Here is a 111451-nt window from a genome sequence, read left to right on the forward strand (position 1 = left end):
CCATTCAAGTTGATACCGAGTTTGACAGTCAGTGGTGATCGAGCTCCTCTCGACATTCGGTTGTTTTTAGTTTGCCAGTCATTGTTCGAAACTGAAACACCGCCAACTTGCGGGCTATTTATATCAGCGTGTGGCTTTAAACTGAATAAAAATTGAAGTATTATTAAGTGAAACTCGTGGCATACCTCCCAGGTCAACTGATCCACAGCTAGAAATGGAGAGTAGGGCGTTTCCAACCGAGGAAGATAAAACAGCTCCAGAATGAGCGGATAAGCAAATCAATACTAGTGACCCGTGAAGAGCCGGGTTAGAATAAGTCTTCAGCAACCCATACTTGCAGTAACAGGCAAGTATTCCTGTCGTTAGAGGCGACTAACGGGATCGGGTGGTCAGGCTCGCTGACTTGTTTGATGCTTGTCATCGTATCCCAATTGTTTAGATCGATGCTCATGATAAAAATCACTGGATTGTCTGGTCCAGACTCATTTATTTACAGACAGTCATCATATAGCTGGAATATTGTTGAGTGCGGCGTTAAACAACACACTAACAAGTGGTTTGTAGTGTTAATAGTGACAAACAGTGCAACATATCCTAGATAACAAGGACGTGTTATATTTTTATGTCCACTGATCCAGAATCCCGCATTGTGATTGGTCTGCAAGTGGTATAATCGAACCTGAACTGGACCATGTTTTTGTTCGAGAAAGAAAAAGCACTACTTTTCCAAAGCTGACGGGTAGGCAATTTCATACATTGACTGGTCTTTTTTAATGAGCTGTTTCAACAAGCACTTGCAAATTCTTAATCAGAAGCAAAACGAGCCGTACCACCATGCGTGTGATCACCTACGGTTTACGGCATTTCAGATTAGATGATACAACTTTGAGAAAAAAGACGACTTAAAAGTTGAAATCCTTCCGCAATATGCAATTCCCGTCTAGATATTACTTCCGGTATCGTTTCATTGTGAAAGCACATGAATAATTCAGAACAACTTTAAACTTCATTTACTCCATTTCCTCCAGATGTATTACAAGCAAAGTTGTGAACGTGTTACATAACTCCTCTTTGGGAAGACGGCGTGTAAAGTCACGTGCGTCAAGCTACACAAGTTTCGGTTTGTATTTAAGATATGTCTAACGAAGTATGGCTTAAAAACTGAATCTCTTGTCTGCAGCTACCATAATGAAATTAAAGGTTATATGCACTTCTGGAACAGAAGGTGAATTATGATTTAAACAGCGCCAAAACTGAGTCTGTTATAAGATGTGGGGTGAGGCGAAATGGGGTTTAGCATCGCGTCCAAGATTATTGCACTTAAATAGCAACGTGCATGTACGTGTGTGTTTGTGTGGCTGCTTGTACTAGTCCGGACTGACGCCGATTCATAGTGCTAGCACACTGAGATACCATGCCGCAGTTTAACATGAATACCCCACTCAGACACAATATACTGACTCCGACTTCACCAGTCCTTGTTTTTGCCCCTTAATGCCGATCGCCAGACAGGGTAACAACAAGTAACATCTTTTAACGTCTTTTGGTATGACACAGCCGGGGATCGAACCCCGGACATTAGGTTCTCCGGGCGGACGCTCTACCACTAGCCAATGGAGGAGAACTGTTTAGGGTTATAAGAACTGACTACAAGATATCTTGGATAGTAAAGGCATATAAACATTTTACCAAATGGGTCAAAAAGGAAAAAAGTAGTTGATTAGGGTGTTGTAGGTGCATTGCATGCAGTAGAAGATTTCACCCAAAACAGAGACATCAAAGACATAAAACAAGAAAACTACCGCGTCTTTGTAGGATGTAAAGTACAAACACACGGATAAAAATTGTAGACCAAATTAGTATCGCGGTTCTACAGCTCATGCATGTACGTCGCTAAGTAAGTGCTATAATCCTGGACGCATTTCACGTCACCTCACCTCACCAAAATCGATTTTTAGTCACAGACTCGGATAGTTTCCTAGTGGAATGCAGAGTGCATTACTGATCATCATTTTCATTTGTGGGGGCTTTGATAATCAGCAGTCCTCATGATCATTGGGACATTGGTCGTCTTCAGCGGAATCCTGATGAGTTAAGGTAGTAGATTTTTTCACCTTGACCAGTAAAAGTTTGGCTGTTGCAGATCCGGGTTAGAACAGGTCTTCAGCAATACATGCTTGTCGTAAAAGACGACTATGCTTGTAAGAGGCGACTAACGGTATCGGGTGGTCAGGCTTGCTGACTTGGTTGATGTATGTCATTGCATCCCTACTACCTTGGATCGATGTTCATGATCATTTACAGACCGCCGTCAGAAAGCTGGAATATTGGAACAAACAACGAACAAATAATTGATAAAATGTATCGTACGGATTGTCGGTGGGCTGTTCAACGGTAATCCATAGAGCCAGCGAGCGCTATAACAGGGACATATTCTGTCCTTGCAAAGTATTCTCACATATCTCACCTTATATTTCTGAGCATGCACTGACAGTTTACTTTGAATCTCATCTCATAATAGAAATTTTTTTTACACGGACATAATACTATGATGTTGCATTTGTAAATTCAAATTTAATACGATATCGTATTCTCGTAACTAAATGTATGTTTGATTTTGGCCTGAGAACGAACAGTCATATAAGGGTATATATTGATTTGTCACTTGCATGAAAGACTGATTTATTAGTCAAATGTGTGTTTATCCGACCGCCTTTGTATCGATACAGCGTTTACACCTAGAAAGGAGGGCGGGTGGTTCGATCTCCAGCCGCGTCATACCGAAAATAACCCGTTAAAAGTTGAAATTTGAGTTTTTTCTGCCTGGCGCTCGGCATAAAGGTGATAAAACAGGACCTGTATACTGTGTGAGAGAGAGGTATCTACAGCTTTTACAGAACATGTAAAATAATTTTGTAAAAACAACATTTTGACACACACACACGTCTGATCTAAACTGACGCTGATGATGCAAAGGAAATGAAACGGCAATAAAAGCACTGTAGGCATGTTGAATCTGGCCGCGTCATACCAAAAGACGGTAAAAGATCGTACTTGTTGTTATCCTGCCAGACGCTTAAGGGGCAAGAGTAGGGACTGGTTGGCTCGAAGTCAGTATAATGTGTCTGAGTGGAGTATTCATGTTAAACAGCTGCATGGTATCTCAGTGGGCTAGCACGATAACTTGGCATTAGTCTGGACTAGTACAAGCTTCCACCACCACCCCACCACCCCACATCCCCACCCCCACCCCCACACAGCCACACACACAGCCACACACACACACACACACACACACACACACACACACACACACACACACACACACACACACACACACACACACACACTCACTCACTCACTCACTCACTCACTCACTCACTCACTCACACACACTCTCACACTCACTCACACACACACGCTCTATATAAGTGCACTTATCTCAAACGCGACCTTAAACCCAATTTCACCTCACCTCACCTCCAAATATATACCCCAAAAAACAGTTCAGCGCATTTTGTTACATTGATGATTGAATGCGCTGGCCCCAAATCTATGGTATAAAAAACAGGACAACAACGATCATGACGTTTTACAAAGTGGTATTCAAGATACTGGTGGACATTTCATTTCGTGCAGTATCAGTATAATTGTTATAGAGCTGCAGGCTTCCCCAGACAGTTGTGGCAGCTAAGTTGTTGCTACAAATGACGGGTATGCCGCTTGAGTAGCAGGGATCGGGCTCCCTATGATCAGGTTTTACAATCCCAGTCGTGTTGAACCCCTGTTATATCAATATTTCAAAATGCATACCGACAAAGATTCAGAAAGAATTCACACTCCGACTTTTACTTACGCGCTCTCATTGGTCAAATGAAAGGTCATACTGACGTGACCTGTAATGGGATGTCCAGAGGCCTATGTGTAGCGGTAGTGAGCACTAAGATCTGTTTGTGATGACACTGGGTTATGATTCATGTTCTGGTGCCCGATTTCTCCCCACATATAGCATTCGTAAGGTGTGTGTGACATTGCCAATGTGCAGTTAAGGTTATTATCGAACCAACGTCATTCCACTCTCCTGGTAGACGCTCTATCCACAAGACCACGGATGTGACCTGAAAATTTGAACTAGAAGACAAAGAGGTGTTTGATGGATTGAAATCAAATTTGCTAGGACTTCCTATAAAAATAAGATATCTGGTCCGGTTGGTTTCAATATATTTAGTTATCTTCCACTCACGGCTGTACGATTGACATAATACTTACGGGATGTTACGTGTAACAAATACCCCAGAAATCGATGTGGACGTTAATGTCGCACGTTTCTATGTGTTCATGGTGGAAGTTTGTGTTTCAAAATTGCATGTTAGAGTCATTGTGTGTTAGTGTCATCGACTACACAAGAAAACATCCGTCAACATTAGCAACTTTCACGAAGGCAGGCCATGTACATATGTTAAGTAATATAAGAACTGCATCGACCAGAGTATTTTTGATTGGTACAACCCTGTCACATGTAGGTTCAGACGGTTTAAAAGGCGTCAGTGAGAACACAGCTTAACACAGCGCGTAGTTTAGAGTTGGTTGTAACTGAGCTTGTGTGCTTAATCTACGTCATGTCCTGTGTTCAGCTTCTGTTCTTATTGATCACGTCGTGCACGCATGCTCAACCAAGTGGCGCCGGTGTGACATTGAAAATGGACCCGCGTTGAAAATTGACCCGGGAGTCAGTATTCAACGTTGAAAAAATACCCGGTCTCAGTTTTCAACAGACCAGGGTAAGTTTTCAACAGTTGAAAAGTGACCCTGTGAGCTTACCAAGTCGTTAAATAGTGACCCGGGCCTCATGTTGAAAAGTGACTCCGTTGAATTGTGACTTCTAGTGTAAATAGAAAGATCGAATTTTATAATCGATAAAATCTTTTAAGTGTCTTTATCCAGGTGTTTAGGTGTGCGTAAAGGTGGGGGCGTTTCATGTTTTATTAAAACAGGAAAAATCCAGATTCAGGATTTACTGGCCAAACCTATAAATCTATACAACCAGAAATCCAGCTACCTTTCAATCTTTATTTTTGTTAAGATTTAATTAATAAACAAAGTACTTTTGCGAGCGGTTATCAAAACGTTTTCAGCCTCTATAACTTAAAGTTAAAGAAATTCTGGTTAAAGTTACAATTATTTTTCAACATAGTCCCATTCCCGTTTCACAGACTTGTTTCATCTGTTGTTGTTTTTCCAATCATTAATGCCCGATATAAAATCCAGCCGTCAATTGTTGCCGTCAATTGCTGGTGCTTTTTAAATTTAGGGGACAAGTGGAAATCAACGGGGGCTAGATCTGTAGGTCACAGGTCGAACCCACATTTTCGAACAGCATCCATCTGAACCCAGCTGGCGCGTACTGGTGCGTGGTCTTGTTAGATAATCTAGAAGAGGTTCTAGTATATGGGTATTCTCCATTGTATTGTATAGAATCGCTTAATGTGGTAGAGAATGCTCGTCGTTATCTACTTACAACAAGTGTTTTAGGCTCAAAGCATTTGATAACGTCCACATTTCCAAAATTAATTGTGCATTTTTGAAATTTGGCAAAATTCACAGATGTTACAGTAAACTACAGTTTACTGAAGTTTTTAAAAAAGATCTGGTTTGGTTTCTTATCATTTAATCGTGCATACCACTTTTCACAATCAAAACAGGCTTCTATAGGAATTGTGTAAAGTGTAACATCATTGTCAATTTTTTAAACGAGCTCAATCTCTTTGATTTTGTGTTTTTTTGAAGAGTTGCCTTCATTGCCACACCGATACGGAATCAGTTCACTGACGTAATAGAACATTGCCCTTTTGGATAGGTTTTCAGCTTTCTTATCTTGAAATACCCATAGTATGCAGATATGTCTTTGAGCTTTACATTTGTGTGATCTATTGCGTGTTTGACATTCTAAAAACTATACTCAACAACAAAAGTTCCTGTGACATCAATATTTGAGTATATTTTTCAAACAAGTAAAGTTTGGTTTTTGTTATAGTAGTACATGTATGGAATCAAGTCACAAAACGCAACTGCTACAGAAAAGCATGCATTCCATGCAAAAGTTGACTTTTATGCAAGCCCGATGCATTTCACTACCCAAGAATGGGTATTAAAACATGTGCGTTAACGGGATTCCATATGCATTGTTTAGCATCGTGCTGACAACAACCACTCAGAAAAACAACAAAATTACCCAATTATTCAACATTACGAAATGCCACGCCTGTCCGAAAATGAGCGTATGCGAGCCATTGGTATGCAGGATCGAGTAAACGTGATGTTGCAAGACAATTTAACGTCCACAGAAACACCATTTGGTGTTTATGGGAGTGTTGGCAACAGACGAATGCAGTCAGAAACCATCCGCGGAGATCGACAAGACAACTGGATTCGACCAACACATCTACGAAATCCATTCCAGCCAGCAACAGTGACTGCAAGAAGCATTCCTGGCCTTCGACGAATATCTTCACAAACCGTACGTTGTCGCCTCAGATGTGCAGGGATTGTCGCCTGAAGACCCGCCAGACGACCCATTTTGACAGGACACCAACCCAAGTACGTCTACAGTGGTGCAGACAGCGTCTACGCTGGACGGCCATGCTGTGGGGACCAGTTCTATTCACCGACGAGTCTCGTTTTCACCTCAGCCACAGCGATGGACGGATTCGATTGTACCGACGTCGAGGTGAACATCACGTCAATCACTGTGGGGAGGGAGAGGGGGTGATAGTGGTAGACGGTAATCTCAATGGACAGCGCTACCGCGACGAGTTCATCGGCCCTGTTGATCTACCGTTTTTGCGTCGTCATGGCCCGGGCTTTACCTTTCAACATGACCATGCCCGGCCTCATATGGCTCGACTTGTTCAGGACTCTCTTCAACAAAACAACGTGAATGTCATCCCCTGGCCGGCTCGCCGCCCGATCTCTCGCTAATCGAGCACATGTGGGATGAAATGGATCGATGCATTCGACGTCAACACGTGTTCCATAGACAGTCCAGGAACTTCGAAACCTGCTCCAGCAGATATGGACAGATATCCCACAGGACGCCTGGTCCATTTCATGAGACGAAGATGTGTTGCTTGTGTCGCAACCAGAGGTGGACACACACGCTATTGATTTGAAAATTGACATTTTGGCATGTTCATGTTTTTCATGAAATCACGCATCTTCTGAGGTCAGTATGGCAAATTAAACCATTTGAACACTTACAGGAGTCTTTTATCTGCTGCAAACCGAGATTGTTTCAGATTTGGTAAAAAAATAACTTTGCATTAAGTCTTATTCAATGTCACAGGAACTTTTGTTGTTCAGCATAGTAAAAAAGTTTAATCTTTTGAAAACAAACTTGGTATTTTGCTGTTGGCGAGTCTGGTAACGTCCATCGCATTGCCTGCACTTTTGTTTCAAGTTGCAAATGATGGTAGTGGCCATTGTAGCATATGTGATCAGAAACTTCTAGGGTTTATAATACAAAACTATGTATTTCTGATTTGCTTCACCCGCCTTGTATAAACCGTTGTTATCCTAATTCGATGATGACGATGATGTGATCTATCCTTCCAACAGAGATGCTAATAACCCAGTAAACACAGGGGGTCCAGGCAACGTTGCATACGTAGGTTACTATTTGGTTACTATGTAGACGCTCAGTAATGTTACAAGAACGTTCCTGTGGAACCATGCAACGTCTGTGCAACGTTCGACTTATTGGCTGCTTAAAAACGTTGTAGCAATATTACGACAACGTCACGTTGCTTAAACAAAGTAACGTTCTTACAACGTTGTGGGCACGTCCATTTGGTAGCTGGTAACACTTGCAGTCTTCCCTTTCAGACCTTTGTCATGCATTAGACTAATCGTTTCTATTGAGTTCCACCGAAAACGTCCCCACGCATCGAATCCGAATGGTGTTTTTAATGTTATAGTTTTTTAACTAATCTTATTGATACTAACTTCTCACAATATCGTGTATTCGTTTGTGAAGTGGGATTTCATATTTTGAAATATTACATGGTTGAAGTTTGTATGTAAATATACCAACTTGCGTGTCAACACAATATATATTTGCATCAATATAATAATAGAATGACTTCAAATCACAACATTTATATATGCTTGTACTGAAATTTACTTGACATCACGTTAACACTTCGAAAAAATAATCATTAAACGCTATTCCTAACACCACCATGAACATTTTATGCGTGGGGACGTCTATCTAGCTTCCAGATTGTAGATATAATACCTTCGGATAATCAACTTCAACCATTCAGGACACAGTGCTCTCTCTCTCTCTCTCTCTCTCTCTCTCTCTCTCTCTCTCTCTCTCTCTCTCTCTCTCTCTCTCTCTCTCTCTCTCTCTCTCTCTCTCTCTCTCTCACACACACACACACACACACACACATACATACATACATACATACATACATACATACATACATACATACATACATACATTGATATAATACCTTCGGATAATCAACTTCAACCATTCAGGACACAGTGCTCTCTCTCTCTCTCTCTCTCTCTCTCTCTCTCTCTCTCACACACACACACACACACACACACACACACACACACACACACACACACACACACATACATACATACATACATACATACATACATACATTTCTTGAGTGAGTGAGTGAGTGAGTTAATGCTTCACGTCACATCGGCAATATTTTAGCCATATCATGACGACCATTTCTAAAGCCAGGAACCATGGCAATTTGTATAATTATGTATACGTTAACACATGCCTATAGATGCGTGTCACCTCCAACCCTCATCCCGAACACACTGATAAATATTTGCACCAATTTAGACATGTTGTCAAAGTCTTCTGGAAAGCAGAATTAACCACAAGTCATAATTCAACGGAGTCACTTTTCAACGCGAGGCCCTGGTCACTATTTAACGACTTGGTAAGCTCACAGGGTCACTTTTCAACTGTTGAAAACTGACCCTGGTCTGTTGAAAACTGAGACCGGGTATGTTTTCAACGTTGAATACTGACTCCGGGGTCACTTTTCAACGCTGGTCCATTTTCAATGTCACACCGGCCCTCCACAACCCCGGCCACCGCCGACAGGTAGGTTAAGGTTAGGATGCACCCGCGCCAACTCAAGGCCCAGGTAGGTTGACTTTACGTTATGCCTGTATAAGATACGCCCACCGCAAACTCAAGGCCCAGGTAGGCTGACTTTACGTTATGCCTCTATAAGATACACCCGCCGCCAACTCAAGGCCCAGTTAGGTTGACTTTACGTTATGCCTCTTTAAGATACACCCACCACAGACTCAAGGCCCAGGTAGGCTGACTTTACGTTATGCCCCCATAAGATACGCCCACCGCCAACTCAAGGCCCAGGTAGGCTGACTTTACATTATGCCTCTTTAAGATACACCCGCCACCAACTCAAGGCCCAGTTAGGCTGACTTTACGTTATTCCTCTATAAGATACACCTGGCGCCAACTCAAGGCCCAGTTAGGCTGACTTTACGTTATTCCTCTATAAGATACACCCGCCACCAACTCAAGGCCCAGGAAGGTTGACTTTACGTTATGTCTCTATAAGATACGCCCATCGCCAACTCAAGGCCGAGGTAGGTTGACTTTACGTTATGTCTCTATAAGATACGCCCACCGCCAACTCAAGGCCCATGTAAATTGACATTACGTTATGCCTCTATAAGATAGGGCACGTGTGGGTTGGTGTTACTCCTCTTTAAGATACAAACGCCGCCGTCTTAAGGCACATGTGGGTTGGTGTTACTCCTCTTTAAGATACACACGCCGCCGCCGTCTTTAGGAACAAGTAGATAGGTGTTACAAATCTTTACGATACATCCGCCGCCGCCGCCGCCTTAAGGCACAAGTAGCTTGGCGTTACTTCCCTTTAAGATACAAACGCCGCCGCCTGTATATGTATATTGATGTAGCAGATGAGCTGTTGGTATCAGATGTGTGTATCTGCAGATTGTGTCCGCTGTGTGTTTTAGCTGTGTGTTTCCTGACTTTCTGTCAACTGTGTGTATCAGCTGTGTATGTTTGCCGGCTGTGTAAGCTGTGTGCATCAGCTGTGTATCCTCACTGTGTGTATCAGGTCTTTGAATCCTTTCTGTGTGTCCGTTGTGTCTATCAGCTGTGTGTGTCAGCTGTGTGTATCACATGGGTGTATCAGCTGTGTGTGCCAGCTGTGTGTGCCAGCTGCATGTGTCAACTGTGTGTGTCCGCTGTGTGTATCAGCTGTGTGCATCAGCTGTGTGCATCAGCTGTGTGTGTTAGCTGTGTGTGTCAGTTGTGTGCATCAGCTTTGTGTATCAGCTGTGTGTGTCAGCTGTGTGTACCAGCTGTGTGTATGAGCTGTGTGTGTCAGCTGTGTGTACCAGCTGTGTGTATCAGCTGTGTGCGTCAGCTGTGTGTCTCAGCTGTGTGTCAGGTGTTTGTATCATCTCTGTGTATCGCCAAGGACGATGTTAGAATTAAGATTCTCTTTGGCCAACGCGTGATGTTAAATGTTACGACATGACATTTTATATTTTCGTGCACGTTATTTGACATGTTGAAGTGTACATGTGACTGACAGCTTAGTAGTGCAGTTGTTTGTCTTTCTCTCACATGCAAGTGACCACTTGTGCGTAACCAAATATGGCTAAGATTGGGTGGAAAATAAAGCCTGATATCTTCCAACTTCAAGAATGGTTGTTTCAGTGATCATGTCCGTTACCCGAGATGGCAAGTCCACCAAATGTATGTACTTTCCTTTGACAAGCTTTCTAATTCGCATATTAATTTAAAACGAATCCTGAAAATGACAAAAAGAAATTCCTTTTACTTTGCATCTACGTTTGTGCAAAATATGCACATATTGAAAAGAAGAAAACCCTACAACCCTGCACCCCAATTGGGGTACGATGACATGCATCAACCAAGTCAGCGAACCTGACCACCCGATCCCGTTAGTCGCCTCTTTCGACAAGCACAGTCACCTGTTTCGGCAAGTATGGTAGCTGAAGATTCTAACCCGGCCCTTGACGGGTCCCATTACCAATGCAGGACGCATGTAGGCAAGGGGAAATATCCTCAGACATTTCAGCCTTAGATAGGGATATTGCAATGGAAGATATAGTTACACAATTTAGACGATAAAACTAATACTAACAAATGTTTATTTTAACAAGAAACGAAGCTGAAAATCCACCGGTTCCATGCTGTTATTGAATTCCAGTGGGCGGATGGATCTCCAATCACTCAGTCACGCGCCCTGCAACGGGAACGTCACTTTCAAACGTCGACTAGCATATGCTGATATAAATGTCTGCTGCACCTTCACTTCGTCACAACTCCACACAAACTAGTTCCAGATTAGGTGTTTAGGGTGTATTTGCACTGTTTTCCGTTCCACGTTTCGAAGCACGATGAGACTGCATTATTAGAAATCGCTGAAACCCGTTGCGTACCTGGAATACCCACTTCCCAAAGAAAACACCGATTGTCACGCCTGGCCCGTGATATTGCTGTCCGTTGTGCGTCGCGCTGTGCTGTGCGTCTGGCAAAATGACTTGTCTGTGGGATGGAGTCTGGGAACCTGATATCTGTGGGAAGAGGTGAGGTGAGGTGTGGTGAGGTGAGGTGTGGTGAGGTGAGGTGAGGTGAGGTGAGGTGAGGTGAGGTGAGATGAGGTGAGGAGCGGTGAGGTGAGGTTAGTTGAGGTGAGGTTAGATGAGTTGAGTTGATGTGAGGTGCGGTGTGGTGCGGTGAGGTGAGGTGAGGTGAGTTGAGGTGAGGTGCGGTGCGGTGAGGTGCGGTGAGGTGAGGTTCGGTGAGGTTCGGTGCGGTGAGGTGAGGTGAGGTGAGGTGAGGTGAGGTGAGGTGAGGTTTAACTTCCCTCTCAACATTATTACACCGATACTGCGATGTGCATGCACGTGTGTGTGGCTGCATGTACTAGTCCAGACGAATGCAATTGTTACAGTGCTAGCCTACTTTGATACCATGCAGCAGTTGAACAGGGATACCACTCAGACACAGTATAGGTTACACACAACCAAATGTTTTCCCATAGACTTCTATAGTAACGTTATGATTTTTTTTTAAAATAACTAAGCATTCAACAGCTATTACCTGTATGTGTGTGCACAGTTTGGCCCTAGAGCAGCAATAAAAAAAATTAAAATGACTAGCTTAGCCAGCTCCTTTTCCGAGTACCTGAAGCTAAACACACCACCCCCAGCTTCGCACCAAATGTCACCTACTTGAAAATAGCTGTGGTCACATTCAGCATAAGTCATCATGTTGAAATAGACAGTACTAAATATAGAAAAACATGGTCAGTCTTAATAACTGGATGGATGTACATTTGAAAGACATCAAAATCTTACAGAATATCCTCCAATCACAGCCTGCAGATATCTCTTGATCTGCACTGAAGGCTCCCTACGAAAACCGCACTGTCCAAACTGGTTCTGATTTGGTGTAGTAGAACCTGTACAACACTCCCATCTGTCGGAAGAACCTGTAAGAATGTAGTTTGTTGCCATCTTCCCGAGGCAAGTGAGTTAACAGACTATGAAAGTCCAGCTTCCACCCTTGCCGAACTAGGCTGGTATTATGGAGTTAGATTTTGGCTGGACTGACGAGTCTATGCATAATCCAATCAAAATCGCGCACCGAAATCGAAATCCGGTTCGTAGAGTGTGATGCAGATTTCGGTCGACTGCAGGATTTGCAAAGCATGTGCACCGCTAACTCGTTGTCAACAGATATTTTCTAAATCTTTTCATGTTTTTAATAAAGATGCTCACGTGATTTGATGCACTTCGCGATGTAAGACTCGTTTTATCACAATATAGATCTTGTTTATCGATCAGATCGTCTTGACTTGGCGCCACCGTTTTGTTTGAAACAAATGCAAGTGGTAAGAGAGGTTGAATCTGATTGGTCAAAAAGAGAGGCTTAGAAAGGACATAACTCGTAATAGCCACTGGACGCGCTACGATCGAGCCCAGGAATTCCAGCCTAGTTCGGCAAGGGTGGAAACTGGACTTTCAAAGTCAGTTAACTCTCTTGCCTCGGGAAGATGGTTTGTTGCAGACATTTAGTGCATTTTATTGGGGTAAACAGGGCTATCTTTTGTGGACTTTGGAGGTACCCAAACCTACCCATTCAACTCAGGGCGCCGTTGTACAAAACAGCATCAGCCCCACGACTGTCGTAAGTCTATGTTAAGGTATGGGAGTTACGATCACCTTAGCGCTAAGATCGCTTTGTACAACGGCGCCATGTCCTCCCTGGTTTGTTCAGTTGTCAATGTCAACAACAACCAGTTCTCGCGGTAACGATGAGATTCATATGAACTAAAAAAACAACATATTTCACCCATCGGCATGGTTAACACTTGTGTTTTAGATGAGGCGGGCTATCAGACACTCAGATGTGAACATGGGCACCTGTCAACACAAACATGATGTTCGTCTACTGTCACGGGACTGTATAATTAACGCGCATGCTTTTATTGTGAGCTTCAATTCATGTGGCGCTGTCGTAGAGTCGTAGAGACGTTGATTCAGTAAGATGATGCCGATGTCGTGCTGGTCAAGGGTGTGTGCATGTTCCTGTTGTGGTCATTCGTGGCTCGGACAAAAGGTAATATGTACCAGCACGGGGAGCACGTTGTTATAGGGTACCTTGAACTGGCGCTGTCCGTGGATGTATTAGCCAGCATCCTGTGTGATATCAATCTTATTGTATTTATCATTCAGAATCCCGTGCGATATCAATGTTACAGTATATACAACGCTGCAAGAATCGTGATGTCAATATTACAGTATATATCAAACTGCATGTTGTGTGATATCAATGTTACAGTATATATCACGCTGCATGAATCGTGATGTCAATATTACAATATATGTCAAACTGCATGTTGTGTGATGTCAATGTTACACTATATATCACGCTGCACATATCGTGATGTCAATGTTACAGTATGTATCACGCTGAATGCCTCGTACTGTCAATGTTACACTATATATCACACTGCATGGTCTCGTGATGTCAATTCTACAGGATGTATCACGCTGCACGTAATGTTACAGTAATGTGACGTCAAAGTTACAGTATGTATCATGCTGAATACCTCGTGATGTCAATGTTACACTATATATCACGTTGTATGCCTCGCGAAGGAAAGGTTTAGAATATATCGTGCTGCGCGCCTCATGACGTCAATATTACAATATATATCACGGTGCATGGTCTCATTGTGTCAATGTAACAGTATATGTTACGCTGTATGCCTCGTGATGTCAGTTTCAAAGTATGTATCACGCTGCATGACGTGTTACATGAATGTTACAGTATATATCACGTTGCATGCTGTGTTACATCAATGTTACAGTATATATCACGCTACATGCCTCGTGATATCAATTTTACAGTATATATCACGCTACATGCCTCGTGATACATCAATGTTACACTATATATCACGCTTCATGCCTCGTGATATCAATGTTACTGTATATATCACGCTGCATAAAGTGTTACATCAATAATACAGTATATAACACGCTGCATGCCTCGTGATATCAGTGTGTCAGTAGATATCACGCTGTATGTCGTCCTACATCAGTGTTACACTATATATCACTCTGCATGTCTCGTGACATCAATGATGCATTATATATCACGCTGCATGACGTGTTACATCAATGTTACGCTATATATCACGCTACATGCATCGTGATAGCAATGATACAGTATATATCATGCTGCATGACGTGTTACATCAATGTTACGCTATATATCACGCTACATGCCTCGTGATAGCAATGATACAGTATATATCACGCTGCATGACGTGTTACATCAATGTTACGCTCTATATCACGCTACATGCCTCGTGATATCAATTATACTCTATATATCACGCTGCATGACGTGTTACATCAATGTTACACTATATATCACACGGCATTCCTCGTGATATCAATGATACAATATATATCACGCTGCATGACGTGTTAAATCAATATTACACTATATATCACGCTACATGCCTCGTGATAGCAATGATACAGTATATATCACGCTGCATGACGTGTTACATCAATGTTACGCTATATATCACGCTACATGCCTCGTGATATCAATGATACTCTATATATCTCGCTGCATGACGTGTTACATCAATGTTACACTATATATCACACGGCATTCCTCGTGATATCAATGATACAATATATATCACGCTGCATGACGTGTTACATCAATGTTACGCTATATATCACGCTACATGCCTCATGATATCAATGATACAGTTTATATCACGCTACATGTCTCGTGATAGCAATAATACAGTATATATCACGCTACATGCCTAGTGATATCAATGATACAGTATATAACACGCTGCATGACGTGTTACATCAATGTTACACTATATATCACGGTACATGACGTGTTACATCAATGTTACAGTATATATCACGCTGCATGCCGTGTTACATCAATGTTACACTATATATCACGGTACATGTCTCGTGATATCAATGTTACAGTATATATCACACTACATGTCTCGTGATATCAATGTTACGCTATATATCACACTGCATGCTGTGTTACATCAATGTTAAACTATATATCACACTACATGCCTCGTGATATCAATGATATAGTATATATCACGCTGCATGCCGTGTGATCCCAGGTGTGGGTGTCGTCATAGGTCCAGTCAGCTGCTCACAACACCCGGCCGCCACCCGGAACTTCTACGACTCCACCACCAACAAGTGCTACTACTTCTTCGACGTAGACGACACCCTGGAGGAGGCTGTCAGTCGATGTGAGGCGGAAGACACAAGAGTTGTCGAACTTGGGACAAAAGAAGAACAGGACTGGCTTGTTAGGGGAGTCTGTGGCATTCGAGGTACGAATAACAATTTCTTTTCCCCTTCAGAAAAAAACATTGACATTGCTGTCGTCATTCTAATGTCTATCTTGTCTGAGGAAATTGGGATTAGCTCCGTGATGAAAACTGTTGATATCAGTGGCATGGTGGTTATTTTTTATTTTTTTTTAAAGTAAAGAAATTCCAGAAAACCCTGAAATTACCCGTCATTCAAATACATCCCATATCGTGAAGTCAGCAAGTCTTTATTCAAGGGCCCTGACACGAGGGATATAGTATCTCGGGAATTCTCGAGATTAACAAAACAACTCGGGAAAATTAGAACAGCAATGTTAAGCGTCCAATTATCCTGTAATATAACGTAGGGGTGTGATGCAGTAAAACTTACGTCATTCTACAGGGGCGGTCGGGTAGCCTAGTGGTTAAAGCGTTCTCTCGTCACGCCGAAAACCCCGGGTACAAGGTTGTGAAGCCCATTTCTGGTGTCCCCCACCGTGATATTGCTGGAATATTGCTGAAAGCGGGGTAAAAACATACTCACTCACTCACTCACTGTAAGTAAGTGATTAATGAGTCATTGCAAGAGTGAATATATTATTGTTTGGTTTTGTCATACAAAGCAATATTTCAGGTTCAGGATGCTGTCTGTATATCATCGAGTGTGAACCAGACAATCCAGTGACTGATAGGAGTAACGTCCCTCGCCGTCGGGGTACCATGACACGCAATCAAAAATGTATAACAGTATATAGTTAACATCCAATGAAACTTGTAGCATGATGTAAAATACGTTTGTTTCAATATCTTTGTGCTTACACTGAGGTGACAGTCAGGTGGGCGTATTCCAAAGTATCTCAATGGGTTAACAGATCGCTTTGCCTTCTGACAACACCCAAACGCTCTTTCTTTCACATGCAATGCAACTGTCATTGTGTGTGATATCAGGAGCTTTCATAACGGAAAATATTAATTATCAACACATAAAAGAAACACATTTTATTCAAGGTGATTTATCTGGTACAGCAGAAATCTCATCACATGTCACTGTTTCTGGTGGTGAAACGGCTACTATTGTTCAGGCACAGTGAAAAGTATGAAACTGAGTAAATTCTTTCTACGGCAGGACAATTTCCCACCAAAAGTATCAAAAGAGTCTATAAAATAGTAAGACTTTCATAGAAAAGCTGGTGGTGTTATTCAAGGTGAATTGTCAGTAAAAAATAACGTGATCGCTTTTAATTACATGTACATCTTTTTATACCTTGATTAAACTTGAAAAGTCGTTATGAATGTCATACAAAAATGCCTAGACACTGTCCTGTCTCGACCAAGAACGAGTTCTAGAGGCGAGTTCATTAACTGTGAAAACGGTGAGAGCAAGTTTGCTAGATACCAAAAATTGTGAAGTTTTGTGACAATGAAGGGAATTCATTTGCTGTACAAATGGAATACCTTTTTTACAAATGGAATACCTTTTTTACCCAGGGGGGCAATAATGAGAATGGGAGTGTATAAGATATTGATAGTTGACTGAATGAACTGTTTTCAACAATGTTACAAATGGTGATTTCTTCTCTCTGTGACATAGTTATAATGCTTATGTGAAGCGTTTCTATAGTTTAACAAGCTGTCCGTGCAACACCCGTTTCCTCTCATAGGGGTGCATCAGTTGCTAGGGTCCTGCATATAGTCCTCTGCTTTGTCAACATGATCATCTGTCTCCTCGACACCGTCCTCTTCCCCGGACGTATTACTGAGAGGGGTCCAGCGTTTCATCATGACAAATAAAATGACGGCACCAACTCCGGCAATGATCAGCAGCACATCCCCTTCATACCAGTATAAATTTTCTGAAATGTTAAATGCAGAAAGCTTAACGAACATCGGTCATGTTTTTGTTAGTGTCTGAAGACTATTATCCTTTTTGGCTACAATGTATATCCACTGGAATCATAGATAGGTGATCATTTCTAGTCGATAGCATTGGTATGATCTACGTGTGAAATTATTCATTTTGTACATGGAATCTACATGCGTGTACATATGTGTAAATTATCATGAAATAATTGTTGCATTATTCGAAATATAGTATTATATACATCATCAATTAATGTGACATAAAAAATGATGTGGCTTTTGTTCCTTCAAAAATGTGAACAAAAATAACATAAAGATAAGATTAACTTAACATGACATACTTAACTTGTTATTTAATAACCTTAATGCGTTGACTTAGTTCCTAAATTATGAGAATGCCATATGTTTTCATGTTCACGTGTGAACAATATTTATTATTAATATAAAGTATTCTGTTTTGGATCAAAGAAAGAGGTAGATTTGAAAATAAATATTGAAACAAGGCGATGACCTATATTTCAGAAACATCAAACTCAAAAACTGATTCATAATCTATGCACATGCAAGACTCGCGAAGACAGACGTTACAGGTCTCCCAGAGAAAATTATTACGCAAACCACGAATAAAGATCATTAAAAGGTAAACTAATACTGTAATATAAATGTTACAGCTACATTCTATTGGACCATACATACAGACGCTTACCTACATCAAGTCCACAGGGTACTCGGCTAAATTGAGCTGTGAATAAGATAATGAAGGCTGTGTCACATCTCTGAATAAGGAGGGCATAAGTAAAACACATCGTTATAATAACATAGTAAACGTTGTTTTTCATCATTATGATATTGTTGTACAGAACTGTTACTGAACTTCCAGTAAGCAGTTGTTCGCCACAAATGATATGAAATATCTGACTTAGTTCCTGAATTATGAGAATGACATATGTCGTCATGTTCACGTGTGAACATTATGTATTAATAATGTAAAATATTCTGTTTGGGGTCAAAGAAAGAGGTAGATTTGAAAATAAATATTGTAAAAAGGCGATGACCTATATTTCAGAATCATGAAACTGCAAAAACTGATTCATAATCTACGCACATGCAAGACTCGCGAAGACAGACGTTACAGGTCTCCCAGAGAGAATTAGTACGCAACCCACGAATAAAGAGCATTAAAAAGTTAACTTATACTGTAATATATACGTTACAGCAACATTCTATTGGACCATACATACAGACGCTTACCTTCATCAGGTTGACAGGGTATTCGGCCGTATTGAGCTGTGAATAAGATAATGAAGGCTGTGTCACATCTCTGAATAAGGAGGGCATAACTAAAACACATCGTTATAATAACATAGTAAACGTTGTTATTCATCATCATCATAATATTGTCGTACAGAACTGTTACTGAACTTCCAGTTAGCAGATAAACTGATTTCAGTTTGATGACAGTGTAAAAACGTTTTCTTCATTTTAACCCTGTCATTGTGGCAATGTTTCCAGTCTGACAGGTTTAAGTGAATGAAATTGAAGTAACACAGAACACTACCTACCCAGGAGAAGGCTGCTGATATTTCCTCCCATCTCCTCAAAGCAGCCCAGCACTGGGAGGGCCAATTTCAAGTTGCTTCTTCCCGTGGTGTTGACCAACGCTAATGGCAGCATTATTTGAGAGAAAGCTGCAAAATGAATACAAAGTCAGTAAGTCTTCAGCTACATTGGGAGGTGGGGGTAGCTTAGTGGTTAAAGCATTTGCCCGTAACGCCGAAGACCCGGGTTTGATTCCCCATATGGGAACAATGTGTCAAGCCCATTTTATAGCCCACAGTGATATTGCAGAAATATTGCTAAAAGCGGCATAAAAACATACTCACTCACTCACTCACTTCAGTAACCTTCAGACAAAACACAGGAATGCATAAGGGAGTTATCACAAAACTTGAGTGTGAGTAAGTGAGTTTGGTTTAACACCGCTTTGTATTCCAGGTATACCACGGTGTGTCAGCTTGATGTGGGAGGAAAGCCCAAGTGATGCAGGTGTTAGGTTTTTATCTTTTAGTTGAAACCCACGAGCATTGGACAGTGCTGACAAACCTAAAACATTATGAACCCACGAGGGCAGATTTACAGCGCACCTTAGGGACACTACTCTGCACAGCGAATTACGGCGCCTGAACATACGAGGTACACTCATTGCTTAACCCACCTGTAGCAGCTCCAAGCAGGAAGGATACAGCCAAAGCACCACGAATCGCCATGGTGACAACGCCGAGAGCAAGGACCGATATTCCCATCGATAAAAGGGCTGACTTGTTTAGCTTTTCCCTTTGGAAATTTCGGATGATAACCAGTATAACCAGCACAACAAACTGAGTGACAATGGACCAATTATTGATGCGGATAACTATCATGCTGATAGACAACCCTGTAAGACAGACATAAATTATTAATAATAGCACACAACTATGAATTACGTGACTCAGTAACTAAATGGGTCTGGCTCATTTGTATAAAATCGTCTTAAGATTAGGGACCGACCACATTCAAAATATATTAATATTATGGAACAGTTTTCTATTCAATAACGACAAATACTGTTTACTTTTATCAACCCTTGTTATTTGTTAGATTCAATTGAAATACCAAGTTCAATGTCAGGGTCAGACATCCAAGACACCCTAGTTTGGGGATATTCTGGTTTTCGAACCAATCAGCTGTGGGTAGTGGCAGATTAGGATAGAGCTGTGAACATGACTTTCACTATGATTCAAGTTTATCAATGCATTTGAAAACCTACCAACAGAGGCAGCAAGCCTTATTGAGAGGAGATAATAAACACAGCAAAAAAAATGCAGTTTCCGGTATCCGGATACCTGCCGGATACCACCGGACACTTACCCAAAACGCGTCCGGGTATCCGGTGGCAGAAACCTTGCCGGATACCAGATCCGTGGTATCCGGCATTGACACCTCACCTGAAAGTATGCCACCTAGAATCCGTGTATCCGGCACCGGATACCTCACTGGATACCTCAATCTGGGTGTCCAGGGATCCGTCACCGGATACCTCATTCTGAGTTTCCCAAAACATGTCACAATTTAGGGGTGCATTTTGTTCAATTAAGTGTGAAACACCTAAAAATATATTAGAAACTAACCATGAAAATTGAACATTGCTGAAGGTATCCGGCAGGTATCCGGATGCAATTTTTCGAGATGTCTTTCTCCTAGTAAATAATGTTAGCCTAGGCATAGCAGATAGCTGTAGTAATATTCTGTGTTATTTTGGTTGTAAATATCCCCTTAAAGTTGAGATCTATGGGCATGTACTTTTGGTGAAAACATTTTTCAAATTCATATATATTTCATTTTAGATGTTCAGCGTATTAAATGAAAAGCATTCAGTCCTGGTATGATGGTATCCTTACATTTCATCTTCATATTCCCAGTTTGTTCTAGCTTCTCGTGGTTGAAGCGCTCGATTCACCACATCGGTACATTGCTTGGTGTCACCCATCATGATATTGTTTGAATTTTGCTCATAAAGTGACATAACACCATATTCACTCTGACAAAACAAATGAAAGTCATTGGCTATGTGCTCACTTGGGCCTTTGTTCCTGGTGAGATTAAAAGATTATTTTGGAACTGTATCAGTACTTGTTACATCTTGACAGACGAGTTTCATTGAAGTTTGAAACAGAATATCATTAACCCAAATGGGTGCATCCACAGAAAACACCTAATAAAGTACCGGTACATAAAAACATCAATGTAATTTTTCTACTGACATGGAACTAAAAACTTCATTCAGTGAGCTGTATTAATTGTAGGAAAACATTCAGGGCATTAGTATATTTGATATATGTTAGCACCTATGTTATGAATGATCAATATCATATTTCTTTAAAGAAGCAAAACAAAAAAAATTGTTAAGATAACAAATCATATTTATTGATTTTATGACATTTCATTGGTTCAGTAACCAAAGGTGTTTGCAAGAACATTCAAAAACAGAAACAGATGCTTCAATGACATTTTCTAAATAAACAAATCGGCCAAATCTCAGAAGAATTTCAAGGGAGAAGAATATCTAAAGTCAATTATGTTTTTGCAATAAACCACAAAAGTCATTCAGATTTGTATAGTCAGCGTCAGCGTACACCACATAAACATAGTCTCACTGCTGTGGTATTAATTCCTTTAGACTTGATTAATGTCGTAATAAAACAACCTACAGAATCACACTGATGTGGCATTATTCATTCAGAATCATCACTTTCTGAGGTGAACCTGCTAGTTGTTCTGGGGAGGATTATTCATCACCCTGAGAGTCCTTTGTATGACTTGTCTGATCTGGTGTCATTGTGAAATCCAGGTGCCTGAAACAATTTATAACATCTTTAAAATCTTGTTATTAAAAATATGAGAAACATACATATATTGACAAAGGGTAAAAAGTTGGTTTCTCAATGAGTAAGGTAATGACAGTTTATCAAGCAACTGTTAACCAAACCATGTTAACCAATGTAAAAAAGCCATAGCAAACAGTAAATTTTACAGAAAATACAAAATTGTAATTGATCTTCTGAAAACAATTCCTGTAGTGCCATAAGGCAGGCTCACCTGATTTTTTCTCAAATGTTTGCATTACATCAAAACATAAGGAAGGGTAAACAAGGCAATGCAAATTGCATAAAATAGGTTCTTATACATAAAAACAGAACTACCGTATTTGATGTAATAAGCGCCTCGCTCTAATAAGCGCCCACGGGAATATTTGCTAATATATTGTCTCGTTAACAATCCCAATTAGCACCCTTTCCAATTGATCAATGTATACAAGATTTATTTGCATATAATACACATTCGTGTGTGATATGCACCCTTAATTATGGGGAATTTTCATTCTGGAAAAATATATTTGTCGTACATTAACATTTCAGGCTGCCAGCATAAAGCACGAAATTTTGAGAGCGCCCTGCGCGCTCATTCTGTCGTATACGGTATTCATAATTATCAAAACTTTCAATCACACAAGTCATATAAGTGATCTCAAAATATTATATAATGAGTGTGAAAGTTAGTATAGTTCCACACAGCTTTTAGCAATATTCCAGCAATATATCTGCGGGGACACCAGAAATGGGCTTTTCACACAGTACCCATGTGGGGAACAGAACCCAGTGCTTCGGAGAACGCATTACCCACTAGGCTACCAAATACAAATATCATCTCAAATACAAAAGTAAGTAACATTAGGATTTCATACAACAGATATTTTCACCAAATATCAAGACACTATACACCTGATTGAATTACTGATTAGAGAAGCAAGTACATATAAATGTAGCAGCTGAATCAGGCTTAATTTGAATCGTTCCTTGCTTCAGTTGCAATGGGAGCCACATTGAAAATAATTATCTCACTTATTATTGATAATTAATATCTACCATTAATTGGTAGGCCAAAATAGACACTGATACAAAAAATCAACTGAAAAGAACCACCTGAACAATCGACTAAAAACTATGTATATTACATTTGGGGGACCTTATTTCGGCTGCTGGCAATAGCATGGGCGGATACAGAGGGGGGATGCTGTGGTGCGCACCCCCCTTTTTATTTCGAAAATAAATCTTTATTTCTGTATAAATTTCCACCAAAGACAATAAATAGCTGTAAAAAAGCTGTATCCGCCCATGATTAGTCATGAGTAAAATCATTATCATATTTTTATCATTTATCCTATCTTTAATTAAGATTAACAATAACGGGAAAAACTGCCAAAAATATTGGTCAAGTGTAATCATAATTTAAGTAGTTCTATTTGGTTTTGGAACTTTTCAAGGGTAATTGTAAATATATGTGTATTCCTATTTGAATACTCGTTCGATTGTTATAAAGTTACACAGTATTGCATCTATCGTCTGTTTCTAAATACAGTGGAACCCATCTTTGACTTGTGTGACATAATTGAATCATACCCCAATTGAATCATACCCCAAGTGCATTGTTATGCATCTGCACAGAGTGGTCAAAGTCCTTGTCACACACATAGTTTGCTACAAGGCAGAATCCAATAAGTACAGTTGAGACATCAGGTTGTATCCAGACAAACTGTCTGATAATCTCAAGTATGGTCTTGGTAGGATCAAGGGATGTAGCTAATCCTAAATAAACATTAAACAAATGACATAATCTCTTCTACAGAACACTTGATCAAAGCCTGCCCCACCTTTGATGTTTATCATCTTGTTACGCTCACAACAGCTCATTAGCAAGATGAACTCAATGTCAACTCATGGTGGATTAGGGATTAACAGGGCAATTAGTGTCAGGTGGGTATTATCACTTGCAATTATCTGTTAATTACTTAATTGAGTAGTGACGGCTTAGTTAGTTTCCAACCACACTGACAAGTCAGTTTACAGTTTACTAGTAACATGTTTCTGTGGACCAAGGAAATGTATCTTGCCAGATACTTAAAAAGTTCTACTCATAAGTAATAGAATAATGACAGTTTTGATATGCAATTCTCCCTACAAAGACATTTAAAATTTGATATACATAAACTGTCTGTTGAAACTATGATGATGCTAATATACAAGTCGCACAAAACAACTAATTCATATACTGGTACCTAGCCAAACATACATAATTTTTATACGCGTATGCACATGCTTGTACATATATACCTCTACTGGCACATCACACATACAAACAATCATTAGATGGATGTAATCGTTGAAAAAATATTTTACATACACAAACAAGTGAACAGATTCTGTAATAGCATGGTTAATACTGGGAGATGTTTAAGCATTTCCATTTTCACAGAATCGAAGGCATATCCTTTCAGGACTCAGATCAGCTTGTAGTGATTTAAATTCACATAAAAATGATTCATGTGAAATGACCTATCCCGCACGTGTGGCACCTGTTATAAAAATACCATTCATTACTTATTTGTGTGTCCAAATTATGCTATTATTAGAAATAATAGGTATTATTATACAGCATGGATATAAGAAAGCTTTATATGGAATTGTTGAAAATTATGTACAGGAAAACATTGAAATAAATCAATCAATACGTGCATTTATCTCAGAATCTGGTAGATTTAATCAATATGGACTTCTCCTTCATTATCTAATTATAATCAGATGATTACATTATTGCTCAACTGATAGTTTGCAATAGTATAGAATTAGTATTTTATTAATAATTATTTTGTATTTGAGCATCATTTAGATAAGCCAATGAAAAAAATATATGTTTAAAACACATGTAGTAGAACATATTGCAATAGTTAAGACCCGAAAAGAAGTTATGTCTAGGATCCTCAAAATGGTATCCACAAGAGCAGGTTGTAGAATCATGTTGGTGTTTGTTGTTTAACTCTGCACTCAGCCATATTCCAGCTAAATGACGGCGGTCTGTAAATAATCAAGTCTGGGCCAGACTATCCAGTGATTGACATCATGAGTATCCATCCACACAATTGGGATACAATGACATGGATCAACCAAGTCAGCGAGCCTGATCAGCCGATCCATTAAGTTATCTCTTACAACTAGCATAGGTTGATCATGTTGATGGGGACTAACTTCAACCTGGAATCCCCATGTGAGTATGTATGCGGCTGTTAGCTTTGTTTGATGTTTAACGCCACACTCAGCAATATCGCAGCTATGTGGCAGGAATCAAACCTGCATGGGTCTTCAGCACGAAGAGTGAACGCTTCAACCACTAGGCTACCCCACCACCCAAAATTCCCCCATGATAAAGTTGTCATCATGGTTATTGTTCAGCTAGTTCAAGTGAAAATGTTCATACCCTTAAAATGTCTTATCTTCCACTTCACGATGATCTCTGATGCAAAACTTCCCTGTCATTAAAGCTGTTCTTGATTCTTCACATCTGGAAAAATATGTTGAGGCTATTAATCATCTCACAGAGTAAAGGGAGTATATGACATAAGACAGTGAGTCTCATAAGCATACAAATTATCCAGTTAAAGTAAACATATTTCTTCATTATATACATAAGCATATACTAACATATGATAGACAGGCTACTTGTTATATAAAAATATAATTATATCCTGATACATTTACTTACATGTTGGCTATGAAAGTTAATGTGTCACATGTGACAGGCTTACATGTGGTAAATTACTTTAATACGTGATCATTGTAATATTCACATATTCCTTACCTTAATGTGTCACTTCAGCTGCCAGCATTACCTCAGCTGCAATCTCAATATTTGGCCAATTTTGACGAAATGACCGATCGTGTTCAGTGTATAAGCTGGGCCTCGTCTCTAATATAACTTGGCGCAAGTTGAGGACGCGCATAGAGAGCCGGGAACCAGCTTATGTCGTGTTAAACTAGTTCCCGGCTCCCTATGCGCGTCGTCAACTTGCGCCAAACAATATTGTGATATTAGAGACGGGGGCTCAGCTTTGTGTTAACCCGGAACAAGCCAATTTACCCATATTCCCCTGCGGTCCAGGGCGCCATTTTAGAACATGGATGTAAACAAACCTCGTGTATCGATATACACTGTGATGCTTGATTACGATAAGCTTACCTCGTGTATCGATAGATTGTTCTCATTCACCTCCACCACGGAAATGCCGACCGAAGGTCCTCTGAGACATCCACAACGCGGAAGTCAACAGTATTTGGAAAGGCGATTGGCAGCAAATGCGGATGCCAGGTACGTAGCAGGGCTTCGTGACCTTATGATTTCCGTGCAGAGATCTTATGGAACGGATTGATTTAGATATTTTCCTGCTCTACATACTTTACTGTAAACGCCAAGGGTCCTTTTTTTAGTATTATGGTCAACTGTTTGTTATGACGACAAGGATTTGCATAAGGGGCGTAATGGATTTGTGGTCAAAACAAGATGATCCAAATTAGATCCGCTTTTTATAGATAATGAAGAAATGTACAAAGATCTAGGAACGATTATTAACTCTAAACTTTTGTGGGATGCTAATACAGACTATAATTTACAATAATGGCCACCAAAGACTTTACTTTTTTTACGCTTAACATATTTTTATAATTACACTGTTATGTCCTTGTTTTGTATAAGCTTCATAACTAAATAATTCAATATTTCATGGAATGACTCTGACCTTGGCGAGGATCTTTTTTGCAACAAGTGATTCCCTATGTAAAGTGTATGTTGAATGACCCTGGCTTTGTTGTCAAATAATTGTTTGACAGTTGTTAAATATGGGATTATGTTTTATCTGAATGTTTGGGATGAAATATTTTAATAAGGACAGTTCTAAGTTGGAAACTCAACTGGGGCCTTTTCAATTGAATTCAATGTACAGCATGTACAGTTTGGATATGTCTGTAATGTGAATGCTACTTATTTTTGCAGAATGTCTGGATGAATGAATGAGTCAGTCATCTGCACAGCATCAATGGAAAAAGGGAAGCAATGAGGAACAAGAGAAGAGTAGCAGTGAGTGGTAAATATTTGAAATTATTCTGTTTGGTTCATCATGTTCATGTAGCTATTCTGCAAATATTTCTTCAGTTTGCTTGTTCTTTATCACCTGTTGGCATGGATGGCCTAATTATCAAAGGCACCACAACTTGCTGTGCATAGTTGCATCTCTTGGGCTTGACAGAAACCAATGGTCGTGGGTTTGAATCGAGGGTAGCATCATACACTTGCTTGTGGGTTTCATCAAAGTGGTAAACATGTAAGACCTGCATCACTTCGGGCTTTCTTCCCATTTCACTCATTTAACACCACATCCAACAATAGTTCAGCTAAATGACAAGGATTATAAATAATCAAATCTCAAATCTCAACTAGGCAAACCAGTGATTAATGTTATGAGCTCAATCCAGACGCACCGATGATGACTGTTATGGACAACATCCCACGTTATTGGGTACGATTACGAGCGATCAATGAGCCCACTTGCTACCTCATCTATTACTTTGGCTTGTATGGCAAGCATTTTTAAGAGATGTCAGTTAATGATTGTTTCAACTCATCAGCATGGAACAATATATATCTCAAATGTTTGGTATATAACAAAACTCAAAGATGATAAATTAAGTGAATTTGCTGCCTTTTGTCTGTAAGTACATGTTGCAACAATTCTTTTCTATTGCTACAATCTTTATACATAATTTTGCAGAAACTGATGTCCAGCTTGAGATACCCGGATGACTGGTTGACAGTCTGGAAGGACCCTTCCAGATATCAGAAGTGATAGGCAGACAGTGATGAGGAGAATCCTGTTATTTCAATGGGGGCCTACCAAGAAGTTATATCCCAATTGACTCTGGGACACACTCACAAAGGCTGGTCTGGCTAATGTGAGAAGACCAACCAATGCCAAGTCGGAGTGGGACCCTTCAAGGACGTTGAAGAAATTATTGTCTTTGGCCATGTGGTAATCACTTGAAAGGAATGATGTTTGCGACTACTTGTCTATAAATGTGGACCCAAACACCAAATAGAATGTTCACAATTCTACTAACACAATGCAACAGGGATAGAGCCGATCTGGCCTCCCCTCATCCTGGTTCCTGTTTTTCCACGGCAATATAGAAGGGAAAGGATATTTGAGGGCAAGTAACTCTGAACTGGTGAGCATGGTCTGCTTATGCTTTCAAGCGAACAGTTATCCCACTCTGTTATGAGTATTGAAGAATAGGAGGAAATTGCATACTGCTTCAGGAACCATCATGTGAACAATGTTCAGTGTGTGATATAGGCATATAAATAAAAGAAATTGATAATTTGTTTGTTGTTTATGTTTCTTTAGCCAGGTGTGTAAATGGGGATTTTCCAATATTTTGCCTCAGTTTGATAGCCATAGTTATCGGATGAAACCATGCATTGCTTGGACATCTTTGGAATAACACATTGATCTGCTATGTCAAAGGTCAATGTCATAGCCAGACAAAAATTTGTTAATGGCCAAACTCTTCCTTAGGGCAGGGATAGAAGTTGGCAACAGGTCATACACTTACTTTTTATCCCCCCGGCATATAATACGGGGTGATATAGCGATCAGCCAGTCTGTCTGTCCGTCCGTCCATCCGTAATCATTTCCTTTTCCAGGGGAAGGATTCCCAAACCATTCAGTGTATTTGATCGAAACTTGGCAAATCTATCAGGCACATACTGAAGTGGTGCCTTTTGATATTTTGGGATTTTTCTAAATTTTTTAATTTTTTTTTTTTTATGGAATGACGTTGGACATAAACTCAATTGGGGATGGGGTTCGTTTCCGGGGCAGAATTCAAAAACCATTCTGTGTATTTGATCGAAACTTGGCAAAGCTATCAGGCACATACTGAAGTGTTGCCTTTTGATATTTTTGGATTTTTCTAATTTTTATTTTTTTAAATTTTTGTGGAATGAAGTTGGACATTGATTCAATTGGGGATGAGGTTCGTTTCTGGGGCAGAATTCGAAAACCATTCAATGTATTTGATCGAAACTTGGCATTCATATGGATGCGACCATGGTGGATCTTTTGTGGATAAACAATGTATGCTTCTTAAAGAACTTTAAACTGTTGACTCATTACATACAGAATTGCACATTTACTAGTGGTTACTTTACAGACAGCTGCCGGGGGGTTATGTCATCTTTCTGATGACTCTTTTTCTCTAATGTGCATTTTCCTGCAGAAGTCTAAATAACTCTTATACATTTAGTTGTATATCATTGTCATATGTTTGTCAATGTTATACTGAATGAAGCAATTTACAATTGTTTTTGAAATAGTCGCAACTGATATTGAAGGTCAAATTAGTTTTCAATGTCTTTCAGTAAAAATGTTCACAGTAACTGAGGAACAGCTCTCTGTAGTGTGATGAAATCTGGTACATGTCACCCTCAGAGTGAGGCATATTGTGTTTCAAAACTTAAATGAAGCTGGTATGCTCGTAACAAGTACTTGTACCTTTACAAATAATCATATTATCATCTCACTAGGACCAAAGACCCAAGTGAGCACACAGTCGATGAGTTTATATTTTCACTCAGAACAATCTGGAAGTCTGAACATGAAATTTAAGGATATCATCATACATGTATTAGAACTGATGTTTGTTCATTAAACAGCTTAACATCTAAAAAGATTGAAAAAATTGTCTTCTCCAAAAGTACATGCCCATAGATCTCAACTTTAAGGGGATATTTACAACTAAAATGACACAGAATGTTACTACAGCTATCTGATATGCCCAGGCTAACATCATTTACCAGGATTAAGACATCTCGAAAAATTGCATCCGGATACCTGCCGGATACCTGCCGGATTCCTTCAGCAATGTTCAATTTTCATGGTTAGTTTCCAATATATATTTAGGTGTTTCACACTTAATTGAACAAAATGCACCCCCAAATTGTGACATGTTTTTGGAAACTCAGAATGAGGTATCCGTTGCCGGATCCTTGGTATCCGGTGCCGGATCCTTGGACACCCAGATTGAGGTATCAGGTGAGGTATCCGGTGCCGGATACCCGGATTCCAGGTGGCATACTTTCAGGTGAGGTGTCCATGCCGGATACCACGGATCTGGTATCCGGCCTGGTATCTGCCACCGGATACCCGGACGTGTTTTGGGTAGGTATCCGGCAGGTATCCGGATACCGGAAACTGCATTTTTTTTGCTGTGAAAACTTTGGGTGTTTGAACAGCTTGGACGCGTTCTGCTGGGTCTGTGAGTTCTTCTGCAGAAAACTACCAGCGACAAGTCCTATAACAGCAGATATCTCAAACGCTCTCATGGTATGAGACAAGTCCCATCCATGAGAAAAGCCGACCACGATGGCAGTGATACCAATGATGTTCCCAACGGTGAAGCTGGTGTGGCTGATAAGAAGAGCGAGAGCTGGACGAGTGTAGAGGTGGTCCACGGTAGCTACAACGCCAATGGTCCGAAGAAGACCCACAGCAAAACCTGACAAAAAATTTGTAAAAACATTTGTAAGACCTTTATCAAGGTCAAATATCCAAAGACAAATTATTGATAACGTTATGTACTGCTTTTGTAGTCAAAAGACGAAAATATATGAATATATTCTTTATCCAAAATTTATAGGTTTGTCAACAAAAAGAGTGATTATCAGATAATAGAAGTTGCTTTCAATAAAAGATTCCATACCTAATTTTAAACTTACTGTCTTTGACAAATAATTGCATTTGACTGAGTGAGTGGGCCACCGAACTGCATTTGAAAATACTCGCATCGTATAAGCGTTTGGATGTATCTGCCCTTAAAAACACAACTCAAATATGTACAAAAATGCGCCTACAGCAAACACTACTCGTATGAAAGATCGCTTGTATGCTTAGTTGCCCATGCCTTATGAAACAAAAAATAACCTCTACAAGATTCACTTTGAAAATATTTTATATATTTTGACAGACCTCTCATGATGCCAAATAGGATAGACAAGATATCGGCTGTGGTTGTTAATGACGAGAAGACAGATGAACAGATGTGAAGAACACTTCCGCCCAGGGCGACCTTCCGGAAACCGTATCTGATCATAAGCGGCGAACACGAAGCAGCTGAAACTCACCACAGATGTGCAACATAAAGTAACACTATTTGTGACTAAATGCAAAATGTGACAATGTGCTGTTTCTATCTGGACATCATACGCATGTAAGTCATGAATAAATACACTCGCGCAAAATCAAAACCACCGATATGACGTTGGTGACCAAGGTAAATTTATCTTAGATGGTATGGTTAAAGCGGTCGCTCGTCAATGCGAAGGCTCGGTTTCGAGACACCATCCGGGAACAATGTGTGAAACCCATTTCTGACGTTCCCCGCTATACTATTGCTGAACAAATGCACAGAGCCACGTAAACAAAAATCACTAAGTTATCTTAAAATCAATTACCTGCCAGTCCAGAAAACACACCAAATGTGATAAGAACTTTTGGGACCGACCGTCCGGCTTCACTGGAATCTCCTCTTAAGTCCACCCGGTGAAAAAACATTAAGGATGTGCAGCACCCAACTGTGATGTTCACTATCACACTGGCAAATATGGGAACGAGAAACAGAATGGTCTTCTTACACTTAGACGTAAGCTGAAATTAACGAGGGAATAATGTTACTCTCTGTTCAATGTCAGTGATGTCATAAGGACTTTGTTACACGCTGTTTCTGGGATTTTGTTCCATGTCTACGAAACAATACTAATTTCTTCTTTCACGTTGTTTCATGGGTTTTGTTTACATTGGTTACTCAATAAAACCCGCAAATATGAAAATAACATTTATCTCAAAACTGAACCGAAAACATCACACAGCCAAACTTCACATAAACTGAAACCTTTGCATTATTTTTTTTTATTTCAACTCTTACCGTACGTGGCTCGGTTATTACTTCAATGTAATCATACGCAGGGTTTCATAGTCATTAGATTCTGATTGGCTTCCTTCAATAGCCTGATAATCAGGGGCCGGGTTGACGTCGTCAGTGTAGTTATATTCAACAGAAACAGGATTACTGTGGTCGGTGCTAGCGTAACTACCAGCAGTAGACATAGTTTCATCAATGGATTTGTACTCGCTTGGCTTGTTTTCTTCCAGGATCCCTTGTCCTTCGTCATGAGAAAGGAGGATTTCATCAGCGGATTCCTGATGAGAAGTTGGTCTGAATTCAGCCGACATTGTTGGTAATGTCAGAGTAATAAAGGCTGTTTGTAGCAAGTTCGTATGTAGCTGATCTAACAGAGAGGCAATGGACGACAAAGTGAAATCGTTACACTACATTGTGTTTTGCGGAAGTTTCGTTTTGTAGTTATTAGTTAAATATTCATAAGTAAGTTTCACAGCTCGTGTTACTTCTAATTGCGGAAATTGTAGCCAGATGCTACCACAGTATTCGAAATCTGACTTCGGTATGACTGCTATTTTCATTCCATTATATTGTTTTCAATACATAAAGAAAATACTAAATGCGTTAATGTTACCATATTAAGGCGAGTCATCGATCATCCACATGAAAACCTTTGTTTGTTTGTTTGTCTGTTTGTTTGTTTGTTGTTGAACGCGGCATTCAGCAATATTCCAGCTATATGACGGCGGTCTGTAAAAAATAGAGTCTGGACCAGACAATCCAGTGATTGACACCATGAGCATCGATCCACGCAATTAAAAACCTTTAGATTTTTTAGGGATTAGAATTGAATAATTGCAATATTTCATACACTGAGAAACCTTGAAATGTTAAAAGAATAATTATCTCAGTAACCTCTAGTCTTGGATATATCATGTGTATGTTAATGACCTCGTATTTCATTATATTTTCTCAATTTCCTGACGAGTAATTTTTCATAAAACAAGTGTGTGCATTGTTTTTCTAATGACCCCGGGAGACGGACTGAAAAATTTTCAAAAGGCAATTTTGTGCCATTGATTCTCAACTTATGTAGATAATATGATGACACGGGGTGCTTGATTAGGATGCAAGGTGTGTGCTCTGTGAATCTATGTTTTCTGTCTTTTTTAGGTTGTAGATTATTTGTTGGACGGTGATTATGACCTTTCCATTTTGGCCACATATGCAATGCATGACAGGACCAGTGATCCACTCATTTAATGTTCACGTCTATCTAACCCTTTACTCCTAAGGGAATCTTTCAAGAGGTTACTCTCTGGCACTGATCACACACGCACGCACTCACGCACGCACGGACGCACGCAGGCAGGCAGGTAGGCAGGCAGGTAGGCAGGCACGCACGCACGCACACGCAAACACACACGCAAACACACACACACATTCGAGTGCCTCGTCACCCCCTGAAACTAAACTTCGTGGGTCCCGTGACACAGATTTTAATTCCCGTATGATTCCTTAGGAGGCATGCCAAATATTATTTGCATTACATACTTCGAGACGTAGTCAGATAAACAGTTGTTCACATTAGTATTTCTATCTGTGCGTGAACATGGATTCAAATATTATTTTCAAGATAGTCCAAACATTTACGAATGCCATGCATCTAATCTCTCTCCGCATGAACACATATTTTGGTTCGCGACTCAAAGCAACAATGTCGCTCTCATATTTCCTCCATCCATGACGAGCGTCTGTCATAATATCAATGCCGCGATAATCTTCTTCCTGGTCAATTGTTTTCAACAACGTGATAAACAGAGCCTTGTTTATGGCGTCATCATAAGATTCGTCGTCCAAATCACTAACAATCTCACAATAACGATCATAAAATGAATTGACGAATGCCTCGGAACAAACTCCCAATATAGGCATGTGTGACCAATCTTTATTTGTAAACACTATTTCAAAAAAGAATGTCTGTTACTTGAATCTGATTATCAATATTCAATGCAAGTGACCAAAACCTACACAAAAAACCCTAATAGGTTGAAGATTTTTTAAAAATCTAGTCGTTAATTCTGATGTTACTAACGTCAATTTCGTATTTTTGTATCCTTGCTGTTATGTTTTCTAAAACTGTTGTTATACTGCTGTTCATCCGTAAACCTACACTACGTTGTAATTTGACCACGAATCCATCACATAGTCCAGATGTGCTGCGCTACTTAATAGCGCAACCTTGAATAAGCTCCGCCTACTGTAATTAAGGCAGACACTCAAAAACAACAGATTCGATTTTTTGTGATCAAACTACAGAAACTGTATCGACTTATGTCTGATTATGGAGCCAGTTGTGGTACCAAAGGTTTGCCATTCAAGTTGATACCAAGTTTGACGGTCAATGGTGATCGAGCTCCTCTCGACATTCGGTTGTGTTTAGATCGCATGTCACTGTTCGAAACTGAAACACCGCCACCTTGCGGGCTATTTATATCAGCGTGTGGCTTTCAACTGAATAAAGATTGAAATATTATTAAGTGAAACTCGTGGCATACTTCCCAGGTCAACTGATCCATAGCTAGGAATGGAGAGTAGGGCGTTTCCAACCGAGGAAGATGAAACAGCTCCAGAATGAGTGGGTAAGCAAATCAATACTAGTGACCCGTGAAGAGCCGGGTTAGAATATGGGTCTTCAGCAACTCATACTTGCCGTAACAGGCAACTATTCTTGTCGTAAGAGGCGACTAACGGGATCGGGGGATCAGTCTTGCTGACTTGTTTGATGCTCGCCATTGTATCCCAATTGTTTAGATCGATGCTCATGATAAAAATCACTGGAATGTCTGGTCCAGACTCGATTATTTACAGACCGCCGTCATATAACTGGAATATTGTTGAGTGCGGCGTTAAACAACAAACTAACAAGTGTTTTGTAGTGTTAGTTGTGACAAACGGTGCAACATATCCTAGATAACAAGGACGTGTTATATTTTTATGTCCACTGATCCAGAATCCCGCATTCTTATTGGTCCGCAAGTGGTATAATCGAACCTGAATTAGACCATGTTTTTGTTCACGAAAGAAAAAGCGCTAATTTTCCAAAGCTGACGCGTAGGCAATTTCAAACAATGATTCGTCTTTTTTAATAAGCTGTTTCAACAAGTTTAAAAGTACTTGTTAATCAAAAGCAGAACCAACCGTACCACCATGCACTTCCAGTGTTATCACCTATGGTTTGGCAAAACACAAGCCTGCTACAACCTCACGCCAGACTGAAACTCCATGCCTACAGCCAGCGTAATGAGCAACCTAAATGCATTTCAGAGTAGATGATACAACTTTGAGGAAAAAAAACACGACTTAAAACTGAAATCCTTACGCAATATGCAATACCTGTCTAGATATTACTTCTAGTATCGTTCATGGACTGTGAAAGCACATGAATAATTCAGAACAACTTTAAACTTCATTTACCCTATTTCTTCAAGATGTATTAAAAGAAAAATCGTGAACTTCTAACCTAACTCCTGTTTGGTGCAGACGGCGTGTTAAGTCACGTGCATCAAGCTGTACAAGTTTCGGTTGGTATTTAAAACATGTCTAACGAAGTATGGCTTGAAAACTGAATCTCTTGTCTCCAGCTACCATAATGAAAAGGTTATATGCACTTCTGGAACAGACGGTGAATTAAGATTTAAACAGCGCCAAAACTGAGTCTGTTATAAGAGATGGGTTGAGGTGAAATGGGGTATAGCGTCGCTTCCAAGATTATTGTACTTATATAGCGACGTGCATGTACGTGTGTGTGTTTGTGTGGCTGCTTGTACTAGTCCGGACTGACGCTGATTTATAGTGCTAGCACACTGAGATACCATGCCGCAGTTTAACATGAATACCCCACTCAGACACAGACCAGTCCTCGTTTTTGCCCCTTAATGCCGAGCGCCAGACAGGGTAACAACAAGTACCATCTTTTAACGTCTTTTCTCATGACGCGGCCGGGGATCGAACCCCGGACCTTCCGCTCTGCGGGCGGGCGCTCTACCCCTAGACCACGGATGAGGAGTTATATAAATTCACTTCAAGATATCTTGAATAGGAAAGGCATGTAAACATTTTATCAAATGGGTCAAAACCGAAAAAGTAGTTGATTAAGGTGTTGCAGTAGAAGATTTAACCCAACACAGAGACATCAAACACATAAAACAATGAAACTACCACGTTTTCGCAAAACGTAAAGTACAAACACATGGATAAAAATTGTTGACTAAATTAGTATCGCGGTTCTACTTCTCTTGTAGTTATTTTGTCACCAGTTATCAATGTCAACCAAAACGATTAGCATATTGACCTAACAATTTGTCGCATACATATTGAGGACGTATTTACAAATATGAAACTAGTAACTACACTTCAAAACTGTTTCTTAAACCGCAAAAATAAATGTAGCATGTAATACTGTGTACCGTAATTGCCATAGAAAACAGTTAACTGTCCTTCTGCCCCCGGTGGGAGTTCCGAGGTAGGTGCCCAGTTATGTGTGCTTGTGGTCTTTTGGACTGTCAGACTCCATACATTAAATATAATTAATATATTTATGATTGTAACTCGTGTGGGTATGCTTTACTTCTGTTCTAATTATTCAGGTTTCGTGTGTTCAAAATAATTTGTTTTGTTATTGTAATTATATCAGGGAAGGGTTCATAAGTGAGCACAGAATATAATCATAAGGTTTTGTCCTTCTCACCAGGAACAAGTTGTCACTAAAGTAGCATCGAAGCCGATTGTTATACATGTATGTGGTTGAGCAGCTTCCTTAAATAGCCGTTACTATCAGAGGCTTATTTAATCGATTTGAGGGGTTCGATCCCCGACCGCGTCATACCAAAAGACGTTAAAAAATGGTATTTGTTGTTACCTTGTCTGGTGTTCAGCATTAAGGGGCTAAAACAAGGACTGGTGAGCTCGGAGTCAGTATACTGTGTCTGAGTGGGGCATTCATGTTAAACTGCGGCATGGTATCTCAGTGGGCTAGCACTATAAATTGGCATGAGTCTGGAATAGTACAAGCACAAACACACACACACACACACGCACGCACGCACGCACGCACGCACACATAAACACACACACACACACACACGTCTCACCTCACCTAATCGATTTGAAGTCATACTCGGAAAGTTTCCTAGTTGAATGCAGAGTGCATTACTGATCATTATTTTCATTTGTGGGGGCTTTGATAATCAGCAGTCCTCATGATCACTGGGACATTGGTCGTCTTCAGCGGAATCCTGATGCGTTAAGGTGGTAGATTTTTTCACCTTGACCAGTAGAAGTTTTGCTGTTGCCGATCCGAGAACAGGTCTTCAGCAATACATGCTTGTCTTAAAAGACCACTATGCTTGTAAGAGGCGACTAACGGTATCGGCTGGTCAGGCTCGCTGACTTGGTTGATGCATGTCATTGTATCCCAGCTACCTTGGATCGATGTTCATGATATCTATCACTGGATTGTCTGGTCCAGACTTGATCATTTACAGACCACCGTCAGAAAGCTGGAATATTGCTGAAGGCGGCGTTTAACAACCATCAAACAACAAACAAATAATTGATAAAAAGTATCATACGGATTGTCGGTGGGGTGTTGAACGGTAATCAACAAAGCCAGCGAGCGCTATAACAGGGACATATTCTGTCCTTGTAAATTATTCTCACATTTTCAGTTACGGTTTCATAATTAATATTTATTTCTATTCAGTTTAATCACCAGTGAACCTTATATTTCTGAGCATGCACTGACAGTTTACTTTGTATCTCATCTCATAATAGAGTTATTTTTTACACGGACATAATACTATGATGTTGTATTTGTAAATTCAAATTAAATACGATATCGTATTATCGAAACTAAATGTATGTTTGATTATTGCCTGAGGACGAACAGTCATATAAGGGTATATATTGATTTGTCACTTGCATGAAGGACTGGTTTATTAGTCAAATGTGTGTTTATGCGACCGCCTTTGTGTCGATAGAGCGTTTACCCCTAGAAAGGAGGGCGGGTAGTTCGATCACCAGCCGCGTCATACCGAAAATAACCCGTTAAAAGTTGAAATTTGAGTTTTCTCTGCCTGGCGCTCAGCATAAATGTGATAAAACAAGAACTGTATACTGTGTGGGAGAGAGGTATCTACAGCTTTTACCAAACATGTAAAATAATTTTTTTTAAACAACATTTTGACACACACACTTTTGATCTAAACTGACGCCGATGATGCGAGGGAAATGAAACGGCAATAAAAGCACTGTAGGCACGTGAAATCTGGCCGCGTCGTACCAAAAGATCTTAAAAGATCGTACTCAGCGCATTTTGTTACATTGGTGATTGAACGCGCTGGCCCCAAGGTATAAAAACAGGACAACAACGATCATGACGTTTTACAAAGTGGTATTCAAGATACTGGTGGACATTTCATTGCATGCAGTATTATATTAATTGTTATGGAGCTGCGGCCTTCCTCAGACAGGAAGCAGGTAAGCTGTTGCTACAAATGATGGGTATGCCCCTTTGGTAGCAGGGATCGGGCTCCCTATGATCAGGTTATACAATCCCAGTCGCGTTGCACCCCTCATATATCAATATTTCAAAATGCATACCAACAAAGATTGAGAAATAGGTTCCGTTCAATAGTATTAGCATCGGCGATGACGGCGAGGCCTCAAATAAACTTTTTCCGATGTGGTTATTGTGATTTGAAACCGAGTGTAATTATGACCATGACACCATAGCATGCTTGAGAATATAAGTATTTGATCCTGCTGTGGAGTAGCACTTGTTTATGTCTGTCCATGTCTGTGACCCCTTTTCGGCAATCTCTAAGATGGTTAACCTATTGGCCAGTGAATACATAAGCGTTCCAAGAGAACACAGTTTTCCATGCGCTCTTATGGTCAAGGTACAGTTAGACTCAAATTTAAAAACACAGAAGGTATAACCAATAGGGGTAATGATCAAACTCATAAAATAAGATCTTTGTGCTCGCTACAGCTTAAAAAGCATCAGAGGGAATCCCATTACAGTTCACGTCAGAACTTTGACTGACCAATGAATGACTAACAGGAAGTCGACGTTAGCCAATCAGAAAGCAGCTTTCTCGAGCTTTACGGCTCAATTTTCAAACTGTGGACATCCAATCCAGGCAACGCTTTGAAAAATATTTTGGCAAGATTTGGAATGTCATAAACGATCGATATCGTATGAAAGTATATTCCCCGGTCTATGGCAAGTCTCTTCCGTTTCAATTTTTTTATTTAATTGAAGCAAGAGATGCCCCGTGTTAATGATAGAGACTGGATAGTATCTGGTGTTGCCGTCATATAGTTTATTAACCTAAGGCTGCATGATTAGAAAACACACTCGGACTTTCACTTCAGCGCTCTCATTGGTCAAATGAAAGATCGTACTGACGTGACCTGTAATGGGATGTCCAGAGGCCTATGTGTAGCGGTAGTGAGCACTAAGATCTGTTTGTGATGACACTGTGGTATGATTCCTGTTCTGGTGCCCGATTTCTCCCCAGATATAGCATTCGTAAGGTGTGTGTGACATTGCCAATGTGCAGTTAAGGTTGTTATCGAACCAACGTCATTCCACTCTCCTGGCAGACGCTCTATCCACAAGACCAACCACAAGACAAAGAGGTGTTTGATGGATTGAAATCAAATTTGCAAGGACTTCCTATAAAAATAAGATATCTGGTCCGGTTGGTTTCTATATATTTATTTATCTTCCACTCATAATACTTACGGGATGTTACGTGTAACAAATACCCCAGAAATCAATGTGGACTTTAATGTCCACGTTTCTATGTGTTCATGTTGGAAGTTTTGTGCATCAAAAATGCATGTTAGAGTCATTGTGTGTCGACTACACGACAAGAAAACATCCGTCAACATTAGCAACTTTCATGATGGCAGGTCATGTACATATGTTTAGTAATTACAAGATCGACAAGAGTATTTTTGATTGGTTAAACCCTGTCACATGTAGGTTCAGACGGTTTAAAAGGCGTCAGTGAGAACACAGCTTAACACAGCACGTAGTTGAGAGTAAGAGTTGAAGTCAACTGCGCCTGCGTGCTTAATCTACGTCATGTCCTGTGTTCCGCTTCTGTTCTTATTGATCACGTCGTACACGCATGGTCAACCAGGTGGCTCTGGCCCTCCACCGCCACGGCCTTCGGCGACTAAAGGCCAAGGTAGGTTGACGTTACGTTATGCCTCAAAAAGATACACCCGCCGCCGACTCAAGGTACAAGAAGGTTGGCGTTACTCCTCTTTAATTAGACACACACCGCGGTCTTAAGTCCCAAGTAGGTTAATGTTATGCCTCTATAAGATACACCCGTGCCGTCACAAGTAGGTTGGTGTTATGAATCTTTAAGATACAGCCAACTCAAGGCCCATTTCGGTTGGCGTTACTCCTCTTAAAGATACACCCGCCACCGCTTTAACGCCCAAGTAGGTTAACGTTATGCCTCTATAAGATATACCCGCCGCCGTCACAAGTAGGTTGGTGTTATGAATCTTTAAGAAACAGCCAACTCAAGGCCCATTTCGGTTGGCGTTACTCCTCTTAAAGATACACCCGCCACCGCTTTAACGCCCAAGTAGGTTAACGTTATGCCTCTATAAGATATACCCGCCGCCGTCACAAGTAGGTTGGTGTTATGAATCTTTAAGATACACCCGATTCAAGGCCCATGTCGGTTGGCGTTACTCCTCTTTAAGATACACCCGCCGCCGCCTTAAGGCCCAAGTAGGTTTTACATTATGCCTCTATAAGATACACCCGCCGCCGTCACAAGTGGGTTGGTGTTATGAATCTTTAAGATACACCCGACTCAAGGCCAAGACAGATTGGCGTTACTCCTCTTAAAAATATACCCGTCGCCGACTTTAAGATACACCCACCGCCTTCTTTGGGCTCATGTAGGTTAATGTTATGCCTCCTTGAGATACACCCGCCGCCGTCACAAGAAGGTTGGTGTTACTCCTCTTTAAGATACACACGCCGCCGTCTTAAGGCACGTGTTGGTTAGTGTTACTCCTCTTTAAGATACACACTCCACCGTCACAAGAAGGTTGCCGTTTCTCCTCTTTAAGATACAAGGCACATGTGGGTTAGTGTGACTCCTCTTTAAGATACACACGCCGCCGTCACAAGAAGGTTGCCGTTTCTCCTCTTTAAGATACAAGGCACATGTGGGTTAGTGTGACTCCTCTTTAAGATACACACGCCGCCATCCTAAGGCACATGTGGGTAAGTGTTACTCCTCTTTAAGATACACACGCCGCCGTCTTAAGGCACATGTGGGTTAGTGTTACTCCTCTTCAAGATACACACGCCGCCGTCTTAAGGCACATGTGGGTTAGTGTTACTCCTCTTTAAGATGCACACGCCGCCGTCTGAAGGCACATGTGGGTTAGTGTTACTCCTCTTTAAGATGCCCACGCCGCCTTCTTAAGGCACATGTGGGTTGGTGTTACTCCTCTTTAAGATGCACACGCCGCCGTATTAAGGCACATGTCGGTTAGTGTTACTCCTCTTTAAGATACACACGCCGCCGTCTAAAGGCACATGTCGGTTATTGTTAGGTCGAAACCGCATTATCAGTGGTTCATATTTGGAAAGGGAGGTCACTCTAATTTGAAACGGGAGCGATTTCCGTTGTTTTCGTATTTGCGAGAAATGGCGTCATTCACGTTGTACGTTGTTGGTCCAGCTTTTAAATGCCCAGCTTATGCCTAAGGTGAAACGTATTCTTAATCAAATGTTTGAATGCATTATATATTTATGTTTATATAATATTCTCATTTTGTAATATTGATGGGAACTATATTTATAAATTATCTAGAGTGACGTTAATTCCACGAAAGGCACACAAAGTCTTTGAAGTTTCAAAAACGTTAATATAGGTGACAACACTAGTTTTGTAAAAATAGTTACAAAGGAAGAAAGTTAGATCTACTTCAAATTAAATTTACAGAGGCAATACCACTCATTCTGCTTTTTCCAGTATACATTATGGTGGCGAATTAAGCCTAAAAATATGTCTACACTTGAATTCATCTGGGACATGATACAAGCCTCAAACTTTTCCGAGAACTTGTTCCATAAAAGGAATAACTCATGAATATTAATGACCCCACGACCTAGTTTGGCGATGTTCGTAGAAGTGAGTTCTGTTGTATCGTCTTCGCATTTGTACAATCTAATCTAGTTATAAGTCATAATACTTATTTTAAATAGACAAAATAGCAGTTCGTAACGCCGGTTTGTTTACGTAGTACATATTCTCAACAACAAGTGCGTTTAGTTTCGAATGTGGGCCCACCTCGAACTTTCGATAAGGCAAACGGAGTGAGCTCCCTTCTCGAAACACCGATCATGCGGTTTCGCCAGTGTTACTCCTCTTTAAGATACACATCCCGCCGTCTTAAGGCACGTGTCGGTTAGTGTTACTCCTCTTTAAGATACACACGCCGCCGTCTTAAGGCACATGTGGGTTGGTGTTACTCCTCTTTAAGATACACACGCCGCCGTCTTAAGGCACATGTGGGTTAGTGTTACTCCCCTTTAAGATACAAACGCCGCCGTCTTAAGGCACATGTGGGTTAGTGTTACTCCTCTTTAAGATACACCCGCCGCCGTCTCAAGGCACTTGTGGGTTAGTGTTACTCCTCTTTAAGATACACACGCCGCCGTCTTAAGGCACGTGTGGGTTAGTGTTACTCCCCTTTAAGATACACACGCCCCTGTCTCAAGGCACATGTGGGTTAGTGTTACTCCTCTTTAGGATACAAACGCTGCCGTCTTTAGGCACTTGTGGGTTAGTGTTTTTCCTCTTTAAGATACACACCGCCGTCTTAAGGCACGTGTGGGTTAGTGTTACTCCTCTTTAAGATACACACGCCGCCGTCTTAAGGCACATGTGGGTTAGAGTTACTCCTCTTTAAGATGGAAACGCCGCCGTCTTAAGACACATGTGGGTTAGTGTAACTCCTCTTTAAGATACACCCCCCGCCGTCTTAAGGCACGTGTGGGTTCGTGTTCCTCCTCTTTAAGATACACATGCAGCCGTCTTAAGACACATGTGGGTCAGTGTTACTCCTCTTTAAGATACACACGCAGCCGTCTTAAGACACATGTGGGTCAGTGTTCCTCCTCTTTAAGATACACACGCCGCCGTCTTTAGGCACGTGTGGGTTAGTGTTACTCCTCTTTAAGATGGACACGCCGCCGTCTTAAGACACGTGTGGGTTAGTGTTACTCCTCTTTAAGATACACACACCGATGTCTTAAGGGAGATCTGGGTTAGTGTTACTCCTCTTAAGATACACCGGCCGCCGTCTCAAGGCACGTGTGGGTTAGTGTTACTCCTCTCTAAGATACACACGCCGCCGTCTTTAGGCACATAAAGGTAAGTGTTACTCCTCTTTATGATACACACGCCGCCATCTCAAGGCACGTGTGGGTTAGTGTTACTCCTCTTTAAGATATACATGCCACCGTCTCAAGGCACGTGTGGGTTAGTGTTACTCCTCCTTATGATACACACGCTGCCGTCTTAAGGCACGAGTGGGTAAGTGTTACTCCTTTTTAAGATACACACGCCGCCGTCTCAAGGCACGTTTGGGTCAGTGTTACTCCTCTTTAAAGATACACAGACCGCCGTCTTAAGGCACATGTGGGTTAGAGTTACTCCACTTTAAGATACAAACGCCGCCGTCTCAAGGCACGTGTGGGTTAGTGTTCCTCCTCTTTAAGATACACCCGCCGCCGTCTCAAGGCACTTGTGGGTTAGTGTTACTCCTCTTTAAGATGCACACGCCACCGTCTTAAGGCACGTGTGGGTTAGTGTTACTCCCCTTTAAGATACACACGCCGCCGTCTCAAGGCACGTGTGGGTTAGTGTTACTCCTCTTTAAGATACACACGCCGCCGTCTTAAGGCACGTGTGGGTTAGTGTTACTCCTCTTTAAGATACACCCGCCGCCGTCTCAAGGCACTTGTGGCTTAGTGTTACTCCTCTTTAAGATACAAACGCCGCCGTCTTAAGGCACATGTGGGTTAGTGTTACTCCTCTTTTAGATACAGACGCCGCCGTCTTAAGGCACGTGTGGGTTAGTGTTACTCCTCTTTAAGATACACCCGCCGCCGTCTCAGGGCACTTGTGGGTTAGTGTTACTCCTCTTTAAGATGCACACGCCACCGTCTTAAGGCACGTGTGGGTTAGTGTTACTCCCCTTTAAGATACACACGCCGCCGTCTCAAGGCACATGTGGGTTAGTGTAACTCCTCTTTAGGATACAAACGCTGCCGTCTTTAGGCACTTGTGGGTTAGTGTTATTCCTCTTTAAGATACACAACGCCGTCTTAAGGCACGTGTGGGTTAGTGTTACTCCTCTTTAAGATACACACGCCGCCGTCTTAAGGCACATGTGGGTTAGAGTTACTCCTCTTTAAGATACACATGCAGCCGTCTTAAGACACATGTGGGTCAGTGTTCCTCCTCTTTAAGATACACACGCAGCCGTCTTAAGACTTATGTGGGTCAGTGTTACTCCTCTTTAAGATACACACACCGCCGTCTTAAGACACGTGTGGGTTAGTGTTACTCCTCTTTAAGATGGACACGCCGCCGTCTTAAGACACGTGTAGGTTAGTGTTACTCCTCTTTAAGATACACACACCGATGTCTTAAGGGAGATCTGGGTTAGTGTTACTCCTCTTAAGATACACACGCCGCCGTCTCAAGGCACGTGTGGGTTAGTGTTCCTCCTCTTTAAGATATACCCGCAGCCGTCTTAAGGCACATATAGGTAAGTGTTACTCCTCTTTATGATACACACGCCGCCATCTCAAGGCACGTGTGGGTTAGTGTTACTCCTCTTTAAGATATACATGCCACCGTCTCAAGGCACGTGTGGGTTAGTGTTACTCCTCCTTATGATACACACGCCGCCGTCTAAAGGCACGTGTGGGTAAGTGTTACTCCTTTTTAAGATACACACGCCGCCGTCTCAAGGCACGTTTGGGTTAGTGTTACTCCTCTTTAAAGATACACAGACCGCCGTCTTAAGGCACAAGTGGGTTAGAGTTACTACACTTTAAGATACAAACGCCGCCGTCTCAAGGCACGTGTGGGTTAGAGTTCCTCCTCTTTAAGATACACACGCCGCCGTCTTAAGGCACATGTGGGTTAGTGTTACTCCTCCTTATGATACACACGCCGCCGTCTCAAGGCACGTGTGGGTCAGTGTTACTCCTCCTTATGATACACCCGCTGCCGTCTTAAGGCACATGTGGGTTAGTGTTACTCCTCTTTAACATACACACGCCGCCGTCTCAAGGCACGTGTGGGTTAGTGTTACTCCTCCTTTTGATACACACGCCGCCGTCTTAAGGCACGTGTAGGTAAGTGTTACTCCTCTTTAACATACTCACGCCGCCGTCTCAAGGCACGTGTGGGTTAGTGTTACTCCTCCTTATGATACACACGCCGCCGTCTCAAGGCACGTGTGGGTTAGTGTTACTCCTCCTAAAGATATACATGCCACCGTCTCAAGGCACGTGTGGGTTAGTGTTACTCCTCTTTAACATACACACGCCGCCGTCTTAAGGCACGTGTGGGTTAGTGTTACTCCTCTTTAAAGATACACAGACCGCCGTCTTAAGGCACTTGTGGGTTAGACTTACTCCACTTTAAGATACAAACGCCGCCTTCTCAAGGCACGTGTGGGTAAGTGTTACTCCTCTTTAAAATACACACGCCGCCGTCTTAAGGCACTTGTGGGTAAGTGTTACTCCTCTCTAAGATACACATGCCGCCGTCTCAAGGCACGTGTGGGTTAGTGTTACTCCTCTTGAAAATACACACGCCTCTCTCTTAAGGTACATGTGGGTTAGTGTTACGGCGAAACTGCATTATCAGTGGTTCATATTAGGAAAGCCTATTTCTGATGTTCCCGCAATTTACACAAAGCAGCGTAAAGTATGATCACTCTCAAACGCAAAATACCTGCCAGTGCAGAAAACTTCACTGGTTTCTCTTCTTAAAAAGATCCGGGGAAGGAACAGGAGGGACGTGCTGAATCCACCTGAGATGTTCAGTATCACACTGGTAAATATTGGAACGAGAAAAAGAACTGTCTTCTTATACTTAGTCGTAGGCTGAAATTAACGATGAAATAGCTTTAATATCTGTTCAATGTCAGTGAGGACATTACGGCTTCCTTACACACTGGTACCTTTCTGTTTCCTGGATGCATATTCATTGCATTGCATCTCCTAAATGAACCGAAAACATAAGTCAAACCTCAAATCCTTCGAATCCTTACTTCAATATAATGATAAACAGGGTTGATTCAAACAATGCATTCATGGCTTCTGATTAACTTTCTTCGCCTGAAAACCAGGGGCTGGTTTGATGTCGTCAGTGATATTCAATTACGTCAATGGACTCGTACTCGCTAGGCTTGTGTTCCTCCGATATCTTTATTCCGTCATGAGTAGGGAAGATGTCATCATCGGAGTCCTGATGATAAGTCGGTATTGTCAGCAAGTCTGTCTATAGCTGATGTAACGTAGAGGTCATGGACGAAAGAATGAAGTCGTTACACTGTGGTGTGTTTGTGTGAAGTTTCGTTTTGTAGTGTTTAGTTAAATGTTCATAAGTAAGTTTCAAAACCTTCATGTTGCTGGAAATTGTACTTTGATGCGACCACCCTTTGGACTGAGTAACGGTTTTCCAATTTCATGTTGATTATTCTGTGAGTGAACCTGTTTCATATTTATCTCATTTAAGGAAATATTTGAAAAGTGAATGTAACACACCATATTTAAGCTTGTCAACGATCGTCAACTTGAAATCATTGTCGTTTTTCAAGGAATATAAATTAAAAATATTGTTTTGCAAACAGGAAAAAAAACATTGAAATGTCTTCTTTCAAAACAGATCTTTCTTGCTCGTCACGCCGAAAACCCAGGTTCCATTCCATACATGGGTACAATGTGCGAGTCCCATTCCTGGAGTCCCTTGCTGGAACATTGTAAAATCATAACCCTCACCCCATGGTAACCATATTCAAAAAACAGTATAGGCTACTGATTGTCAATTTATGTAGATACAATAATGACACAGTGTGTGTGATTAGAGTGCTGGGTGGTATAGCGTGTGTATCCTGTGAATATATGTTTTCTTTTTTCTATTCACTAAGGCCACATATAGCAAATCTCAGGAACATAATATTTGAAAATTGTTTTGGCCTGTGACGTCGAATCCCCTACACGGGCACACTGGTTGTGAAACTTATATGAATAGATCGCTGAAAGATGTTTGAAGCCGTGAGGGCGGTCGGGTAGCCTAGTGGTTAAAGCGTTAGCTCATCACGCCGAAGACCCGTGTTCGATTCCCGACATGGATACAATGTCTATTTCTGTGGTCCCCCACAGTGATATTGCTGGAATATTGCTAAAAGCGGCTTAAACCATACTCATTCACTGTTTGAAGCCGTGGCAGAGTTGAAATAATGACAGAAATGCTCAAAGAGGTGTATAATCTCCGGCTTAATCATTCATTCGTTATTATCGGTTAGAGCTTGATGAGATTGGAAATTATAGGATATGAAATATACAGGACCACCATGTCACCCCTTGCCAAAACGTTTGCATACTGTTTGTCTAAATGATGCATATTTAAAGTAACTATTACAAATATAATATTTACGGATGAATCTCTGTTCAGCCAAGACCGCCTCCGTGGTCTAATGGCAGAGCGTCCGCCCGGAGAGCGGAAGGTCCGGGGATCGATTCCCGACTGTATCATACAAAAAGACCTTAAAAGATGGTACTTGTTGTTACCCTGTCTGGTGCTCGGCATTAAGGGGCTCAAACAAGGACTGGTCGGCTCGGAGTCAGTGTCTGAGAGGGGTATTCAAGTTAAACTGCGGCATGGTATGTCAGTGAGCTAGAACTATAAATCGGCATCAGTCCGGACTAGTACAAGCAGTCACACACAAATATACACGTGCATGCACGTCGCTATATAAGTGCAATAATCTTGGAAGCGACGTTAAACCCCGTTTCACCTCACCACCTCACCTGTTCAGCCAATCCGAAAAACTGTGACCACACCGGAAATATACACACGAATAACACGTTCCACAGTCGAAATGCTGATACAAGTTATGAAACAGTCTCTATCCTACATGTATACCACTTGTTTAAAGCATATTCGTAGACATTCTACCCATACACTGCTATCTGTCATTCAGTGTAAATTGTTTCTGAATTAAGTGATTCATGAGTTGGTGCAAGTGTGAATAAAGTATTGGTTGGTTTTGTCACTAGATTAACGCCATACACTGCAATATGTCAGCTATATGATGCGGTCTGAAAATCATTGAGTGTGGACCAGACAATCCAGCAACGTCCCTCGCCGTCGGGGTACCATGACATGCAATCAATAATGTATAACATTATACATAGTTAACATTCATAGAAACTTGTAGCATGATCTAGAATAAGTGTGTTTCAAAGTCGTTATGCTTACAACGAGGTGACTGTCAGGTTGACGCATTCCAAAGTATCTCAGTGGGTTAACAGGTCGTGCTTTCTGACAACACCGAAACCCTCTTTCTTGCACAGCTACTGTTGTTCGGGCACAGAGAAAAGAATGAAACAGTAAGTTTCATTTTACAGCATGACAAGTTCCAACTAGAAAGTATCAAAAGAGATGATAAAATAGCAAGACTTACATAGAAAAGTTGGTGGTGTTTTTCAAGGTGATGTATCAGTAAAAAACATGATCACTTTTGATTCCAAGCACATTATGATATAACATTGAACACCTTGAAAATTCGTTATGAATGCAATACAAAATCTCCAGATACTCATGGTGTTTATGGCTACAACCATTTCAGACAATTCTCGGTAGGTGTACTACTGGTAAACCAAGATATATCCGCCTAATGGCGCGTACCGTTGTGAAGAAAGGGGTTGCGGGTGGTCCGTGACAAGTAGCCGGATATGTGCATGTCCTGTCTCTACGAACAACGAGCTCTAGTGGCGAGTTCCATAGCACATAAAAGAACGTGCTGACTCTGAAAACAGGGACAGCAAATTTGCATAGATAACAACAATCGAGATGTCTCGTTACAATGAAGGGAATTCATTTGCTGAACAAATGGAATACTTTTTTTTAGCCAGGAGAGCAATACAGAGTAGGTCATGTCATTCATCAAATGATAATGAAGGTTGAGGGGAGGTGAAATGGGGTTTAACGTCGCGTCCAAGACTATTGCACTTATATAGCGACGTGCATGTACGTGTGTGTTTGTGTGGCTGCTTGTACTAGTCCGGACTGATGCCGATTTATAGTGCTAGCTCACTGAGATACCATGTCGCAGTTTAACGTGAAATACCCCACTCAGAAACTGACTCCGAGCCGACCAGTCCTTGTTTGAGCCCCTTAATGCCGATCGCCAGACAGGGTAACAACAAGTACCATCTTTTAACGTCTTTTGGTATGGCGTGGTCGGGGATCAAACCCCGGACCCTCCCCTCTCCGGGCGGACGCTCTACCACTAGACCACGGAGGCGGTCTAATGAAGGTTGAGACCTTGAAGTATTGATAGTTGACTCAATGACATACTCCTTCATTAATCCCATGTGATTTTTATGGGCTTCAGCATACTGTAAACGTAATATTGCTAACTTGATTTATATTGAGATAACTTGATATTCATAGCACTAGTCTTTACATTCGGTTGCGGTTTCTGTATCAGCTTGTCACACCGACCTCTTTATAGTCTCATAATCAGTACGTGTGTACACGTGAGCGTAGTCGATTTCATCATCATGGCTTGCACGTACATACTCTCTACCTGTAACAAACCAAATATGTTTGCCCATATTCTGTACCGCCTCTGTCTCAAACGCGTTTTGTGAGTTGGTTCACCTTATCCTGGATTACCAGAAAGTATTTGATTTAGTTACAGTGTTAACCACTAACCCAAAGATGTCCAATATTTTCATTGAAGTCGAATTAACTTTGTGATCGATAATAATCGACTATTTTCGACAAAGCTACCAATAGAGATGCCTTCGTATCTGTGAGAAAGTTATTATGATCATGTTATCGTTTTACAATCTACCCGTGTATCACTGGTTTACTCAAATAAGGATGCATCGATTGCTTGGGTGAGAGAAAGCTTTATTTCAGTAGAGTGGCCACCGGCCCATTATACAATACATGATATAAAAATCAGACAATTTCAGCGCCAATGAGAAAGTTATTACGCTTTTAAAAGCAAGAAATATAAATGTAGCTAAAGCATTAATTATGCATGGGGTTTAAGATGTACAGAGAGTTACAAATTTATCAAAAGTTACATTTGTGTAAAAATAATAAGGTAGAACATTATGCCTCAAACTGTCATAGTATGGACATTGTAAACAAAAGTTATTCCACTAAAGGTCTTACACAAAATGGACATAGTCTCTTAGCTCTAGTTATATTGTACTTCCTTCCATTTTCAATAAGCAAAGTTTGACGAGAACATGTTACTTAGGCACTTAGTCGAATACAATCTAGATAATTTTCAAATACATTATATTGCTTTATACAAGAATAAAAAGAAAGTTTTTAGTAAGTTCTTAAACTGCTAGACCTCTGTTGGCTATCTCTATCAATACATCTTATTTTAAAGTTATTAATAAAACCAATATGATTTACTCTTTAACTATCCCAAACATGGCCAAAAGTCATATGTTTTACTTTTAATGCCCACCAATTTATTCCCTTTTCTGCCAGATTGTATTGATATGAATAAGCATGATTAAGGATCATATTAGTTTTCTGAGATACAAGTGGCAGCCAATATTTGACAATATGAACATGTTGATTGACTTTAAGTGAATAACGTCCAAGCTCACCATGAGCACCTATATTGGGGACAAATCGCCCATATAATGGGATAAAATATTCTTACAGAATCTATCATGTAGTTTAATAATATCTTGGGACGGGCGAAAGCCCCATATCTCTGAGCAGTAGTGAAGAACAGGTAGTAATTTGACATCAAATATCTGTAAAAGTACATCATAAGGAAGTTTCATAAAATCCTTTGAGCCTGATTTTAAAGCAAGGAGATGGCAGTGCTTGTGTCTTCTGTGTAAAGTACCAACTACCAGATGGTGAACGATGAACACCTAAATATTTATAAGTAGGAACGATTTCTATAATGTCAGTGCCAAACCAAAACTTTTCATATCTTCGAAGGCGACCACGACGTCCAAAGACAATAAATTTACTTTGGCTTAAATTAATAGACACTTTCCATTTATGACAATAAATCTTCATTTTGTCGAGGCGTCTTTGACGCCCCACGACTGTACTATCAAATAAGACCATATCATCTTCAAACATTAGAATAAAAAGTTAAATCATTCCTAATTGGATATTACGTTGCCCGTCTGAATTAAGAAAATCAACAATATTATTTACAAAGAATGAAATCAGTAAGGGAGATAACACACATCCCTGTCGTACACCTTACTGGCAATGGAAGAAATCTGTATAGCCACCATTAACAAATATACAAGATTAAACATTTTCATATGTATTTTTTGTATTCTAAATATTTTACCATTAACATTACCTATCCAGAGTTTGAAAAATAAACTTGTCCTACACACTGAATCGAACGCTGACTTAAGATGTATGAACGCACAACAGAATCTACTTTTATGTAACAATAAGTATTTTGCAAAGGCGCCACCTAGCGGTGCTAGTGGTAGGACGCACAGTGAGCTGGCTCTCACTTTTAAGATCATTTCTCGCTGAAAACTATACCTATAACAACATGTAGTAACACGACAATATAATTACAGGTACTGTTTTCATCATGGGCTGTGATATGGCCACATACAGAGCCTATATTGACAGTTTTCATGCTGTTTTCATCAATTGCCAGTGTCCTCTGTCTCCATTTAACCAGTGTCGTCTGCCTCCTCAACCTGGTCCTCTGTCTCCCAAACATGGTCCTCTGTCTCCCCAACATGGTCCTCTGTCTCCCCAACATGGTCATCTGTCTCCCCAACATGGTCCTCAACATGGTCCTCTGTCTCCTCAACATGGTCCTCTGTCTCCCCAACATGGTCATCTGTCTCCCCAACATGGTCCTCAACATGGTCCTCTGTCTCCCCAACATGGTCATCTGTCTCCCCAACATGATCCCCAACATGGTCCTCTGTCTCCCCAACATGATCCCCAACATGGTCCTCTGTCTCCCCAACATGGTCCTCTGTCTCCTCAACATGGTCATCTGTCTCCTCAACATGGTCCTCTGTCTCCCCTACATGGTCCTCTGTCTCCCCAACATGGTCATCTGTCTCCCCAACATGGTCCTCTGTCTCCCCAACATGGTCCTCAACATGGTCCTCTGTCTCCCCAAAATGGTCCTCTGTCTCCCCAACATGGTCCTCTGTCTCCCCAACATGGATCTCTGTCTCCTCAACATGGTCCTCTGTCTCCCCAACATGGTCATCTGTCTCCCCAACATGGTCCTCAACATGGTCCTCTGTCTCCCCAACATGGTCATCTGACTCCCCAACATGGTCCTCTGTCTCCCCAACATCGTCTTCTGTCTCCCCAACATGGTCATCTGTCTCCCCAACATGGTCCTCTGTCCCCCCAACATGGTCCTCAACATGGTCCTCTGTCTCCCCAACATGGTCCTCTGTCTCCCCAACATGGTCCTCTGTCTCCTCAACATGGTCCTCTGTCTCCCTAACATGGTCATCTGTCTCCCCAACATGGTCCTCAACATGGTACTCTGTCTCCTCAACATGGTCATCTGTCTCCTCAACATGGTCATCTATCTCCCCAACATGGTCCTCTGTCTCCCCAACATGGTCCTCAACATGGTCCTCTGTCTCCCCAACATCGTCCTCTGTCTCCCCAACATGGTCCTCTGTCTCCCCAACATGGTCCTCTGTCTCCCCAACATGGTTCTCTGTCTCCTCAACATGGTCCTCTGTCTCCCCAACATGGTCCTCTGTCTCCCCAACATGGTCCTCAACATGGTCCTCTGTCTCCCCAACATGGTCCTCTTTCTCCCCAACATGATCCCCAACATGGTCCTCTGTCTCCCCAACATGATCCCCAACATGGTCCTCTGTCTCCCCAACATGGTCCTCTGTCTCCTCAACATGGTCATCTGTCTCCTCAACATGGTCCTCTGTCTCCCCTACATGGTCCTCTGTCTCCCCAACATGGTCATCTGTCTCCCCAACATGGTCCTCTGTCTCCCCAACATGGTCCTCAACATGGTCCTCTGTCTCCCCAACATGGTCCTCTGTCTCCCCAACATGGTCCTCTGTCTCCCCAACATGGTTCTCTGTCTCCTCAACATGGTCCTCTGTCTCCCCAACATGGTCATCTGTCTCCCCAACATGGTCTTCAACATGGTCCTCTGTCTCCCCAACATGGTCATCTGACTCCCCAACATGGTCCTCTGTCTCCCCAACATCGTCCTCTGTCTCCCCAACATGGTCATCTGTCTCCCCAACATGGTCATCTGTCACCCCAACATGGTCCTCAACATGGTCCTCTGTCTCCCCAACATGGTCCTCTGTCTCCCCAACATGGTCCTCTGTCTCCTCAACATGGTCCTCTGTCTCCCCAACATGGTCATCTGTCTCCCCAACATGGTCCTCAACATGGTCCTCTGTCTCCTCAACATGGTCCTCTGTCTCCTCAACATGGTCACCTATCTCCCGAACATGGTCCTCTGTCTCCCCAACATCGTCCTCTGTCTCCCCAACATGGTCCTCTGTCTCCCCAACATGGTCCTCTGTCTCCCCAACATGGTCTTCAACATGGTCCTCTGTCTCCCCAACATGGTCATCTGTCTCCCCAACATGGTCCTCTGTCTCCCCAACATGGTCCTCTGTCTCCCCAACATCGTCCTCTGTCTCCCCAACATGGTCATCTGTCTCCCCAACATGGTCCTCAACATGGTCCTCTGTCTCCCCAACATGGTCCTCTGTCTCCCCAACATGGTCCTCAACATGGTCCTCTGTCTCCCCAACATGGTCCTCTGTCTCCCCAACATGGTCCTCTGTCTCCCCAACATCGTCCTCTGTCTCCCCAACATGGTCATCTGTCTCCCCAACATGGTCCTCTGTCTCCCCAACATGGTCCTTAACATGGTCCTCTGTCTCCCCAACATGGTCCTCTGTCTCCCCAACATGGTCCTCTGTCTCCCCAACATGGTCCTCTGTCTCCCCAACATGGTTCTCTGTCTCCTCAACATGGTCCTCTGTCTCCCCAACATGGTCATCTGTCTCCCCAACATGGTCCTCAACATGGTCCTCTGTCTCCTCAACATGGTCCTCTGTCTCCTCAACATGGTCCTCTGTCTCCTCAACATGGTCCTCAACATGGTCCTCTTCCTCCGACTCATCACCGAGAGGGGTCCAGCGTTTTATCAGCACCCATGCAATGATGGCACCAACTCCGGCAATGATCAGGGACACTCCCCCAAAATACAAGGGGCCATTTGCTGGGGATATTTTGATATTTGCTGAAATGTTAAATATAGAAAGCTTAACTAACAGTGATCATGTTTGTGGTGTTTGTGATAAACACTTTTCTGAGACAGTCGTGACACTATTATCCTCCGTGGTTACAACGTATATGCACTGGATTCATAGAAAGTTGATCATTTCTAGTCGATGGTACTGATATGATCTTCGTGTGAATTTATTAACTTTGTACATGGAATCTACATGAATATGTATAAATTATCATGAAGTAATTGTCACGATATTCGAAAAATAGTATTATACACATTGACAAGAAATGATGTCACGACGGCTTTTGTCCCTTTAATTAAATAACCTTTTTGCGTCGAGTTAGTTCATAAATTATGGGAATGACTTATGTCTTCATTTTCACGTGTGAACATTTATTTCTTAGTAAAATAAAATATTATGTTTTGTATCATTGAAAGAGGTGGCTTTGAAAATAAATATTGACCTATATTTCAGAGACATTAACCTGCAAAAGCGGATTCATAATCGATGCACGTTCATGGCTCGGTAAGGTAGACGCTACACGTACATGTCTTCCAGAGCAAATTAGTACGGATACAACGAACAAAAAGCATTAAAAAGTGAAATTGTACTGAAAATAAATGGAACATACATACAGAAGCTCACCTGCATCATCTCGAGGGGGGAGTGGTCCAGAAAGAACTGTGAATAAGATAATGAACTATGTGTCACATCTCTAAATGAGTGGGGAATTAGTAAAACACGTTGCTATACTGACATGGTAAAAGTTGTTCATCATAATATTGTCATACGGAACTGTTAGGGAACTTCCAATTAACAGTTGCTCTCCACAAATTATATGAAATGATTCATTCAACGTTAAACTGATTTTCAGATTGACGCCTGAGCGGTCATTTGGTAATTTATTCATACCCTTAAAAAAGAAACCTGTTACTTCTTTTCAGAAATGGAATTTATTTTAAAAAGTACCCATACGAAGCTCAATCAATCTATCTGTATTCCAGCTGATGACAATCATAGATTATATATTACACAGCATTGTTGATGCTGACAAACAGACAGATATAGACATTAAGTATTGTTTGATGACAGTGTAAAAGTGCTTTCTTCATTTTAAGCCATTGTGGCACTGTTTCCAGTGTGACTGGCTTAGGTAAATTAAATTGAAGTAACACAGAACATAACCTACGCAGGAGGGAGCTGCTGATAAGTCCCCCAATCTCCTCGAAGCAGCCCAGCACTGGGAGGGCCAGTTTCAAGTTGCTTCTACCCGTAGTGTTGACCAACGCTAATGGCAGCATTATTTGAGAGAGAGCTGCAAAATGATAGTACAAAGTCTGTAAGTCTTGGGCGTTGGGACAGCCATGTGGTTAAAGCGTTCGCTCGTCATGCCGAAGACCCAGCTTGGATTCTCCACATGGGTACAATGTGTGTCCCCCACCGTGATATTGCAGAAATATTGCAAAAAGCGGCATAGAAACATACATACAAAACACAGGACTGCATAAGAGATATATCACAAAATTAGAGTGTGAGTGAGTGAGTTGGGTTTAACACCGCTTTGTTTTCCAGGTATATCCCGGCGTCTCAGCAGGATGAGGGAGGCAAGCCCAAGTGATGCAGGTGTTAGTTTTCTATCCCTTAGGTGAAACCCACAAGCATTGTATGGTGCTGACAAACCTAGAAACATTATGAACCACCGAGCGCAGATTTCCCGCGCACCTAAGGGACACTATTCTGCACAGTGAATTACGGCGCCTGCAAACAGGAAGAATACATAGTATGTGCGTGGAATATATGAGGTACGTTCATTAGTTAACCCACCTTTGGCAGCTCCAAGGGGAATGATGACAGCCCAAGTGCTACCAAACGCCACCTGGTGTGTCATGATGACAAGGCCGACAGCTAGGACCGATATTCCCATCAATAAAAGGGCAGGCTTTTTTAGCTTTTGATTCTGGAAATTTACCAGTATTACCAGCACAAAAAACTGACTGGCGAACAGACAAATGACAACGAACCAATTGATGTGGATAAGTAGTGTGCCGATTATGACGATTTCTGTCAGAAGGATTGACAACCCTGTAAGACAGAAATAAATCCATGAGTACTATCATCAGACACGAACAACATTCCTATAATCCTATAAGGTAATAGCACACAACTATGAATTACATGCCGCAACAACTAAATGGGTCAGGCTCATTTGTAGAAAATAGTCTTAAGATAAGGGGCCGACCAAATTCAACAGATATTATCATTAGTTATCTATTCAATAACGACTAATAATATCAAATTTTATAAATCCTTGTTTTTTGTTAGATACAGTTGATATACCAAGTTCAATGTCAGGGTCAGACATCCAAGACACCCTAGTTTGTTTTTTGTTTTTTGTTTGTTTTTTTTTTGTTTGTTTTTTTGGAGGGGTGGGGGGAGGATCTGGTTATCGAACCAATCAGGCGCAGGTTGTGGGACATAAGGAACGGGGCTGTGCACATCGCTTTAGAACACCTCAGAGCACTTGCTGAGCCGTTCACCCTGATTCAAGTTTAGCGATGCATTTGAAAACCTACCAACAGAGGCAGCAAGTCTTATCGAGAGGAGGAAATAAAACGGTGGGTGTTTGAACAGCTTGGGCGCATTCTGCTGGGTCTGTGAGTTCTTCTGCAGAAAACTACCAGCGACAAGTCCTATCACAGCAGTTATCACAAACACTCTCATTGAATGTGACACATCCGATCCATGAGGAAGGCCGACCACGATGGCAATGATACCAATGATGTTCCCAACGGTGAAGCTGGTGTGGCTGATAAGAAGTGCGAGAGCTGGACGAGTGTAGAGGTGGTCCACGGTAGCTACAACGCCAATCGTCCGAAGAAGACCCACAGTAAAACCTGACAAAGATTTCGTAAGGCCTTTATCAAGGTCAAATATCCCAAGACAAATTATTGATAATGTTATGTCCTCCTTTTGTAGTGGACAGCCTGAAATATATGTACATATTCTATATCTCAAACTTATTGGTCCAGAATATTTGTCAACAAAGGCAAGTGATCAGCAGAAGTTGGTTTCGATAAAAGAATCCATACCTTTTACACTTACTGTCTTTGACAATTAACTGCATTTGAGTGAGTGAGTGTGTGAGTTGGCCACGGAACTGCATTTGAAAATACTCTCATAAGCGTTTGAATGTATCTGCCCTACTCAAATGTCTACTAAAATGCGTCAAGTCTTCAGCAAATACTACTCGCACTTCCATTTTGTCATATTCAGTCCAACATGGATACACGGAATAATCCTTTTAAAATATGCATAGTTTATTACAAACAGCAGTGCGAAAGGTAAGGTGAATATAGCGTTCTTACGTTAGGCCTAAAAATAGTGTGTATGTTTAGTGGCCAACATATATGTCGTCTGAAACAAACAAAAAACTCTACAAGTAGTCCAGGCAATCTAGACCATTTTTGCACTCAACTTGGAACAAATTTATGAAAGGTCACGAAAACTACATACTAAAACCCCCAAACAATCCCGGTTTGGGAAATATGTCTAATTTGCATAATCCATATAAATATTTTAAAGACTTTGACAGACCTCCCATGATGCCAAATGGGATACCCAGTATATCGGCTGTGGTTGTCAATGACAAAAAGTAAGAGCAACAGATGAGTAGAACACTTCCGCCCAGGGCGACCTTCCGGAAGCCGTATTTGATCATAAGCGGCGCACAGGAAGCAGCTGAAACACACCACAGGTATGCAACAGAAAGTTACACTATTTGTGACTAAATGAAAATGTAACAATATGTAGTTTCTATCTGGAAACGTTACGTATGTTAGTCATGAATAAATACACTCGAGCAAAAACAAAACAACACCAACATGACGTTGGAGACCAAGGTGAATTTATCTTAGATGGTTAAAAAGGTCACTCGTCAATCCGAAGCCTCGGTTTCGAGTCACCACGCGGGTACAGTGTGTGAAGCCAATTTCTGACGTTCCCGGCTATGCTGTTGCTGAACAAATGCACAGAGCCACGTAAACAATAATCACTCAGTTATCTTAAAATCAATTACCTGCCAGTGCAGAAAACACACAAAATGTGATTAGTACTTCAGGGAGCGTCTTTCTGTCTTCCCTGGAATCTCTTCTGAAGACGACCCGGAGAAAAAACACCAAGGACGTGTAGAACCCAACTGTGATGTTCACTATCACACTGGCAAATATGGGAACGAGAAAAAGAATGGTCTTCTTACACTTAGACATAAGCTGAAATTAACGAAGGAATATTGTTACTCTCTGTTCAATGTCAGTGATGTCATAATGACTTTGTTACACGCTGTTTCTGGGATTTTGTTCCATGTCTATGATGTCTTTCGTTGGATTTTGAAATTACAAACAATGCTAATTTCTTCTTTTTGTTTTGTTTATTGGGTTATGTTATTGGTTACTCAATAAAACCCGCAAATATGAAAATAACATTCATCTCCAAAATGAACCGAAAACATCACACAGCCAAACGTCACATAAACTTTGAAACCTTTGCTTTAAAAACAATATTTCAACTCTTACCGTACGTGGCTCGGTTATCACTTCAATGTAATCATACGCAGGGTTGGTTCCAGCAATGCATTCATAGTCATTAGCTTCTGATTGGCTTCCTTCAGTAGCCTGATAACCAGAGGCTGGGTTGACATCGTCAATGTAGTTATATTCAACAGAAACAGGATTGCTGTGGTCGGTGCTAGCGTAACTACCAGCAGTAGTTTCATCAATGGATTCGTACTCGCTTGGCTTGTTTTCTTTGATCCCTTGTCCTTCGTCATGAGAAAGGAGGATTTCATCAGCGTATTTCTGATGAGAAGTTGGTCTGAATTCAGCCGACATTGTTGGTAATGTCAGAGTAATAAAGGCTATTTGTAGCAAGTTCGTATGTAGCTGATCTAACGTAGAGGCAATGGACGACAAAGTGAAATCGTTACACTACATTGTGTTTCGCGGAAGTTTCGTTTTGAAGTTTTTAGTTAAATATTCATAAGTAAGTTTCACAGCTCGTGTTACTTCTAATTGCGGAAATTGTAGCCAGATGCTACCACAGTATTCAAAATCTGACTTCGGTTTGACTGCTATTATCATTCCATTATATTGTTTTCAATACATAAAGAAAATACAAAATACGTTAATGTTACCATAGTAAGGCGAGTCATCGATCATCCACTTGAAAACCTTTGTTTGTTTGTTTGTTTGTTTGTTTGTTTGTTGTTTAACGTCACACTCAGCAATATTCCAGCTATATGACGGCGGTCTGTAAATAATCGAGACAATCCAGTGATTGACACCATGAGCATTGATCCACGCAATTGAAAACCTTTAGATTTTTTAGGGATTAGACTGGAATAATTGCAATATTTCATACACTGAGAAACCTTGAAATGTTAAAAGAATAATTATCTCAGTAACCTCTATTCATGTGTATGTTAATGACTTACTATATTTTGTCAATTTCCTGACGAGTAATGTTTTATAAAACAAGTGTCTGCATTGTTTTTCTAATGACCCCGGCAGACAGACTGAACCATTTTCAAAAGGCAATTTTGTGCCATTGATTCTCAACTTATGTAGATAATATGATGACAAAGGGTGCTTGATTAGAATGCAAGGTGTGTGCTCTGTGAATCTATGTATTCTGTCTTTTTTAGGTTGTAGATGTTTTTTTGGACGGTGATTACGACCTTTCCACTTTGGCCACATACACAATGCATGACAGGACTGTTTTTCAGTGATCCACTCATTTAATGTTCACGGCTATCTAACCCTTTACTCCTAAGAGAATCTTTCGAGAGGTTAATCTCTGGCACTGATCACACACACACACACACACACACACACACACACACACACACACACACACACACACACACACACACACACACACACACACACACACACACACATACACACACACACACACACACACACACATTCGAGGGCCTGGTCACGCCGTGAAACTAAACTTCGCGGGTCCCGTGACAGATTTTAATTCCCTGTTTGATGCCAAGTATTATTTTCTTTACATACTTCGAGTCGATGTCAGAAAAACAGTTGTTCACAGCAGTATTTATATCTGTGCGTGGACATCGATTCAAACATTATTTTCAAGATAGTCCAAAAACTTACAAATGCCATGCATGTATTCTCTCTCCGCATGAACACATATTTTGGTTTCACAACTCAAAGCAACAATGTCGCTCCCATATTTCCTCCATCCATGATGAGCGTCTGTCCTAATATCAATGCCGCGATAATCTTCTTCCGGGTCAATTGTTTTCAACAACGTGATGCACACAGCCTTGTTTATGGCGTCATCACAAGATTCGTCGTCCAAATCACTAACAATCTCACAATAACGACCATAAAATGAACTGACAAATTCCCCGGAACAAACTCCCAATTTAGGCATGTGTGCACAATCTTTATTTGAAAACACGATTTAAAAAAAAGAATGTCTGTCACTTGAATCTGGTTATTGTGTGATATTATCAATATTCAATGCAAGTGACCAAAACCTTAACAAAAAGCCCTAATAGGTTGTAGATTTTTTTTAAATCTAGTTGCTAATACTTATGTTACTAACGTCAATTGCTGTTATGTTTTCCAAAACAGTTGTTATACTGCTGTTCATCCGTAAACCTACAGTACGTTGTAATTTGACCACGAATACATCACATTGTTCACATGGCCATGTGCTCTGCTACTGAATAGCGCAGCCATGAATAAGCTCCGCCCTCTGTAATTAAGGCAGACACTCAAAAACGCCAGATTCGATTTTTTGTGATCAAACTACAGAAACTGTATCGACTTATGTCTGATTATGGAGCCAGTTGTGGTACCCAAGGTTTGCCATTCAAGTTGATACCAAGTTTGACGTTCAATGGTGATCGAGCTTCTCTCGACATTCGGTTGTGTTTAGATCGCCAGTCACTGTTCGAAGCTGAAACACTGCCACCTTGCGGGCTATTTATATCAGCGTGTGGCTTTCAACTGAATAAAGATTGAAATATTAATAAGTGAAACTCGTGGCATACTTCCCAGGTCAACTGATCCATAGCTAGAAACGGAGAGAAGGGCGTTTCCAACCGAGGAAGTTGAAACAGCTCCAGAATGAGTGGATAAGCAAATCAATACTAGTGACCAGTGAAGAGCCGGGTTAGAATAGGTCTTCAGCAACCCATACTTGCCGTAACAGGCAACTATTCTTGTCGTAAGAGGCGACTAACGGGATCGGGTGGTCGAGCTCGCTGACTTGTTTGATGCTCGTCATTGTATCCCAATTGTATGGATCGATGCTCATGGTAAAAATCACTTGATTGTCTGGTCAAGATTTTTTACAGACCGCCGTCATATAGCTGGAATAGTGTTGAGTGCGGGGTTAAACAACAAACTAACAAGTGTTTTGTAATGTTAGTAGTGACAAACGGTGCAACATATCCTAGATAATAAGGACATGTCATATTTTTATGTCCACTGATCCAGAATCCTGCATTCTGATTGGTCCGCAAGTGGTATAATCGAACCTGAATTAGACTGTGTTTTTGTTACCAAAAGAAAAAGCGCTACTCTTCCAAAGCTGACGGGTAGGCAATTTCAACCATTGATTGGTCTTTTTTAATAAACTGTTTCAACAAGTTTTAAAGTACTTGCAAATTTTTAATCAAAAGCAGAACCAGCCGTACCAACATGCCCTTCCAGTGTGATCACCTACGGTTTGGTAAAGCACAAGCCTGCTACAACCTCACGCCAGATTGAATCTCCATGCCTACAGCCAGCATAACGAGCAACCTAAATGCATTTCAGATTAGATGATACAACTTTGAGAAAAAACCCACGACTTTAAAATTGAAATCCTTCCGCAATATGCAATACCCGTCTAGATATTACTTCTGGTATCGTTCATGGATTGTGAAAGCACATGAATAATTCAGAACAACTTTAAACTTCATTTACCCCATTTCCTCAAGATGTATTAAAAGCAAAGTTGTGAACTTGTAATATGACTCCTATTTGGGAAGACGGCGTGTAAAGTCACGTGCGTCAAGCTACACAAGTTTCGGTTCGTATTTAAAATATGTCTAACGAAGTATGGCTTGAAAACTGAATCTCTTGTCTGCAGCTACCATAATGAAAAGGTTTATATGCACTTCTGGAACAGACGGTGAATTATGATTTAAACAGAGCCAAAACTGAGTCTGTTATAAGATGAGGGGTGAGGTTAAATGGGGTTTAGCGTGGTGTCCAAGATTATTGTATGACGCGGCCGGGGTTCGAACTCCGGACCTTCCGCTCTCCAGGCGGACGCTCTACCACCAGACCAAGGAGGAGGAGTTATAAGAACTGACTACAAGATATCTTGAATAGGAAAGGCATATAAACATTTTATCAAATGGGTCCAAACGGAAAAAGTAGTTGATGAAGGTGTTGTAGGTGCATTGCATGCAGTAGAAGATTTCACCCAACACAGAGACATCAAACACATAAAACAAGAAAACTACCACGTCTTTGTAGGACGTAAAGTACAAACACACGGATAAAAATTGTTGACTTAATTAGTATCGCGGTTCTACAGCTAATGTAGTTATGTTGTCACCAGTTATCAATGTCAACCAAAACGATTAGCATATTGACCTAACAATTTGTCCCATACACATTGAGGACGTATTTACAAACATGAAACTAGTAACTACACTTCAAAACTGTTTCTTAAACCGCAAAAAAAAAATGTAGCATGTAATACTGTATACTATAATTGCCATAGAAAACAGTTAACTGTCCTTCTGCCCCCGGTGGGAGTTCCGAGGTAGGTGCCCAGTTATGTGTGCTTGTGGTCTTTTGGACTGTCAGACTCCATACATTAAATGTAAATAATATATTTAGGATTGTAACTCGTGTGGGTATGCTTTACTTCTGTTCTAATTATTGAAGTTTCATGTGTTCAAAATAATGTTTTTGTTATTGTAATTATATCAGGGAAAGGTTCATAAGTGAGCACAGAATATGATCATAAGGTTTCGTCCTTCTCACCAGGAACAAGTTGTCACTAAAATAGCATGGAAGCCGATTGTTATACATGTATGTGGTTGAGCAGTTTCCATAAATAGCCGTTAATATCAGAGACTTATTTAATCGATTTGAGGGGTTCGATCCCCGACCGCGTCATACCAAAAGACGTTATTAAATGGTATTTGTTGTTACCTTGTCTGGTGTTAAGCATTACGGGGCTAAAACAAGGACTGGTCGGCTCGGAGTCTCCGGAGTCGGAGTATACTGTGTCTGAGTGGGGCATTCATGTTAAACTGCGGCATGGTATCTCAGTGGGCTAGCACTATAAATCGGCACAAGCACACACACACACACACACACGCACGCACGCACGCACGCACGCACGCACGCACGCACGCACGCACGCACGCACACACGCACACACACACACACACATACACACACACACACATACACACACACACACACACACACACACACGTGCATATACGTCGCTACGTAAGTGCTATAATCCTGGACGCATTTCATGTCACCTCACCTCACCTAATCGATTTGAAGTCACAGACTCGGATAGTTTCCTAGTTGAATGCAGAGTGCATTACTGATCATTATTTTAATTTGTGGGGGCATTGATAATCAGCAGTCCTCATGATCACTGGGACATTGGTCGTCTTCAGCGGAATCATGATGAGTTAAGGTGGTAGATTTTTTTTCAATTGACCAGTAGAAGTTTGGCTGTTGCAGATCCGGGTTAGAACAGGTCTTCAGCAATACATGCTTGTCGTAAAAGACGACCATGCTTGTAAGAGGCGACTAACAGTATCGCTGGTCAGGCTCGCTGACTTGGTTGATGCATGTCATTGTATCCCAACTACCTTGGATCGATGTTCATGATATCTATCACTTGATTGTCTGGTCCATCATTTACAGACCGCCGTCAGAAAGCTTGAATATTGCTGAGTGCAGCGTTAAACCTCCAATAAACAGCAAACAAATAATTGATAAAACGTATCGTACAGATTGTCGGTGGGGTGTTGAACGGTAATCCACAAAGCCAACGAGCGCTAAAACAGGGACATATTCTGTCCTTGTAAAGTATTCTCCCATTTTCAGTTACGGTTTCATAATCAATATTTATTTCTATTCAGTTTAACCGACAGTGAACCTTATATTTCTGAGCATGCACTGACAGTTTACTTTGTATCTCATCTCATAATAGAATTATTTTTTACACGGACGTAATACTATGGTGTTGTATTCGTAAATTCAAATTTAATACGATATCGTATTCTCGTAACTAAACGTATGTTTGATTACTGCCGAGGACGAACAGTCATATTAGGGTATATATTGATTTTTCACTTGCATGAAGGATTGATTTATTAGTCAAATGTGTGTTTATGCGACCGCCTTTGTGTCGATAGAGCGTTTACCCCTAGAAAGGAGGGCGAGTGGTTCGATCGCCAGCCGCGTCATACCGAAAATAACCCGTTAAAAGTTGAAATTTTAGTTTTCTCTGCCTGGCGCTCGGCATAAAGGTGATAAAACAAGAACTGTATACTGTGTGGGAGAGAGGTATCTACAGCTTTTACAAAACATTTAAAATAATTTTTAAAAAAGAACATTTTGACACACACACGTTTGATCTTAACTGACGCTGATGATGCAAAGGAAATGAAACGGCAATAAAAGCACTGTAGGCATGCTGCCGCGTCATACCAAAAGATGTTAAAAGATCGTACTTGTTGTTATCCTGCCTGGCGCTTAAGGGGCAAGAGCAAGGACTGGTGGGCTCGGAGTCAGTATACTGTGTCTGAGTGGAGTATTCATGTTAAACAGATGCATGGTATCTCAGTGGGCTAGCACGATAACTCGGCATTAGTCTGGACTAGTACAAGCTTACACACACACACACACACACACACGCACGCACGCACGCACGCACGCACGCACGCACGCACGCACGCACGCACACACGCACATACACATACACACGCTCTATATTAGTGCACTTATCTCAAAGGCGACGTTAAACCCCATTTCACCTCACCCCCACCTCCAAATATATTCACTAAAAACAGTTTAGTGCATCTTGTTACATTGGTGATTGAATGCGCTGGCCCCAAATCTGTGGTATAGAAAACAGGTCATGTTTTTTCCCTGAAAGACTGAATCTTTGCCCCCAATAAGCATAACGATCTTGACGTTTTACAAAGTGGTTTTCAAGATACTATTGGACATTTCATTTCGTGCAGTATTAATATAATTGTTATGGAGCTGCAGGCTGCCTCAGACAGTTTTGGCAGGTAAGTTGTTGCTACAAATGACGGGTCTGGCAGCTTGGGTAGCAGGGATCGGGCTCCCTATGATCAGGTTTTACAATCACAGTCGTGTTGCACACCTGATATATCAATACCGACAAAGATTGAGAAGAGGTTCCGTTCAATAGTATTAGCATCGGTGATGACAGCGAGGCCTCAAATAAACTTTTTTGGATGTGGTTATTGTGATTTGAAACCTGACTTTAATTACGACCATGACACCATAGAATGCTTGAGAATATAAGTATTTGATCCTGCTCTGGAGTAACACTTGTTTATGTTTGTCCCTGTCTGTGACCCCTTTTCGGCATTCTCTAAGATGGTTGGCCTATTGGCCAGTGAATACATAAGCGTCCAAGAGAGCACAGTTTTCAAAGCGATCTTATGGTCATGGTAGAATAGGGATAGACTCGGTCCCAAAGTAAAATAAGAGGTATCAAATCTACAGTTAGAGTATCTCAAATTTAAAACACAGAAGGTATAATCAATAGGGGTAATGATCAAACTCATAAAATAAGATCTTTGTGCTCGCTACAGCTTAAAAAGGGAATCCCATTACAGTTCACGTCAGAACTTTGACTGACCAATGAATGACTAACAGGAAGTCGACGTTAGCCAATCAGAAAGCATCTTTCTCGAGCTTTACGGCACAATTTTCAAACTGTGGACATCCAATGCAGGCAACGCTTTGAAAACTATTTTGGCAAAGTTCTCGATTCAAGATTTGGAATGTCATAAATGACCGATATCGTATGATAGTATATTCCCCGGTCTATCGCATGTCTCTTCCGTTTCAATTTTTTTTATTTAATTGAAGCAAGAGATGCCCCGTGTTACTGATAGAGACTGGATAGTATCTGGTGTTGCCGTTATATAGTTTATTAACCTGAGGCTGCATGATTAGAAAACACACTCGGACTTTCACTTCAGCGCTCTCATTGGTCAAATGAAAGGTCGTACTGACGTGACCTGTAATGGGATGTCCAGAGGCCTATGTGTAGCGGTAGTGAGCACTAAGATCTGTTTGTGATGACACTGGGGTATGATTCGTGTTCTGGTGCCCGATGTCTCCCCACATATAGCAATCGTAAGGTGTGTGTGACATTGCCAATGTGCAGTTAAGGTTATTATCGAACCAACGTCATTCCACTCTCCTGGTAGACGCTCTATCCACAAGACCACGGATGTGACCTGAAAATTTGAACAAACAAGACAAAGAGGTGTTTGATGGATTGAAATCAAATTTGCTAGGACTTCCTATAAAAATAAGATATCTGGTCCGGTCGGTTTCAATATATTTATTTATCTTCCACCAACGGCTGTACGATTGACATAATACGGGATGTTACGTGTAACAAATACCCCAGAAATCAATGTTGTCGTTAATGTCCACGTTTCTATGTGTTCGTGGTGGAAGTTTTGTGTTTCAAAATTGCATGTTAGAGTCATTGTGTGTTAGTGTCATCGACTACACGACAAGAAAACATCCGTCAACATTAGCAACTTTCACGAAGGCAGGCCATGTACATATGTTTAGTAATATAAGAACTGCATCGACAAGAGTATTTTTGATTGGTACAACCCTGTCACATGTAGGTTCAGAAGGTTTAAAAGGCGTCAGTGTGAACACAGCTTAACACAGCGCGTAGTTGAGAGTTGGTTGTAACTGCGCTTGTGTGCTTAATCTACGTCATGTCCTGTGTTCAGCTTCTGTACTTATTGATCACGTCGTACACGCATGGTCAAGCAGGTTGCGCCGGCCCTCCACAACCCCGGCCACCGCCGAAAGGTAGGTTAAGGTTAGGATACACCCGCGCCAACTCAAGGCCCAGGTAGGTTGACTTTACGTTATGCCTCTATAAGATACACCCGCCGCCAACTCAAGCCCCAGGTAGGCTGACTTTACGTTATACGTCAATAAGATACACCCACCGCCAACTCAAGGCCCAGGTAGGTTGACTTTACGTTATGCCTCTATAAGATACATCCACCGCCAACTTAAGCCACAGATAGGTTGACTTTACGTTATGCCTCTATAAGATACACCCGCCACCAACTCAAGGCCCAGGTAGGTTGACTTTACGTTATGCCTCTATAAGATACACCCGCCGCCAACTTAAGGCCCAGATAGGTTGACTTTACGTTATGCCTCTATAAGATACACCCGCCGCCAACTCAAGGCCCATGTAGGTTGACTTTACGTTATGCCTCTATAAGATACACCCGCCGCCAACTCAATGCCCAGGTAGGCTGACTTTACATTATACCTCAATACGACCGCAGCAGACTCAAGGCCTAGGTAGGTTAACTTTAGGTCATGTCTCTATAAGATACACCCATCGCCAACTCAAGGCCCAGGTAAGTTGACTTTACGTTATGTCTCTATAAGATACACTCAAGGCAGACTCAAGGCCTAGGTAGGTTAACTTTACGGTATGCCTCTGTAAGATACACCCACAGCTAACACAAGGCCCAGATAGGCTGACTTTACATTATGCCTCTATTAGATGCACCCGCCACCAACTCAAGGTCCAGTTAGGCTGACTTTACTTTATTCCTCTATAAGATACACCCGCCGCCAAAGCAAGGCCCAGGAAGGATGACTTTACGTTATGCCTCTATAAGATACACCCACCGCCAACTCAAGGCCCATGTAGGTTGATATTACTTTATGCCTCTATAAGATACACCCGCCGCAGACTCAAGGCCCAGGAAGGTTGACTTTATGTTATGCCCTTATAAGATACACACGCTGCCGACTCAAGGCCTAGGTAGGTTGGTGTTACTCCTCTTTAAGATACAGACGCCGCCGCCGTCTTTAGGAACAAGTAGATAGGCGTTACTAATCTTTACGATAACACACGCCGCCGCCGTCTTAAGGCACAAGAAGGTTGGCGTTACTTCCCTTTAAGATACACACGCCGCCGTCTGTATATGTATATTGATGTAGCAGATGAGCTGTTGGTATCAGCTGTGTGTATCTGCAGATTGTGTCCGCTGTGTGTTTTAACTGTGTGTTTCCTGACTTTCTGTCAGCTGTGTGTATCAGCTGTGTATGTTTGCCGGCTGCGTAAACTGTGTACATCAGCTGTGTGTATCAGCTGTGTGTGTCAACTGAGTGTATCAGCCTTGTGTGTCAGCTGTGTGTGTCAGCTGTGTGCATCAGCTGTGCGCATCAGCTGTGTGTCTCAGCTGTGTGTGTCCGCTGTGTATATCAGCTGTGTGTGTTTGCTGGCTGTGTAAGCTGTGTGCATCAGCTGTGTGTATAAGCTGTGTGCATCAGCTTTGTGTATGAGCTGTGTGTATCCTCACTGTGTGTATCAGGTCTTTGTATCCTTTCTGTGTGTCCGTTGTGTCTATCAGCTGTGTGTGTCAGCTGTGTGTATCAGCTGTGTTTATCAGCTGTGTGTGCCAGCTGTGTGTGTCAGCTGTGTGTCAGGTGTTTGTATCATCTCTGTGGATCACCAAGGACGATGTTAGAATTAAGATTCTCTTTGACCAACGCGTAATGTTAAATGTTACGACATGACATTTTATATTTTCGTGAACGTTATTTGACATGTTGAAATGTTCATGTGACTGACCGCTTAGTAGTGCAGCTGTTTGTCTTTCTCTCACATGCAAGTGACCACTTGTGCGTGACCAAATATGGCTAAGATTGGGTGGAAAATAAATGCTGATATCTTCCAACTTCAAGAATGGTTGTTTCAGTGATCAAGTCCGTTACCCAAGATGGACATATCCACCAAATGTATGTACTATCCTTTGACAAGCTTTCTAATTCGCATATTAATTAAAAACGAATCCTGAAAACGACAAAAAGAAATTCCTTTTACTTTGGCCTTACCTCTGCATCTACGTTTGTGCAAAATATGCACATATTGAAAAGAAGAAAACCCTACAACCCTACTCCTCAATTGGGGTACGATGACATGCATCAGCCAAGTCAGCGAACCTGACCACCCGATCCCGTTAGTCGCCTCTTACAACAAGCACAGTCACCTGTTTCGGCAAGTATGGTTGCTGAAGATTCCAACCCGGCTCTTGACGGGTCCCAATACCAATGCAGGGCGCGTGTAGGCAAGGGGAAATCTCCTCAGACCCTTCAGCCTTCGATCGGACTATTGCAATAGAAGATATAGCTACACAATTTAGACGATAAAACTAATACTAACAAATGTTTATTTTAACAAGAAACGAAGCTGAAAATCCACCGGTTCCATGCTGTTATTGAATTCCAGTGTGCGGATGGATCTCCAATCAGTCAGTCACGCGCCCTGCAACGGGAACATCACTTTCGAACGTCGACTAGCAGATGCTGATATAAATGTCTGCTGCACCTTCACTTCGTCACAACTCCACACAAACTAGTTCCAGATTAGGTGTTTAGGATGTATTTGCACTGGTTTCCGTTCCACGTTTCGAAGCATGATGAGACTGCATTATTAGAAATCCCTGAAACCCGTTGCATACCTGGAATACCCACTTCCCAAAGAAAACACCGATTGTCACGCCTGGCCCGTAATATTGCTGTCCGTTGTGCGTCGCGCTGTGCTGTGCGTCTGGCAAAAATGACTTTTCTGTGGGATGGAGTCTCGGAACCTGACATCTGTGGGAAGACAGGTGACGGGGAGCACATCCACATCAAGGCTCGGGGATTTTTACAGCATATTGACCAGAAACCGAATCAATAACTATAAAGTACGTTAGCTTAGATTGAGAAATATCGTTAAATATTGAGCCAGTAGCCGTGTTTTAGTCGTATGTGACCTTTGCATAGGCTCAACCGACACCTTGACACCATCACACTGACCGGGTACCTACGTACGTGTTGAGTTGAGGTGCGGTGAGGTGCGGTGAGGCGAGGTGAGGTGAGGTGCGGTGCGGTGAGGTGAGGTGAGGTGAGGTGAAGATGAGGTGAGGTGAGGTGAAGATGAGTTGAGGTGAGGTGAGGTGAGATGAGGTGAGGTGAGGTGAGGTGAGTGGGGTGAGGTGACGTAAGGTGAGGTGAGGTTTAACTTCCCTTTCAACATTATCACACCGATACTGCGATGTGCATGCACGTGTGTGTGGCTGCATGTGCTAGTCTAGACGAATAGGGACACCAGTTGAACAGGGACACCACTCAGACAGAGTATACAACACTCCCGTCTGTCCCAAGAACGTGTAAGAATGTAGTTTGTTGCCATCTTCCAGAGGCAAGTGAGTTAACTGACCATGAAAGTCCAGTTTCCACTTTCAAAGTCAGTTAACTCTCTTGCCTTGGAAAGATGGTTTGTTGCAGACATTTAGTGCATTTTATTGGGGTAAACAGGGCTATCTTTTGGTGGACTTTGGAGGTACCCAAACCTTCCCATTCAACTCAGGGCGCCGTTGTACAAAACAGCATCAGCCCCACAACTGTCGTAAGTCTATGTTAAGGTATGGGAGTTACGATCACCTTAGCGCTAAGATCGCTTTGTACAACGGCGCCCATGTCCTCCTTGGTTTGTTCAGTTGTCAGTGTAAACAACAACCAGTTCTCGCGGTAACGATGAGATTCATATGAACTAAAAAAACAACATATTTCTCCTATCGGCATGGTTAACACTTGTGTTTTAGATGAGGCGGGCTATCAGACACTCAGGTGTGAACACAGACACCTGTCAACACACACATGATGTTCGTCTACTGTCACGGGACTGTATAATTGACGCGCATGTTTTTATTGTGAGCTTTAATTCGTGTGGCGCTGTCGTAGAGGCGTAGAGACGTTGATTCAGTAAGATGTTGCCGATGTCGTGCTGGTCAAGGGTGGGTGTGTGCATGTTCCTGTTGTGGTCATTCGTGGCTCGGACAAAAGGTAATATGTACCAGCACGGGGAGCACGTTGTTATAGGGTACCTTGAACTGGCGCTGTCCGTGGATGTATTAGGCAGCATCCTGTGTGATATCAATGTTATTGTATTTATCATTCAGAATCCCGTGCGATATCAATGTTACAGTATATACAACGCTGCATGAATCGTGATGTCAATATTACAGTATATATCAAACTGCATGTTGTATGATGTCAATGTTACAGTATATATCAAACTGCATGAATTGTGATGTCAATATTACAATATATATCAAACTGCATGTTGTGTGATAACAATGTTACAGTATATATCACGCTACATGAATCGTGATGTCAATATTACAATATATGTCAAACTGCATGTTGTGTGATGTCAATGTTACAGTATATATCACGCTGCATGAATCGTGATGTCAGTATTACAATATATACCAAACTGCATGTTGTGTGATAACAATGTTACAGTATATATCACGCTGCATGAATCGTGATGTCAATATTACAATATATATCAAACTGCATGTTGTGTGATAACAATGTTACAGTATATATCACGCTGCATGAATCGTGATGTCAATATTACAATATATGTCAAACTGCATGTTGTGTGATGTCAATGTTACACTATATATCACGCTGCATGAATCGTGATGTCAATATTACAATATATATCAAACTGCATGTTGTGTGATAACAATGTTACAGTATATATCACGCTACATGAATCGTGATGTCAATAGTACAATATATGTCAAACTGCATGTTGTGTGATGTCAATGTTACACTATATATCACGCTGCACATATCGTGATGTCAATGTTACAGTATGTATCACGCTGAATGCCTCGTACTGTCAATGTTACACTATATATCACGCTGCATGGTCTCGTGATGTCAATTCTACAGGATGTATCACGCTGCACGTAATGTTACAGTAATGTGACGTCAAAGTTACAGTATGTATCATGCTGAATACCTCGTGGTGTCAATGTTACACTAAATATCACGTTGTGTGCTTCGCGATGGAAAGATTTAGAATATATCGTGCTGCGCGCCTAATGACTTCAGTATTACAGTATATATCACGGTGCACGCTGTATGCCTCGTGATGTCAGTGTCAAAGTATGTATCACGCTGCATGACGTGTTACATCAAAGTTACAGTATATTTCACGTTGCATGCTGTGTTACATCAATGTTACAGTATATATCACGTTGCATGCTGTGTTACATCAATGTTACAGTATATATCACGCGGCATGCTGTGTTACATCAATGTTACACTATATATCACGCTACATGCCTCGTGATATCATTGTTGCAGTATAAATCACGTTGCATGACGTGTTACATCAATGATACACTATATATCACGCTTCATGCTTCGTGATATCAATAATACAGTATATATCACGCTGCATTCCGTGTTACATCAATGTTACACTATATATCACACTGCATTCCTCGTGATATCAATGATAGAGTATATATCACGCTGCATGCCGTGTTACATGACTATTACACTATATATCACGCTGCATGTCTCGTGACATCAATGATGCATTATATATCACGCTGCATGACCTGTTACATCAATGTTACACTATATATCACGCTACATGCCTCGTGATATCAATAATACAGTACATATCACGCTACATGCCTCGTGATATCAATGTTACGCTATATATCACGCTACATGCCTCGTGATACCAATGATACAGTATATATCACGCTACATGCCTCGTGATATCAAGGATACATTATATATCACGCTACATGCCGTGTGATATCAATGATACAGTATATATCACGCTGCATGACGTGTTACACTAATGTTACACTATATATCACGGTATGCAGAGGTATATCACGCTGCATGTCTCGTGATATCAATGATGCATTATATATCACGCTGCATGACGTGTTAAAGCAATGTTACGCTATATATCACGCTACATGCCTCGTGATATCAATAATACAGTATATATCACGCTATATGCCTCGTGATATCAATAATAGGGTATATATCACGCTACATGCCTCGTAATATCAATGATAGAGTATATATCACGCTACATGCCTCGTGATATCAATGATACAGTGACATCAGTGTCATGCTATATAACACGGTACATGCCTCGTGATATCAATGATGCATTATATATCACGCTGCATGACGTGTTACATCAATGTTACAGTATATATCACGCTACTTGCCTCGTGATATCAATGATACAGTATATATCACGCTACATGCCTCGTGATATCAATGATACATTATATATCACGCTACATGCCTCGTGATATCAATGATACAGTATATATCACACTGCATGACGTGTGACATCAGTGTTACGCTATATAACACGGTACATGCCTCGTGATATCAATGATACATTATATATCACGCTGCATGACGTGTTACATCAATGTTACGCTATATATCACGCTACATGCCTGGTGATATCAATATTACAGTATATATCACGCTGCATGCCGTGTTACATCAATGTTACACTATATATCACGGTACATGTCTCGTGATATCAATGATAGAGTATATATCACGCTGCATGCCTGGTGATATCAATGATACCGTATATATCACGCTACATGCCTCGTGATATCAATGATACAGTATATATCACGCTGCATGACGTGTTACATCAATGTTACACTATATATCACGCTGCATGCCGTGTTACATCAATGACACAGTATATATCACGCTGCATGCCGTGTTACATCAATGACACAGTATATATCACGCTACATGCCTTGTGATATCAATGACACAGTATATATCACGCTGCATGCTGTGTTACATCAATGACACAGTATATATCACGCTGCATGCCGTGTTACATCAATGACACAGTATATATCACACTGCATGCCGTGTTACATCAATGACACAGTATATATCACGCTGTATGCCGTGTTACATCAATGACACAATATATATCACGCTGCATGCCGTGTTACATCAATGATACAGTATATATCACGCTGTATGCCGTGTTACATCAATGTTACACTATATATCACGCTGCATGCCGTGTTACATCAATGATACAGTATATATCACGCTGCATGCCGTGTTACATCAATGTTACACTATATATCACGCTGCATGCCGTGTTACATCAATGTTACAGTATATATCACGCTACATGCCTCGTGATATCAATGATACAGTATATATCACGCTGCATGCCGTGTTACATCAATGATACAGTATATATCACGCTGCATGCCGTGTGATCCCAGGTGTGGGTGTCGTCATAGGTCCAGTCAACTGCCCACAACACCCGGCCGCCACCCGGCACTTCTACGACTCCACCACCAACAAGTGCTACTACTTCTTCGACGTAGACGACACCCTGGAGGAGGCTGTCAGTCGATGTGAGGCGGAAGACACAAGAGTTGTCGAACTCGGGACAAAAGAAGAACAGGACTGGCTTGTTGGGGGAGTCTGTGGCATTCGAGGTACGAATAACAATTTATTTTCACCTTCAGAAAAAACATTGACAAAACGGATATGCTGTCGTCATTCTAATGTCTATCTTGTCTGAGGAAATTGGGATTAGCTCCGTGATGAAAACTGTTGATATCAGTGGCATGGTGGGTAATTTATTTTTTTTTTAAAATAAAGAAATTCCAGTAAACCCTGAAATTACCTATCATTCCAATACATCCCATATCGTGAAGTCAGCAAGTCTTTATTCAAGGGCCCTGACACGAGGGATATAGTATCTTGGGAATTCTCGAGATTAACAAAACAACTCGGGAAAATTAGAACAGCAATGTTAAGCGTCCAATTATCCTGTAATATAACGTAGGGGTGTGATGCAGTAAAACTTACGTCATTCTACAGGGGCGGTCGGGTAGCCTAGTGGTTAAAGCGTTCTCTCGTCACGCCGAATATCCGGGTTCGATTCCCGACATGGGTACAATGTGTAAAGCCCTTTTCTGGTGTCCCCCGCCGTGATATTGCTGGAATATTGCTTAACGCGGCGTAAAATCATACTCACTCACGTACGTCATTCTACATAGTATACTGCACACAACGGAGGGAATACTGGTTCCTGCTGTGGTGAGTACCATGACAACAAGTGTGCCACTGAGCTTACTTAAGCACTTGACTCCATTGCCGTTAATACGATTTTGTCTCCGCTTCCTTTCAGCCCGTTGAGGGGCGGTCGGGTAGCCAAGTGGTTAAAGCGTTGGCTCGTCACGCCGAAGACCCGGTTTCCATTCCCGACATGGGTAAAATGTGTGTAGCCCTTTTCTGATGTCCCCCGCCCTGATATTGCTGGAATATTGCTAAAGGCGGCGTAAAACCATACGTTGGGGCTGGGTACTTGACGAATAGAGGGCCACGTGGTCCGATGGCATAGGACGTTGTGTGTTGCTTGCCGTTGAGAAGCATTATCTGTTCACTGGCGTCCCGTCTTTCATTATACGGCAGTATTGATCATTTTCTGATAATACTCAAACACAATGCATCTGCAATGAGTTTTTTCAACCTTTCCGTGTCGTTGACGGTACGAGTAAGTATGCTTTTACGCCGCTTGTAGCAATATCCCGCAATATCACGGCGGGGAACACCAGAAATAGGCTTTATACATTGTACCCATGTGGAATAGCACCCTGGTCTTCGGCGTGAGGAGCGAGCGCTTTACTATTAAGTTACCTCGCCGCCCCGCTGACAGGTATTACTGGGACCAACCTTTAAGCAAAAGTTGAAGGCAATGACCAATATATAGTCATAACCATTTGGCGCCAATATTCACATTCTGTCCCTAACTTTTCCAAGAATAACAAAAGAATGAGTATGGTTTTCCGCCGCTTTTAGCAATATTCCAGCAATATCACAACGGGGGACACCAGAACAAAATGGGTTTCACACATTGCACCAATGTCTAGCCGACCGCCCCTGGAACAAGTAAATGGAAAGTTCCAATGCTTTTTTGGTCCTCTGTCACTATGAAAATGATCCCAGGTCTTCGGCGTGATGAGAGAACGTTTTAACCACTAGGCTACCCCACCGCCCAATAACAAAACACCGTTAAAGCCATGTTTCTTAGACAATCATTGTTAAATACATAAATGTTATCCTCGAACTTCCACTGTACACTTACCGTTTGTATCATGGACCTATGGCCTACAATACACTTGAATAAAGACTACTACAACAAAACACCGGCTCCTCATATAAAGTGCTTCTGTCCAATAGGGATTGGCTGCCGTCCTCTCATCTTATGGCTGGGTCTGGTCCAACAATCCCCCGACACCTGGAGCTGGTTCTACAAGAGCAACCGATGGCTTGTGGTCTCGCCTCGGTGGATACGTTCGCCTCTTTCCTCTTCTCCCGGATACACGCGAGCTGTCACGGACTGGGACGGAAAGTGGCGAGCCGTGACGAGTGGACAAAAAGCCAAAGTTGTGTGTGAAGAAGTAACTGCAGGTATTTTTCTTTGTTTTATTGCAGTAGCAGTAGTGGTAAATGTTGTGGTAGGTGTAGAAGTGGTAGGTGTAGTGGTGGTAGGTGTAGAAGTGGTAGGTGCTGTAAACGTGGTAGGTGCGGTGGTGGTAGGTGTAGAAGTAGTAGCTGTGCTTGTGTTAGGTGTAGAAGTTGCAGCTGTGGTAGTGGTCGGTGTAGAAGTGGCAGCTGTGGTAGTGGTAAGTGTAGAAGAGATTGTTGTGGTGGTGGTAGGTGTAGAAGTGGTTGTATATTTGTAGTAGTTGTAGTCGTAGTCGATTTGTAAGTGAGAAATGTCCTCAGTGACAGTTATTGTAGTGTTATTTGTAATTTAACATCTTCGGCACCCGAGGACTTTCAGAGAACGATTGTATGTCTGTAAAAGTTATAAATCCCTGAACACCCGGCAGATCTTCTCTGACGTGTTGTCTGTTCTTGTATAAGATAGCTACGCGATACATCACAAAGAACAATGAAGAATAATTGAATTTTCCTTGGGTTCATTGAAATTCCTGCATTCTGATTAGCTGAATTGGTCACGTGTTATTGCATTCATTTCCAAATTAATAAACGAGTAAATCTTGTGCAAGGGGGGTAATTCTCAGTGTAAGCAGCACTTTGTTGAAGCGAATATGAAAACAGAGGCGACAAAAGGTAATGTAATATTACTGTGTTCGAATGAGTGAGTGAGTGAGTGAGTATGGTTTTACGCCGCTTTTTAGCAATATTCCAGCAATATTACGGCGGGGGACCCCAGAAATGGGCTTCGCACATTGTACCCATGTCGGGAATCGATGTCGTGACGAGCAAACGCTTTAACCACTAGGTTACCCGACCGCCCCTGTTCGAATGAGAAGCATGAGAGTGTGTATTATAGTCCTATTACTGTAGGCAAGCAGGTCGTTGATGTTGACGAAGGGCACCAGTGTGGTGCTGATAAACCAAGGACCATAGTTGGGGCGAAACTAGGATTCGAACGTGAAACCAGTGGATGTTGGTACGGCTGAGGGACGCATCTTCCTCCTCATCCCACCCCCATGGTGAAATGCACAGATGACACAAGGTAAACACAGTAATTCTGTCACATGTCCATATAAATATTTTGTTCCTATTGTGATGTTTATTGCATGTTGTTGTCCCAGGGGATATGCCGCCAACATCACCTCCACCTCCCCCAACACCGCCTGCAACATCGCCGCCCCCAACACAGCCCGCAACATCGCCGCAGAAAAAACTGAAAACACCGAGCGCATGCGCAAAAGTTGCGCGCGAAGCAGACGACATCGCCATCACAAACTTTGAGCAACTGTCCTCCAGCGTGCTGGTCGCTGAGCTGAACGTGACAAGAAGGAACTCAAGGCTGGCGTGTGCTGTGGCCTGCTCCAGGAAACAACGTTGTGTGATGTTCAAGAAGCAGCCGGGCAGTCGAGAGTCGTGTTACACGTACAGTCTGTCCAGCACCGGGTCTCCTGCGGACTGTGCGGGCAGCCCGCCACCATGTTACTGGAAGTCCTGCTGGCGTCCGGAGCTGTGACGCCCGTGTCATCTCACTGGACCATATATCATGTACAACCCGTCCTGCTGGTGTCCGGAGCTGTGACACCCGTGTCATCTCAGGTCACGTACTACCTGTCCTGCTGGCGTCCGGAGCTGTGACGTCCGTGTCATCTCACTGGACCATATATAATGTACTACCTGTCCTGCTGGCGCCCGGAGTGTCCAGCTGGTAGACTGAATGTGACATTGCTCTGAAATGACAAGCCGATAGTATTCAATATTTAACAGGAATATTTACATCATCATTTAAATTTACAATAAATTAGAGCTGACATGTTGATCTGTGACGCCCATGTCATCTAACTACACTATATATCGTGGCATGTAGTACCTGTCCCTGGGTGGTGGGATAACCAAACGTTCGGTCGTCACCCGGGACCGATTCCCGACATGGGTTCAATGTGCGAAGCCCATTTCTGGTGTCCCCCGCCGTGGTGTTGCTGGAATATTGCTAAAAGCGGCGTAAAACCATACTCGCTCACCCACCGACATGATGTCAGATGATTTGTACCTGGTCACCTTCAAATGGAATGAAGTCTACCACGGCTCAGCACAGACTGGTACAAGCGAGTGATTTTGATTTTACGCCGCTTTTAGCAATATTCCAGCAATACCACGGCGGGGGGACAGCAGAAATGGGCTTCACACATTGTACCCATGTCGGGAATCGAACCCGGGTCTTCGGCGTGACGAGCGAACGCTTTAACCATTAGGCTACCCGACCGCCCCTGGAACAAGTGAATGAAAAGTTGCAATGCTTCTTTGGTACTCTGTCGCTATGTTTACTGCACACCAATTGAAAACCAACAGCAGAGTGGACAGCTCTGAGTGTATAATGTATGACTTTTCATTGGTGTTATGTATAATGTTCAAAAACGAGAATATACCGAGGGACCTGAAGTTGGCAGCGGGTTTGTTATTTGTTTTTCGAATAACGAAAAACAAGCCAGCACTGGGTTCGTTATTCAAAGGCTGTGTATTAAACAACTACAGTAAGTGGTCAAATACACTGAAATTCATTTAATATATGACAGCAGGTTCGTCTTACATCGTCCAAAAGCTGTTTAGTTAATCAGTACTTTTGAATAACGAAAAGCAATTTCATTACATCGTGAAGTACCGTTGGTACGAAACAGAAAGATCTGCGAGTTTTACATAATGCAATTGAGATACGATGACATGCATCAACCATGTGATCCTGTTACCTCGTTGGGGGCACGGGTGCGGAGCTGCGTCCCTTGGGCACGCAAGAAACCTATGATCTTGGGTTTGAATCCCGGTTCACACCGATTATGTTTCTAGGTTTGTCAGCACCATACCCGTGTTCGTGGGTTTCGCCGAAGTGGTAAACGTCTGAGACCTGCATCACTCCGGGCTTTCCTCCCATATTAAGCTGAAGCCGTGATATACCTGGAATACTGTTGAAAGCGGCGTTAAACCCAACTCACTCACTCGCTGTTACCTTGTCGGGTGTTAAAGTCACATGGAAATGGGATAATGTTTGGCAAGAGTGGTTCAGGTGTTGCTTCCCATGGTGGTGTGTTATAACATGCTGCACACTTTACCATCCGTGTTGTACACAAGATGAAATCCAGAGACGTTTACACACGCATCGGTACAGGGATTAACAAAGTCCGGGCAGCTTGTAACTTGGGTGACATGCCCGAAACCAGACATTTCCTGACGAAAGAAAGTTCGTACGGTGGTTCTTTACAGACATATCTGACAATTTGATTGTATCACTTATAACAAAATGTTCATTGCAGTCAGCGGATGTCAAGAGTTCTGTGTAAACGGAGGAAAAAAAAGTCAGCTCTTGCTCTGATTAACTGTAGAAACGAATCTGTGATCGGAATAATAACCACGCATAACACGGACAAACATCCCTGTCGTCCATGCCATTATGTATACACCGAATCCGCGCACGAATTAACACAGGTGTATGGAGAGTATCAGAGCCCCGGGCAGGTGGAAACAGACAGACAGACAGAGATTATATTTTCGTCTCACCGCTGTACATAATAAAACATGCATAAAATAGACGTTTATATGTAAAAATAATAATACAGCACCACTCTGTTATGAAATAACTGGATGAGGTGAGGTGAAATGGGGTTTAACGTCGCGTCCAAGATTATTGCACTCATATAGCGACGTGCATGTACTTGTGTGTGTTTGTACTGGTCCGGACTGATGCCGATTTATAGTGCTAGCTCACTGAGATACCATGCCGCAGTTTAATATAAATACCTCACTCAGACACAGTATACTGACTCCGAGCCGACCAGTCCTTGTTTTAGCCTTAAATATTCCATGTAGTTGAAACACAATAATTCTATGTTGTTTTATAGCTTGAAAGCACTGTCCACAACAGACGATACATCGTCTGCGTAGAGTGATGCAGATAGACGTGGTGCCTCACTTCTAACTCATATGCCTTGACCACCATGTTTTTTCAACATTACTGTGAGTTATTTACAAAGACACATCCCTGACGGGTGCCGAAATTAAAGGCGAAATAATAAGAAAGACCATCCTTCATTCGAACACATGATGTTAAGTTAGAGTCCATCGATGCTAGTAATCGTAGAAAGTTCCCATTTATTCCCACTGGATTTATGCTTTCTAAAAGGAAGTTGTATTGGACTTTCGAAAGCCTTCAAAGAAAAGTCAGTAAAGGTGCAGTAAAAGTCAGTAAAGGTGCAGTAAAAGTCAGTAAAGGTGCAGTAAAAGTCAGTAAAGGTGCAGTAAAATCTACCCTTTGAAACGTATTTCTGTACAGTTGCTTGAAGAGTAAATGATTAGTCTATGGTTGAATATCCTGGTCTGAAACCTGCTTGTGTTTCACTAAAGATATTGTTCTGTCACACCAGGACTGGAGGCGTCTGTTTCAGGGGAATATCTCTTATTGATACGTTATGTAGGGTATTGACTTCCATTCTAGACAGACTCCTCCAGTCCTGGTGTGACAGAACACGCCGTGCTATGAGAGGATTACCGTATTCGACCTAATAAGCGCCCAGTGCACTCTCAAAATTAGAAATAGGGGGCTCTTATTATAATATTATTTTGGTGAAAAAAACAGAGTTGAAAGCTAAATATGTTGGTTTATGCTGACAGCCTGAAATGTTTATGTACGACAGATATATGTTTCCAGAATTTAATTGCCAATAATAAAGGGTGCATATAACACACGACTGCGTATTATACGCGAATAGGGGAAGGAAGCGGTGCGTATTATATGCGAATAGGGGTCGGAAGGGGTGCTAATTGGGATTGTTCACTAGCAAATATATCAACAAATCTCGCCGTGAGCGCTTATTAGAGCGGGGCGCTTATTACGTCGAATACAGTACTGTTTAAAGCGGCGTGACACACAGCTCACTCACTCACTAATTGTGAGTAACACCAATCTCACGTTATGCTAGCGCCCTCTGTTGGCAGACTGGAGTAACAGAAGTAAACTAACCATCAGTATCATTGAAGAGTCTGCCATTCAATGTGTGCCAGAAGTACAACAGAGGTCTGCCAACATAAATACATATTTGTTAAGAGTTTTGTTATGTTTTATTGACCTGGGGAAATTAAAATCATCACTCGAATGTTCATCCGAATTGTCAACATCATATCTAATATATTATCATTTGGTATGTAATCAAGGCAATCTTTCATTCTGGCATTTAAGTCTCCGAGCAAAATAATTGTAGATTCGGGGTAGTCAGCTGTAACGGTTTCCAAGAACACACTTAAAGTGTCTATTCCATCCATATCACCGTTTATATAACATTATAGTTCTTGAATATATACGTTTATCTTATGTGGCATTTGTGGACATAAATCTTGTGAGCAACCAATTTAGGGTTCAAAAGCGATTGTTCTCAGTGCATCTTTGTGAGAGCTAAACATATGCTCTAATATTATGACGTAGCACATAAGAAGACGGGAACCAGCTTATATAGAAACGGAGACCGACTGGACTGAGTAGGATGGGACTTCAAATAAACGAAGGGGCGGTTAGGTAGCCTAGTGGTTAAAGCGTTCGCTCGTCACGCCGAAGACCCGGGTTCGATTCCCGACATGGGTACAATGTGTGAAGCCCATTTCTGGTGTCTCCCGCCGTGGTATTGCTGGAATATTGCTAAGAGCGGCGTAAAACCACACTCACTCACTCAAATAAACGAGCTGATCCGCGTTTCCATGGCCCCTAAATGGCTTACATTATAAATACCGGTTACTAGCTTGGCGCAGGTGGACGACGCGCATAGGGAGCCGGGAACCATCTTATACATCCTCCGTGTATTAAGAGTCACATGATCTGGTCACATGATCAAGAACAACATGGCGGAGTGTTAATGCTCTTCAGGACAAGGGATACATGTTAACAGGGCGCTATTTTTATCCGTTGTAATTTACATAGATGTTAACAATGGCTTCCAGTAAGTAGAAATCTGTGTCGGCGTGAGTGGTGTTTAGTCTGATTTTAATGTCAATTAATGATAACAGTAATATTCCTAGCGACTGAATCTAAAATTGGAATGTTATTCTTACCCTTAGCATTGAACATGTGAGGAGAAAAGTTTACGTATGGATAGTTTTACTTGTTTGTTGGAGTTGACGAGGTGGTGATATGCTGTGCGTTACAGGTCAAAGTCTAATGGGGCAATGATGTCAAATCTTTTAATTTCAACTTCGTCTTGTGTAGAAACTAATTAATAAAAGTGACTAGAATTGAATGCCTGGGATGTATAATATAAGCTAGTGCATAAAGTTTACTTTAGGAATCTATCTATCTAGCCATCATGTGGTGGCCTATGAGTTTGGTTAATAAGTCTGAAGAAAGAAGATGTGGGACAAATGAAGTTAGTCAAGAGAATAAGAGAGAGAGTATATTGATGTCAACCTCCTTATTATGAAGAACACAAGGTTTTGGAGTGTACCGTAGTCGACGTAATAAGTGCCCTGGGTGCTCTCAGAATTAGAAACAGGGGGCTCTTGTTAGAAAACAATATTGGTATAAAAAAAAACAGAGTTAAAAGATTGTAAATTGCGTAGTTTATGCTGACAGCCTAAAATGATACAAAACAAAAGTATGTGCGTATCATACACGACAGATATATTTTCCAGAAATTAATTTCTCATAATTAAGGGGGCATATAACACACGAGTGCGTATTATACACGAATAAATAAGTCTTGTGAACATTGATCAATCGGAAGGGGTGCTAACTGGGATTGTTCACTAGCCAATATATCAGCAAACATCACCGTGTGCACTTATTAGAGCAGGGCGCTTATTACGTCGAATACCGTATGCATACTCCTTCAGGTGAATGATTCAGAGGGCATATACAGTAAACTACGGTTATAACGAACACATTTATAACGAACTGACGGAAAAACAAACTTACTTTTTTGGTCTGAACTATTTGCTGTAGTTATGCTGTATATATGCTTATAACGAACAACGGTTATAACGAGCGAAAATTAGTAGTCCCCTTGAGTTTGTTGTAACCGTACTTTACTGCATATGTATTAGTTATTCACACCGTTTCCTAAGTTTAGCCACAAACTCACTGACCCGCCAACCTTCCTACTGCCTGTGTAAAGTATATCAGACAGTTGGTTTTTTTTGTGATACCTCACTAATAGCTCTAGTCCCTCATCTCCTGGCTTTGCTGGGTCAACTACATTTCTCATTGAAGAATACATTTTACTGCCAGCCACTCAGCACGATTGCCGTTTTCTTCTTTTCGTCCATTATCTCATTCACTCCAACGTAATGTTCCCAACATTCAGTGTTCTGGGACTATTCTTCATGCTGATCAACACAGCCAGATGTCACCCTCACTTGATCTGAGATGACATTACTTCTACTTGCATCCTTGTCACCAATATATGGGGGGCCCAGTTGTCTAAGGGGCCGCATTTTTGCTGTGCCGTTGTGTCCCTTGGGCACGCCAGAAACCTCTGATTGTGAGTTTGAATCCCAGTATGCCCCGATTATGTTTCTAGGTTTGAGCACCGTACCCGTGCTCGTGGCTCTCACTGAAGTGGTAAACGTCTGAGACCTGCATCACTTCAGGCTTTCCACCCACATTAAGCTGACACGCTGTGATATAACTGGAATGCTGTTAAAAGCGGCATTAAAACCAATTAACTCTTACTCACTCATTGCCAATTTGTACTAAACAACTCTTCATAGTTTCCACAAGTCAGTGAAATAAACATATAGTCACATTGTTTGTATTTTGGGCAGAAGCAAATGACAACAAAAAGCTGTTAGCAAGGTTCAGTCATTTGCTGATGATGGTGTGATCCACAGAAACTGATGACATCACGCGTGACGTAGTTCACACACAGTGAGTGTGACATAGTTCACACACAGAGGGTGTGACGTAGTTCACGCACAGGAGGTGTGGCGTAGTTCACACACAGAGCACCCAGTAGCATACAGTAATAATATTCTACAGTTAGTCAGTTACACGCTTGAATATGGCTGCCTAGTGACGTGGCTAGTAACTCATCTCTATATGTAGGAGAGAGAGAGCTATGACAAGGGTATTTGGATATACATGTATATACATTCAGAATTCAAACATTTTATGAAATTCAGTAACTCAGAATTTCAGATTGATTTTTGTTATTGGAAATGTTTAACAAAGGATAACAGTAAAATGGTGAAGCAGAGACCTATAGCTCATCAATAATTCCATTCCAGCTGTTACAGGTTCAGTGAAAATACTCAAGTTATTGCAAATTATCACCAGGGGGTCGGCCATTGATTGAAAGTCGATTAATGATACTTTTTAATATGTTTCTTGGTGCCAAAAAGCCAGGAATTTTCTTGCTACTCTTGGTATGCAAGATTGACCAGATGGTTAGTCAGGAAAACATGTTAGTATTGTTTGAATCTCAACCGTACCCTCAGACTCCGTTCATTAGAACCTGAAGAACAAGAGTTTCTGGCATAACTCATGACTCTATGTGTGACATGAGTTTGCCAGGGCCAGTACATGCCAGGGGTGTGACATGAGTTTGCCAGGGCCAGTACATGCCAGGGGTGTGACATGAGTTTGCCAGGGCCAGTACATGCCAGGGGTGTGACATGAGTTTGCCAGGGCCAGTACATGCCAGGGGTGTGACATGAGTTTGCCAGGGCCAGTACATGCCAGGGGTGTGACATGAGTGTGACATGAGTTTGCCAGGGCCAGTGTGAGTGAGTGAGTGAGTTGGGTTTAACACCGCTTTGAACAGTATTCCAGTTATATCACGGTGTGTCAGCTTAATGTGGGAGGAAAGCCCTAAGTGATGTAGGTCTCAGACGTTTACCACTTCGGTGAAACCCACGGGAATGGTGTTGACAAACCTAGAAACATAATCGGGGTGAACCAGGATTCGAACCCACAATCCTACGTTTCTGGCGTGCCTAAAGGACGCAACTCTGCACAGCGAATTGCGCCGCCCTAGACGACTGGGCCACCCGTGCCCCCTGCCAGGGCCAGAACCTGCCATGGGTGTGACATGAGTTGGCTTGTATCAACTACTTACCATGTTTAGCCAAGCAAAAGAGCAGAATAGTTTGAGGTTTTATGCGATTACTGATTTTTGTATGTGATGTATTTGCAGAATTCCGCATTGCCCTCGTACAACTTGCAGTTGGGGTGTCCAAGTCAGACAATCTGGCCAGGGCAGCCAAACTCATCAAGGAAGCTGCAAGTGGTGGGGCAAGGGTTGTGGCACTACCGGTAAGATTCAGTCAGCGGTGGGCTGAGGGTTGTGGCACTACCGGTAAGATTCAGTCAGTGGTGGACTGAGGGTTGTGGCACTACCGGTAAGATTCAGTCAGTGGTTGACTGAGGGTTGTGGCACTACCGGTAAGATTCAGTCAGTGGTGGACTGAGGGTTGTGGCACTACCGGTAAGATTCAGTCAGTGGTGGACTGAGGGTTGTGGCACTACCGGTAAGATTCAGTCAGCGGTGGAGCAAGGGTTGTGGCACTACCGGTAAGATTCAGTCAGTGGTTGACTGAGGGTTGTGGCACTACCGGTAAGATTCAGTCAGTGGTGGACTGAGGGTTGTGGCACTACCGGTAAGATTCAGTCAGTGGTAGACCGAGTGTTGTGGCACTACCGGTAAGATTCAGTCAGTGGTGGGCCAAGGGTTGTGGCATTACCGGTAAGATTCAGTCAGTGGTGGACCGAGGGTTGTGGCACTACCGGTAAGATTCAGTCAGTGGTGGGCCAAGGGTTGTGGCATTACCGGTAAGATTCAGTCAGTGGTGGGTCAATTGTTGTGGCACTACCGGTAAGATTCAGTCAGTGGTGGCGCAGGGGTTGTGGTACTACCGGTAAGATTCAGTCAGTGGTGGACTGAGGGTTGTGGCACTACCGGTAAGATTCAGTCAGTGGTGGGCCAAGGGTTGTGGCATTACCGGTAAGATTCAGTCAGTGGTGGGTCAATTGTTGTGGCACTACCGGTAAGATTCAGTCAGTGGAGGCGCAGGGGTTGTGGTACTACCGGTAAGATTCAGTCAGTGGTGGGTCGAGGGTTGTGGCACTACCGGAAAGATTCAGTCAGTGGTGGGTCAATTGTTGTGGCACTACCGGTAAGATTCAGTCAGTGGTGGGTCGAGGGTTGTGGCACTACCGGTAAGATTCAGTCAGCGGTGGAGCAAGGGTTGTGGCACTACCGGTAAGATTCAGTCAGCGGTGGAGCAAGGGTTGTTGCACTACCGGTAAGATTCAGTCAGTGGTGGGCCGAGGGTTGTGGCACTACCGGTAAGATTCTGTCAGTGGTGGGTCAAGGGTTGTGGCAATACCGGTAAGATTCTGTCAGTGGTGGGTCAAGGGTTGTGGCACTACCGGTAAGATTCTGTCAGTGGTGGGTCAAGGGTTGTGGCCCTACCGGTAAGATTCAGTCAGTGGTGGGTCGTGGGTTGTGGCACTACCGGTAAGATTCAGTCAGTGGTGGGTCGAGGGTTGTGGCACTACCGGAAAGATTCAGTCAGTGGTGGGTCGAGGGTTGTGGCACTACCGGAAAGATTCAGTCAGTGGTGGGTCGAGGGTTGTGGCACTACCGGTAAGATTCAGTCAGTGGTGGGTCGAGGGTTGTGGCACTACCGGAAAGATTCAGTCAGTGGCGGAGCAAGGGTTGTGGCACTACTGGTAAGATTCAGTCAGTGGTGGACTGAGGGTTGTGGCACTACCGGTAAGATTCAGTCAGTGGTGGACTGAGGGTTGTGGCACTACCGGTAAGATTCAGTCAGTGGTGGGTCGAGGGTTGTGGCACTACCGGAAAGATTCAGTCAGTGGCGGAGCAAGGGTTGTGGCACTACCGGTAAGATTCAGTCAGTGGTGGACTGAGGGTTGTGGCACTACCGGTAAGATTCAGTCAGTGGTGGAGCAAGGGTTGTGGCACTACCGGTAAGATTCAGTCAGTGGTGGGTCGAGGGTTGTGGCACTACCGGAAAGATTCAGTCAGTGGTGGGGCAAGGGTTGTGGCACTACCGGTAAGATTCAGTCAGTGGTGGGCTGAGGGTTGTGGTACTACTGGTAAGATTCAGTCAGTGGTGGGTCGTGGGTTGTGGCACTACCGGTGAGATTCAGTCAGTGGTGGGTCGAGGGTTGTGGCACTACCGGGAAGATTCAGTCAGCGGTGGAGCAAGGGTTGTGGCACTACCGGTAAGATTCAGTCAGTGGTGGGGGAAGGGTTGTGTCACTATCGGTAAGATTCAGTCAGTGGTGGGCCGAGGGTTGTGTCACTACCGGTAAGATTCAGTCAGTGGTGGACTGAGGGTTGTGGCACTACCGGTAAGATTCAGTCAGTGGTGGACTGAGGGTTGTGGCACTACCAGTAAGATTCAGTCAGTGGTGGGCCGAGGGTTGTGGCACTACCGGTAAGATTCAGTCAGTGGTGGGTTAATTGTTGTGGCACTACCGGTAAGATTCAGTCAGTGGTGGAGCAAGGGTTGTGGCACTACCAGTAAGATTCAGTCAGTGGTGGGCCGAGGGTTGTGGCACTACCGGAAAGATTCAGTCAGTGGTGGACTGAGGGTTGTGGCACTACTGGAAAGATTCAGTCAGTGGTGGAGCAAGGGTTGTGGCACTACTGGTAAGATTCAGTCAGTGGTGGGTCGAGTGTTGTGGCACTACTGGAAAGATTCAGTCAGTGGTGGACTGAGGGTTGTGGCACTACTGGAAAGATTCAGTCAGTGGTGGAGCAAGGGTTGTGGCACTACTGGTAAGATTGAGTCAGTGGTGGGTCGAGTGTTGTGGCACTACCGGAAAGATTCAGTCAGTGGTGGCGCAGGGGTTGTGGTACTACTGGAAAGATTCAGTCAGTGGTGAAGCAAGGGTTGTGGCACTACCGGTAAGATTCAGTCAGTGGTGAAGCAAGGGTTGTGGCACTACCGGTAAGATTCAGTCAGTGGTGGAGCAAGGGTTGTGGCACTACCGGTAAGATTCAGTCAGTGGTGGGTCGAGGGTTGTGGCACTACCGGTAAGATTCAGTCAGTGGTGGGTCGAGGGTTGTGGCACTACCGGTAAGATTCAGTCAGTGGTGGGTCGTGGGTTGTGGCACTACCGGTAAGATTCAGTCAGTGGTGGGTCAGTTGTTGTGGCACTACCGGTAAGATTCAGTCAGTGGTGGGCCAAGGGTTGTGGCACTACCGGTAAGATTCAGTCAGTGGTGGGTCAGTTGTTGTGTCACTACCGGTAAGATTCAGTCAGTGGTGGACTGAGGGTTGTGGCACTACCGGTAAGATTCAGTCAGTGGTGAAGCGAGGGTTGTGGCACTACCGGTAAGATTCAGTCAGTGGTGGAGCAAGGGTTGTGGCACTACCGGTAAGATTCTGTCAGTGGTGGGTCGTGGGTTGTGGCACTACCGGTAAGATTCAGTCAATGGGGGGTCGTGGGTTGTGGCACTACCGGTAAGATTCAGTCAATGGGGGGTCGTGGGTTGTGGCACTACCGGTAAGATTCAGTCAGTGGTGGGTCGAGGGTTGTGGCACTACCGGTAAGATTCAGTCAGTGATGGGCAGAGGGTTGTGTCACTACCGGTAAGATTCAGTCAGTGGTGGACCGAGGGTTGTGGTACTACCGGTAAGATTCAGTCAGTGGTGGGGCAAGGGTTGTGGCACTACCGGTAAGATTCAGTCAGTGGTGGGTCGAGGGTTGTGGCACTACCGGAAAGATTCAGTCAGTGGTGGCGCAAGGGTTGTGGCACTACCGGTAAGATTCAGTCAGTGGTGGGTTGAGGGTTGTGGCACTACCGGAAAGATTCAGTCAGTGGTGGGTCGAGGGTTGTGGCACTACCGGTAAGATTCAGTCAGTGGTGGGCAGAGGGTTGTGTCACTACCGGTAAGATTCAGTCAGTGGTGGAGCAAGGGTTGTGGCACTACCGGTAAGATTCAGTCAGTGGTGGGTCGAGGGTTGTGTCACTACCGGTAAGATTCAGTCAGTGGTGGGCAGTGGGTTGTGTCACTACCGGTAAGATTCAGTCAGTGGTGGGTCGAGGGTTGTGTCACTACCGGTAAGATTCAGTCAGTGGTGGGCAGAGGGTTGTGTCACTACCGGTAAGATTCAGTCAGTGGTGGGTCGTGGGTTGTGGCACTACCGGTAAGATTCAGTCAGTGGTGGGTCGTGGGTTGTGGCACTACCGGTAAGATTCAGTCAGTGGTGGGTCGTGGGTTGTGGCACTACCGGTAAGATTCAGTCAGTGGTGGGCCGAGGGTTGTGGCACTACCGGTAAGATTCAGTCAGTGGTGGGTCGTGGGTTGTGGCACTACCGGTAAGATTCAGTCAGTGGTGGAGCAAGGGTTGTGGCACTACCGGTAAGATTCAGTCAGTGGTGGGTCGTGGGTTGTGGCACTACCGGTAAGATTCAGTCAATGATGGACTGAGGGTTGTGGCACTACCGGTAAGATTCAGTCAGTGGTGGGTCAGTTGTTGTGTCACTACCGGTAAGATTCAGTCAGTGGTGGGCCAAGGGTTGTGGCACTACCGGTAAGATTCAGTCAGTGGTGGGTCAGTTGTTGTGTCACTACCGGTAAGATTCAGTCAGTGGTGGACTGAGGGTTGTGGCACTACCGGTAAGATTCAGTCAGTGGTGGGGCAAGGGTTGTGGCACTACCGGTAAGATTCAGTCAGTGGTGGGTTGAGGGTTGTGGCACTACCGGAAAGATTCAGTCAGTGGTGGAGCAAGGGTTGTGGCACTACCGGTAAGATTCAGTCAGTGGTGGGTCGAGGGTTGTGGCACTACCGGTAAGATTCAGTCAGTGGTGGGTCGAGGGTTGTGGCACTACCGGTAAGATTCAGTCAGTGGTGGGTCGTGGGTTGTGGCAGTACCGGTAAGATTCAGTCAGTGGTGGGTCAGTTGTTGTGGCACTACCGGTAAGATTCAGTCAGTGGTGGGCCAAGGGTTGTGGCACTACCGGTAAGATTCAGTCAGTGGTGGGTCAGTTGTTGTGTCACTACCGGTAAGATTCAGTCAGTGGTGGACTGAGGGTTGTGGCACTACCGGTAAGATTCAGTCAGTGGTGGGGCAAGGGTTGTGGCACTACCGGTAAGATTCAGTCAGTGGTGGGTCGAGGGTTGTGGCACTACCGGTAAGATTCAGTCAGTGGTGGGTCGAGGGTTGTGGCACTACCGGTAAGATTTAGTCAGTGGTGGGTCAAGGGTTGTGGCACTACCGGTAAGATTCAGTCAGTGGTGGAGCAAGGGTTGTGGCACTACCGGTAAGATTCAGTCAGTGGTGGGGCAAGGGTTGTGGCACTACCGGTAAGATTCAGTCAGTGGTGGGCCGAGGGTTGTGGCACTACCGGTAAGATTCAGTCAGTGGTGGACTGAGGGTTGTGGCACTACCGGTAAGATTCAGTCAGTGGTGGACTGAGGGTTGTGGCACTACCGGTAAGATTCAGTCAGTGGTGGGTCGAGGGTTGTGGCACTACCGGTAAGATTCAGTCAGTGGTGGGTCGAGGGTTGTGGCACTACCGGTAAGATTCAGTCAGTGGTGGACTGAGGGTTGTGGCACTACCGGTAAGATTCAGTGAGTGGTGGACTGAGGGTTGTGGCACTACCGGTAAGATTCAGTCAGTGGTGGAGCAAGGGTTGTGGCACTACCGGTAAGATTCAGTCAGTGGTGGGCCAAGGGTTGTGGCACTACCGGTAAGATTCAGTCAATGATGGACTGAGGGTTGTGGCACTACCGGTAAGATTCAGTCAGTGGTGGGCCAAGGGTTGTGGCACTACCGGTAAGATTCAGTCAGTGGTGGGTCGAGAGTTGTGACACTACCGGTAAGATTAAGTCAGTAGTAGACCGAGGGTTGTGGCACTACCGGTAAGATTCAGTCAGTGGTGGGTCGAGAGTTGTGTCACTACCGGTAAGATTCAGTCAGTGGTGGGCCGAGGGTTGTGGCACTACTGGTAAGATTCAGTCAGTGGTGGGCCGAGGGTTGTGGCACTACCGGTAAGATTCAGTCAGTAGTAGACCGAGAGTTGTGGCACTACCGGTAAGATTCAGTCAGTGGTGGACCAAGGGTTGTGGCACTACCGGTAAGATTCAGTCAGCGGTGGGCTGAGGGTTGTGGCACTACCGGAAAGATTCAGTCAGCGGTGGGCTGAGGGTTGTGGCACTACTGTAAGATTCAGTCAGTACCCTTTATCCATGTTATTTAACTTTGTGCATAGATGTGACTGATGTTAGTTTGGAGGATCTTATTATGTAGAAGTGAATGTAGCAGTGGATATTGTTTCTGTTTCCACTAGGAATGTTTCAACTCCCCGTACGGCACCAAGTATTTCCCCGAGTACGCCGAGGCGATCCCCGGACCCTCCACTGATGCCTTGTCTAAAGCAGCCAAGGAAAACAACGTCTTTGTGGTGGGAGGTGAGGCACATGTTATTTCAATCAGAGACCATATAATAGAGGGACGGCCCTCTAGCCTATGCGCGAAACCATCATTGCTACGGCTTGTACTGCGCAGCCTGTCCGGAAGTGAGCAGAAACGCGTTCACTGCAGTCATCGTTGTCGCCTTTTTGTCCCATACAAAAGATATATTTACAATACAAAATTACACTCATGTATTTCTTAACATTGTTAACATTACAACTGAGATTTGTTGATGCCCTAAAGCATGTCGTTGTCACTGTATTTGATGACTGTGATCACGCTTCGTCTTTGTCTGAGAGAACAAAATGGCGCACATGGAAAATCGGCAAAAGTGCAGATTTTGATTTTCAATAACGGCCTCTAATTCGGGATGAAAGTCCTTGGTTACCGAGGTGTATAAAAAGGAAATATGTTAAAAATTGGCTTAGTGCCATTTACAAATTTAGGGCGGATGCGATATTTCAGATTTTGACTCCAGAAATGGGACTAAATCTGACTTTTCCCGAAATAATTACACCACAACTCTTAATTTTCGCATGCTTTCAGACGAATGTGTTCCTATCATCGGTCCTGAATTAAATAGTTTTACATTCATCACGATTTCCCCTTTGGCTTGGTACCAAAGTTATTTAGGTACGATCGGTAGGTTTTTTTGTATGATTTTTGGCGCAAGGCCATATTTTACGTCACATATTTTAAATTAAGTTACCATATAGCAGACGAAATAACATGCATTTTGTCTGTGATTATCATTCGCATATATCTTTTGAAACATTATACAAAGTGACTTATATTGTATTATATTAGAATTGTTTTTGTAAGACGCGTATTTTTTTTACCATTGCTTTTGCCATTTTTCGTAAGTTTAACTTTGTTTCAGTTAGGCTTCTATCACATATCGCGCATATACTACATACTACAATACTACATATTTGTTATCTTCTGAAGATTTTGTCTGTATTAATCATGACTACATTTAATCAGTTATTTATTTTATGCCGTGTAAATATTGATTATGAGCAAAATGATCTTGGCCTAAACCCAATCATAATAATGTAAATATGATGAAGGTACTACTTACTTTGTGTATTTACACAACAATGAAAACATCATACAAAAATAAAAATCCGTTACATGAAATATTTGTATTATAAAATTATCATTTGCTTTGTAAATGCCAAGAAAAAAGAAGGATTATATCGGCAGTCGTCGGGAGAGAAGTTCCAGACAACAAGGTCGAAGGTGTCAAACTTATCTCGCTCCAGCAAACCCTATTATCGCTGCTAGACCCAAACTGGCAGTAACCAATAACATTTGATTCTTTCGAAGCCCATTGTCAGACACATCGAAAATTCATTTAACAACGCTCGTAGTTTAATGTGTATTTTTAATTCATTGGAACTATTAGCATTATAAAATAGTAGCGAATTTACATGAAATAAAAACATTAATATGGCGTCATTTTTTTCTGGCTAATAGTAAAGCATTTACACCAGGCGGTGATCATGCATTTTTGCAAGTAAATCTAGTCTGAACTTATTATAAGATATGAAGTTAATCTGGAGATATATTTTGTGAACATCGGGAATATGGTGATATGTTACAAGTGTCTTCCCTGCTTCTGAATGAGTTTTATTTACACTTCCTGAGTTCCTGTGCAATTTACAGGATCGTAGTTTTCTGTGGCGTTCGTAGTAAATTTGGTATATTTGTTTATTTATAATAGTTAACAATTGCAGCATAAAATGAGATATGTAAATTGAAATAAATGTTACGGAAGACACATGTGTTCAGCAAATAATTTGCAGCCAACTGGCATGTGCTAATGAGAGATATCATACAAAAATCTGTGTAATCCGCTAAGAGATGTCCTTTTATTGGATTGTCGCTGGTCGTAGTCGGAGAAATCTCGGATAAGGGAATTAACTCTTACTCCGGATATTATGTAATATTGTTTACGTGGTTACCAGAATGGTCAGTTGTGAATGTCTGCGCATCTATTGCGCATCTGCAGCGGTACAGGGAGGTTAACAGCAGGGTGTCGGGGTGTATCAGTTACATGCCAGACCGTAGCGCTGATGGTTAGTGATAAACTGTTGGTGAGGGCCGTCCCTCTATTATATGGTCTCTGTTTCAATGTTTTATTCACATTTTACAGATGAAAAATAGAGTTCATCTTAATTCATTTTCCGTGGACATGTATGGCAGTATTATAGTACTTTGGAGATACATGGCAGTATTATAGTACTTTGGACATGTATGGCAGTATTATAGTATATTGGAGATACATGGTAGTATTACAGTACTTTGGACATGTATGGCAGTATTATAGTATACTGGAGATACATGGCAGTATTACAGTACTTTGGACATGTATGGCAGTATTATAGTACATTGGAGATACATGGCAGTATTATAGTACTTTGGGACATGTATGGCAGTATTATAGTACTTTGGAGATACATGGAAGACCCGGGTTCGACTCCCCACATGGGTACAATGTATGAAGCCCATTTCTGGTGTCCCCCGCCATGATATTCCTGGAATATTGCTAAAAGCGGCGTAAAACCATACCCACTCACTCACTCTTACAGAGACTGGTTCCTGACAGGCCATGAGTTAGGCCATTATTGTAGAGACAGTTTGTGGTATATGTGGTGTTACTTTGCTGCTTGAAATTTGAAACAGTGTTTCTATTGGCCAGGTTCAATCCCCGAGGAAGAGAACGGCAACTACTACAACACTTGCACTGTGTATAACCCCGAGGGATCACTCATAGCTAAACATAGAAAGGTGAGGAGAATGTGAGGGATCACTCATAGCTAAACATAGAAAGGTGAGGAGAGAGTGAGGGATCACTCATAGCTAAACATAGAAAGGTGAGGAGAGAGTGAGGGATCACTCATAACTAAACATAGAAAGGTGTGGAGAGAGTCAGGGATCACTCATAGCTAAACATAGAAAGGTGTGGAGAGAGTCAGGGATCACTCATAGCTAAACATAGAAAGGTGAGGAGAGAGTCAGGGATCACTCATAGCTAAACATAGAAAGGTAAGGAGAGAGTCAGGGATCACTAATATCTAAACATAGAGAGGTGTGGAGAGAGTCAGGGATAACTCATAACTAAACATAGAAAGGGGTGGAGAGAGTCAGGGATCACTCATAGCTAAACATGATGTGACCAGATTGTGAGATGATGTGACCAGATGGTGAGATGATGTGACCAGATGGTGAGATGATGTGATTTGACCAGATGGTGAGATGATGTGACCAGATGGTGAGATGATGTGATATGACCAGATGGTGAGATGATGTGATGTGACCAGATGGTGAGATGATGTGACCAGATGGTGAGATCATGTAACCAGATGGTGAGATCATGTAACCAGATGGTGAAATGTTGGGATGTGACCAGATGGTGAGATGATGTGACCAGATGGTGAGATGATGTGACCAGATGGTGACATGATGTAACCAGATGGTGAGATGATGTGGTCAGATGGTGAGATCATGTGGCCAGATGGATAGATGATGTGACCAGATGGTGAGATGATGTGATGTGTCCAGATGGTGAGATGATGTGACCAGATGGTGAGATGATGTAACCAGATGGATAGATGATGTAACCAGATGGTGAGATGATGTGACCAAATGGTGAGATGATGTGATGTGACCAGATGGTGAGATCATGTAACCAGATGGTGAGATGATGTGACCAAATGGTGAGATGATGTGATGTGACCAGATGGTGAGATCATGTAACCAGATGGTGAGATGATGTGATGTGACCAGATGGTGAGATGATGTGATGTGACCAGATGGTGAGATCATGTGACCATATGGTGAGATCATGATGAAATCAAGAATGAAATCCCTGTTGATGGATGGACCACATTGACTGAGATTTCATGTTTTCATTCCCAGGTTCATCTGTTTGATATTGACGTCCCCGGCAAAATCACCTTCCAAGAATCTGAAGTCCTGTCTCCCGGCAACCAGCTGACGTTCTTCAATACACGTATGTGCAATGTGTGCTTCTCAGTTGCCTCCCTTTGGCATAGCTCTGTCCAACCTTTTGTCCTGTTGAACTGCTACATGCATGAGTCGAGCAGACCTAAATGTTGCCTACAAAATGTAAAATTTCACTTGCCGCTCATTTGTTGGTGGGGTGGTCAGGTAGCCTAGTGGTTAAAGCGTTTGCTGGTCACGCCGAAGACCCGGGTTCGATATTCCTGACATGGGTAAAGTGTGTGAAGCCCATTTCTGGTGTCCCCCGCCGTGATATTGCTGGAATATTGCTAAAAGCGGCGTAAAACCATACTCACTCACTCATTTCTTGGTTTGGATAGGAGTTTCTGACCCTTTTGAAGAATGATTTTGGTATGTTTAGTTCTTGGGCTTAAAGTCAAATTTAAACATACTTTCTTGGAATTCTTTCCACTTACATCTTTGGATGTTGATGATAAAATATGTTTAATGAGTAGTTTGGCTTATTGTCAATTTTCATCGACTTTCCCTCTAATTATACATGTGGTTAATATCATGGCACTTTGAATTCTGGTGATGTCACAGAACTCGATAACTTTTTGAGCAATTGACTTTTTACTCAAAGGTTTGTATTTTAATTGGGTCATTACATTTTACATATTTTTTTACTCATCTATTCATCACTCTGTTGGGTTTTCCCAAAATGAGTAAACATTTGGAAAAAAATGAAATAATGTTTTAGATGTATATAACGATTCTAGATATAGGCTTGACTCGGAAAGTAAATTAGCTTGTAATTGAGTTTCAGAAATTAGCTCCGTTGTACACTTGCTGAAAAAGCTTAATTGGGTATTAACGCGTGCTGTTTTCAAACAATTGAGTTTTTCATTTAACGCATGCATTTCTGTATGCAAGTTAATTGAAAGTAATTGGGTTTTGAATAGTTTTTGGGGGTATTTTACACAAATACGCTGCTTATCTGTCGCTCTGTGTCGGTCTGAGATCAGCTGGTATTCAATTTACGTATACAGTTAACCTGACTGTATCTAGTTGGACACTGTGTTAAAACAAGATACGCTTTCTCAAACGATGGCCAAGACAAGAGTCAAACATTTAATATTTAATGTTTAATATACGTTACCCACCATCCCTGCCCATCATGTTTTCACAAGAACTGTTTTGTTCTCATGTCTTCATCAAAACATGGGGGCACGGGTAGCCCAGTCGTCTAAGGCGCCGTTTAAGAATCCTGTTTCTCCCCAATTATGTTTCTAGGTTTGTCAGCACCATACCCGTGCTCGTGGGTTTCACTGAAGTGGTAAACGTCTAAGACCTGAATCACTTTGGGCTTTCCTCCCACATTAAGCTGACACGCCGCGATATAACTGGAATACTGTTAAAAGCGGTGTTAAACCCAACTCACTCACTCACTCATCAAAACATTATACAAATGTAATGCAACTTCTTAATTTGGGAAAGAACACATTTATTTTTTGCAGCTTTCTGTAAGATCGGGCTGGGGATCTGCTACGATATCCGTTTCCCTGAGATGGCCTTGCTGTATGCACAGAGAGGTATGTTGGCATTTATCCTTTGTAAGTAAACAATAGTATTTCTTAATATAAAACATACATTTAAGTCCTTTCAATTACACACTTGTCGTAAGGGAGACTAATGGGATCGGGTGGTCAGGCTCACTGACTTGGTTAATGCATGTCATCGTATCCCAATTGCGTGGATTGATGCTCATGATGTCAATCACTGGACTGTCCAGAGGACTATTTTATATTAATTCCCCTCTCCTTGAACAGTAAATACATCGCAATGTTATCAAAGTGGGATGTATTGATATACTATTGCCAAGCATGACACCCCTTGTCATCTAAAACAGGCTAACACGGGTGATATAGCCTAGGTTAGATCACTCAATATCTCCTACAATCCCTTCTAGTACATAGTGCAACAATGACATTGCACCACAATGCTTTGCGACCATTGAAGATTCGGGGGTAGAATATGTCTTCAGCAACCCATACTTGCCGTAAAAGGCGAATATGCTTGTCGTTAAAGGCAACTAACGGGATCGGGTGGTCAGGCTTGCTGACTTGGTTGATGCATGTCATCGGTCCCAATAGCGTGGATCAATGCTCATGATATCAATCACTGGATTGTCTGGTCCAGACTTGATTATTTTACAGACCGCCATCATAAAGCTGTTATATTGCTGAGTGCGGAGTTAATAACAAACAAAGAAACAAAACAATTGTTTGCAGGTCATTGTGACATCATCGGTTACCATGACGTCACAATCAAATGACATCACTAATCCCTCTGCCACTGAAGCTAGTTAGCTGTACTTTGTATCCCCCGCCGGGCCAGAATGGCCGAAGGGGGATTACGTCGTGGCGCGTCCGTCCGTCCGTCTGTTCGTCCCACAGAGGGTACTAAGCTTGTGAAATCAACTCCTCCTACAGTTTCCAGAGAGTATCCCAGAAACTCTACACACAAGATGTCGACATGTTGATGATACGCATATCGCAGTCCCGTTTGATTTTTAACTAATTTTGACAGAGTTACTGCCCCTGTTTTACGGAGCTTCATTTGCCTAATTGTGAGAGAGGTACTAAGCTTGTGAAATCAACTCCTCCTACAGTTTCCAGAGAATATCCCAGACACTCTTCACACAAGATGTCGACATGTTGATGATACGCATATCGCAGTCCCGTTTCATTTTGACAAATTTTGACAGAGTTACTGCCCCTGTTTTACGGAGCTTCATTTGCCTAATTGTGAGAGAGGTACTAAGCTTGTGAAATCAGCTCCTCCTCCAGCTTTTAGAGAATATCCCTGACACTCTACACACAAGATGTCGACATGTTGATGATACGCATATCGTAGTCCCGATTCATTTCAACTAATTTTGATAGAGTTACTGCCCCTGTTTTACGGAGCTTCATGATATCTACTCCTCCTCCAGTTTCCAGAGAATATCACAATATCTAACTATAACTATAACTATAACTATAGTTAGTTTCCTTGTATAAGGCTTTTGAGGGTGAGCTACATCCTTATGGCATTAGCATTCAGACTGGATTACTCCCAACAAAATGTTCTGCACAATTTGTTTCAAATGCAGTGCCATCTACTGTTGTTATTTCATAAATTACAAAGAAAATATAAACTCGTTAAAAAAATTCATGCGGGGGATGTTGTGCTCTCAGAGCACTCTTGGAACACATACGCGACTGCTTGTTATTGATCACAAACAGAAAAAGTTGGAAGAATGATTTTGGATGAAAAATAGAATCCCACGCTTGTGTCTATTCTCGGATGTAGATTTCCCAGCAGTGTTGTAAGAGCTGTCTGCTGAGTAGCAGCTGGTTACCATGGGGGACCTGCCTGGTAGTGTGTGGTCGTGTCCCAGCAGAGTGCTCATGCTGTCAACCGCTAGTTTGCCTGTCCAGATGTGATAACTTTCTGCTGTTGAAGGAGTTTGTTTGTTTGTTGTTTAATGCCGAACTGAGCAATATTACAGTGGTCAGTAAATAATTGAGTCTGTACCAGGCAATCCAGTGATTGCTGGAATATTGCTAAAAGCGGCGTAAAACCATACTCACTCACTCACTCACTCACTTAATCCACGTTGTAATCCATGTTATTATCCGTGTTGTAATCTGCGTAGTAATCTGCGTGGTAATCTGCGTCTTAATCCCAGTTGTAATCCATGTTGTAATCCGTGTTGTAATCTGCATAGTCATCCGTGTTGTAATCTGTGTTGTAATCTGCATAGTAATCCGTGTTGTAATCTGTGTTTTAATCTGCGTTGTAATCCCAGGCTGCAAGTTGCTGCTCTACCCCGGGGCCTTCAACATGACCACCGGCCCCGCCCACTGGGAGTTGCTACAGAGGGGACGTGCCCTTGACAACCAGTTATACGTCGCCACCATCTCTCCAGCCAGGGATGACAAGGCGTCGTACGTCGCCTGGGGTCACAGCAGCGTCGTCAGTCCTTGGTGAGTGTCAGGATTTACAGGGCTTTGAACAGTGTTTCGGTTATGTTGTTACGGGTCAGTTCAAGGGGGACTCAGCTTGAGGCAGGTTGTGTTAAGATATTGAGGTTGTGTTGTATGTTTCAAATATTCAGCTTGTTTTGAGGTAGTGAGGTTGTGTTGAGATATTGAGGTTGTGTTTAGATTTTGAGGTTGTGTTGAAATATTGAGATTATGTTTAGATATTGTGGTTGTGTTGAGACATCGAGGTTGTGTTGAGACATTGAGGTTGTGTTGAGATATTGAGGTTGTGTTGAGATATTGAGATTGTGTTTAGATATTGTGGTTGTGTTGAGACGTTGAGGTTGTGTTGAGATATTGAGATTGTGTTGAGACATTGAGGTTGTGTTGAGATATTGAGATTGTGTTGAGACATTGAGATTGTGTTTAGATATTGTGTTGAGATGTTGAGGTTGTGTTGAGATATTGAGATTGTGTTGCATGTTTCAGGGGTGAGGTTGTGGCTACTACTGAGCACCAGGAGGCAGTGGTCTACGCAGAAATAGGTACTGTAGCTCTCCTGCCTGATACCTCACTCAGTACAAATAATGAACTACGGCAAACTCCGATGTAACAAATATCAATTGATTGCAAAGTTAAAATGTTTTAGCAGAAATTTTGTCATTACTAAAAAAGTGACCAGCATTTTAAAAGTAAGGGTTTTCAAAGGGTCCAAGCATCTTCCCGAGGCAAGAGAGTTAACTGACTATAAAAGTCCAGTTTCCACCCTAGCTGAACTTGACAAACGAGTCTATGCATAGTCCAATCAAAATCGGGTAACAAAATTGACATCAGGTTCGTTAACTGCCGTGCAGATTTAGGTTGATTGCAGGGTTTGCAAAGCATGTGTACCATCAACTGTGTATAAACAGATATTTTCCAAGTCTTTTCACGTTTATAATCAAAGTGCTCACATGATTTGACATACTTTGTGAAGTAAGACCCGTTTTATTACAATATAGATCTTGTTTATCGATCAGAAGGTCTTCACTGGACGACACCTTTTTGTTTGAAGCAAATGCAAGTTATATGAGAGGTGGAATCTGATTGGTCAATAGGAGGGACATAGAAGGGACATAACTCCTAATAGCCACTGGTGCCGCTATGATCAAGCCCAGAAACTTCAGCCCAGTTCGGCAAGGGTGGAAACTGGACTTTTCAAGTCGGTTAACTCCCTTGCCTCAGGAAGATGGGGTCCATGAGACCCCTAAATGAACTCTTAGAAGGCTTGGATCCTGGATTTCCTCCTGTGTTTCAGATGTGGACTATGTGATGGAGGTACGGCAGCAGATCCCCGTGCACAGTCAGAAGAGGGAGGACATGTACAGGGTGGAAGATCTCTCCGACCTGGATGGGGTGGAATAAATCTGTGTATCACACAGCAAGGGGTGGAATAAATCTCTCTCTCAGGCAGCACATCTCATTATCTGGTGAAGGTTGAGGATGGACTGACTGCCATGATACATTGTCATACAACTGTTGTATTGTAGGCTAGTGTGTCATGGCTGTGTTATGGAAGGGGGTAGGGGTTTGAGATAGATTTACTGGTAAATGTGCTGACATTCTTTTGTTTTGTATCTTCCACTGAACCATGCATTGTACAAGGACAGTGATTACCGTATTTCCTCTAAAAGACGCCGAATCAATTGTTCAGTGCAAAAAATAGAAGCCGGGCATCTTATAGATGCTGGGCCTCTAATAGACGCCGGGTCGATCAGTTGATACAATTAATGATCCCTTTCGTAGTGAATTGGGGCTATTAATAGAAGCCGGGCCTCTAATTGACGCCGGGTCGATCAGTTGATACAATTAATGATCCCTTTCATAGTGAAATGGGGCTATTACCGGTAATAGAAGCCGGGCCTCTAATAGACGCCGGGTCAAAGGTTTGTCCGAAATAAATAGAAGCCTGGGCGTCTAATAGAGGAAATATGGTACACCGTTACTCAGAATACAGGTGGCATGTATGCAGAGGTCTTTCACTTATACTGAATGAACAAGATGTTTTAAATCTTGATGATAAATATCACATGTTCTTTTGTTAATTTCATATTTCAAGGTTTTGATTTTTAGAGTAACTTATGCACAAGAGGTCTACTTGTGGTGTTGTGTCAGACTGAAGTGCATGAGTCAGACTGGCAGCTGAAGTGTATTAAGTGGGGAAAGGTGGGTTGGGTGAGAAGGGTGGGGTTGCCATTGGTTTGGTTTGTGGCGAGGTAGGGTTGAAGTGAGGGAGAGTTGCATTGAGGTGGGGTAGGGTGAGGTAGAGTTGTGGTGGGATAGGGTGAAAGTCGGGTTGTGTTGAGGTGGGGTAGGGTGAGGTCGAGTTGTGGTGGGGTAGGGTGAAGTCGGGTTGTGTTGAGGTGGGGTAGGGTGAGGTCGGGTTGTGTTGTGGTGGGGTAGGGTGAGGTAGAGTTGTAGTGGAGTAAGGTGAAGTCGGGTTGTGTTGAGGTGGGGTAGGGTGAGGTAGAGTTGTGGTGGGGTAGGGTGAGGTCGGGTTGTGTTGAGGTGGGGTAGGGTGAGGTTGGGTTGTGTTCAGGTAGGGTGAGGTAGAGTTGTGAGGAGGAAGGGTGAGGTCGGGTTGTGTTGAGGTGGGGTAGGGGGTGGTGGGGTAGGGTGAGGTCGGGTTGTGTTGTGGTGGGGTAGGGTGAGGTAGAGTTGTAGTGGAGTAAGGTGAAGTCGGGTTGTGTTGAGGTGGGGTAGGGTGAGGTAGAGTTGTGGTGGGGTAGGGTGAGGTCGGGTTGTGTTGAGGTGGGGTAGGGTGAGGTCGGGTTGTGTTCAGGTAGGGTGAGGTAGAGTTGTGAGGAGGTAGGGTGAGGTCGGGTTGTGTTGAGGTGGGGTAGGGTGAGGTAGAGTTGTGAGGGGTAGGGTGAGGTCGGGTTGTGTTGAGGTTGGGTAGGGTGAGGTAGAATTGTGATGGGGTAGGGTGAGGTCTGGTTGTGTTGAGGTAGGGTAGTGTGAGGTAGAGTTGTGAGGTAAGGTGGGGTAGGGTGGGGTAGGGTTATGGTGGGGTGGGTTAGAGGTGATTTGGGTTGGGTGAGGTCTGTTTTTATGTAGGATATGTCACAGATCCAGTAACATGATTTCATGTTTGATTGTTTCAAATGTTTGTCAGTTTGTGAATTTTTGTGAATGATTGCATATTACTTTGCATGTTATCAATCCTATAACTACATGTGGTGATTACATCTGAATGTAGACGGAACATTTTCTTTGTTTTGCGTTCTCAGTCACTTACATGGGCGGATACAGCTTTTTTGAAAAGGGGGGGTGCACAATTAAGATCTATTTATTGTCTTTGGTGGTAATTTATACTGAAATAAAGATTTTTTTCGAAATAAAAAGGGGGGTGGGGGGGGTGCGCACCCCTGCACCCCCCCCTCTGTATCCGCCCATGACTTATTATGTCATTGTCCACTTCTGTGTTTGTAGAGTCCACTTTCAGTATTCCCCGATAGGTTGACAAACCCTTGGCCACAACCCTTCATGGAGTTGCATGCATGTTAGATTTGCCAACAAATTCGTATGTAGCCAGCAGGGCTTGCCCCTTTCAAAAGTTACTCGCCCTAAACTAAATGTTGGAGGCTGCAATTGAGTTGCCCAGGTGCTCCAAAATTTTTAGAACTCCTCATCCCTAAAACGTCATTTCCTGCACTTTGAGATTAATCCTGGCTTCCATTTCAATTTCAAGTACTTTCCAACTACTGTATTCAATGTAATAGACGCCCCGCTCCAATAAGTGCCCATGGCGATATTTGCTAGTATATTGGCAAGTGAACAATCCCAGTTAGCACCCCTTCCGATTGATCAATGTACACGACTTATTTGTTTGTGTATAATACGCACTTGTGTGTTATATGCACCGTTATTTATGGGAAATTAAATTCTAGAAAATATATCAATCGTGTATAATACGCACAGACTTTTCTTTTTATCATTTCAGGCTTTCAACTCTGTTTTTTCTCTCACCAAAATTATATTCTGATAAGAGCCCCCTATTTCTAATTTTGAGAGCACACTGGGAGCTTATTACGTCAAATACGGTATTATGTAATTGGTGTTGTAAGTCAGTCGTAAGCCTTTTCCGAAGTCACTGTGAGGGCATTCTGAAAGCAAAGGCCTACAGAAATATACAATCACTACATTTGGGGATAGAGGGCAAAGTTCAAGATTTTTGTAATGGCTACTTGTACATAGGTGGCAAGCAGTGATACCGGGAGGGTAACGAAGGAGTCACACACTGGGAAGGAGCTGGAATGCTGTTTGATGAATTATGATAACTCTTCCAGATCTGCCGTCTTCCTAATTTTATGTTTTACACCCGTGCTGGATGTCAAACTGATTTGTCAGGGGGCGTTGGAATTTTCCAACTCTTCTGTCTTTGTGTGCAATATATCTCTGCCATAACGGAGATTGTAGATTGCTGTGACATTGAATAGTGACGTGCTCTTATGAAAATAAATTAAGCCTTATGGCTACTGTGGCCTTTCAGCTGGTGCTTACAACTCACTGCGGGTGTTTGGTTGATTATCTTTCAGTCATGCGAGTCAGGACTATCTGCTGGTGTGTTTGTGTGTACATTGCAATCTCATTAAAATCAGGTCTAAGTTCTCGCTGCCGCTAAACAAAGATCTGATGACATCCAATTACAGGTCACGTCAGAACAATCTTTCGCGAACTTTGACCGACCACTGAAACGAATAACAAGAAGTCGATATCAGTCAATGAGAAAGCAGCTTTTTCGAGCTTTATGGCACTCATTTCAACCGACTTCCATTTGAGTCTATGTTTGAAATATATGTCGACACAGTTCTCGGTTAAAATTTTGAAAACTGAACAAACGAACAATTCCGGAATGTCTACTTAAGGTTGAGATTGTATGGCAGTGCTTCCCACGTACTGTGCAATGCCTCCTCCGTTCAAATGTTTATCCCATGGAAGAGAGAAATAGACGATAATTTTGATGGAATCAGTCGTACAGGCCGTATCTGATGTTCGGAATGCCCCGTTTTAACGTTTTTCGTGGTAGCATGATTAGAAAACACATTCTGACTGTCACTTTCATGATCTGGTAAACGATGCTTTGATTGGTCAGATGAAAGGTCGTTCTGACGTAACCTGTAATGGGATGTCCTCATTTTAATGAGATTGTGAACATTGTGAACGCTGTATCACTTGAAATCTCATTGCAATCAGATCCTTCTCTCTCTTCGTGAAGATCGGAGGACATCTCTGTAGGTGGGTGTGAGAGGTGAACCCAGTCAATGTTTGCCAGCCCAGTCTAAAACATGGGTCTGTTCTTGACCCACTCAGATGTCAACCATATCATTTCTTTACCACCTGGATTCTGAAATTCTGATTTGCACTATCCATCCAGATTGTCCACACACAACACAACCTTTGTATTCTCTTTTGGGTGTAGAAGCCATGGGCCCGGAAACCACAGGGTGTATATGTAAGAGTGAATATTATCCTACCCTATTTTTTATCCCGGGGATGAAATTCTCTAGTGTCAGGATTATTCTCCCTAGTGAATTGAGAACCCATACCAGTGTGTTTAATCCTATCCTATACTATACTCGAGAGTAAAACCTCCTCATACAACTGCCTATGTAGGTGTCCTCTGATATTCACGCACTGGAGTAAAATCAATCTCATTAAAATCAGAAATAGTTCTCGCTACCGCTAAACAAAGATCTAAAGACATCCCATTAGGGGTCACGTCAGAACGACCTTTCATCCGACCGATCAGTGTGTTGCTTACCAGATTATGAAAGTGACAGTCGGAATGTGAAGACTTTAACATGGGGTATTCCGAACGATAGTTACGGGTTTAACGACTGAATCCTTACAATCTGGACGATCTATTAGCCATTCAAGAATGTTTTTTTGTTTAGGTTTCAAATTTGTAATCGAGAATTTGTCAAAATATGTTTCAAAAGGTAGTCGCCAATTTGAAATTTGTGCTGTAAAGCACAAGGAAGCTGCCTTCTGATTGGTCATTCCATTGGTCGGTCAAAGTTGGCGCAAGGTCGATCTGACATGACCTGTAAGGGGATGTCCTCAGATCTTTGTTTAGGTGTAGCGAGAACTTAGATCGAATTTTAATGAGATTGGAGTAAAAGGAGTATGTGGGGAAATATTACAGGAGTAAATCACCTGATTTTTATGAGATTGCTTTTCTTGTTGAGATTAATATTTAGAAAATTTGGGAGAAACCTGTTACCCTGTACTATTACCTGTACAATTCTCCCAATGATTTAGGGTCACTGTGTTGGACATGTCGACTGCAGTACCAGTGGGGCAGCTGTGTGATGTGTGTTGACACAAATAAACTTGGATCACAATTATCCCTTACCCTGTCATTGAACTCGGAAGAAACATGAGACCTTGATAACTCGCAGACCTGTTTCACAAAGCAATCTTAGCACAGTGAGTGAGTGAGTGAGTGAGTGAGTGAGGTTTTATTTTAACCCTCTTAGTTGTATTTCAGTCAAATCACGGATTGGGTGGTGGTGGGATGTACCACTCAAATATCTGAATACAGGAAAATTGTTTCAATATGAGAAAATAGTCGAGTCTGTCCAACAACCTAATGAGTGAGTGAGTGAGTTGGGTTTAATGTCCCTTTGAACAGTGTTCGAGTGATATCACCGCAAATCAGCTTAATGTGGGAGGAAAGCCTGTCGTGATGCAGGTCTTAGATGTTTACCACTTTTATGAAACCCACGAGCATGGTTATGGTGCTGACAAACCTGGAAACAATCGGCTGAAAGGGGATTTGAAGCCACAACAACTGGTTTCTGGCGTGCCCAAGGGACACAACACAACTTATTGCGGCACTTCAGATGATTGGGCTACACCTGTTCCCTACACTAATGAAGACATGAAACTGTTTACATTCACCTTATGAGGTGAAATTAGGTTTAATGTTGCGTCCAAGATTATTGCACTTGTATAGCGACGTGCATGGACGTGTGTGTATGTGTGGCTGCTTGTACAAGTCCGGACTGATGCCAATTTATAGTGCTAGCCCACTGAGATACGCAGCTTAACATGAATACCCCACTCAGACACAGTATAGAAACTTCGAGCCGACCAGTCCTTGTTTCAGCGTCTTAATGCTGAGTGACAGACAGAGTAACAACAAGTACCATCATTAACTTCTTTCAGTGGCATTTAGAATTGTCAAGCATCTATTGCTTGATAAAGGTGTTAGGATCTACACCGAAACGTCGCACTAATTGTAATAAAGAAGTTGTTCATCCATAGAACTCGTCTTACTTCAAGTACCATCATTTATCCTCTTTTGGTATGACGCATCCGGGGATCAAACCCCGGACCTTCTTGCTCTCCTGGCGGACGCTCTACCACTAGACCGCGAAGTAATGAATGATGTGTGAGGATCATTTTTACGCTACTTTCAGCAATATTCCAGCAATATCATGGCAGGAGACACCAGAAATGGGCTTCACACACCCATGTACCCATGTGGGGAATCGAACCCAGGTCTTTGGTAAGACGGGCGAATGCTTCAACCACTAGGAAACCCCACCGCCCTTGGGCAAAATGTAACCATGCAATGTCATAATACAAGTGTTATCCTTAGGTACTTTCAACTTTTATGCCTCTTGAAGACTTAATCAAGTGGTCGACGGAGTGAGCACCATCTTTTAGGTCACAGGTGAGTTATGGTGCTTAGATTTAAGATGAGGTGGGATGAGGATCAGCATTACGTTCAAGATTACTGCACTCGTATATATGGTGACATGCATGCATGTTTGTTGTGTGGGTGCTTGTACTAGTCCGGACAAGTGCCGGTTTTATCGTACCAGCCCACAGGCCACTGCAGTTACCATGAATACCCAACTCAAACTCCGAGCTGACCAGTCCTTGTTTTATGCCCTTAATGTCGATCAACAGGCAGGGTAACAACAAGTACCATCTTTTAAACGTCTTTTGGTATGACCCAGCCTGGGATCAAACCACGGACGTCAAACAATTACAAACTAACAAGATATTCAGGAATACTATTTTAATAAATAACAGTAGACGAGCACACAGTTGACAGGTTTCATCTGATATACACAGCATCTGGCAGCACAAGGGTGCAAGTATAAACAGTGTAACAAACTGGCAGATATATACACATTATCACTCAATACAAGGCTAACATGGATATCACAATACTTGTATATTTCTCACCAACCTCGATTATCTAGGGTAGTTTATCCTCATTCCAATACGCAGAAGACCCATTCACTACCACCGGACCTGTGAAGATCCTTGTTAGATTAGGTCTTCAGCAACCCATTCTTGGCATAAAAGGCAACTATGTGGGACTTACAGGATTGGATGGTCTTCGCTGACTTGGTTGATGCATGTCATTGAATCCCAATTGCTTGGATCGATGCTCATGATGTCAATCATTCGATTGTCTGGTTCAGACTCGATTATTTCCAGACTGCCATCATATAGCTGGAATATTGCTAATTGCGGTGTAAAAACAACAAACAAACACGACCATCACTTTGTTTAAAAAACTAATTTGTATAGCGCAATGCTCAATCCAATGAAAGTACTCTCAGTAGCGAGGGAAATTCTATGCCCATTTAGCAATAGAAGAGATGGAGACAGTGACATCACTTCCAAGTTGAAACTAAGTGGTGAACGGGTCAAGGGTATTATGATGGAATGAAGACAATACCCTGCACCATCGAGGATGATGTCACATGACTGGCAGGCTTATCAGAAAAGGTCAAAGGTTGGCACATGCAGCTGCAAAATTTTACCTATCAACATCTGACTTGATTTCTAGAAGTGTTCCTGCAACAGGGCTCCAGATAGCTTTTTAAACCATTGAATATGTACTTGATGTTATCATTGGGTCTTGGTTTTCTTTGGTTTCAATATATTTTCACTCCCTTGGTCCAGTCTATTGGCTGTTATTACACAATGAGAAGAGGTTTAAAAAAGAATTCTGCTTGAAGTGCTAAGTGTCTTAACATTTTGCATAAACTCACAAGAGCAATAATAAGAGAGATGTAACGCCTTTCAATGTATTATTCACTACAGCAGACTTCATGTACCGTATTCGACGTAATAAGCACCCTGCTCTAATAAGCGCCCACGATGATATTTGCTAATATATTGGCTAGTGAACAATCCCAATTAGCACCCTTCCGATTGATCCATGTACACAAGACTTATTTATCCATGAATAATATGCACTCGTGTGTTATGTGCACCCTTAATTATGGGCAATTAATTTCTGGAAAAATATATATCTGTTGTGTATAATACGCACAGACTTTTCTATTGTATTATTTCAGGCTGTCAGCGTAAACCACGAAATTTACGGTCTTTCAACGCTTTCACCAAAATTATATTCTAATAAGAGCCCTCTATTTCTAATTTTTAGAGCGCTCTGGGCGCTTATAACGTCGAATACGGTTATACCTACATTCGATGGGTAAATGAGGATCTTTAAGAGATACATGGATGCAGGTTGAAATGGTTAACTTGGTAATCATCCAGTGTTGTAATAACATGGTTGTTTTTGTAATTCTTCATCTGCATTTCTTCGCAAGCATCTGAAACTAATTTGGTAGTCAAGATTTATTTGGGTAATCATGCAGTGTTGTAATAATATTGTTTTTTTTTCAAATTCATTATGTGCGCTCTTTCGCAAGCACCTTAATACTAATTTGGTAGTGGTAATTTATTTTGTATTTTTACACAAATACGAATCTTATCTGGAGGTCTGTGTGTGAGGGATGAACTGGCAACCAGTAGACGGTGGACAGTTTGATTAGAGCAGCACACAGAAAGGACTTTGCATCAGAGTGAGTGAGTGAGTATGGTTTTACGTCACTTTTAGCAATATTCCAGGAATATCATGGCGGGGGACACCAGAAATGGGCTTCACACATTGTACCCATGTCGGGAATCGAACCCAGGTCTTCAGCGTGACGAGCGAACGCTTTAACCACTAGGCTACCCGACCACCCTTTCTTTGCATCAGAGGAACATGGTGCAGTGACGTTTGTTCAACAGCAATACATACTGGTACTCCAGCCTGCCCGGAAGTAATGGGAGGACATTGTGAAAATTACTTGACACCAAAAGTTTCATGTGAAGTAATGTGTACCCTAGACCTTGACCACAATGGTGAAACCCATGAACACAGGTATGGTGCTGACAAACCTAGAAACAATCGGGGTAATTATGGGATTCAAACCCACGATCATAGGTTTCTGGCATGCCTGAGAGAGGCAGACATGTGCAGCAACTCGCTGTGCTATAGAAGACTTGGCCTCAATCTAATGCATGGGATCAAGTGTGTAAGGCGATGATGTTCAACAAGACAGCGTGAACATTGTAAAGAAGAGTGTATAAGATCCCCAACAGACCC

The 111451-nt window shown here is 42.3% G+C and overlaps 4 protein-coding genes and 1 long non-coding RNA gene across 5 annotated transcripts; 2 read left to right on the forward strand and 3 right to left on the reverse strand.

Moving 5' to 3' along the window:
• Positions 1-17633: 17633 nt before the first annotated feature.
• On the reverse strand, positions 17634-34632 carry LOC139457407 (uncharacterized). The gene is made up of 9 exons (XM_071238807.1): positions 34567-34632; positions 31758-31950; positions 31273-31416; positions 30521-30802; positions 20632-20670; positions 20041-20259; positions 19388-19513; positions 19077-19112; positions 17634-17818 (listed from the first exon to the last, which is right to left on the reverse strand). Exons 1-9 carry the CDS (start codon positions 34630-34632, stop codon positions 17634-17636), a joined length of 1290 nt encoding a protein of 429 aa, XP_071094908.1.
• On the reverse strand, positions 22018-26176 carry LOC139457908 (uncharacterized). The gene is made up of 3 exons (XR_011652642.1): positions 26055-26176; positions 25674-25757; positions 22018-22216 (listed from the first exon to the last, which is right to left on the reverse strand). It is a non-coding gene; the product is annotated as an uncharacterized lncRNA (long non-coding RNA).
• Positions 34633-40361: 5729 nt separating the features above from the next.
• On the forward strand, positions 40362-79091 carry LOC139457909 (uncharacterized). Its single transcript, XM_071239250.1, has 4 exons — positions 40362-40467; positions 75361-75561; positions 77312-77542; positions 78700-79091. The coding sequence occupies exons 1-4, from the start codon at positions 40362-40364 to the stop codon at positions 79089-79091; spliced, it is 930 nt and encodes a 309-aa protein (XP_071095351.1).
• On the reverse strand, positions 49319-59740 carry LOC139458009 (uncharacterized). The gene is made up of 12 exons (XM_071239327.1): positions 59426-59740; positions 58930-59122; positions 58449-58592; positions 57428-57748; positions 56679-56936; positions 56035-56169; positions 55500-55535; positions 54666-54862; positions 53709-53933; positions 53325-53477; positions 52815-53225; positions 49319-49375 (listed from the first exon to the last, which is right to left on the reverse strand). The coding sequence occupies exons 1-12, from the start codon at positions 59738-59740 to the stop codon at positions 49319-49321; spliced, it is 2445 nt and encodes an 814-aa protein (XP_071095428.1).
• Positions 79092-83432: 4341 nt separating the features above from the next.
• LOC139457910 (omega-amidase NIT2-like) lies at positions 83433-103326 on the forward strand. The gene is made up of 9 exons (XM_071239251.1): positions 83433-83550; positions 86740-86858; positions 92877-92997; positions 95706-95794; positions 96926-97019; positions 98488-98562; positions 100824-101001; positions 101488-101543; positions 102296-103326. Exons 1-9 carry the CDS (start codon positions 83532-83534, stop codon positions 102400-102402), a joined length of 858 nt encoding a protein of 285 aa, XP_071095352.1. The 5' UTR covers positions 83433-83531; the 3' UTR covers positions 102403-103326.
• The last annotated feature ends 8125 nt before the right edge of the window (positions 103327-111451 follow it).

Source organism: Haliotis cracherodii, unplaced genomic scaffold, assembly GCF_022045235.1.
Source record: "Haliotis cracherodii isolate W230 unplaced genomic scaffold, xgHalCrac1.p SCAF_12, whole genome shotgun sequence".
NCBI lineage: Eukaryota > Metazoa > Mollusca > Gastropoda > Lepetellida > Haliotidae > Haliotis > Haliotis cracherodii.

What these genes read in the sequence shown, in the direction of transcription:
- LOC139457910 (XM_071239251.1), top strand. An exon ending in CAAGGGTTGTGGCACTACCG is followed by an intron (nt 86,859 to 92,876) that starts GTAAGATTCAGT and finishes TGTTTCCACTAG; the next exon opens with GAATGTTTCAACTCCCCGTA. An exon ending in AGTGGTCTACGCAGAAATAG is followed by an intron (nt 101,544 to 102,295) that starts GTACTGTAGCTC and finishes CCTGTGTTTCAG; the next exon opens with ATGTGGACTATGTGATGGAG.
- LOC139457407 (XM_071238807.1), bottom strand. Translation starts at nt 34,632, where the DNA reads ATGTCGAGAGGAGCTCGATCACCATTGACCGTCAAACTTGGTATCAAC. An exon ending in CCTATTTGGCATCATGAGAG is followed by an intron (nt 30,803 to 31,272) that starts GTCTGTCAAAAT and finishes ATTTTTTGTCAG; the next exon opens with GTTTTGCTGTGGGTCTTCTT. An exon ending in AAGGCTTGCTGCCTCTGTTG is followed by an intron (nt 20,260 to 20,631) that starts GTAGGTTTTCAA and finishes TCTGTCTTACAG; the next exon opens with GGTTGTCTATCAGCATGATA.
- LOC139457909 (XM_071239250.1), top strand. Translation starts at nt 40,362, where the DNA reads ATGTCCTGTGTTCCGCTTCTGTTCTTATTGATCACGTCGTACACGCAT. An exon ending in TTCGGCGACTAAAGGCCAAG is followed by an intron (nt 40,468 to 75,360) that starts GTAGGTTGACGT and finishes GTGTCGTCATAG; the next exon opens with GTCCAGTCAACTGCCCACAA. An exon ending in GTGTGAAGAAGTAACTGCAG is followed by an intron (nt 77,543 to 78,699) that starts GTATTTTTCTTT and finishes TTGTTGTCCCAG; the next exon opens with GGGATATGCCGCCAACATCA.
- LOC139458009 (XM_071239327.1), bottom strand. Translation starts at nt 59,740, where the DNA reads ATGTCGGCTGAATTCAGACCAACTTCTCATCAGAAATACGCTGATGAA. An exon ending in CCCATTTGGCATCATGGGAG is followed by an intron (nt 57,749 to 58,448) that starts GTCTGTCAAAGT and finishes AATCTTTGTCAG; the next exon opens with GTTTTACTGTGGGTCTTCTT. An exon ending in TTGGGGAGACAGATGACCAT is followed by an intron (nt 53,478 to 53,708) that starts GTTGGGGAGACA and finishes CATGTTGAGGAG; the next exon opens with ACAGAGGACCATGTTGGGGA.